Source organism: Cydia fagiglandana, chromosome 6, assembly GCF_963556715.1.
Source record: "Cydia fagiglandana chromosome 6, ilCydFagi1.1, whole genome shotgun sequence".
Classification (NCBI taxonomy): domain Eukaryota; kingdom Metazoa; phylum Arthropoda; class Insecta; order Lepidoptera; family Tortricidae; genus Cydia; species Cydia fagiglandana.
In genome coordinates this window covers 12515279-12659457 of record NC_085937.1, presented here as the reverse complement: position 1 = coordinate 12659457, position 144179 = coordinate 12515279, and the positions used below count along the sequence as shown (strand labels likewise).

Here is a 144179-nt window from a genome sequence, read left to right as displayed (position 1 = left end):
AGTACCTTTGTAGGTAGGTACAAATAAAAATTACATTTTTTTTTATAATTAAACACTAATTAATATAAACCAAACGTGTAAGTACTCCTTTTTTTTTCATTTTCTCACGTAATATAGGGGGGAGGGGGAGTCGGCCTATTCTTATTATTTCTTACGTAGGGGGGAAGGGGGTCAAATACTGGCAAAAATTGTCTAACGGAATTAATGAATGGCGCCTTTAGTGTTACTATTGCTTGGCACTGCTAAAATTATAAATTAATAAAGATAAACAAGCATATTAATACAAACTTCAATGACTAAGGGCCGATACAGACGGATTACAACCCGACTGCAACTTGTATGGGAACTGCACGTCCGCACGTCGACTGCACGCCAATTGCAACGTCGGCGTGCAGTTCAACAAAATGACCCAGAACCCTGGCAGTACTTAGTGGAACTCAGGTTTGGTGCAACAAAGGCACACTATTATGTTTTGGTCATCCGACTCATCTTGATGAGCTTAGGTGAGTAGTGCCCAAGATAGAGCTGATGCTGAACTCTGGCTATACCTAGCGGAACTCAGGTTTGGTGCAACATAGGCACACGCTGTTTTAGTCATCCGACTCGTCTTGATGAGCACTTAGGAGATTAGTACTCAAGATAGAGCTGATGCTGAACCCTGGCTGTACCTAGTGGAACTATATGTGTGTTTATGTGCCGAGCAGTGTGAGTACCGCCAATAGGTGTCCAGGCGGGATAGTTTGTCGCTTAATTGTGTGGTGTGGACGAAAAAATTAATTCAAGGACATTGGACCGCTGACCCAACATTATGTGAGGAAAGCCAGTTGGTTTCCTTACAAAAACCGGACAAGATGCGAGTCGCACTCGCCCACCGATGGTTCCGGATTTTTTAGTATTTGTTATTATAGCGGCAACAGAAATACATCATCTGTGAAAATTTCAACTGTCTAGCTATCACGGTTCGTGAGGTACAGCTTGGTGACAGACGGACGGACGGAAGGACGGATGGACGGACAGCAGAGTCTTAGTAATAGGGTCCCGTTTTACCCTTTGGGTACGGAACCCTAAAAAGCTGAGCGACCGTGTAGGATGTAATTAAGCGTTTACTAAATTACGTGTCTATGATATTGGCAATTTTTGTCGTCTGGACACGTTTTTAATGGACAAAGTAAAAACTGTAACAGACAGGCGTACCAGACAGCGACCGGGGTCCAGTTAGTATATTTCTAACTTGTTCTCACTTATAGTTGCGTCCTTAGCGGACTCATTACGTACCCACTCGATCGAACATGAAACAAGTCTCGGATTGGATCAAAGTCGCGGTCCGGGACGGTACGTTTAGGTAGAAAAACTCCGCGAGCCCTTATAAAGCTCTGCTTTTTGCTAGTTTTTTTAATGCAATCATATAGGTAGTTTAAAACACGCAAAGCAACACCCGTTCCGAATCAAGCTCGTCCAGTCGCCGCGCCCGGCGAATGCCCGGCGAGAACGGCGAGGCGCGAGGCTAGCACAATGTACTATGGCGCGACTCAGGCGCGAGTCACGCTAATTGCCTCTCGCACAAATTAAACGATGGGTAGGTACTGTAAAGGTTTGCAACCTTTACAGCCTTTTTAATCTGTGACTGGTTAGTTTTGATATTTAAATTTAGAATATCAGCCCGCTGTCAAAGGGAACGCGGAGCGCATTCGGGATTCAATGAGAGGCAGCTACCAAGTATAGATGTTGATTTTACGGTAATTTCAGCTAAATAATAAACTGAAGAGAGTGAACTAAGTGTATTTCTTGTCCACGGTGTCCTCCCGTTAGGTCGCACTCTGTCTTATCACGCAAGCGAGATACTGTCGCCAGTGCGTGGGAATACACCCTCCTTTTGGGCAAGGTGGCACCACTTGACGTCTTTTTGCGTGCACGACCACAGATAAGATAAAGACATGAATTTCGACAACCCTTAATAGCCAAAATAAAAATAAAAATCATAAAGATATAGTGACATTCAGTAGAAAGGGATAGCATGATTTGTTCCTGAATTGCTGTCAAACTTAGGTTTTGTAGGTGTCCTTTCTATACGGTAGTAGTACTACCTATATTATTTATTCTGTGCTGTCGCAGCGCTCCTACTGTGCTAAGACAATAGCTCAGAGAGAGAGAGGACACTGGAGGGCCCGGAGGAGGTACTGTTAGAGGACGTTCACTAATTACTAATTACGGTATGGGGCATGCCATGATGGTACGCACTACGTCCTGCGGCTTGATCTCCCCATAGACCCTCTGACGCTCAATAATATTTATCTACGATTTATTTATTTATAATTTGTTATAAGTACAATACAATACAACTATAAATCTCATTTGACTCCTATGAGTCATATTATTACCTTATTTGACGATCGGTCTGGTCTGGCCTAGTAGGTACAGTGACCCTGCCTGTGAAGCCGATGGTCCTGGGATCAAATCCCGGTAAGATAATTTATTTGTGTGATAAGGTGATCGGCAGAGTTGGTGCAACACGGGGTTATATATAGGTTATAGGTTTTCGCGGGCTTGGTTTCCGCAACTCGACGTCATAGTATTGCGCCTATTTTGCATGATGGGTTGGCGGCACTATTCCTGCCAACCCAGCTCTACCAAGAAGCCTAGCAGATCCTTGACGTTGCCGACGACTTCTGGGAGAGACCCCGGTGAGCCGAGGTGTTGTGCCCGGTATTTTGCCACCCCTGGGCATTCAAGAATGACGTGGGCGGCTGTCTCCTCTGCCTCCATGCATGCTCTGCAGAGGGGGCTATCTGTAACACGTATGGTTAGTAGGTGCTTGTTAAATGAGGCAGGCGCGGATCCACCGTTGTGGGCACGGTGGGCATGCCCACAACCCTAATAGGGTGCCCTATTGACTCCCCGAGTAGCATTACGCCGATTTTTGTTTCGCAGACGCTTTGGCAGAGGAACATTTGGCAAATACCTGAATATAACTAGTGGCTCTGTGAGCTGTAGACCTCGCAAGCATACCTTATTAGGACCGTGTACGACGATAGCGCCACACAGCGCCTTAATCAATCAACGTAACGAAAATTTTAATTTATTCAGAACAAAAAAAGAAATACGAAGTTTAAGTTTTTTGCCATTTTCTCTGTAAGCATGTCTATAAAAGAAAATACTCTTATGATATCGATACGACTATTTGTTTATAAGCGAGGTATCACGAGTCCGCCATTTTTTTACATTTCCAAAAACTGGATCGAAAAATAAATTCTATTAACTCATAGAATCTAGTCACAAAATTTCGCGAGAGTTGGTTGAGAAATTGTACCTGTAGAGGGGAACATCCGGACATACGAAAGCAAAATGCCCGAGTCAAAACGTAGACCTTCGCTACGCTTCGGTCAATTATAGAAAATATAATGTAGTGTGATCGCTAATGGAGTGCCACTTGACAAAAACTTTTTAAAAAAGTTATAAAACGTTACTCGACTAAAGGTTGCTTGATGAAAAGATTACGCTAGCAAATGAAATTCTTCTTAATATTTAAATGGTCTGCTAATTTACATAGAAGCAAACTGAATGATATGTGAAATGTGAATCAAGATGCTACCAAAAGTTACATCGACGTATAATTGACTCTGCGAAACGATTTTCGGCAAAACTTTGTAAGCAAATCGACAATCTGCAAAAAAATGGTCGGGGAATCATTAGGGTAGGCACCCCGGCTGAATACAGAGCCCTAGTTATTTGCAAGAATATAGATTATTCAGTAACATGGCCAATTATTTCTAGCTTAATGCCAGCTGTTAATTTACAGCCGAAGAAGTTTTTAGCTAAAAAGTGTCATTCTATGGAACTTGCTAACTATGTAAACAAAAGTCACTAGTAAATTGACATTCAGAGACTATTTTAATATGACAAAGAGAGTGTATAAGGGAGAAGTGGAAGGGGGAGTTGGAAGGGGTAGACCTCGGCGGACTTTATCTGATCAGATCAGGGAAATCCTGAAGAAAGGCCAGGTCAAGAGCACCCTAAACCGGCGAGCGTGTATGAGGAATGTTATGAATGTGAAGGAAGCGAAAGAGGTATGTCAGGATCGTATATAGCAAGTGGAAATCCGTGGTCTCTGCCAACCCCTCCGGGAAATAGGCGTGATTATATGTATGTATGTATGTATGTATTTTAATATGGCGGTTTGTTTACATAGTTAACAAGTTCCATAGAATGACTATCTAAGTGTGCATAGACTGAAATAAATCGCTTGAGATCCCTCTACGAATTTATTGGTCGGGAAATCATCAGGTACCCTCGACTCGCACTTGGTCGATTTTGGAGTGGCTGTGACCACAACCTTTTTTGAGGGCTGGATCCGCGCCTGAAATGAGGCGTGTCCAGTTATTGCCCCAGCTATAAGCCGGAGCTGTGGTCTCTTCAGCTGTCGAAGCCTCCGCGACAGGTTGGGGTTGAGTGTCGGGAGGGCTTCCTTCGCCTGCCTGCAGGTGCCTAGGTTAGACCAGTATTGTTGGTGTTTTACCTTGGTGTTGTGTCGCAGCGCACAGTGTTTCGTCTAGAACAAGCTAGGTGGACAAAATTATTTTTTTGTGTTTTTGGGTAGTATTATGGTTAGTATTGCTTAATTAAATATAATTTACTAAAAATTTTAAAATACCATGAAAAAAAGTAAAAAAATTAAAATAAAATATATATTTAAATTAATTATATATTTTTTTGCAAATAAATTATTAACACAATAATAAACAAAATTTTACAGTTCATTAGATACATTATTTTCATAGTATTTACTTTAAAATATACAAAAAAATAAAAATGTAATATAGAAGATTAATTAAAACTTAACTTATTATTAATAATTAATCTGTTAATTATTAATAACTTATAATCTGTTCTAACTCATGTATTATATCAGAATAATAATTGTTTTCCTTGTTTTGCGTAAGTTTTTTAAAGTTCTTCTGAAGGAAATAACACGCTTGTACCTTTTGCATTGGGCAAATAATCATATGATGAATATTTATGATAATCAGCCTTCATTGACCACATTTTAGTCTGCTTGTAAGTTTGTATTTGTCGATTTTGACTCAATATAATATGCTAATGCCTCATTAACACTTAGCTGCCTAGAATTCATTGAAGTACCTACTGCTGTCGTAAGAACAAGACTACGTTGGCTTATGTGGACTTTCTCTAATATTTTTTAACATTTTTGCCGTGTTTTATTTGCTGCCGATCACGAATCAATCGGGATTTCGGCAGCAGTTAAAAAATAGGTACGTAATTGTACCAGATCTTTAACTCAGCGTTTTTTCCGTTTTAAAAGGGGAACTTTTGAAGTTTAATTTGGGTCTTCCTGCAGGATTAACATTTTCAGACGACGTTGATGCACTTGGTCTAGTTATGTACACTCGTAATTCTATATTTTGGCCATCCATACCACTTTTAAACTTTTTCACAAATTGCTTCTTTAAATCTTGACGCACTATTCCACTTGGTATTCAGTTTTGATGAATAACTGGTTAAAATATTTTTTAACCGTCTCTCAGACTCTTCTTTGAAATCTCGTAACTCATATTTTACCAATATAAACTGATAAAGGTGGAAATTTTCGTCGTTTTTCCCCTTATTTGTCCATTCTTCAAAAACCCCTTCCTTAAAATAGAGAGAACGTGTTCTGCAAAAAAATGAAAAAAAAAATGTTCTGCAAATTTCTGCAAAATGAAATATACACCATCATAAAATAGAATTATGCAAGTAAATAATATCAAAAATCTAGACCGGTGTCAAGCGGTGTCAAGTATTTGCTAGTCTATCAAAGTTCTAAAATGAAGAAAATCTCACCACGTTTTTAAGTGCATATTTATTGCTCTATACGAGCATTATTACAACTGATATGAACATATTTTTATGAAAAATATAAAGTGCTTACCTTCAGTTATAAGATCTATCACCAAACCTTTTCATAAAATAACGTTTTACTTGTAAGAGATGTCGTTGAACGCATCACAAAATTGCAACTGATTAAATTGTGCAATTGCACTTACCTCATTAGCTGACTTCTGCACTCTATGGCTCATAAAATTAGAAAGTTAGACATAATCTATTAATGGGTTTGGGGGTTTCAACATGTTGTTTATCATATCTAATGACTCATTAGAGATAATTTGATAACGACTTTTGTCCACCTAGCTTGTTCTAGACGAAACACTGTGCAGCGTGTTCCGGAGCCAGGCATATGGCAGAGGTAGGATTGGCTCAGGTCCTGCCACCTTCAGTTCCGAGCCACCTCTCGCCAAGATGTCGGCTGCATCGTTACCTCGTGAGTTGCTGTGTCCTTTAATCCACTGCAGAGTTACACCATTGGTGGTACATACCTCTGACAGAGCTTTACGGGGTTAATGACCTTTTATCATGTAACTGTATAGTACTTAAGTCCTTGTGATATTAAATTGCCCACGGGTTCCATTATTAAACAGATTGTTTACGCCGGTGTTACAATAGCCATAAGGACTAATATTGTGCATTCAAGTTGCATCAGGTATGAGTATTTATTGACCTACTTTAAACACAATGGTTTTTATAGTACATTACTACAGAGGCCGGGACGAAAGGGGTTGCCGGCCGAAGACATATAGACGGCCGAGCGAAGCGAGGCCGGATAGGTCTGAGCGCGGGCAACCCCATTTCCCGCCGAGGTATGTATAGTGCTTTTCTCAAACATGCAATGAAATAAATAAAATAAAAAATCCACGAAACCCAAGTTTTATTTATAGAAAAAACTAAAAGTAAACTACACCCAAAATATAACCAACACGTACCTATATCATTATCACGCGTATGTTTTACACGAGTCATGTATTTTTACTACCCGTATATTTTCATGTATCTTTGATTTTTTCGCCTTGTATCCGTCTGACTGTCGTTTTCGTCACATAAGTTTACATAGTCTTTCATGTTGATATCATGTTTCACATACATCGTTGCTTTATGCATGGAGTAAATAAGTATAATTTCCACAGTGTTGACGAATTTGCAGTTACATTCATTTAAAATATGCCACAAAACTGTTTCTAATAAACTGTAAGCCATTTTTCTTAGTTTCTCAAATAATAAAATTGCCATAAGCAACCATATACATACTTCTGCGCTTCTACTTGGCGGCAGAGGCAGCAAGTTATTTAAAATCAATTCTGCTTACGCTGCCAATTCCAACACCTACGATTACAATTAATATTAATTTCATTATTTCGTCGGAACTCATATTAAAGTAAAAAATTCAAAAACGCACCATAAATCCAATAAAACAGAATGAAAATTTTTCAACGTTACCTCCATAACAATTAAAAAAAAATAACAACGCGTGTTTGAGTAGACCTTTTTTCCGCTAACGTTTAGATGAAATATTTTAAATGTTTTTATTTGTGTAGTTAAATTTATAATTTAAAATTATAGAATTTGATTAATAATGTATTATTTATTAAGTTCATGTTGATTTTATACAAATAAAACTGCAAATTATAGCAAACATTGTTTTTTTTTTATAGGCGTAGTGGCAGTGTCACTACGAACCATAAAGCAAATACAGCCTCTATTTTTTTTAATGGATGAATGCCACGATGCTGTGTCACAAATATCTGTGAAATGAAAATTAAAAAAGAGGACTTTGCCGGCCTAGGCCTGCAAGATTCGTATGAAATTCCATTAACGACCTTTTGTCCTAGCCGCACCTGAAACGTCATACTTCGCAGCCTATTATAAGGAACATAACATCAATATTTCATTGCATCTTTGAGAAAAATATATTAGATAGGAAGAGATATGTTTAGAATAAGTAATTAGTTATTAACTCGAGTTATTATGTAGTTAAACTATTATACTACTGATGTTTATACAGAAGTAAATTAAGTTTATTTTATGTAAAAAAAAAATAGAAGAATAATAAAATGGTGGTGGTAATATTAAAGTAAAAAGTTGAGATACATGTTTTATACATTTGGTAGCCAGTAAGACATTTATAATTATTTAAACAAAACTGCTATGAGGGGAAAGATGTTGTAGATTTACGTTAATAATATGTAGGTAGTTCTTAGTCTTAGATATTATCATATGTGGGTAGTTGAAATAAATCAGTGTTTGACCAAGCCTCTTGTCTTTTACTACACGTGGTATTGAATCTCGCTAAATTTTGACATTGGAAATGTCTTTTCGTTCGCTCCAGTATAGGGTCGGTCGGTCCGATTTCACGAAAAAGTGCGATCCCCTTATATCTCGGAAAGTTGTGAAGATATGATATTTAAAAACAGGCTCAAAAGACGCATAATCACGAGAGCTGTAAGGTGCAAAAATAATTATTCGAGAAAGTCAAAAACGAAAAAAGTTATGGTCGAAATAGTGAAAATAAAATTCATTTTTTTCCGAATTTTTGATTTTGGTGCTCGATAATTTTGGAAACGAAGAATGATATCAAAAATTTGAGAAAAACGGCTCTGGACAATTTAGTCAGCTACAATTTGAGCCTAAAACAAAGACGATCGGGTTAAGGGTTTGCCCTATAGCCTAACCTTAAAATAGTCAAAAAGTCAGAACGACACACTTTTCACATGACATTTAAGACTTCATGTTTCGCAGAGTTCGTTATCGGTGTTTGTTGTGAATTATCGGGATTATGGCGGCAGAATAACTTTTGCACTGCGTTCGCTATCAAAATCGCTGCAGATTTTTCTTGGTCTAACTCTATCTATCCTGTTTGAGACGGGCGTAGATAACGTGTTCACTATTCGTCAATCTATGCATTCTTGTGGTGATGGAAATAGACATAGAGGTAGAGGTAGGTGCTGGCGGCTACTAGCAGATAGATGATGCTGAACCCTGGCAGTACCTAGTGGAGTTCGGGTTTAATACAACATAAGCACGCGCTGTCTTGGTCATCGGACTTGTCTCGATGAGCACTTAGGAGAGTAGTACCCAAGATAGAGCTGATGCTGAGCCCTGGCTGTACCTAAAGGAACTCAGGTTTATTGCAACATAGGCACACGCTGTTTTGATCATCCGACTTGTCTTGATGAGCATTTAGGAGAGTAGTACCCAAGATAGAGCTGATGCTGAACCCTGGTTGTACCCTTGTACCTAGCGAAACTCAGGTTTGGTGCAACATAGGCACGCGCTGTTTTGGACATCCGATTCGTCATGATGATCACATGGTAGAGCATTACCCAAGATAGCTGATGCTGAACCCTGATAGTACCTATTGGAACTCAGGTTTGGTGCAACATAGACAAACGCTATTATGGTCATCTCTCGTCGCGTCAAACTGCTGTCAAGAAAATTTCATATCTTGCAGCAAATGGGCCGCTGCCGATCAAGACTCGAGTGATGATAACGGCGATGTGGCTACCACTTCTCGAGTTGACTACGAATTTGCCGTGTAATAATTTTCTTGTAAGTACTTTGAACATTAATATATCCTGCTTATTAATCGAAAAATGAAATATGTACCTATACTTATGCGCCACGGCGACAATTATTCAAACTTCGATACGCGTGTGGAAATATTGCAATTTATTTGTTCACATGCATTATGTCCAGGATACTTGTGTTAATCTAAGAATAAAATAATTATCATCCAACGTTGTAGTTTTATTTTGTTACTTTTTCCTTATCCAGACTTTCTCGTCGCTCAGCGACAATATTTTTTCGAATTCCATAGATTCATTTCCAATGTGCTCGATAGTCGTGTGAGGCACGAAATCTGTAATTTTTTTCCGATCCCACGCCGAACCTCAGGATAAAGTGCTCTCGATAACAGATACAAGCATTTCATGACTTTCCAGCACCACAGAACCAGAGATATTGGCACGGCCCCTGTAATACGCATCCCTAGTACTGTCGTCTGCATAGCAATGATTATCATTGATATGCAGCAATAACAGCGTTGTGGATAGCACAGAACCTATAGCGGAACGCCAGCGGTAATGTCCACACTATCGGAACAGTTTCCGATTCCTACGGCTCATATGCGTCTACCGGATAAAAAGATCCATCAATCCAATGATCCATTTGTATAGCATAGGTAGTCCCTCGAGCAGACCTCGATGCTAGACCCGAACGAACGCCTTAGCTATATCCAGCATGACTGCCAATGCCTCACCTTGATACTCGGTGGCCAAAACCCGGCGGTACCCACCGATCGCCGATCAGATCAGGCAAATATAACGAGGTGGCATCGTCATTGAGTGCCAGAAACGGCCCATATAAATCTGTATCTAAAATAGTGACGTCACCTTATATGCATTTTAATATGGCTAATGGCTATGGTGTGTTGTACTAAAAAATTAAAGGCCTCTGATTGGAAAGTACTTTAAAAAGCTATAAGCGAGGTGGATAGGGGCGGCAAATCTGCATAGCCTACGGGCGGCAAATGTCTAAATCCGGCACTGTCGGGCGGGGTCAGTTCTTGGATGGGTGACCGTTTTTGGTACACACTTTAAAAAAAATTCGCAAACAAGTTACGCGTCGGATCCTAATGATTTGATATACTGAACTAACGTGAACTAACGAATATCTATCGATTCTAATTGAAAGAAACCATAAAATCAATTATGGGGCGGTAGCGTGAAGTTGACCGCCCCACTTATGTTTTTTTTTTAATACGTAATTTAGTCGGATCCTAACGATTTCACATGCTGAACTAACATGAACTAACGATGAACTAACGACTACATATCGATTCCAATTGATTGAAACCATAAATACAGTTTTGGAGCGGAAGACGGTGTTGCCGCTCCCCTACTTTAAAAAAAAAATTCGTACACAAGTTATGCGTCGGATCCTAACGATTTAATATACTGAACTAACGTGAACTAACGATGAACTAACGATATAGCTATGCCATTTGCGGGCACTCGATATGGGGCGGTCAACTTCACGTGAAGTTGACCTCCCCACTTTCGTTTTTAAAAAAAAACCATCTTTTAGTCGGATCCTAACGATTTAATATACTGAACTAACGTGAACTAACGATGAACTAACGATTCTAATTGAAAGAATCCATAAAATCGGTTTTGGGGCGGTAGCGTGAAGTTGACCGCCCCACTTATGTTATTTTTTTTAAATACGTAATGTAGTCGGATCCTAACGATTTCACATGCTGAACTATCATGAACTAACGATGAACTAACGACTACATATCGATTCCAATTGATTGGAACCATAAATACAGTTTTGGAGCGGAAGACGGTGTTGCCGCTCCCCTACTTTAAAAAAAAATTCGTACACAAGTTATGCGTCGGATCCTAACGATTTGATATACTGAACTAACGTGAACTAACGATGAACTAACGATATAGATATGCCATTTGCGGGCACTCGATATGGGGCGGTCAACTTCACGTGAAGTTGACCTCCCCACTTTCGTTTTTAAAAAAAAAACATCTTTTAGTCGGATCCTAACGATTTAATATACTGAACTAACGTGAACTAACGATGAACTAACGATTCTAATTGAAAGAATCCATAAAATCGGTTTTGGGGCGGTAGCGTGAAGTTGACCGCCCCACTTATGTTATTTTTTTAAAATACGTAATGTAGTCGGATCCTAACGATTTCACATGCTGAACTATCATGAACTAACGATGAACTAACGACTACATATCGATTCCAATTGATTGGAACCATAAATACAGTTTTGGAGCGGAAGACGGTGTTGCCGCTCCCCTACTTTAAAAAAAAATTCGTACACAAGTTATGCGTCGGATCCTAACGATTTGATATACTGAACTAACGTGAACTAACGATGAACTAACGATATAGATATGCCATTTGCGGGCACTCGATATGGGGCGGTCAACTTCACGTGAAGTTGACCTCCCCACTTTCGTTTTAAAAAAAAAAACATCTTTTAGTCGGATCCTAACGATTTAATATACTGAACTAACGTGAACTAACGATGAACTAACGATTCTAATTGAAAGAATCCATAAAATCGATTTTGGGGCGGTAGCGTGAAGTTGACCGCCCCACTTATGTTATTTTTTTAAAATACGTAATGTAGTCGGATCCTAACGATTTCACATGCTGAACTATCATGAACTAACGATGAACTAACGACTACATATCGATTCCAATTGATTGGAACCATAAATACAGTTTTGGAGCGGAAGACGGTGTTGCCGCTCCCCTACTTTAAAAAAAAATTCGTACACAAGTTATGCGTCGGATCCTAACGATTTGATATACTGAACTAACGTGAACTAACGATGAACTAACGATATAGATATGCCATTTGCGGGCACTCGATATGGGGCGGTCAACTTCACGTGAAGTTGACCTCCCCACTTTCGTTTTTAAAAAAAAACATCTTTTAGTCGGATCCTAACGATTTAATATACTGAACTAACGTGAACTAACGATGAACTAACGATTCTAATTGAAAGAATCCATAAAATCGGTTTTGGGGCGGTAGCGTGAAGTTGACCGCCCCACTTATGTTATTTTTTTAAAATACGTAATGTAGTCGGATCCTAACGATTTCACATGCTGAACTATCATGAACTAACGATGAACTAACGACTACATATCGATTCCAATTGATTGGAACCATAAATACAGTTTTGGAGCGGAAGACGGTGTTGCCGCTCCCCTACTTTAAAAAAAAATTCGTTCACAAGTTATGCGTCGGATCCTAACGATTTGATATACTGAACTAACGTGAACTAACGATGAACTAACGATATAGATATGCCATTTGCGGGCACTCGATATGGGGCGGTCAACTTCACGTGAAGTTGACCTCCCCACTTTCGTTTTTTAAAAAAAAACATCTTTTAGTCGGATCCTAACGATTTAATATACTGAACTAACGTGAACTAACGATGAACTAACGATTCTAATTGAAAGAATCCATAAAATCGGTTTTGGGGCGGTAGCGTGAAGTTGACCGCCCCACTTATGTTATTTTTTTAAAATACGTAATGTAGTCGGATCCTAACGATTTCACATGCTGAACTATCATGAACTAACGATGAACTAACGACTACATATCGATTCCAATTGATTGGAACCATAAATACAGTTTTGGAGCGGAAGACGGTGTTGCCGCTCCCCTACTTTAAAAAAAAATTCGTTCACAAGTTATGCGTCGGATCCTAACGATTTGATATACTGAACTAACGTGAACTAACGATGAACTAACGATATAGATATGCCATTTGCGGGCACTCGATATGGGGCGGTCAACTTCACGTGAAGTTGACCTCCCCACTTTCGTTTTTAAAAAAAAACATCTTTTAGTCGGATCCTAACGATTTAATATACTGAACTAACGTGAACTAACGATGAACTAACGATTCTAATTGAAAGAATCCATAAAATCGATTTTGGGGCGGTAGCGTGAAGTTGACCGCCCCACTTATGTTATTTTTTTAAAATACGTAATGTAGTCGGATCCTAACGATTTCACATGCTGAACTGTCATGAACTAACGATGAACTAACGACTACATATCGATTCCAATTGATTGGAACCATAAATACAGTTTTGGAGCGGAAGACGGTGTTGCCGCTCCCCTACTTTAAAAAAAAATTCGTACACAAGTTATGCGTCGGATCCTAACGATTTGATATACTGAACTAACGTGAACTAACGATGAACTAACGATATAGATATGCCATTTGCGGGCACTCGATATGGGGCGGTCAACTTCACGTGAAGTTGACCTCCCCACTTTCGTTTTTAAAAAAAAACATCTTTTAGTCGGATCCTAACGATTTAATATACTGAACTAACGTGAACTAACGATGAACTAACGATTCTAATTGAAAGAATCCATAAAATCGATTTTGGGGCGGTAGCGTGAAGTTGACCGCCCCACTTATGTTATTTTTTTAAAATACGTAATGTAGTCGGATCCTAACGATTTCACATGCTGAACTGTCATGAACTAACGATGAACTAACGACTACATATCGATTCCAATTGATTGGAACCATAAATACAGTTTTGGAGCGGAAGACGGTGTTGCCGCTCCCCTACTTTAAAAAAAAATTCGTACACAAGTTATGCGTCGGATCCTAACGATTTGATATACTGAACTAACGTGAACTAACGATGAACTAACGATATAGATATGCCATTTGCGGGCACTCGATATGGGGCGGTCAACTTCACGTGAAGTTGACCTCCCCACTTTCGTTTTTAAAAAAAAACATCTTTTAGTCGGATCCTAACGATTTAATATACTGAACTAACGTGAACTAACGATGAACTAACGATTCTAATTGAAAGAATCCATAAAATCGATTTTGGGGCGGTAGCGTGAAGTTGACCGCCCCACTTATGTTATTTTTTTAAAATACGTAATGTAGTCGGATCCTAACGATTTCACATGCTGAACTGTCATGAACTAACGATGAACTAACGACTACATATCGATTCCAATTGATTGGAACCATAAATACAGTTTTGGAGCGGAAGACGGTGTTGCCGCTCCCCTACTTAAAAAAAAAATTCGTACACAAGTTATGCGTCGGATCCTAACGATTTGATATACTGAACTAACGTGAACTAACGATGAACTAACGATATAGATATGCCATTTGCGGGCACTCGATATGGGGCGGTCAACTTCACGTGAAGTTGACCTCCCCACTTTCGTTTTTTAAAAAAAAACATCTTTTAGTCGGATCCTAACGATTTAATATACTGAACTAACGTGAACTAACGATGAACTAACGATTCTAATTGAAAGAATCCATAAAATCGGTTTTGGGGCGGTAGCGTGAAGTTGACCGCCCCACTTATGTTATTTTTTTAAAATACGTAATGTAGTCGGATCCTAACGATTTCACATGCTGAACTATCATGAACTAACGATGAACTAACGACTACATATCGATTCCAATTGATTGGAACCATAAATACAGTTTTGGAGCGGAAGACGGTGTTGCCGCTCCCCTACTTTAAAAAAAAATTCGTACACAAGTTATGCGTCGGATCCTAACGATTTGATATACTGAACTAACGTGAACTAACGATGAACTAACGATATAGATATGCCATTTGCGGGCACTCGATATGGGGCGGTCAACTTCACGTGAAGTTGACCTCCCCACTTTCGTTTTTTAAAAAAAAACATCTTTTAGTCGGATCCTAACGATTTAATATACTGAACTAACGTGAACTAACGATGAACTAACGATTCTAATTGAAAGAATCCATAAAATCGGTTTTGGGGCGGTAGCGTGAAGTTGACCGCCCCACTTATGTTATTTTTTTAAAATACGTAATGTAGTCGGATCCTAACGATTTCACATGCTGAACTATCATGAACTAACGATGAACTAACGACTACATATCGATTCCAATTGATTGGAACCATAAATACAGTTTTGGAGCGGAAGACGGTGTTGCCGCTCCCCTACTTTAAAAAAAAATTCGTACACAAGTTATGCGTCGGATCCTAACGATTTGATATACTGAACTAACGTGAACTAACGATGAACTAACGATATAGATATGCCATTTGCGGGCACTCGATATGGGGCGGTCAACTTCACGTGAAGTTGACCTCCCCACTTTCGTTTTTAAAAAAAAAACATCTTTTAGTCGGATCCTAACGATTTAATATACTGAACTAACGTGAACTAACGATGAACTAACGATTCTAATTGAAAGAATCCATAAAATCGGTTTTGGGGCGGTAGCGTGAAGTTGACCGCCCCACTTATGTTATTTTTTTAAAATACGTAATGTAGTCGGATCCTAACGATTTCACATGCTGAACTATCATGAACTAACGATGAACTAACGACTACATATCGATTCCAATTGATTGGAACCATAAATACAGTTTTGGAGCGGAAGACGGTGTTGCCGCTCCCCTACTTTAAAAAAAATTCGTACACAAGTTATGCGTCGGATCCTAACGATTTGATATACTGAACTAACGTGAACTAACGATGAACTAACGATATAGATATGCCATTTGCGGGCACTCGATATGGGGCGGTCAACTTCACGTGAAGTTGACCTCCCCACTTTCGTTTTTAAAAAAAAAACATCTTTTAGTCGGATCCTAACGATTTAATATACTGAACTAACGTGAACTAACGATGAACTAACGATTCTAATTGAAAGAATCCATAAAATCGGTTTTGGGGCGGTAGCGTGAAGTTGACCGCCCCACTTATGTTATTTTTTTAAAATACGTAATGTAGTCGGATCCTAACGATTTCACATGCTGAACTATCATGAACTAACGATGAACTAACGACTACATATCGATTCCAATTGATTGGAACCATAAATACAGTTTTGGAGCGGAAGACGGTGTTGCCGCTCCCCTACTTTAAAAAAAAATTCGTTCACAAGTTATGCGTCGGATCCTAACGATTTGATATACTGAACTAACGTGAACTAACGATGAACTAACGATATAGATATGCCATTTGCGGGCACTCGATATGGGGCGGTCAACTTCACGTGAAGTTGACCTCCCCACTTTCGTTTTTTAAAAAAAAACATCTTTTAGTCGGATCCTAACGATTTAATATACTGAACTAACGTGAACTAACGATGAACTAACGATTCTAATTGAAAGAATCCATAAAATCGGTTTTGGGGCGGTAGCGTGAAATTGACCGCCCCACTTATGTTATTTTTTTAAAATACGTAATGTAGTCGGATCCTAACGATTTCACATGCTGAACTATCATGAACTAACGATGAACTAACGACTACATATCGATTCCAATTGATTGGAACCATAAATACAGTTTTGGAGCGGAAGACGGTGTTGCCGCTCCCCTACTTTAAAAAAAAATTCGTACACAAGTTATGCGTCGGATCCTAACGATTTGATATACTGAACTAACGTGAACTAACGATGAACTAACGATATAGATATGCCATTTGCGGGCACTCGATATGGGGCGGTCAACTTCACGTGAAGTTGACCTCCCCACTTTCGTTTTTAAAAAAAAAACATCTTTTAGTCGGATCCTAACGATTTAATATACTGAACTAACGTGAACTAACGATGAACTAACGATTCTAATTGAAAGAATCCATAAAATCGATTTTGGGGCGGTAGCGTGAAGTTGACCGCCCCACTTATGTTATTTTTTTAAAATACGTAATGTAGTCGGATCCTAACGATTTCACATGCTGAACTATCATGAACTAACGATGAACTAACGACTACATATCGATTCCAATTGATTGGAACCATAAATACAGTTTTGGAGCGGAAGACGGTGTTGCCGCTCCCCCACTTTAAAAAAAAATTCGTACACAAGTTATGCGTCGGATCCTAACGATTTGATATACTGAACTAACGTGAACTAACGATGAACTAACGATATAGATATGCCATTTGCGGGCACTCGATATGGGGCGGTCAACTTCACGTGAAGTTGACCTCCCCACTTTCGTTTTTAAAAAAAAAACATCTTTTAGTCGGATCCTAACGATTTAATATACTGAACTAACGTGAACTAACGATGAACTAACGATTCTAATTGAAAGAATCCATAAAATCGGTTTTGGGGCGGTAGCGTGAAGTTGACCGCCCCACTTATGTTATTTTTTTAAAATACGTAATGTAGTCGGATCCTAACGATTTCACATGCTGAACTATCATGAACTAACGATGAACTAACGACTACATATCGATTCCAATTGATTGGAACCATAAATACAGTTTTGGAGCGGAAGACGGTGTTGCCGCTCCCCTACTTTAAAAAAAAATTCGTACACAAGTTATGCGTCGGATCCTAACGATTTGATATACTGAACTAACGTGAACTAACGATGAACTAACGATATAGATATGCCATTTGCGGGCACTCGATATGGGGCGGTCAACTTCACGTGAAGTTGACCGCCCCACAAAATTGAAAAAAAAAAATACTTAGAATCGGATCCTAACGATTTAAAATACTGAACTAACGTGAACTAACGATTATCTATCGATTCTAATTGATAAAAACCATAAAATCGATTTTGGGGCGGTAGCGTGAAGTTGACCTCCCCACTTTTGTTTTTAAAAAAAATCGATGTTGTAGTCGGATCCTAACGATTTAATATACTGAACTAACGTGAACTAACGATGAACTAACGATATAGATATGCCATTTGCGGGCACTCGATATGGGGCGGTCAACTTCACAATCATCACGAACTACGCCTAGATCCACATCTAGTTTCCTATTTGTATTTTCAAAATAAGCCTGTATTCCATCCAATATATAACTTATCTCCAGCCCGTACCTTCTATTCTGCAGTTGACTAATCTAAAAAAAACTTTCTTAATTAAAAACATACCTACCCTACCAGGGACCAAAACTAATTGCGAGACAATGAAAGTGTACCTACACACATAGATAAACCCATAACAACAAAGAACCAATAACATTAGCGTTAATCCCTCGGCTTGCACCAATTCCCTATCACTGTGTCAGCAATGTCCATCGGAATTAGGTCAGTCGTATTTGCTCTCACAACGGCTGTAGCTGTAACAGTGACGGAGGTCTCTGCGGGGCGATTCCTCAGGCGAGACCGAGGAATAAATGACGTAACGTAACACACGTGACATTTTCTTACTGATTAACCTGTAGGTAACTGGGTTACCTGTGATTTTAGTAATTCTTTCTTTTAATTGATAATAGAGGGAGGTATTTTCTTGTAGTTTATATTCTTCCTGTGTAAAATTTTCCTTTTTAAAGGATAATTTAACTATCTCACCTATTACCTTAAAAGGATAACGGAACCCTTATTTATAAGATCACTTTGTAGTCCGCCCGTGCGTCCGTCCGTCCGTCCGTCTGTCTGTCAAGACCCTTTATCTCGGGAACGCGTGGAGGTATCGCGTTGAAATTAAAACCATATACTTACCTATACTTAGGTCTATAATCCCTGGGTACACTACAAGTTAAAAAAATTGTTTACGATATACATACCTACTAATTTTGGAGGAGGAAACGGTTGATGAGTTGAGAATACATGCACACTCAAAATTAATGTTTTAATGGATTAAACGCCAGCTCACGTTGAACTTGAGTCGTTTTGTAGGAAGATCGCAATGTTCCTTACCCTGTTACGTGCCTGTCAGGCACCCCTTTTCATTTCGCGGTCCATCACCTCCCCAGCCACTCTCTTTTACGAAGCTCACTTGTACCGTGTCTTGTTATTTTTAATTTAGTATCGAACAATTACCTATTTGGAAGAAGTGGTTTTAAGGTAACTGTACTTAGTGTTGGTCTATCGGTTGTTTATTTCGTACCAGGGCAAATTAATTTTAGAACTAACACTTATTTCCTATTATGATAAGTATCAAAACTTACTAACTTACTCCGGTTCAAAGGACCACATGTGGATGTACCTACAATCAATGTTAACACTCTGGTTTCAAAGGGGAAGCAACAACTGAACACAGCGTTTAATAACTTTTTCAATATTATTCTTATGTTTTCCTTCTCCATGATAATTGTAACTTAGAGCTAATAGTGTGTATGCCATCTATAAAACGGCCCTATTCGAATTTTGGGATACTTACGTCAAATATTACGGCTAGATACGATATAGATTAGATATGTCAGTGTCAAAAGTGACGTTTTTGTTTAACTAGATACGATAGTATCTGAGGGGCTACCGCGAAAACCGAAATTCGCAAATTGCGGGGATCTTTCTCTTTTACTCCAATGAAGGCGTAATAAGACTAATAAGAGTGAGAGAGAAAAATGCCCGCAATTTGCAAACTTCGATTTTCGCGGTTATAGCCCTGAACGTAATATTTGACGAATCTTAAAGTTCGAATCGGGCAGAATCTTGATATAATTAGATGACGACTAGCATGGAGCAACTAGTACATAATTTCGGTCCGAAGAGTAACCCTTCGATAGCTCAGTTGGTAGAGCGGTGGACTGTAGAGGTATTCAGCTGACATCCATAGGTCGCTGGTTCAAATCCGGCTCGAAGGAATCTTTTTGTATTTTTTTTTACTATATTTTTTATTTTAAATATTTCATGTCATGTCACAAATAGTTATACAAGAATTATAGAATCGCTTTTTTTTGCATTCTAAAGTAAATTACTTGGGTGCTCATCAGGAATATCAGAATCAGGTATTCTCCTACTATAGTTCGTTTTTATTAGCATTAGAAAGAACTTGCAAGAAGGTAAGCGATCTTGACACGTCTTTTAATTGAAAAACGCTTTTTAAAAATAAAAAACTATTACTTATGAAAGCAAAATAATATAAATGATCGTATTAGATTCATAATTGTTACATATTTGTCGTAATTTATTTTTAAAATGTGTTTTTCAATTAAAAGACACATCAAGATTGTTTACCTAATTTCTAATGCTAAAAAAACGAACTATAGTCAAATCACTTTCTTTCTAGAACTGTCAAAACAATTTGCTAATATGGAATTTATAGGAAATAGTAGTTTGTGTTACAACTGTTACAAGGGTTCAAAATGATATATTTCTGTCAAGGGCGTACATTGAATCCTGAATAAAGCGATGGATTCTAAAGTAGAATCCTGAGCGTAATGAGGGATACAAGTGTTAACGCCTAAGACGAAATAATTTTGATACCGTGTGACACATACTGCTTTTTACATCAACTATAAGGAAAATAAAAAAAATCTTAGTTTTGACACAATCTGATGCTTAAACAGATTATTTAAGCTAACAAAATAATGTGCAAAAAATGTAAAAATAGTGTGCTAGAACAGAAAAGTGCCACTTTGATCCCTCCTAGCAGGGAAGAAAAAGTAGTGTCCGACCGAAGGTTCGGTTTCGGCCAGTTTCGGCCTAAAAATCATGTTTCGGCTGTAGTTTCGGTTTCGGCCAAAAAACGGCCGAACCTTTCGGCCGGGCCGAAACTTACCAAATGGTACTTCGGAATAAGACCAAAAGTTGGGGAATAAGTAGGACAACAATATGAATACCTACATATTATACTGATTCATGTATAGGTACAGAAATTAATTGGTTTATTATAAAACACAATCCCACTGATGAGGGCGCCACTGGACGGTCGACGCATCTTTAAGAAGCTGTCAATATCTATAACGCACACACTGTCTAATTGTTTCGGAGTGAAACAGTGGTTTTACCTCAATTTACTATTGGTTTGTGTGTAGAGTCTGTGCTCAACTACTTATCCTGAAGCCTGAAGCACGGCTTTGACTTCGCATGAAAGTTCGCCTCAATGGGGCACTTCGGACTTTTAGGCCCAGGTAGGGATTGCAAACCGGATTGATTTTCAATCCGGCCGGACCGGATCCGGTTAGGTATAAGGATATTAAAGTTAATTAAATGACATATTTTTCAAGTTTTATGCGTTATAAGAGAAATAAAGGGTATTTTTACAAATTTATTCATAAAACAACAATTTTAAGTTAATAAGAAATAACTTTTTAACAATAAAATAAAACTATGTATTAAAAAGTGTCACATTGTCAATTTTAAAATAAAAATAAATATTTGAAATCTAAGTCATTTATTAATTTTATTATATTCAATCATGCACATTCTGCAATAAAATTATAAATTTGATTAGATTCCAAAGCCTGTTTTAATGGGATAATTATGGGATGGAAAATGGAACTCCTTGAAAGGACAAGTTTTCGTAACTGTTCTTTGATGGAATTATTTGTAACGCTGACATCCATTCTAGTAACAAGCTATTTTACTTTTAACCAAAATTGTATGAAATGCGCTCCAATATTATCTTGCTTTCATTTTTTATCCGTGAAAATAGTTTTATAGCCAAATAACAAATAATTCATGAATTATACACAATCTTATACAGATCGACCTACTCGTAGCCCCAAACCAAGTAAAGCTTGTAATATGGGTACTAGCTAGCTTTAGGTAGTACTACTAGGCGACGATACATATACGTATAGTATATTGATAAATACATGCTTATAAATATACATAGAAAACACACATAACTCAGGAACAAATATCTGTGTTCATCACACAAATAAATGCCGTTACCGGTATTCAAAACCTCCTGACCATCGGCTTCATAGGCAGGGTCACTGAATGGTCAGATGGTCACTACCCGCTAGGAAAGACCGGTCGTTCTAAATGCCTTCTATGACATCTCCATCTTTTAATTTTTAAGTAACCGTCGTATACTTGCCGATCCGTGCCACCAACATAAAAGAAGAGGAAATCCTCTTCTGTTCTCAATCATCGTCATATTAAATATCTTCTTATTTTACTAAATTTAGATTTTTTCATTCGTTCTTTATTCTGTTTAACTTCTTTCTTCTATCCGTCGCCTTTATCTTACTTACCTAAAACGCGCAGTGGGTGCTGCGTGCGGTCTTTTTTTTCTATTTTCCCGGATCCGGTCCGGATCCGGTGATTTTAACCGGATCCGGTAGCTTCTAAAAAGTGCCGGATCCGGCCGGATTACCGGATCCGCCGGACCGGATTGCAATCCCTAGGCCCAGGTGAAGATTGGTACCCGGCCTTGCGATATTGTCAAATAAAAATTTCGCGCTCGCTGGTTTTTTGGTTGGCCCTGTATCTACATGTTAACTTGACTGGTGAATGTATCGAGTTAGACCAAGAAAATTCTGCAATGATTTTGATAGCATACGTAGTAATTTTCTTAAAAAACTGCAAAGTAACATCAATTTCAAGGATATTGGGTGTTGACAGCCCCATAATATGTGTATAAAAGGGGTTTTATGTCATTTTTTTCAACGACTTTAACAAGTCTACAAAAGTTTCGGTTTCGGTTTCGGTTTCGGCCGAAACTAGAGCCAAAGCCGAACATTCGGTTTCGGTTTCGGTTTCGGCAAAAAAACATGTTTCGGTTGGACACTAAGAAAAAGCTCTTTTCCGAATAGGTGGTGTGAAAACGAATATAGTGACGTCACGGTCAACTCATCTACTTTTTATATTTTCTATCCGATTTATTAAATAGAAATTGTGTAATCAAAATCAACTCTATTCCCTACACTATAGGTTAAAATTTCAATGGCAAATTTTGGGTTTTTGATTTGTATGTATGAGGTTAGGAGGTTAACCTCTAAGGGTTTACCCTTAGGAGGTTATAAGCTTCACCCCATACACAAATGGTAAAGTAGAATTAACCTACCGGTTGCGCCAATACATTTTTTTTTTCTAATTCATATTTCACTTTGTGAACTAATTACTTAGTTCGATATGATATATGTTTAATGCCATCGAAATTGTACTTAGACAATTAACTGATTTATAAATAATCGAAATTGTGTTGCAGTTATTTATGTTTTTCTAATAATTATGTGGCGCTTTATTGCGTGCATGGTGTGAAATAATTTATTTTAAATAAATACAGGAAACATCCCTATATCCTACTTAACATAGGCAAATAAACTAAATAAAGTAACAGAGTACCTAACAATATTATTTCGTAAAGAGCTGTTTAGAGTTCGCCATACTTATCAAATGACTGTTCTACCAAAACCCTAAAAAATACTATACGAGCAATGAAAACAGAAAACACTGTCGAATTCGCACTTTCAAGTATGAAGAGCGTGAAACGAAGTACCACATAATGGTACCTACAATAAAACTGCACTTCGCGGCCGCTGCACAAATGCAATGCAGCGCGATCCGCAAGGGGGCGCCCTCCCTTCCCCGAGCGCCATTCATGGGGAACAAAGAGACTCCTTTCCGCACCTGCAAACTATGGAAATAAAACCATGCGTATTCCATGCTAGGAGCTTAGCTCAGTGTAATGGATTAAAAACATTTACGTACCCAGTCGTGCGGTAACACCGTACTTTACTTTATGAGAGTTTTATTCACAAGGATGCGGACTGCGGTACAGGAAAAAATCACGCCTTCCACTATAACACTGCTACTATAATTATTAATTATGTTTGAAGTTTGAGCTACTTATATAATTGTGTATAAGTGTCCCATAATTATTTAGTAGAAACTAAATAAAAAGACCAAGTACGTAAGGTGCATTGGGGTACCTTCGAAAGCGGGATTTTTTTGTAAATTGCAAATATCTTTCTTTTATTTTTCACTGAAGACCTATTACTTATCTACTCAAATAGCAAGCCTCCTTTTAGTCACTACAACTAGAAACACAGCGTATTGTACTGCCATCCGAAATTTAACAGCAAAAAAAGTATTTTCATAAATTATGAAAACTTTTTTATTTCCCTATTGTAACTGGACACGAGTACATATATGTGCAGCAAAGTTAGCATAGCAAGTTAAATAAAAACACAAAACGAACGCCGTCCTATCGCGCGTGTAACGTACAACAAACAAAACTGCCGGGATATGCACGATATTACACAGTGGATACTACGGACCGATTCTCCAGTTACCTATAAAACTTGAGAGCGCAGAATTTTTCTCGTTATTACCTATATGTATAAATCATAAACAATCCTTCGTTAACGATCGAGCGTGAAAGTTGCAGCACCAGCCGGAGGCTCGGAAAACTATTGAGCGGATAAAAACGCAGCCGGGAGCCCTATTCCAGCTCTTTGAGGATCCTTAAAGGGACGTTTGAAAGGATTCCACCGTGAAAAATAAGGTGAACTCTATGTTGCAGCGAAGGCGAGCGACAACGTTGAACTTTGAAAAGAAAAATGTAATAGAGTCAACTACACTATTAGTTACCTACCGTAAGTCTTAATAAAAACTATTACCTACCCATTGTTTAAGATACTCTGTAGACAAATACTCGATTGAGTTGTAAACTGGCAAATCCAACTCGTATTTTAGTATTTGAGATATCAAAACAGAGATTTCTCCTTAAAACAATATTGTGAGAATTAGTATCAGGTAACCATATGTCTGACGAGAAAAGTAAAATCCATAGTATTTTACAAAACTCGACCGTACAGTATCCTCTTAATCGTTATTTATGGAATCAAAGTCAAATATCTGAATGGAATTATATACATCATATCCATTTAGAACCAAATTTTTATATCTTATCTACCTCTATCGTAAAAAAAATTACATACTTGGAAAGTAAAAGTTTCTAGGGTCTAAACGTAAACCGCTTCATTGAAAAATGGTGAGCCACTTTCAAAACAACATGAGAAACTTAAAAAAATATTTTGTAAAAGTTTACAATGGCTAGAATAGTTACTCGAGCGCCTGTGCGCGCGATCAGAGCAACGGATCTGCAGTTTCAGGAAAACCAATTAGTGAGCTACAAGCAAATGAAAGGTGGTTAGCAAGACCTAGTTTTCAGTGTTTTCTCTTGGTAATGGTACTATAATTCCTGCTAAGTGCATGATAAAGAAGTTTTGCTTTCGATTATTGTTGTTGATACTTATTAGGGTTCCGTACCCAAAGGGTAAAACGGACCCTATTACTAAGACTCCGCTGTCCGTCCGTCCGTCCGTCTGTCACCAGGCTGTATCTCACGAACCGTGATAGCTAGACAGTTGAAATTTTCACAGATGATGTATTTCTGTTGCCGCTATAACAACAAATACTAAAAACAGAATAAAATAAAGATTTAAATGGGGCTCCCATACAACAAACGTGATTTTTGACCAAAGTTAAGCAACGTCGGGAGTGGTCAGTACTTGGATGGGTGACCGTTTTTTTTTGCTTATTTTTCGTTTTTTTTTTGCATTATGGTACGGAACCCTTCGTGCGCGAGTCCGACTCGCACTTACCCGGTTTTTAGAATTCAAACTATCAAATTATTTATTGTTGGTCATGAGTTACATAGGATGTTAATCTAATTTACAACGCTTTCATATCCTGCCTCAGTACAGTAAAATTACCAACAGTAATGTAAGGCTATTGGGTGGGTTTTTCTTGGGTGAAATTGAAATGTTAAAACATCACTCCCTCAGTTCGGTCGCAACGTATTTCATCAGCACTGTCATCCGATCAACCAATTAGGTACATATCAGTCCTTCCTTGTCACTCTTGCCAGGATTCCGAATCTTGCATTGCAACAAACTAAACCTCGCAAGTCAAGTAAGCCCGTAAGTACGGTCAGCCAAGAAAGTGCTCTACCACTTTTCGACTCTATCAATCAGATGATAAAGTCGAAAAGTGGTAGACCACTTTCTTGGCTGACTGTACCTACGTAAATCCAGACAGAGATTACGGTTCGAATTGTAGAGGTTTGGTGACTTGGTGCTCGGTGACTTTAATTAAAATCGCCGTCTGGTCTCAAAGACTGCACTGAATGAATTGCAAGTCAGCGAATTATGAATAACTAGTAGGAGATCCCCCATATATGGGACCTTCACCAATTTGTCTGACGGATGAAACTATGAAAATATGAAAGAAAATATGTTCCAGAACATAAATAAATAGGGTTGCCTAAAGAAAAATGGTCAAGGCTATTTTGATAAATTTTTGAAAAAAAATTTTTTCGGCAAATTTCACCGATTTGTCTGACGAACGAAATAAGTTTCAATGGAAAGTATACAACTTGTACAACATAAATCAACTAGGTTGCCTATCTTTTTCCGGTCACTATTATGTGGTTGCCGTGTTTAAAGGGGTGATTTTATATCGATAATTGCACTCATCTGTCTGACGCTTGAATTATACATCAAAATGATGGTAATTTTATTGCAAATACAATGGTATAAGGTTGCCTGCGAAAATCCGGTCACAAATAAGGGTTGCCAGGCTTTTAATTAAAATAGGAAGGGAAGACTTTTAGCGATAACTCATAAACGGCTTAACAGATCAAGTTTGTTTTAATTTTATTTGATTGAGTTTTTTAAGCAATATTTTCATGATTTTTTTCATATTTTTTGGACAGATGGTTCAAAAGTTAGAAGGAAAAACCAAATTTAAAAAAAAAATAGCCTTGACCATATTTCTTTAGGCAACCCTATTTATTTATGTTCTGGAACATAGTTTCTTTCATATTTTCATAGTTTCATCCGTCAGACAGATTGGTGAAGGTCGACCATAGAATCGGGATCGTGGGATCTTAGACCAGAAGGGGGATTTTCTGAGCCTTGATTTTTTGCTGGCAATACGAGTTGTACTTACATTCATTTCCTTTCGTTGTGATTGTACGACGTGGGTAGCCAGGCAGTTCGTTAAGCCCGAGTGGTAGGTCTGCTGTAATTTATAATGTAAATCCGCTTTATCCCCGCGAGTTCATTACTTGAAGAGCTAAACAAACTGGTGCTAACGAATAACCCATTTGCGTAAATTTTTCTTAAAATGTAGTGCGAGCGATCAAAACTGGCAAATACAGTAGGTATATCGTCTTACGTTATAAACGAAGGGCGCCTAAAGGATCAAGGTGTAACTAAATTCTTATTATTTTCAAAAATGTCAAATTTATTCCACCAGTCCAATTTCTTTGTACAATGTCAGTAGGTATATACGTCTCACTCTCTCATTAAAGCAAAATGTGCAAACCGCGATACACACTGGACAAAGAAATTGGATAGGTGGGTGGAATACCCACCACCTAAGATTTACACAAAAAAAAGTGATCCCAGTGTTCCGTAAACAAAGTTTTGTACGGAGCACTAAAAAGAAGTACGTAATAGGAACCATAGTAATTCAGGTCAGATTTTCTCATTATTGTAATAAAAAGGAAGGAACTTCTAATCAGTTCAAAGTATCAAGTAATATTTACGTAAAAAATATATCCCATATCATTTATCGCGGGGCTCCTATTTCTGGGCAGTTTGCCCTTCGGGCATCTGAAGCAACCTAACGAACCTATCCTACCATATATTGGTTTAATGTGACCATCGTCAAAACATTACACAGGAACATTACGATCGGCCGCCGATATAAACACCACCTAATTTTTCATGTGCCCATACGTTATTTATTCATATGTTGAGATATGAAATCGGGCGTTATTATAATGTTATAAATAAATTAAAAAAAAAACACAAAATAACGCCATCTGGACTTAATAAACAGTAACACCGTGCTGGTTACGCGGAACGGGATTTTACCATGCCACCTTCTGGCTTAAGTGTCAAACTTAGTCTTGAGATAATGGCAATAAACGGGAGCTGCCCTCTGCAGCCTACGCATGCTCCTTTGCGTGTGAGTTTAAATCCGATAGATGTCGTTACGATCTTATGTTATCCATAGGTACAATAACATAGAGAAGACACGGGGGAGTGGCCAAACGACCGAACGAGATACACTTATAGAACTTTCAGTAGGAGCAGCAGAGAAAGCGGTACTATTGCTTGTCCTTGTCAGTCTCACTTTTTGTTTGTTCCCCACCTTTTTGTTAGTATGGGCTATGGTGGGCAACAAATAACCCGACCGAATTACGTAGATTGTTTTTGGTATATTGTCAGGAATGTTAAAACGTGTTTTTAATATTGTCGCATTGCGTATGTTTTGTCCCTCACGGAGGCACGCGCACACCACTTCTATAGGATGCTACTTCTATGATGTTATCACAGGATCTAACTTTTTAGTCTTAAATACAGGCCTATTAGGCCAGAGATGGCAGCACAAGCTATAGCTAAAACACAACACTAATATGAAATTCATGACTGTGCCTATGCGGGTGTGGCAAGCACGAACGCAACCCTGGCAGTTGTGTCCGTGGCGAACCAGGTTTCACCTGACTCGTTGTTTTAACAGCTGTGCGATCTCTAGCATCGTCTCGTTTGTGACCATGTCCTTCCAGTGTATTCCGGACGCAGCGCGCGTGGAAGGCGTTAAGACGACGTTCTTGTTTAGCATATGATGTCCAGTTTACATAACGGGAGATCCACAACAGAAAACATCAGCTCGGAAGGTAAATAAAAGTCTCGCGACTATTTTTAACTTTTTTAATAGGGATAACTTATATAATATGCAAGGGATAGTCCCAAGGTTTCTTCTTCTCTAGTGATAAAAGGACAAACCCATTCATAAATGGAGAATCACATTTTATCACCCGCTCAATAAATACAGTCAACAGTAAGCATAATTCTTAAACAATTTAATCCGTAAATGATATTTAGTCATTTTACAACTCTGAATATTAACTGACAAAGTTCAAAACTAAAAAGTACAGTCTATCAAAAGTCCTCGGGCGACACGCACACGCACTCGCGGTAGCCGGGTGTCGGTCTCGGTCCCTCGGGCCGACAACTGTACACGCACTGCCGGGGCCGGTGCCCGGTGTCGGCCTCGCGTCACTGCGCCGCCGGGTGGCGGGGGCGGCGGCGGCGCGGCTAGGAGGAGGAGCCGGCCGCGAACATGTTGGCGGCGCTGAAGGACGCCGGCGCCGCCGCCAGCGTGGCGCCCGCGCCGGCCGCGCCGCCCGCCGCGCCGGCGCCGCGCGGCTTGGGCACCGGCGGCTGCAGGTACTCGTGCCGCGCCAGCCCGAACACGTCGATGCGCTCCTCCTTGCGGTACGCCAGGCACGCGCGGATAAAGCTCTGCCGAACGAGAACACACCATCAACTTATGATTTACTGGAACGCGTTATGATGAAGTCATCAACGTTTTCCTGATTGCATCTTAAAGGAATCTAGGAAGCGCTTTGGCAACATTACGGGCACGAGCGTAAGTTTTTAACACAGCGACTGCCATCTGACCTTCCAACCTAGGAGGAACTAGAGTCTACCACTTGTAATCGCTGTGTTAACTAGACCATATAGGAACTACATAGTTAGGTAGAAATGTTCGTAGTGTAATATGATGTTTCATAAAGTAAGATGAGGAAGCTAACTTCAAGTTTGAATGCCAGTGTTCAATAAAGACCAAAATTTGTTTGTACAAATTATAGCTTTTAAAACCTGCTATTATTTTCTGACCCCGTCAAATTTGTGCCATGTAGATTATTTATCCATCCATGATACATACAATACACAAATTAATAAAGATACGTTTTACTCACCTTAGCCTCATTGCTGACAGTGGGTTTGTTGGCGAACTGCACCTCGGTGGCCTTGAGGATGGTGTTCTCCTCGAGGATGGTGGCCTGGCTCTGGTTGTGCCCGAACGGCTTCTTGCCGTACAGGCACTGGTAGAAGATCACGCCCACGCTCCACACGTCCACTTTGCTGCTGATCTTTGGTGGGTTTTTGCCGACGACGAAGCACTCAGGTGGTAAATACCTAAGAGTAGAAATAAATTCGCATCAGTATAGGCCTTGACCTTCTGACTTCATACTATTCTGAAATGAATATATTATGCGAGTTTGACAAAATTATAACGTTGTGGTGATTTAAAAATGAACAGGAAATATGTGTAGTACACACATTGAAAATATTTTTGATAGTTTATAGAACACGTTCTTAACAAATTGGTTTCCAAAATTGAGGAAATGTTTCCCAAAATGATGTATTTAATATGAAAGAGTTGAAAGTGTTGTAACAGTAAACACGCTGAATACTGACCAGTAAGTGCCCGCGCCCTGGCTGGTGAGGTCCATCCCGTGGTCAGGGTTGTAGTTCTCCTCGTCCATGACCTTGGAGAGGCCGAAGTCCGTGATCTTGATCTCGCCGCACACGTTGCCCTCGGTGAGCAGGATGTTGCCGGGCTTCAGGTCGTAGTGGATCACGGGCGGCTTGATCTCGTTCAGATACTTCAGCGCGGAGACCACCTGCATCACGATCGAGCGCGCCTCTCGCTCCGGGATCGTCTTGTGCTGGACAAGGGATTTTGCAAATTAGAACATTGTATATCGTATAAAGAAATATTGCGGTTTTATTGTGAATAAAGCCGTATCGTAATTAAAGACCGCAATTCTACTAGACACGTAATCAATAGGTGTACATTTACGAATACACACAACTAACTATGCGCCATGTATGGTATTTTTCAGTAGTTCAAGGACGCTTTTTTTCCGATGGTCCTGTTATCAAGTCGTCTCATATCCAGCGTAGAAAGAGTACCACTACAAAGAAGCGACATTTTGCATTATTACCGAAAGGTTGCACCGGAGGTTAACTATTAACTATCCAATAATGGCCAATCATGGCATTTACATAAAGCGTCATTCTATGGAACTTGCTATGTAAACAAAAGTCACTAGTAAATTCATCATTCTTTGGCAATTTCAATATGGCGGTTTGTTTACATAGTCAGCGAGTTCCATAGAATGACACCTTACATTTCGTCTCCTTCTCCCAGAAATCAGTTTGTTTGTTATGAGACCGCACATGACGCGCAAATTAAAATTTTCCAATGCAAACACCACCAAAACCGCTGACAAGGAGCTTCCTATTACCTGTTTCAGATAGAAGTCGAGATCGTGGCCGTTGCAGTACTCGAGCACGGTGCAGAAGGAGTTGCCGTCGATCTCGAACACGTCGTACAGCTTCACGATCCTAGGGTGGTCCAGCGCCTTGTGGATGTTGTACTCCCGCAGCGCGTGTCTGCAACAATACACCGATATTATCATTCAAGTTACTATACATACATGGGAGACGGCTAAGGGTAGTATTCCATCTGTCCAATATCTTGGTCCAATGTCATTGCGTCTCAATATCTCATTAAGGTGGTTCGCCTAGGTTACTCAAAACTTAACTCTCGCTAGATGACACCACTTTTGCAAAATTTCAGATTTTATTTTTTTGTGAAATGGTCTTGGTATTTGTATACTTAAAAGTATGTTTCGCGCACTCTTTAAGTAAATATTGAACTATTAAAATAAACATTGAATACTTCATTGTGCAAAAACCACCTTTTTAATTCGACGGAGTGTTGCTGTCACGCTTTTTCCTACTATTACTCACACATGCAAACAGTGTTTCCGTGATCCTTGTAGTAGACAATTTCACACAACGTAAGTATGTTGCAATAGCGTAACGGTATGTTCGTGGAAATACGTGCTAGAGGATTGGGGTTCAAGACTGGTGCGAGTAGGTAATTTCTTTTTGTTTCTCCTTTGTGTTATCTTACCTTTAAACGAGCAATTATTAGATATATAATTATTTATTTATATATTTGGATGGTATCAGAAACGGCTCTAACGATTTCGATGAAATTTGCTATAAGGGGTTTGATCTCTTAGCTAGGTCTATGAGAAAACGCGCATTTTTGAGTTTTTATGTTTTGTAAGCTTTGGTCGGTCTCCCAGATATTCAATCTCCGCTTGGCAACTAATCCCAGAATTGGCATGCGCACTAGTTTTTACGAAAGCGACTGCCCTGACCTTCCAACCCAGAGAGTAAACTTATTTGGATTAGTCCGGTTTCCTCACATTGTTTTCTTTCACCGAAAAATAGGTATCGGTGTATAAATAGGTAGGTATCAAATGCTATTTCGTACAAAAGTTCGAAAAATCATTGGTACGAGCCGGGGTTAGAACCCGCGACCTCCGAATTGCTTTCCGCTAGGCCAGCAGCGCTTCCCCCACATACTCAGTGTTATCAGGTTTTTTAAAAATCAAAAACGATTACTTATGAAAGCAGAAGAATATAAATGATCGTATTAGATTTATAATTGTTACATATTTGCCGTAACTTATTTTTAAAATGCGTTTTTCAATTAAAAGACACGTCAAGATTGTTTACCTTATTTCTAATGCTAAAAAAAACAAACTACCTATAGTAATAATTGTGTTTTTCATTCATAGACAAAATCCATTATTTTTAACCACAGGAAATTTTATACACTTCTTTTTAGGGTTCCGTACCCAAAGGGTAAAACGGGACCCTATTACTAAGACTTCGCTGTCCGTCCGTCCGTCCGTCTGTCACCAGGCTGTATCTGACGAACCGTAATAGCTAGACAGTTGAAATTTTCACAGATGATGTATTTCTGTTGCCGCTATAACAACAAATACTAAAAACAGAATAAAATAAAGATTTGAATGGGGCTCCCATACAACAAACGTGATTTTTGACCAAAGTTAAGCAACGTCGGGCGGGGTGGTGACCGTTTTCTTTTTGCATTTTTTTCCGTTTTTTTTTTTGCTTTATGGTACGGAACCCTTCGTGCGCGAGTCCGACTCGAACTTGCCCGGTTTTTTTTGTTTTTTTTTTGCATTATGGCACGGAACCCTTTGTGCGCGAGTCTGACTCGCACTTGCCCGGTTTTTATTTCAGTGAGGATGTCCTGATTGTAAAAATCAATTTGATTAGGAAGAGTATAATTTCTAATTATCTTTGTAAAAATAAAAGAATACGTGTAGCCCATACTTAATAATCGATTTATGATAATAAGAAAAATTAAATAAAAATAAAAAAACAATACGAAATTTAGGTGTAACAAAAATACAAAAAGTTATGTTCCAGCATACAATGACTGGGGATCGAACCGGGAATCTTCCGTTTGCAAGCAAAAAAGCGACTGTTTGCATAACACGCCATGATAGTTCTTAGCTAAGCTGACGAACTTCTCGCTTAGATCAATTAACTACCTGTCAAATATCAGTGTCAACAAAATTGCACTAAACATGACGGCACTCCAAATTCGAGCCGTGGTCAGCCCGGCAACGTCGGAAATGGTATGGCAACGTCGCAAATGTATCTGTACACGACATTTGTGACACACACATACGTAAAATTGATGAAAAGTTAACTAAGGAGGTTTGCATGATTTCTGTATGAAACATTGTTTTCCTGTTAATTTCGCGCAAACGAATATTCGAAAGAAGATAAATGCGGAAATATTTGTGTACTAATAGTGTGTAGTTACTTAATGAGCTTTGATTGAATTTTGTATGAAAAGCGAACCACCTTAAAACAAAATGTGAGACAAAATACACAATGGACAAAGAAATTGGACAGGTGGAATACCACCCTAAGGAACACGTCAAAACAGACAATAACAATCAATCTCCACGTCATACGATGCTTATATACTTCAAAAGATACAGACAAATATAATAAAATAATCTCTATTCCAATGTGTTCTTCATTCGGATCGCTTTCAGGTACAGCGAGCTGCAAAAGTGCATACCCATTTTATGAATGAATTCTAATCAAACTGGGTATTACTTTTGCAGCTGTTTTAAGGTAGTTGCGCTATTATTACACAGCTTCAAACTGATTCTTGAACTATGACAAGAACGAAAAGCTATTTTGTTATCGTTAGAAAAGCAAGATAATTTGATATTACAGACAAAACAATACACACAAACGCATAATATACGTACATTAGGCAATATTAATAACCAAAAACTCGTATGTAACTTCAAAAACTTTAAGCATGCAATGCATTCTTCAAACTTAAAGGTATTTAAAAAAATAAACGTCACCATAAACCTGAACTACACATATTGCGAGGTCTGCTCAGTAATGACACCGATAAGACATATGGTGTGTCGTTCATACGGACTCACTTAATATAGTTGGCCTTCTTGTCCTCCTTCCAGTCCTTGTTGAGCTGGTGCACCTTGCAGGCGGTGTAGCGCTGCTCGCGCAGGTCGAACGCCTTGTGCACCTCGCTGAACCCGCCCTTGCCCAGCAGCATTAGCAGCAGGTACCTGCGAACGGGAATATTTCATTCAATATTACATGCTTATTTTAGATAGATGACTGTACGACACATCATCATCATCCGATCATCATATCAGCCCTTTATCGCCCACTGCTGAGCATAGTCCTCCCGTCCCGTCCCGGTCCTGAGCTAATCTCATCCAGAAGTGACCCGCAATTTTCCGGATGTCGTCCACCCAACGAGCCAACGAACGCCAGGCGCTTCTTTCATTTGAAAGCGGCCACCATTCTGTTAACATTTTAGTCCACCTGTCATCACTCTGCCTAGCAACATGTCCTGCCCAATTTCATTTTAGTTTGGTAATGACGAAACCCACGTCATGCACCTTGTTTCGGCGACGGATCTCGACATTCCTTACTCCTGTACGACACAGGACCGAAGTAAGTGGCATACATGAAGATAGGCAGAAGCAGTGGATGACAAAAGGCTGAAATGATGAATTATAATAGCCTGAAAGTATAGCTATCCTCCTGAGACTCTTAGACAACATATTTTGAACTTTTATGGAATAACTAAGAGTTCTAAATTCAGAAACAAAACAATTGCTTTGGGGTCTTGGGAGTTAACTAGGAGGGTATAATAGAATTATTGAAGTATAGCCAAGTCTCCTTTAACTTTAAAGCTAGTGCTGAATCAGGACTAGATTGATAACCCAATCTTTACTTTTACCAGATTCAGATTAATATTTAGTAAGGAGTAAAAGTGAATTGCTCTATCTATTGCGGCGATAATCAAGTTGGTAACTTCAACTGTTCCAGCAATGAAGTCAACGTGATCAAAATTAAAAGTACGATCATATTATTGAAATCTATAACTCTATTATAAATATCAATAAATAAAGCTTTTAGTCGTTTACGTTATTTAGTCTACATTATTGGATACTTTGCAATACCTACCTACTCATTAAATGTAACATTTCTTTTGGGTAAATAAAATGTCTTTAACCAGAAATCAAGAATAATGTCGTTCCTTATGATACATAACAAGCATTAGAACGATGTCGATCAGAAAAGGGGACACAAGAGAAAGGGCAGCCTCGTGTTTGCTAATACGTTAGCCAGACCCCAGCCCAGCTTCCAAACACACCCACCCATGTCCTTGCAACTTTCGCCTTTGTTTATTTATAGACGTGATACTTGTAAATATCGACCACGAGTACGGCGTCGGCTATATGTGACGTTTTCTATGAAAAGGGACCTTATTGTCGGTGGCGCTTACGCTAATATTAACGATGCTCCGATATAAATACAATGCCGCGCGACTCTGTGCGGCGTAAGCGCCATCGACAATAAGGTCCCTTTTCATAAATAATGCCCCATATGTCGGGTATATTATTTGTGATTTTAACTTACATAAATACGACTAATGAAATGATAAACCCTTCCTTTTGGCTTTGACTAAGGCCCACTTGCACCATCCCACTAACCCGGGGTTAAGCGGTTAAACCGTTAACCTACACTGAGAGAAAAGTACAACAAAAATACACTTAGAATTACAAAAATAAACTTAATCCGGGGACAAGGAGAGTCAACTAATAGGAACAAATTGACTTTTGTAATTTCTATTAGTTCTTGCAATTTCTATTATCTGTTTGTTGAAATTATATTTGGGATTACTGAGCTGTTTGTAGAAATAAATAAACTTTACAGAAATAGTGAAACGTCCATAATTATTACTAAAACTTCATTTTTTCCCCCAGTACAGAACTGTTTTTTAATTCCTGGTGATGATTTTTCTCTCAGTGTAGTGTCAAATTGTATGGGTAACCATGGAAACTCCAGGTTTGACCGGTTAACCTCGGGTTATTGGAATGGTGCAAATGGGCCCTAGTCTGTTTATTAATTTTAGTGAAATAAGGGGTTGTGTGAAAGAGGATATGAGAAAGAAAGGAGTGCTGAGGTGACGAAATACAGAGGAGATTCTAAGAGGAAAACATGTTGTGCCGACCCCACATAACGTGGGATAAGGGCAGGGAGAAGAAGAAAAGTGAAATAGGGGGATAACACTATCCCTAATAATATTATAAATACGATAGTAGCTGTCTGTCTGTTACCTCTGTACGCATTAATCACTTTTTCAGTAAGTGAATAAACATTAGTAAAATAGATATTCCTAATGTTCAGTGCAACGCTCTCCTTATCAAAACAACCGCATATCGGTGCTCAAGGATACTGTTATCTACGCGGCGAATATTAGATGCAGTCGCAAAACGTTTAGCGACTTTATTTCCATCCACGTACAGCGCACGGCCGATTGTAAACAAGACAAGAGTAATGAAAAATTATGAAGCATCAAGCAACTTTAAATGCTCAATTATCTACATTGCATTTGTTTCTTTAATTAATACTCTTCAAGGATCATGTCTAGCTCAAGTACTTTTAATAATACGAGATATTTGTTACAAAGTTTATATAGCTAAAATGAAAAGTAGTAACCTAATGTTGGCATGCTTAATGACTTTGTTATTTTATTAGATTTGTTTTGGTATTCAGAAATATTTACTGGGGCAGCCCGCATAGCACGTAAAAGCAGTGAAGTCACGTTTTATCATAATTATGCCAATTTCTTTGGTATGTTGGGCAGTTACATTTTTTAATAATGTTACGATAACCTGTCCATTTCCTGATTCCCGTTTTCGTTACGGCCAGTTGCAATCTTAAGACAGTAATGCTCAATAACAAATGTGGGCACCAAATGTGGGCATGTGCAGCTTAGTTTACTTACTAGATAAGTGGACACCTAGCTATGCATAGAAGATAGACACAAAGCTGTCGTTGCGGTAAAATGTCTCCATGACGACCCAAATGGCACACGGGAAACATGGCAAACACACACAATGCGGGAAACACGGGTGTGGGTAGTGGTTCGTCTTTTCCACCTCTTTCTCACTAGAACCAACCGGGAGGTCAGTCCCACATACCCTCCATAATGGGTCTGCAGAACGATGAGTAACTGTATTCCCACAACGCCAAAAGGTAAAGGTTCGAACTGACCGCTCAGAGAGTACGGGGTGCTGCGAGAAGCGGCTCTGGTCCTCGTTGTGTATCCGCTTGAGCTCGCGGATGTGCAGGTTGCGCTCGCGCTCCAGCTTCTCCATCTCCAGCTGCAGGTCTGCGTCCTCCTTCTTCAGCGCGCTTTGCCGCAGCTGCAAATAATCACATTAGTTAATCAAATTAAAAAGTGGCAACACTGTAGTGTCGTATTAAATATATTAAAAACGGGTCACTCACGTATTTTAAGTCGAAAAACGCTCGACATGTTTCACTCCATACCGAGGAGTGTCATAAGGAGCTTGCGTTTACGGTGACACGGTGACGTTTGCGGTTTGCGTTTTTAATATATTTAATATGTCTGTGTCTCACGGAAGTTTTTTTATTAAAACTGTAGTGTCGTCCCATTTTCTTATATAAATTGGTTTGAAAAGGAGCTGTATGAACGGTGAATTTTGTTTTCGCAATTACTAGGATTATGCTCCGATGTCCCTTAAGAGCGCTCTTACAAGAAAAGTCGAAATAATGCAAAATTGATGATACTAGTCGACGAAATTCAGGACTTTGTGCTCATTATTAGAAACAATGAGTACTTGTTCCAGTAAAAGCGTCTTCTTATCTTTTTAAATATCGTTGTAAATATTAGTAAAAGGACTTATTAAATTAGTAATGAATTTTTTTCTGATGGTCGTTTCCGAAAAACCCCGTGAAGCACTGAACGGCAAGCTCTTATTTGGAAATCTTGAGAAGTTTACTCTGCTAAACCTGGCTATTTTGTATTACTAATACCCTGTACTTTAGGCATATCAAACGATATTTTTCCTACATACCTTTGAGAAAGAGAAAATCAAAGTAAAACGAACTCAATTTTCTCTCCGAAACAAGTGTCAATTCCTACGAAAATCTACTTAATATGGAAGTCATTTTCATACTCAAGCAATCTGCAACGTTTGCTTATACTGTTGGTATACATTAGTGTTTATGAAATTCTACTATAATTTTTTGGCAATTTTTTGAAAACTACTCTATATTACCGATGACGCGCGCTGCGCCAGCTCAGTGCCGCGGCAAAGCTTGTAGAGGTAGGACGTGTGTCGGTCGGCTCCGCACATTTTCAACGGCGACGACGAGATTTTTTATCATTGTGTGCGGCGGGCGCCGTGTAAAACCCTATACTGTGTGCGTGTAAACCGCAACGAGAGACTTTGATCCTAGCACTGTTTGTATAGTATTATAATTTATAATGGTACAGTTTAATAAACTACCGGACAGGATTAAAAATATTTGTAACGACCTGACATTCTATACAGGCTGATTCAGAAGACGTGAGCAGGACCAAGACTGCGCATTTTGTAAATCATAAGCAACTGTTTCGTATCAGTATTAGTGAGATTAACGTTAATTTTCTACTCGTGTTGAAAAAAAAATTAATAAATTTATTTACGACATGCATGGTCACCCTAAAATTAGAATACTAAACTACCGATATTCTGTGTCAAATTGAATGTCATCACTGTCATCACGGTCTGGTTACTTTTGAAAACGCGTATCTCACTCAAGTTTGACAGCTTATTTTCTTCGTAATCAAAATGCTGTCATTACGGTTAAAGAGGTTTTATGTTTATTAATTAAGTCTTGTAGGGTAACCATGATTGTAGAGAGTTAAATTTGCCCTCACCAAAAAGTTAAAAATAGGAAAAAGTGTCGTTGTTTCATCTAACTACGACGGTGATCGATCAATTATCATTTACTGAGTATGCAGGATTAGTCCTGCTCACGTCTCATGAATCACCCTGTATGTATTAATTTTGACTCAAGATAGTACTCAGGGTCTGTTGATGGAGCCGGAAAGTGGTCACCGGTACCAATCAACCATGCAACTAAACCACTTCGTGTTTACGCTCGTTTTATTCGTCTCAACAAGATCTTTGATACAAGATAGTACTCAGGGTCTGATGATGGAGCCGGAAGGTGGTCACTGGTACCAATCAACCATGCAACTAAACCACTTCGTGTTTAGGCTCGTTTTATTCGTCTCAACAAGATCTTTGATACAAGATAGTACTCAGGGTCTGATGATGGAGCCGGAAGGTGGTCACTGGTACCAATCAACCATGCAACTAAACCACTTCGTGTTTAGGCTCGTTTTATTCGTCTCAACAAGATCTTTGATACAAGATAGTACTCAGGGTCTGATGATGGAGCCGGAAGGTGGTCACCGGTACCAATCAACCATGCAACTAAACCACTTCGTGTTTGGGCTCGTTTGATTCGGCTCAACAAGATCTTTGCCAAGATAGTACTCAGGGTCTGATGATGGAGCCGGAAGGTGGTCACCAGTACTAATCAACCATGCAACTAAACCACTTCGTGTTTAGGCTCGTTTTATTCGTCTCAACAAGATCTTTGACACAAGATAGTACTCAAGGTCTGATGATGGAGCCGGAAGGTGGTCACCAGTACCAAACAACCATGCAACTAAACCACTTCGTGTTTAGGCTCGTTTCATTTGTCTCAACAAGATCTTTGACACAAGATAGTACTCAGGGTCTGATGATGGAGCCGGAAGGTGGTCACCGGTACCAATCAACCATGCAACTAAACCACTTCGTGTTTGGGCTCGTTTGATTCGGCTCAACAAGATCTTTGACTTAAGATAGTACTCAGGGTCTGATGATGGAGCCGGAAGGTGGTCACTAGTACCAATCAACCATGCAACTAAACCACTTCATGTTTAGGCTCGTTTTATTCGTCTCAACAAGATCTTTGACTTAAGATAGTATTCAGGGTCTGATGATGCAGCCGGAAGGTGGTCACCGGTACCAATCAACCATGCAACTAAACCACTTCGTGTTTGGGCTCGTTTTATTCGTCTCAACAAGATCTTTGACTTAAGATAGTACTCAGGGTCTGATGATGGAGCCGGAAGGTGGTCACCAGTACCAATCAACCATGCAACTAAACCACTTCGTGTTTGGGCTCGTTTGATTCGGCTCAACAAGATCTTTGACTTAAGATAGTACTCAGGGCCTGATGATGGAGCCGGAAGGTGGTCACCAGTACCATCAATCAACCATGCAACTAAACCACTTCGTGTTTAGGCTCGTTTTATTCGTCTCAACAAGATCTTTGACACAAGATAGTACTCAGGGTCTGATGGTGGAGCCGGAAGGTGGTCACCGGTACCAATCAACCATGCAACTAAACCACTTCGTGTTTGGGCTCGTTTGATTCGTCTCAACAAGATCTTTGACACAAGATAGTACTCAAGATCTGATGATGGAGCCGGAATGTGGTCACCGGTACCAATCGACCATGCAATTAAATCACTTCGTGTTTAGGCACGGTTTATTCATCTCAACAAGATCTTTGACACAAGGTAGTACTCAGGGTCTGATGATGGAGCTCGAAGGTGGCCACGGGTACCAGTCTACCATGTAACTGAACCACTTCGTGTTTGGGCTCGTTTGATTTGTCGCAACAAGATCTTTGACACAAGGTAGTACTCAGGGTCTGATGATGGAGCCGGAAGGTGGTCACCGGTACCAATGATGACTGACCTGATGAATGACCACCTTCCAGCTACATCATCAGACTCTGAGTATCACCTAGTGTCAAAGATCTTTTTGAGACGAATCAAACGAGCCTAAACACGATGTGGTTTAGTTGCATGGTTGATTGGTACCGGTGACCACCTTCCAGCTCCATCATCAGACTCTGAGTATAACCTAGTATCAAAGATCTTGTTGAGACGAATCAAACGAGCCTAAACACGAAGTGGTTTAGTTGCATGGTTGATTGGTACCGGTGACCACCTTCCAGCTCCATCATCAGAGTCTGAGTATCACCTAGAGTCAAAGATCTTGTTGAGACGAATCAAACGAGCCTAAACACGATGTGGTTTAGTTGCATGGTTGATTGGTAATGGTGACCACCTTCCAGCTCCATCATCAGACCCTGAGTACTGTCTTGTGTCAAAGATCTTGTTGAGACGAATCAAACGAGCCCAAACACGAAGTTGTTTAGTTACATGATAGACTGGTACCCGTGGCCACCTTCCAGCTCCATCATCAGACACTGTGTATCTTCAGTGTCAAATATCTTATTGAGACGAATCAAACGAGCCTAATCATGTTACTACATGGTTGATTGGTATCCGTGACCACCTTAATCATCACCATTATCATCAGATCTGAGGATCTGATGATAATGATGATGATTAAGGTGGTGGTCATACCAGTTCGTTTTTAAACCCTCGTTGATACAAACTTTACAACCTATAGGTACCAAATGCAATGACGAAACATGTAAATAAGCGAGTACCTATAATTTCTTTCGAGTAATATACCTTCATAAGTACGAGTATGGGGCTATTCATAAATTACGTCGTTTCAAATGGAAGGAGGGGGGGGGGGGGGTCTGGACATCGGATGATGGTAGCATGACGTAGGAGGAAACAGAGTCATCCGAAGCATGATTTTTGGATGATTTGAGGGGTGGGGCCCCGGTCAAAAATCGTCAAAAATAGATGACGTAATTTATGAACAGCCCCTATGTACATTTGCACTGCATTTAGTATTTTCGTACTTACCAAATAACAGTTTTAGGACTTTAAAAGTTAAGTACAGTTAGTGTTGTTATGGTTGATTTCAATATGCCTCGCGAAGGATCAAGAATGTTTAATCCATCATTGTAGTGCGAGTGTGGTAGAAGGGATCGGCATACTGAGCTCGCACGGCCTGCCGCAGCGCGTAAAATACCTAAACTCGCTCAACCCCGAAATGTAATAGCACTCTTAAATATCCTAGCACAGCGCCTCGTTGGCGTTGCTTGACATAGTCTAACTTAAAGTAAAGGGTCAGTCAGTACTATGATTTTCCTAGTTTTATTCTTTGTATAGTTAGCATTAGTTAACATTTATAATTGTTCATGGATTTCACTGATGCAAGCGAACATAGGTACAGCACAACCAGGCGCAGCAGGTCAATAACATCAATTTGGGTTTGTCAAAGGTATATTTAAAACGGTGTGAACCGACTCCTATGTAGCGTCCTCTCACGAGACACTTTCATCGACCTGTACAAATTCAGGGCCACAGCCGGACAGGATAGAATGAGGGTGAATGTAGCGGTATGGTGTGGTGTGGTGAGCGTAGTGTACCTTGAGTATCTCGTCGGCCTCGTAGTACTCCTGCCAGGTCATGCTGGGCAGCGGGTCGGGCTTGAGGAAGGTGGGTGCGTCGGTGCCGTTGTGCAGCGGCGGCGGCTGCGGCGTGGCGGGCGCCGCGCTGGCCGTGCGCTTGCCGCGGCCGCCGCCGCCCTCGCTGTTGGAGGGCCGCTTCTTCAGCAGCAGCTTCTTCTGCCGGTCGATCTCCTCCTTCTCCGCCGTGATCTCCTCCTGCCGCCTAGTACAAAACGGGTGCACGTGTACTACTCTGCCTGTACGTGACATTTTCCGATTTGCCGATTTAGTTAATTGTGTGACGCGATTACCGTTTATTTCCTGGCTACGCAAGCGGTACATGGACAAATACTTTTTTTTTTTCATAAAAGGTATATTCAAGTCTCTTTGAATCCACAATTGTGTCGCTTAACTTCAAACTCGGGTAAATCCATTGGACCCTCTCAGCAAATATCTACCCTATTACGTTTTCTTAATACCAAAATCGCATAATCTGACAGATGGATTTACCCAAAGCGCTGGTGGCCTAGCGGTGAGAGCGTGCGACTTGCAATCTGGAGGTCGCGGGTTCAAACCCCGGCTCGTACCAATGAGTTTTTCGGAACTTATGTACGAAATATCATTTGATATTTACCAGTCGCTTTTCGGTGAAGGAAAACATCGTAAGGAAACCGGACTAATCCCAATAAGGCCTAGTTTACCCTCTGGGTTGGAAGGTCAGATGGCAGTCGCTTTCGTAAAAACTAGTGCCTACGTCAAATCATGGGATTAGTTGTCAAAGCGGACCCCAGGCTCTTATGAGCCGTGGCGAAATGCCGGGATAACGCGAGGAAGAAGACAGCTTATGAAAGTGAAAAGCTGTGTATATATAGTTTTCCACTTCTTATACAGAATGAAATAGTATGACTTAAATATCAAAACTCAACTCAAATTAGGGTGCAGAAAAAACCTAAAGATTTCTATATGAGCCACAATAGACAATGAACAATCACCTCGTTAATTCCTGGAACGCATATCCATCAGTCCAATTCTCTTGAAACGTGGCGCCGACGCGCTGCGTGACGAACTGGCCGAGCCTTAGCCGGTTCTGCATACACCGCTGCCGGGCTTCCTTCTTCTCTATAGTGCTTTTCTCATTTAATAGTTTCTTCACAACATCTATACACTTATTAATGTGTGACTTATGTTGCTCTATTACCTGTAACAAAATTTAACCATACAAGTCTTTCTAGTCTCAAACAAATATTTAAATGATTTCTTGTTTAACCGAGAACTAACAACCTACAAAATTAATAATATGATTACTTAAAATAGTGAACCTCACTAATCATGGTTAATCTTTCATACAGTTTAGTGTTAAAGAAACTTCACATGAATACTCGCAAAACAAACTGTTTCTGAGGTATAATACCACATGTTTTTACACTGCCTACACTACAACCTAGATAAGTTGTTGATAAGGTAGCAGATGCTTTACATAAAGGTTGATTGGTAGAGAATGCCTTATGGCATTAAGTACGCATTTTACACATTTTTCCTATGCGCAATTATCATGAAATAAATAATTAGCTATAAGAGCAGTACCATGCATATATAAAAAAATATTACACTTACTTTGCTCTGCGCTTGAACCTGATGCTTCAGTTCTTCATTACTCCTTGTTAATTCTTCTATTCTATTATTCCTTAGCTCTAAGTCAGACGACGCTTGAGTTTCTAACTCTTGTATCCTCTGGCATGTCAGTTCAGTTTGAACCTAAGACAAATAAGAATCACATTCAAGGATTTCAAGGATCTATGACAAACTAAGTAGGAAATAGATTACGGATAGTAGACGTAGTGGCGAGGCGTCCAAATAATAACACATAGCCTAATTATATACACAAGCTTCAAATCCTAACATATGGGTTACCGAAGGATACCTTTGACGCCGCACCACTGATAGTTAGGTATGTATAGTAAAGACATTTCAAGAAAAGTATTATGATTGTAATGCATTAGTATTAACCTGTTTAACAGATGTGTGAGGCCGCTGCTGAGAAGTGGAACGTAAAAAGTCCGCTCCCGAAGGCAGCAATGAAGAGGGTGACGGTGGGTACTGTCAGAGAGACACAACTTTTGATATAACAGTCAGGATCACTAGAGCCTGCTATTACAGTTAAGCTTATATTACAGGGTTTAAGGCATCATTTGCCACATATACGCGTATTTCATGAAGCAATTTTATTATACAAGCTATGTTCATTTTTGTCTCACTAAAAATATTTCCAGGCTAATAATCTTAAGCTTAATTTCGGCTTTAAGTATATCAAAGTAAAGAATATATTGGTATGATGAATGTTAGTATTCTTTTACATGTTTTTATAATATTTATTGTTGTTTAAGTACCCATAAAGAGTTTGCTTGTGGGACTAGGTTAACATGTCCCTAATTATTAAACTACAAATGTTAATAATTTAAGATAATATGGCAGACTCACCATAGGATAGTTGCCGCCCTGAGGCGAGGGGGATTTGGCGCCAGTGAGCCGCACGGGACTGGAGGAGGGGTGCTTGGAGAGGTGATCCCGGATGCTCTTGTCCGAGGAGTTGTGCCTCTGCTTGCCTCCCACTCCTCCTCCCCCGCCAACACCTTCATCACCTGAAATTATTTACAGATATCATTTTAATTTCATTCAATAATAATCATACCTTTATATGCTCATATCCATAAGCCATAGGGAGTTTAGGGTCAAATAATTGTGCTAATCTTTGAAAAACATTGAAACAATTTGCTTAAACATAAAGTAGGTAGATAAACTTATCAACAGCATCACTAGATGTAATTATCAAGTGGCCTCCTTTTTATGAGTAATTTATTAGTAGCATAATTATGGCTCAAGAGTAATATATAAATATGACCCTTTTCGTCTGTGTATATCTATCTATACATTCAATGTTTATTTAAGATTGCTGTGCAAAATATTTGATTGAATGTTTTTACTAAAATGTTATACTAAAATGACATTTTTGTTGAACAAAACAAGGATTACACTTTACAACCATGTTATTATTATTAAAACAAACCAATTTATTTGTTTGTTTATGATGGTACTTTCAGGAATAAAACATTTCGCCGTGCCAATTTGGAATGCAAAATCTAAATAATATTTTGAACATTTTCTAATTAGAAGCAAACTGCTATACATGCATGATAAATCTGTGATACAGACCTTTCCGTTTTCTTTTCCTCTCAGGTACAGCTATTGTTGGCGTGGCACCACTTGGCGGGACCAGCGCTATGCCTGGACCTACAGTGGAGCCTCGCATAGCTGCCGTTTTCTCAGGAGTTAGTGCATCAATTTCCTTATCACTATATGATGACCCTGAAAAGTAGAATGTCCACATTCAAGCTATGGTTCACATACATTCAAACAAATATTGTTGAAATGTATGACTTGTTTTAGGCAGGTTTCAATAACAAATTGTCCTTGGTATGGTTTTGACCATTTTAGTGAAACTAAAAATATTGTGATTTCTTTGGAGTTTGGGACATTCAACAGTTATCAAAGTACATACATATAACAAAGTATGTAATTAGATCTAACAGATTTTAAAATCATTTAGGTAAAGACTGAACAAAAACCCCTGGGAACTCTTGTTTCTATTAATTGGACATAAACATTGTGGTATCCCAAGTAGCATGGAAGTGTCGGCAACATCAATATAGCAGCCAATTAAGAACTTAGAGTGATTTAAGGGACGTATAAGAGTGTCAGAAAAGATTTAAGCTGTATAAAAGGTACTTTACAGACATTATACAGCTCAAGCTGTATAAAATCATTATAAAGGATTCTGCGGAAGCATGGGGTGCTTTATCAGAATATAAAAAATCTACTATAAAACTAAAAGTGTTGTGAGAGACTACAAGCTAATTCTATCGTAAAAGCTGTATACAGGCTGTATTGTAGTAACACTTGGCACTTTTAGCTGTACAAAAGTATCTGTCAACTCCGTTTTAAAACATTAAGTGTTGTGAAACACTACAAGCTAATTTTATCGTAAAAGCTGTATACAGGCTGTATTGTAGTATCACTTGGCACTTGTAGCTGTACAAATGTAACTGTCAACCCCGTTTTAAAGCTATTTCTTATGGCGTAATCTTACTCTCCTATAAGAATAGTAGTTGTATAACTTCGGTCTGTAAGGGTATTATAAAACCAAATGAATAAATGGCAGCTATAGTACAGCTTTTTTCTGTATTACTGATAGAGTCGCTTATAATAATCTTTTGGCGTAATTTTACACTCGTATAAGTATAGTAGTGTAATGATTTCTGAAAATAAGTGTATTATAAAACTAAAGGAATATATGACAGTTACAGTACAGGTTTTTTATTTGTTATACGGATCTCTAAAGAGAATTATAACTTATGTACGGAGAACCGAAATACAGCCAAACGAATACAAATATTCTATTATAAAGCTGTTTTAATTACAAAAGCTGTAAAAGGCACTCCATTTATTACACAGCACAGCTACTAAGATTATAATGCTCTCCAACTATCCTGTAGGCTGTTTAAAAATTGTCGCCATTTTACAATAAAAAAAAAACGTATTTGTAAATATAATTAAAGAAATACTTGCAAATATTTAGCAGACTAACGCCGTGTTATGATTACCAGCTAAAATAAATTGTTTAGCCTTAGAATTAATATTTATAAATATTTTTGATACTCTAACCTTAAAAACAAACAGTAACTTTACCGATTTTTGATATTTTCCTTATGGTTTCTCTTTGTTATTTTGTAGGCGCGTAAATATTTTGCCAGAAAAGATACACAGGTTCACAATAAATAATAATCCGCACTTACCAATAATGTAATATTCCATTCAAGTCCTGTATAATATTTACTTTTACTTTTACCATCCACTATAACACTTTATTGTCGCCATTACTATATTACGAATGAACAAGATTAAGACATTTTAGTTTGTTAAATAATTATTATTCTCTTGTAATTCTTTCTTATAACTCATTTAAAACTTATATTCTTATATCGTACTTATAAGAGATTATCTGTAGTGTTAAGGTTTCCTGTTACACCGAAATATAGCTGTAATGCAGCTATTATGCAGCTTATGTATTGCTTATACAGCTACTCTACAGCTCTAATAACGCCAAAGGCTGTATAATTTGGGCCCTTTTTTTACTTATAAGGGCTGTATAAGCGCTTATACAGCCTTTGTACAGCTTAACTTTACAGCTTATAGTATACAAATAAACTTTAATACAGCTTATATACAGCTTGCAATGCTACTTGGGATGCTCTTATTATGGCAATTTTGGACATGCAAACATTACTCGTATAGAATATCTCCATAAACAGTGAACAGAAAGTGGTCAGGTGGCGGAACTCACTTTTTGACAAGGAGCTCAGTAGGCCGACGTGGTTAATGATAGCTCCACTTTTATAGTCATGCATTTTGGCACACGACAGTCTTGGATCTCGGAAGGAAATACAACCACACTTTCTCGCTTTCTGTCCGGCATAATACACAGCAATGTGACGTCACAGTCCTTCGTTCGATCGCACTTTTCCACATTTATTTATTTCATCCCTCATAAGTCCGCGACTAAAGGTTACACACTGATGAACGGGCCGGCATATCGTAAACACTGGGGCACTGTCGCGTCACCACTTTTCACTGCACACGAAGCACTAAATCACAATTTACCTGTGCTCATATTGGAGTCCTGATTGTGTAGTGGCTGCCCCGTGTTGACAGTAGTTTGTGGTGCCATTTGAATTTGTGCCCCAGCTGACATCTGTAAAGAAAGATGGCGTCTTTACATATGAGTCGCCCAGTTAACTTCATTTACACTGACGTACACAAAATTTCAACTAACTGCACACTAACTTTTATACTCACTATTTAAGTGTTAAAATACACCCATTTTAATGTCTTTTTATACATATTTTCACTTTATAAATCGGAATAACCTAACTAGTTTGACAAGTCGTCGTAAACTCCAGTCGCGACAATCCAACGGAACGGACGGATACGCATCCGCGGGGTGAGGCGAGGGGGTGCGGACCGTCACGAAGTTTGCTCCGGTAATAATAATAACGACGGGCGAGGCGCCATTTTACAAGGATACAAGGCCAAAAGAATTGTTACCCCACTAAAAAATAATATTTGCCTGAACATCGATCACGAAAATAAGCACAACCGTAGAGCGCGAAGGATTTCGCAAGCTATTTAACGCGAAAAACGTTTTGCTCGTAGAAAACTAAGCGGCGAGGCGGCAGGTCAACAGCCCGCGAATCCCGCGATTGCGATCGGTGCTTGCTGTTGACCAATGTGAATTTTGCACAAATTAGAGAAGGGTCAGTGGGTAAAGTATATGCAAACCGTTTATGTTTTTTTCTTGTTTGAGATTGTAATTAAAGTTTAAAATGACTCTTTATATACTGGTTTTAGATACGGAAATAAATTGACTGATTATTCCTACAGAGGTGGCTGAGGCGGGTGGCGGGCGGCATGCCACCGACCTGCGGCGAACGAGAACGTGATATCGGCGCTCGTGCCCCACAACAAACTGCTTACTGGACGTGTTACGTAGGTAGGCGTCGGCGGTGCCGCGCTGAACATATAAACATAGGTATGTTGTACTTACAACTGAATATATAGGTAGGTATAAAATCAAGCATCGCGCGCGATAAAGTTGTGTAGGTACCTACCTACAACGAGCAGGCAAGGCAACACTGAATATTTTATATTCAATCTTGGACATGAGTGACATGACTTGCTAGTAGCCGTTTGCGGTACAATGTAGAGATGTTCTTTCAAAGCAAATCATTTTACACATAAATATCAGACGTAACTTGATTTAAATGAAGACTTATAAGTAGATAGGTACTTACTGTACTTAGTTCACTTTTTTATAGAAAGATAAGTACTTCAGGTCATAAGTTCTGTCAAAGGTTTTGATTTTAACTGATAAAATAGGTACCTACCTACTTACAATTGTTTATTTGTATGAACCTACTTTTACAGAAAGTTAGGTACCGTGTCCCAGAAAACGAGATTGGTCTGTGTACCATGTACAATGGACCTATAGTCCGTTTTTTTTAGCATTAGAAAGAACTTCGCAGAAGTAAGCTTGTGGTTCCAAATCCGGCACTTTTAGCGGTAATAATTTGAAGTAAATTATATGTATTGACCATGCTACATTAGATAATTCAATAATTATTAACAATTAAAGAGCCTGATAAAAACTGCACGCTTGCTTCTGTGGACTTCTTTCTAATGCTAAAAAAAACGAACTATAACATACATCCTATTAACATGATCGGGAAACGGATGGTACGGCCGTGCCTCTGTTTTGCTCGACTTGGCGGGGGCACTGCCTTGCCCCCAGATGTTGAGGCATGTTAATTTTTAGTGTATTCTTGTGACAAACAACTTCATATTATTTAGTCATTATACCATTGTGAAGCAATGCAACGAAAGTATTGTTGTAGATTGACAATGAGGCTTTACACCATAATGATTAAGGATGCTTAGTATGGTCCTTATCAAAAACAAGGCCTGTTCACTTCCTAAGAAAGTTATGTCCCCAAATAATTGCGCATGTGTGCGCCTTAAGCTTCTATGTGTGCGTTGGCCTCCGGGAAAAAGTTGCGAGTAATAAAAATAAAAACATTTTTCTACAGCAACATTGCTCCCAACTCTGATTTAAATTATCACGAATTTTATACAATTTTAATCATAAAACGGGACTTAAAACGCTTAAAACTTAATTACATGCGATTAAGTTTTTTAATGAATATTTGCTTCCAACTGTCTTTATTAATGTTCATAAAATATATGGAGGGTAGGTACGTCTACCCACCATAATAAAAAATATATTTGTCAATGACTCTGTCCAACTGCTGTGGTTAAAGTTCATAACGAAAATTTTATTTATTAACTCTTTAAATAATACATACAACGTGTACCGCTACGTACCACTTAAGACTGTAAGTCTGTACCTACATGGATTACAGCAATGCACATAGAAAATGTGCTAAATGCGGAGCAACGGCTGTTGAAGCAGCCAGAGTGAAATTTACAACTTTAGTGGGTTCAGAAGGAACCGAGTCATAACGCATCTGGAAAGCGTATTAATTAACCGTGAAGAAATGTATGAATACAAGTTGGAAATCTGTGTAAAATGTCGTGTGTAAAGTGTAGTGTATCTGTGTGTAAAGTGTAATAGGTAGGCATGCCTAATGTTATTTGTATAAAAGGTACTGAAAACTTTGTGAATGCGCTTTATTAATGTCTATTTATTTATGAAGTTGCCAGTTGCCAGTTTTCAGTGTATATTTTTATATGTAAAACATTTTTTAATAAATAATATATATAATGTTATAAACATAAACATGCCTTTTATTTAAATCAATTGATAATACCACAAACAAGGGGTAATATTTGCATCTTGGATATATTTCGTGATATGAAGATAACAAATATGTTTATCAACAGAATTACTACCTACCAATACCCACCAGGCTAAACCGGTTGTCAACTTTAGTTCCATTGGTACACAAAGACGGCGCCACTAGTATAAACGTATAAACGGTTGGGGACATTTTTTTGTATGGAGTTACCGTTCTTCTCCTAGTGAGTATTATATTCTTTGATCAAAAACCGATAATATAATGTGATACTAGACTAGAATCATCACATTTAAGGAATAAAGAGAATCACGTGATTCATGCACGACCAGTTTTAATACTTAATCAGAACGTAGCTATGACATGCTTACGAGTTTCACCAATTGCTGACAAGGTTATCTGACGTAATGTTTGTTTCATTTCCAAACAACCAGATAACAATCATTAGGCAGATATACTAATCAAACTATCAAATCCAAAACTTAACTCTAATTATTCCCGTATGTACCGATTACTATGAATTAAAGCAGAAAAATGGTAAAGTAAAAAATCTAAAATACCTCTCAAACAATTCACAAATCAACCAATGATTAGCCGGCGCATTGCTTATTGTGTCGCGTCTATTTTTAGCTTACCCACCTAGCATCCGACGAATGGAAAGTTAGCAAGCTGGCAACCTACGGACGCTAACAGGTAGGTAGATATGTATTCAAGTAGGTACCTATATTATATTTTGTTTACAGCGAATCATGGATCGATGCGAGCGTTATGTTAGCAACATTGCGTGATTGTGCTGTGCCCGTTTATGTTAGAAATCTGGTATAATCTGCAACCAAGTTATGAAGGGTTCAAAAAACGATGAAGCGCTACGAGAAAAGGTAGGTAGTGCCCTTGCGCTTCGCTTGGCTCGTCTTACCGGGGGTACTATAATGCCCCCAGATATATAGTACATATACATAAATCAAAATAAGTTATCTCCTTCTAAATTAGGTAGCACTCGCATCCACAGTGCCGTCCTCCCATGCATCGGTTCAAAGCCAACAATGACAATCCTAACAATTGCGCAGTAAGCTATCAAAGAAACGGCACTATTGTGATTATTATTGATCATTTGTCCTCTTTTAATACAGGGAAACTCTTTGTTGGTCACTACACACTGCTTACTGACGGTGTTGGTACAGGAAGGTGTCTTGTCTTCATACTTTGTAATGTAAGCAAATCGCTAACCCAATTAGTAGTTTACGTGTTTAGTGAGTATTTAAGTAAAAACTTGAGAACTTGTGAAATAAAAAAGACAACGGCAGTATAATTATAAATACGCCTGAAAGAACTATTGATCAATGAAACACCTGACGAAGGGAGACCTACCTCTGTCACTCAAGCGTACGCTCATGGACATGTGCGTACTTCCAGTTCTCACCTACGATGCTCAGACCTGGTCTTTGACGAAGCTCAGAACTCTGGATTTGAGAGAAAGCTATGGAGCGCAGCATATTAGGTGTAAAATTATGGGATCGAATCCGAAATACCACGCTGCGCCCTAAGCACAAGACTCAAATAATAGACGTAGCTCGGAAAGCGGCTAAGTTGAAATGGGACTAGGCTGGTCATGTCTGCCGAATGCCGGACGACTTATGAGCCAAGTTAACCACGGAGTGGGAGCCCCAAGAGTCTAACCGGGGAGCCAGCAGACCTCGTAGGCGATGGCGGGATAACTTGGACTCCTTTTTGAGAGACTGGATAGATATAGCACTAAACATAGGAGTGGAAAAAGAGGGGGGAGGCCTTTTCCCAGCAGTGGGACACATTGGGCTCTGAATAATAATAATAGTAAGTATAATTATTAATTACGTTTCTTTCTTCAATGTGGATTTCCTACCAAGTCGAATGAAAGTAGGTAGTAGTCTATTATATAGCGACAATGAGGCGTATCTATTAAGGACTGTTCATTTTATTAAGCGGACACACAAAAAAGTATAAATTACATTTTTCTAATTCTGGAATCGCTTTATTTAGATAAATATAATAAAAACGGAAACCAACGCAAAACATTTTAATGTAAATATAGTATAATATAATAACATCGGTAAGATTTTCGTACTTTTACACGGTTGCGCCGTTCAAGTGCCTGCACATCAATTTTTGACACTTTTTGACAAGTTGTAAACAACATTCGTTTGAATTCTTTCAATGTTTTAGCTTCTCATCTACCCTTTTTTAAGTGCATCTTCACATTGGTCTAGTGCCACTCGATGGAGTGGAGCTCCGGGCAATTAGATGAGTTGACTTGTTTTTGAACGAAATCAATGTTTTTCAAATTCAGTAGCTTTACTTTCTGACCAGCATAGTGGGCACTTGCCAAATCAGGCCGAAATAAAGAGGTGACATTATGCGTCTGATAGACGGAAAGTACTCGTTATTAGATGCATTATTTTCTGTAAATGTCGCAACCAAAGTTCATGTCGCAAAATAGAACAAACTTTTTAAGGCCACAGGAACCAATTGCCTGCCAGACAAGGACTTTCTTCATGAATTGGTCAATTTTGATGTTACTCTCCTCGTCGAATATATGATCTTCTACAACGGCATGGTAGCATCAGCGCCATTGGTAACGTACTACAGCAACATTTTACGCATTTTCCGTTGTCCATTAAAATGCTACGAAATTTATCTTAATGTAAAATGTAGTACAGTTTGACGCTTCTTTTTTTCGATTGCCTTCGCTGCTCTGTAATTCTTTTGTCCATTTTTTTCTTTCTATGGGTCCATTTATTGTACATACTTCTTATATTTTAATCTGTGCCTACTCTAACGCCTGCTGTCTTAGGAATTTCGCGAACCGATAAGTAATTTATTGATTTTAACAGCCGCATGACAATACTTTTGTTTCTGGATTGGCCGGGCCGCTTCTGTGCCGGGATTTTGTAAAATCTTCAAGCATATGATGCCCTGCAAATGTTTTAATAATTTTATTCACGTTTAACTTGGAAAATTTGTACATATTTACGATTTTTCGCAGTGAATACTAGCCTGTGCATCCTTATTGCAGAACTAACTTGCTATGTTCCAAATTTGTTCGGTCCTTCGGGAAAAATATTTGACTATAATGGGAACAAATATGTAGCAATTGATAAATAAGGGATTGTTAATTATATTGTTATGAGCTGTACGTCAATTGATTTTAAATTCGCCGATTAAAAGAGGTGTAAGAGTGTCCGCTTAGTAAACTGAACAGTCCTTATAATAAATTAATAATTCGCGATTATATTAATCCCAAGAGCGTTAAAACCGTTTGGGTAGGAACATTGGTAGATAGAGGTATGTATGCGGTCTTATTGCGTCGCATGAAACTTGGTTTAGGTTCGAAGGACAATCAATACTCAGTCACATCTCCGTCCCGCATTCGTTGGAAGCGCAGTTCCGCGGACGCCCAAAATCCCCTCTTCCGGCGCGGTGTGCAGCCGGTTGCCGCGTGCTGTTTAACCTAATTTTCTAGTACGAGGGGTGCAGGGCGAGAGGTGAGGGGGAGGGCTCAGCGCAACTTCAGCCGCAAGTGTGCAGCGCCGACGAGGCGCCATGAGATTCGAACCCCTAGCTTGCAATATTGATTATTCCTAGTGACGACGCCTTTCCTCATACAACTCATGTTTAGCCTATCGAAAACAATATTGGGGTGTGCATAGTTCTTTATGATAAAACAACACCTGTCCGGGTATAATACAATACAAGCGAGCGGTTTTTATGATAATTATCTAAATTTCTTTCGGTCCCTATATCGGTAAATATCGATGTACAAAATTGTATCGTAGGTAGCTACTTCAAACTTCAAAATACACTTTCCACAAACACGCACCCACGTATTGAGTAATATATAATGACTAATGAGCTGAATAAAGTCTTTAGTCTCCGGAGGTCAATAAACGGGCGAATGCCTAATTTCTTTAACAATATTTTTGATGTACATTACACATTTTATATATTTTTGGTTATTTGGTAGAAGGTACACAGACACCTCTGCCAGACAATCAACAATATCATAAGTATGTAAAGCTTTTGTCAAAAACGTAACCAAAGAAATCAGGGGGCAAAAATTTCTGATATTTACCCCTGGATGCCCTGGATATTATGTCTATGTTCTTAGTCATTTTATTCTGAGGAATATTTTAGAGACTCGAGAGAGACAAGATCTCACAAAACAAAGAAACTCTCTCAAACAGTAAAACTTAGCTCTCAATGAATGTGTGTAGATTGTAGAATAAAATATATGAGTCTGACGTATATACCTGTCTACGCAGCGTAATGAAAAGTTACTTAATAACATCAAGTCAACGAAATAGTAATAAAATAATATTAAGAGCGTGTATCGCGGGCATGCGCAACGATCCATTCACAACGTGACGTGTCGCGGCGGCATGACACCGCTCACATTCCTAGCGTCACTTCAAAAACAACCTATGGTTTATTTGGTGAGATATTGGAAGTTATGGTGGTTTGTCATAGGGTGGTTGCCAGCACCGCGCCGGCACGGCAGCCGCAGTGGGTCAGGCTGGCGCGGCAGGCGGTTCGGGCGGACCTTGCAATGTCGCGGCGGCGTGACGCTCAGCTGACTGGCCGCCCGCCGCCGTCGCGCCACCCGCGTTCATTGCCTCCGCGGCGGCCGATATGAACGGTCGTCTCGCATGTTGCTGCTAACATCTTTTCTACGCTACTAAATACGAACGTTGAAAATGAAACGAATGTGTATTGTGATTCTAGATCGATAGTATAAGTGAGTGCGCAGATAAATATAAATTTAGTTGGAGTGTAGTGACGACCGGTGCGAAAGGTCGGGCTGTGTAAAAATAACTGCGGAACTGGGCGGTGGAATGAGGTTTGACGGCACATTGTAGCCGAGGCGGGGCGAGGCCGTGTGCGCCATGTTATAATTTCCCTTAGCATCGAATGTGCAAACCGACTGACAACACTGCGCTTTGCTACTTCTCTTTCTCTCAATGCGCAATAAGCATGTTAGTGAGAGACAAGTCGTCTTCCTCGTCTCAAGTCGTCATCGGCCTTATTATGCGATCGTCTGGTCGGTCTGAAACTGCACGCTGCTTGGTAACAGTGGATGGATTGTTTAGTGATGTACTATGTACTTATAATGAAACGAAAGTTAACAAATTGATTGGATAGCGGGTTTATGCTCATTTTATCATTCAATTATGTAGTTATACCTATTCAGTTTTGGATTTTGCTGCTTGTTGAACGATGTTTTCATACAAAGTTTAGAAAGGACTTTGATATGTTGGTTCATAAATTGAATTTATTTAACTATGCCTTTAATAACAAAAATACCTTGATCTTATGTTAATTAATCAATGAACCAGGATCACTAATAAAAGGTGCACTAGGCAAATCAAAAAGAAGTAGATAATCAGGTGAACGAGTCAAAATGATCTGACACTCACTTTCACTCTTTTAACATTAGGTTGTGCTCAGTCATATCATTTTCAGCACCTCGCCTCGCCCGCTTAGCGATTTCTGTTGCTAACTAGCTGAAACGTAACCGATATTGTCATCTGTTCGTCAACAACTGATCAAGCGTTATGAAATGTAAAGATTATAGTACTAAAACTCACGTTCAGAACGGACTTTTTCGGAATTAGTCCACAGCACCTTATCTAATGACAGTAGGTATACGGCACGTGATTTCTTGCCAAATTACTTTCTCCAGTCCACGTAGGATTGTGTAGGTAAGAGGCCTATTTAGGTTGTGCGTAGTGTAATAGATAAGTGCGATGCCGATTCCGCGGCGCGACTCGCGCCCGCGCCGTGTCACTGACCCCGCCCCGCTCACGATCCTAACTTGCCGCGCATTCCTGCTGTTTACCGAGCCAAACGCTCAGATCAACTCGTATGTTTGTGACCTCGAGATCCGTAACAGTTACGCGTGATAAGAGAGCGAAGTTATACTGGTTAGTCAGCGTTTGACTCGGTGACATAAGCGATTGGATTAACACCTGTTATTCAGAACTTGCCGTCCGCTACGCACACGTGGGCTAGTATAAATCTGACATAAGATCGCGTATATTTGTCGCGAGTCTCTGGGTCAAGTTATAGTAGAAGCAAGCCAAGCTCTATGCGGAGACAAACAGTTTTGTAATAGGCAGCTTACAATCTGAACAGGCCAAACAACCGGCGTTCCGACTAAACCGTTCGTATCATCATAATGACTCTAAGCTACCGCATTTAATAATAAAGTTGCTGTATTTCACAATCACATAGCATACGATAAAATTTGTCGCCAGTAGGTAGATTCCAAATAGCACCTACGGACTTTGGCAATAGAGCAAAAACTGCGAGGGTAGAGTTCACGATGTTACAATAATTACATACTTATAACTAGAATAGAGTCTATGCAACTACACTTGAGTAAAAGACCAATGAAAAGCTTTACAGTGATTCTATCATGATTTCAGAATTACTCGATATTCTGAAGTAGGCACCTATTCTATATTCCTGAACACACGGATATTGTGACCCGATTTCATTAATTAAATACACTCAAGTAGCGAGCCATTGTAGGTTCCTTTTTACGTACTCGCCTACTAAAATCTTTCAATTAGTGAATTTATAAATCAGATTAAAATAGCATACTTTTTGGACCTCTACCTGGACTGGACTCTATGACGCATAAAATATCTGAATATAAATTTTAATGATGAGTACTTTTTCTTATTATTTCAATTAGTTTCTAGTATTATAAGTATGTATACAATAATTATATAATTAGCTTTCTTTATCTCATACCGTAATACAATTATTTATTTATTTAATACAATTATGTTTACACGGCATTACATTAGGTACAGTATCACAGTACTTACACTTTTTAATAACAAAATCACCTATTTACTCTACTATTCATGCAAGCTCTACATTTTGTCAAGATTGTGTAAAATATTATTACCCTCAATTCTGTTACATTTTTAATAAGACAATAAGTTAATTTAACCTAATTTTAGTTCAAATACCTACGTATTTAATATCAATAAAATCCAACGTTTGAAGCCGAATATTTAAGCTATCATATCAACAACGTGCCACTTACTTCATTATTCATTAAACATTCTTAAGCATACCGACACCGATAGGTGCCGATAGCGATCGATCATGCAACTCGTCATTTATTTACACGTAAGTATGTATTAAGTATTAGGTGTACGTAAGTTAACTACAAATTTGGCAGCAAAGCCCAAAGGAGATGTGTAAAGGCTCCTCTTCACGTTGGGCTAACGCCAACGCCAACGAGGAACGCAGCCATGCGGTAGAATGAGATACCAATATCACTTGCTCCCTCTAACGCATAAATGCGTCCCGCGTTGGCGTTGGCCCAACGTGAAGAGGAGCCTTTAAAGTAGCAAAGTATCAAAGGAGGCACTTATCAGTTGTGTATAAAATTTATATTTGATTTGAGATATTGAGATCGTATTTTATGTTAATTTTGTTTGTATCCTAGGTACCTAATGACTTTGTTCTAATTAAACTTTTATTTCAAATCAATAGCCGTATTATCTAGACACTTGCACTAAGGAGGTTAAAATGCATACATGTTTTTGTAAAGAACTACCCGAGACGTATACCTAATTCAATATCGACCGCGATAGGGAACGTATCGCGGCCACAAATACCTACCTACGTCGATAATGAATGTTATTCTGTACGCGCTATTTATATGCTATTTATACCGGCTGTTGTAACGGAGCTCACGGCGATAAACTCGACTAAATGGAATAAGTTATAACTTGATTTATAAATATTATTGCTAGAAAGTAGCGGTCACGATAACATCGGCAATCATCGCGCCTAATCAGAGCAACGTAAAAAATGAATACGAGGGTGAATCGATACCGATATCGACTCCACGGGTGTTTGCTGACAAAAGCAATCGACATCAAGGTGAGCGGAGTTATAGAGGTGGTCTTTAAATGATAAATGTATGGTATCACGACATTTGCTACGTCCACACGTCGAATTTTGTCACATATTTTCTACGTAACAATAAAGCTACGTCAGCTAATGACAATATAACGGATTATGGCTCATTTGTGTGCAAATTTTCATGAAATTGCTTCGTCCCCAATGTCCTCATATAGAGATGAAAGACATGCTGGATTCGACGAGTAAGCTCCACAGACTATGCAGACTTATTTTATGTCCACAGGGACGTAGCAAAAGTCGATACACAATACCATCCCACATACCAACCTTAATGATATATCTGGTAGATCAAAAGAAGGTAAGTAGACTAAGTAAGGTGCCTGTATCAAATGATATAAATATATAATGAACTGAAACATAACAAAAAAACTCCTTACAGGTTTGCTCTACATCAGGAGTTCCCATCCCAATCAGCATGGGATGTGCACTGTGTGCACTTATATTTAATTTTTACTAGCAAACGTACCTATTCATTTTTTTTGACCTCCATAAAATTGGAAGAAAAAGGGCCAAAAATTATAGACGCAAAAACAAGTCTGAAACCCTGGCTCTACATTTTTCTTGACTACAGCGCACTGTACAAACAGGACAGATATTTGTGTAGGATGCTTCATATTTGTTAATTTCAAAGGCAAGCTCATTGTCAGACATGCTGTTGCTATGTAGCACATAGCAATTCAAACCCTCGTGTATAGCAACACACCTAACAAGTCAAAAGTATTTCTAAATAAATATAAAATTTAGCCCACAGATGGGCTGTAGATACGTAAATAGATAACTCACCGCCTTGTAATCGGGGGCCCGCTGGGTTTCTATCTCCCCTGCTTTGACCTGCAAACACGCGTCACTGCGCTCAGTCCACGCTTGCAAAATGCAGCACATGATTCATACGCCTACCCATAAAGTATCAGTAGTATTTCATTACCTAATTACTTATACATGACTACGTATTACGTGACACTAGCGAAAGAAACAATAGATAGGTTTTGGTCGTACCCAACCCAACCACGGATAGGTTAGGTTAAAGGCAGGTCACATAACGTCGAATCCGCGCTAAACCTCATCATCATTCCCTTGTCCAATTCATGACTATCTAAAGTATCTAATAAAAAACCACCTACCTAATTCTAAGGTGATGAACGTCAAAAACTAGAAAAACAGATTTAAGACTAAGGTGTTGGAGTTACCAGTAAAGTTTTTGTAGGTCGATAAGTCAGAAACGTATATTAGCTGGCAGGCAGACTATTTATGTCTGCCGCCATCTTGTCGTTCGAGTGACGAAATGCTAGCTTACATACCCACTCGCATCGCAACCACCAATGCAAGCGATCAATAACGCGAATCAAATTAGCATTTGTTACTGCTTAATGAGGTATAAAAATCGTAAAAACGATAATTATTTTCAAGGTGACCATGTTTTATTTTAATTACAAGTATCACGATACTGACAAAATCTTTAAAAACAAAAGAAAAACGTGATCAATAACGAAGATCATTTGAATAACAAATACGTGAGCCGGCGAGTGGTAACAATCCGATAGCCTGACTGAGCCTGCCTGGCCCGGCCAAGTGTCGCCACGCAGGACGAAACGGGGAAATGACTGGCGGGTGGAAGGGCGGAGGTGAGACATAATGGAATTACATATCTACCACATCACAAGCTGCCCTGATATTACCACAGCATACTTAGCCCGTCGACTCAGACAGACCAGTGTAAAATGTTATCTCGAGAACGAATACAATTGTATGAAAGTAAAGATGGCACTTGAATTGGTTCGCCCGAGGCGATGCGCACGGCACGTAGAGAAATGGAAATACAAGGCTTGAGAGCATAATACGCGCGCATAGGTATATACGCCGCAGTATGCTTCGAAGCGGCCGTGCTGAAGCCAGGTGGGCCAACACAATCTAAAACTACTGTTGAGAGTTGTGATCACGGTTTTCTATGAGTTGGTTGCTCAATCACTATCACCAGCTAATTCATTGTCGTGCTTGTTTACGAAAGGACCGAGACCGATGGAATGTATTTTACTTGGAATTCATGATCCGATTTATTGTCGACGTTGCTTTAAGTAGTTTGATGGTATAGGTACCTCTTGAAGAATAACAAATATTTGCAATCTGCTCAAGCGTACGGGTATTGTTGTCGCGAATCGCGGCCATTTTCATTTATTACACGTAAGCGTAAACGCGAGGCGGCCATGATCGAGTGACGTTAGCCAGCGTTTTAAGGCCTGATTCCAATTCAATCTGCCAAATTGAAAACCCTATTAATGGTACTGAAGCTAGCTGAATCAAGATTTGTTTTTCCATAATTTATTGAAAATTTGTTTAAAAATTGTTATTTATAAGTAAATTCATCATTTTCCATTTCTTCCCGCTCCTGTCGTTAGTTTTGTTGTATGCCCTCCATCATACATCCGACAGTGTTTTTTGACAGTTTCTTAGTTTGAGTCCTATCAAGAACAATGTTTATTTTGAAATATTATATTGCATATAGTTTTTGTTGTTTTAACGAACTAATTCCTTGGACACTCCACTCCATACCGTTCAATAGGTCAATACTGTGGGACTTTGTTGAATCAAGTTTTTTGGTCCGATTTCGAGGGTACTGGCTTAAGCATGCTGATTGCCTCATAAACATCGTGGATCATCTCCAAATATTATCAAAGTAATATTGGAAATCCGCATTATTAAACTAAAGCTGCGAACCGTTTCTTTTAGTGATGTTGGTGTCGATTTCTCTGTCGAAAAGTAACCAATGCCCGGTAACTGACACCACATCGACGAAATTCCTGATACGCCAGATATTTGAAGATATGTCTAGATCCTCATTGTTTCATGGATATTGCAATGAAATTACCTTTCAGTATTGGTATAATATTAGGTAACAGGTTATGTTGGAAATTAGTTATGTGCAAGTTTCTTCCATACTTATCAAGTTTTTGACAGCAATATGGCGCCTAATTAAAAAGACGGCGGCGTTTATTTGATTTTTTTGATCATCTTAGAATTGATAAAAAAAAAATTTTTTGGTATAATAATTTTGTGATTCTGATAATTATAATGTCGTAGTGTATATATAAAGTAAGCTAGAAAATATCCAAGAAAAATCACTCTGAATTTGTCAAATTTGTTTCGAATCAGGCCTTAATACCGACTGATAAACCAGATGGCATAACTGAACCTATATAACGATCGGAAAATATAAAATAAAACCGGGCAAGTGCGAGTCGGACTCGCGCACGAAGGGTTCCGTACCATAAAGCAAAAAAAAAATGAAAAAAGAAAACGGTCACCCATCCAAGTACTGACCACGCCCGACGTTGCTTAAGTTTGGTCAAAAATCACGTTTGCTGTATGGGAGCCCCACTTAAATCTTTATTTTATTCTATTTTTAGTATTTGTTGTTATAGCGGCAACAGAAATACATCATCTGTGAAAATTTTAACTGTCTAGCTATCACGGTTCGTGAGATACAGCCTGGTGACAGACAGACGGACGGACGGACGGACAGCGAAGTCTTAGTAATAGGGTCCCGTTTTACCCTTTGGGTACGGAACCCTAAAAAGAAGATTTTACACAATTTAATCAGTTGAGTCAGTTAAAGTTAGCGTGCAGTCACAAGGAATGTCATCTCGCTCTTAGAAGCAGACAAACACATCTTACAGACCACAAAACCAGATTCAACGTAATGTAACTTATTCCACAAGCATGCTGCAATTTTGTGTTTCTTCTGATGAGTAGTTACTGAAGCTCTTTGGGATACACAATGTTGACAACGAACTTTGATTTTGTTTCTTATTAGGGAAAAGGACAACAAGGCGAATCCTCAGACAACACTTGTTACGCACATAAACACTGATATTACATATATTACAGCATTAGATGCCTGCGTATCATTAAGGGGCCCAACTAATATTTACTGCCCTACGATTACACTGAGGGTGAGCTAAGATTTTAATAAGATGGTATGGTATAGTGGCGTGGTGTTTAAGTTACTTTCATTTTCATGGTCCTTCTCATAAATATTATTACGATGCCCGAATTGGAAATTATTTATGTTTTCAAATAGCTGTCAATTTACTCTTTTTATTCTTGGATATCACTGTAATTGTAGCCCGGATTTCTCACGATATTTTCATTTACCGAAACTCGAATTTATAGTACATATAAATATCAAACTTTAGATTTGGCAGAAGTTTTGAATAACACCACTTTTTAAAACCACTTGTCAATTTCGATTAACAGACCACAAAACGTCTGCCTAGCATTTTCAGAAGAGGAAACGTTCGTGACAGCTTGGTGGTATGCTCCAAGAGTATAAAGAGGATTGATGATGCTAGTTCTAACCTTGGCGCCTAGGAAGCGCGCTTCCAGCAGCTCCTGCTTGCGAGGATCCAGCGCCGCCTGGAAGTGCTCCATCTTGACGCCAACACCTGCAACAAAATGAGGGCATAAGTATGCATACACTGCAATCGACGGTTACTTCGCAGCGGACATGAGGGGAACGTACAGGAATCAATAGCATTTATTGTAATACACATGTCTTCTAAAGAAAAACCAATGGTATTGGTTGATTCCCGCACGTCTCCTTCCATCTCCGCTTCAGTGGAAGGGCAGCCTACACCTAAGATGAGTTGGGACATTTGCGAACCTACACAGTACGTAATGTCTTCTATAAGGTAAGAGGCTAAGAGCTACTTCTGTAAGGTAGGTAGAGAAAGTTATAATACTTGTATTCCCGTATACCCTAACTTATCCTAGGCTTGTATTTTTAAATCAATACTTATCGTAGGTAGTCCATGAACTCCCTGAAGACACGTATAGAAACTTATATAGAAAGCTGTTGACATACTTATTAGGTATGTATAAGAGAACCGGTAAATGCAATTACTGGTACATAGGTACTTTGCCTCTCTACTATTATCTTAATCACAGGCGTAGAACTGGTGCAAAACCCACAAAGATGGCATGACATGGCATAATATAGTACTAAGTATATTTAAGCCATCTGCATAAAAAATACCTTTGTTTTTAATTATTCATATAAGGCGGGTTGCATGAATTATCCACAATCAGACATCCTCGAAGGCAGCAGTCATCCTATTAAGAACTGTCAAACTCTTCATACAAAATCCTTTTCAAATCGTTTGTGTAGTTAGGTAGTGGCAGTGCGTAAATAAGTTGACATTACACTGATGCGAAATTTGATAAAAAAATTATGAGATCATTTTATGCAGATAAGAGTTAACTAATGAGAGGAAATAACAAACTCTGCATTTATAAGATGGTTGTGATAATGCTACTCGTAATGTAGTGTGAGCTTTTAACGTTAATAATAACAAACTTAAATGAATTAAGATAAAAATTAGATTGGCATTGGCAATTACATTTCAATGACAAAATGAACGTGTAAATCGGACTATTATGATGTTAGCGTATTTCGCGCTGGCAATAAAATTAACACTATAATTTATTAAAGCTGACACGGAGGCCGATAACTCGTTAAACCAACTCGGCAGGCTTAACCGCATCAGAGAGCTACAATGTTTTCACAAAATAATCATTGTTTTCGCACTTTAACGGCAGTTTTGCGTTAAACAATCGAATTGATTGTGTTGAGCGCAAATGGAATTCCGTAAACGATCGCAAATGAACACAGACACTGATCACAGTTATCACTTCAGCTCTAAGTGACCAAAGAGTTATGGAAAATCCGACTAGTAAAAACATACCTATCTAAGTATTACTGTTTGTATAAAACTGACCGATAAGCAGAGGAAGTTTAAGACAAGAAAACGCTCCAAGTTGAGGTGAAATAAGAAATCATTCTCTAAAAATCAATAAATAACAAATACACACTTAACATTAATTGGAATGTACGTCGTTAACGAAGGTTTTTTTCTTTATTTGTTGTCGTATTTTTGTTTTTGTCAGACTTCGATAAATGCGTAATTTCCTCTGAAATTTTCCTCTGTTACGAAATGGTATGGTATTTTCGTAACTTAACGGAAACCTACACTTTTTTGGGACACAATGAGATTTCCTATATATATTCCGCCCCGAAGGAGTAGGTCTTCAATCTGACTAATTAATCATTATTACCAACACCGAAAAAAAAATCGACAACAAATTAAATATCGGCCCTAAAATCCTAATAGAACGATTTAATTTGCTTAGCTTTTATTGCTATTCTATAATTATAAGTACTTACATATTGAATGAATGAAATAAAAAAGGTAAATTAACGTGTCATAATATATAGGCTGTAGGCGTCAATTTGTAACTTCTAGCTTAGGTTAGGACGAAGGCAGTAACGTTGGTACTAAACCTAAGTACGCTCAAAGCGGTCCAATGCAAAAACTGCGATATACCTGGTACGTGATTTGTAATAAATAATACCACCTATTGTCAGAAAAGTCACTTTTCTTTATAGTGATATAAAGGTCTCATTTTCGTGCACTGTGTAAACTGTGTATAATTATTGATTACTTACTAATAAGATGTAACTTATAGTAACTAACTGCACTCACCTTACCTGGTGGTGTTTAATCTACATTATAACCTTATTACTTCATGTTTGTAGTTTTTTAGCGCTGTACGTAAGTTGACTTGACAATAGCGATAACGTGTCAACAACTACTAAAATGCATTCAGTGATTACGTAATGTTTAGCATATTCTGAAAGGTTATTTATAAGGTTGTGTATGCCGTCATAGAGAAATGAGTTCATAAAAACATTATGTTATATTATATGCGAAAACATAAATAAAGGTAACAGCGAGCGAAATTATTTTCCTATAGCGTTAGGATCAATAAAATGGTTTGAAATTAAGTTTATGAGTAAAATACAGAAGATTTAGGGGTTCGGTTGGTATTGAAATTAATGTTTTGAGTTCTTTTCTAATGTCTAATTTACAAGTGAAAAAAGCCTGTAAAATACAAATCAGTAAAAAAATCTTCTGCTCCTTTGTATCGGTTAGCGGCTATATTGAAAATGAACGAATTCTTATATTTTAAGGAGTGTTAGTGAAATAATGTAAAGAAAGAATTGCGAATGCGGGTCGCGGGCGGAGGGGCCGGGGTTTTGGCGCAGTATCTGGAGCAGACAGTCGAGTTGAGAGTTAGGTAGGTACCTACGATTATGTAGGTATACGTATGTATATGTTCAATGTACATATCGATCGCCTCCCCGGGCCACTCGCCACTATGATCTCACCTCCATCCTCCCCGCCCCGCATCCCTCAGAAGCCTATGCCCTAGCCAACAACGAATGACTGTCGTCGACGAGTACTGCTTCTACGCTTTTCACGGGATATGACTCCTTTATTCTCAACAAAAACGTGGATAAAACACAAAGCATTTGAGCAGACGTGGGTGTTTCTGTATAATATAAATTTTAAAATGTATATTAACTATATGTTGTTTATGTTAATTAACTGTGCTTTAAATTGTCGTTTCGAAAAGCACACATAAAATACTCTGTTAGCTGTAGACCTCGCGAGCATTGGCTCCGCCATTTTGAAAAGAAAAATAATAAAAGTGAAATCAACAGTAAAATTATGCACATTTAATCATCAAACCTCACAAAACTTCACGAGAATTGCGAACTGTAAAGGCGATGTCCGGCTGACGTAGAAAAGCATTTTTGCCTCAGCTGAAATGGAGACCTTCGCTAACGCTCGGTCAATAAAAGCAGCATATTTAAATACTTCCTACAATTTCAAATCTACAGGACTAAATTTTTGTACTGTATATTGTTATAATATTAAAGGGCCTACAGATTACCAGTTCACCGGACGATATCAGCCTGTCAGTTGATCGGAACTGTCACCTTTTGCGTTTAACTGGCAGGCCGACTGAACGTCCGGCGAACTGGTAATCTGTGGGCCCCATTAAACCCTGTCCGTGTTGCCGGTGTACCTAATCTAGTGATCACTTAACCTGCCCTACCTACTCATAATCTTAGAGCTTTTCCGCTTACATCCATTGGGAGCCATGGATCTGTGTTATTGGCAACCAAATCACAAACATTAACGTAGGCCCTGGTTTTTACAATAGCAACATCCATTTGACCTTTGAACACGGAGGAAAAACATGATTATTGGGATGAATCCGGTTTCCCTCGCGGTGTTTTCCTTTACCGAAGAGTACCTAACTCATAAATATTTATTTATTTATTTGTGTAAAATTGTCCCATAATATTTATTTATTTATATATTATTGTACTCTTTTGCACAAAATATAAACAACAATGTACAAATGGAGGACTTAATGCCATATGGCATTCTCTACGCCAGTCTACTGGGCCGTCTGGGCCCAAACAGAGATAGGTAGGTAACTATTAGTGTCCGACCGAAGGTTCGGTTTCGGTTTCGGTTTCGGCCAGTTTCGGCCAAAAAATCATGTTTCGGCCGTAGTTTCGGTTTCGGCCAAAATAAGGCCGAACCTTTCGGCCGGGCCGAAACTTACGAAATGGTACTTCGGACAAAGACCAAAAGTTGGGGAATAAGTAGGACAACAATATTAATATTCCCCAAATACATATACTGATTCATGTATAGGTGGTATAGGTACATAATTTAATTGGTTTATTATAAAACACAATTCCACTAGTGAGGGCGCCACTGGACGGTCGACTCAGTCTTAAGAGGCTGTCAATACCTATAACGCGCACACTGTCTAATTGTATCGGAGTGAATGAGATAGCACTGTCGCACGTAGCCGTTGGCCGAGTATCCGCTCGGCCCGAGTCGAACGATGTCTTTTTCGCTCTTATTCAATCACTTATTCAGTCATTTTCCTATCTACCTCTAATGACAAATTTTAAGCGAGGCTAAAGGTTACGCTCAACTAGTGCTGCAAAGTTGATTTTCTCAATAGTTAATATTTTGCGAGGCTGAACAGCTGACTATTGATTAAAACGAAGAAAAAACCCTTAAAAGTGCCCCCAGTACAGTTTTTCATACGAATGCTCAACCTTAGCCTCACTTTTTACCTCAATTTACCATTGGTTTGTGTTCCACATGTCCTCTACTTCAGCTTAGCCTTTGGCCTCGCTGCGCCATGCTCAGCCTGCGGTCTCGCTTTTTAATACAATGGACATTGGTTGGAGTCTGTGCTCAACTACTTATTTTGAAGCCTGAAGCACGGCTTTGACTTCGCATGAAAGTTCGCCTCACTGGGGCACTTCGGACTTTTAGGCCCAGGTGAAGATCGGTACCCGGCCTTGCGATATTATAACAAAAAATTTCGCGCTCGCTGCGCTCGCGTTGACCCTGTATCTACATGTTAGCTTGACTGGTGAATGAATAGAGTTACACCAAGAAAATTCTGCAATGATTTTGATAGCATACGCAGTGCAACTAGTGCAAATGTTATTTATACGTCTTATTTCATAGAAGTTTTGACGTTTAAAATAACACTTGCATAGCGAGTGTTATCAAAATCGTTGCAGAATTATCTTGGTCTAACTCTAGTAATTTTCTTAAAAAACTGCTTAAGTAACATAAATTTCAAGGACATTGGGTGTTGACAGCCCCATAATATGTGTGTAAAAGCGGTTTTATGACATTTTTTCAACGATTCTAACAAGTCTACAAAAGTTTCGGTTTCGGTTTCGGCCGAAACTAGAGCCAAAGCCGAACATTCGGTTTCGGTTTCGGTTTCGGCATAAAAACATGTTTCGGTCAGACACTAGTAACTATATACGATTGGTGCAGCAGAGAAAAAGTTTATTGAATTACCACGTATGGCACATCTACACATACATACATAAATATACATAAACATACATACATAAATAATATAGATGTCAACTCGCACATAAAGTATTATACATCCATAACAGACTTCAAAAGTGACCCAGGATATAGTAATTTGAAATGATTAAAATTGAAGTTTACACTCATATTTTGTATGTATGATAAATGCATTGTATTGTAACATGCTTAAATATTCCTGGATAACATAATACGTATTCAGGCTGTATGCACGGCACGAGGCATGTAGCGCAACTTTGACAAGTAAGAAACCCGAGTGTAGTGAAATCAATACGTTGGTTTATGGCGCAGGTTTTATAGCTAACGTTTCCTTCGAGACGGTGCTGACATTGAGCGGCAAAAGGGAACACAAATACTTTTCTTAGGGGTGTATTCAGGGGTGTCATTTTTGAGAGTTTAGATGCTACAATGATAAACTTTTTTTTTTGTTAGACTTATGGTGTCCCATAGCTGGGCAAAGCCCTTTCCCCTTGTCTTCCACTTTTATACTAACTTTTTATTTCAAAAGTATGTAAGTTTAACTATTTCGTTCGTTCAGCTACACGCTACAGCTACTATCACCAGATCACAACCAAGATCGAATGCTAAAATGGTGGTCCGACTCATTTCAAAACTACAAATTTTCCATACTATCAAATTTTAACAAACTAATTAGTAGCTAATTATAATTAAAGATGGTTTAGGGAACTTTAGCGCAACCGCCGTAAGATCTTTATTAGAGCAATCTAACTTTGCATCGACTTCAACAGAACAAAGTGAGGAAGTGACATTATAAACGGCACTTTTTCTTAGAAATTTGAACAATGACGAATAATGACATCACCACACTTTTTCGTTGCAAATGCGAGTTAGCTTGGTCCCACTCTACCCATATTCAACTTTAATTTTCGACGAATACGAGTGTGGTAACTTACTGAACTCTACTCGTATAGTCTATATGAGGTAAGTAAACAAGCAGTGTCCGCCCAGTCTATAATCAAGTTCATAATATTCAAAATATAAAAGTGAAAAAAATAAACCCATTGTTTAAAGCAGATCTAACACCTGCTAATGTTAAGGCATCTCAAGTAAAGTCTTTACTGGAATGTATTACCGTGGTATTTATGATTTCAAGCTCGGCTATAAATTTCCAAAGTTCAGTATTTATCGAACCAAAAACTATGTATCTTCAAACTACTTAAGTTGTTTTAAATGACTCTTACAACAGCGATAATGATAACAATGCAAGAGTGATCTCATCACGATGCATTAAAGGACGACCGATACGACCAGGTAGAAATTTTCCGATAACTACAAAAAATACGTAGGCAGGTCATTATCTAACGACATGAATGGAGTGCAGTGCACAGCACACTGCACAGACCGAAGCCGAGGCAAACCGAGTCTAAGTACATTATTCTGAATGACTTACCTGTATGATGTATGTTATATTTTAAAATTAGATAATAAATTGTGACGTTCCACGGGTAAAGGTACCTTTTGGCGGTCGGCACGTAAGCTGTTATTAACGACGCTCCAATACTAATAAGGTGCTACGCGACGTAAGCGCCAACTGTCACAAGGTACCTTTACCGTTGCAACGTCACAATTCACTCGTCACTTCTCTACTGTCGACAACGTTGGTATTATTTATTGGCATGTTCGTTCGTCGTTTACAAGTTTTATTACCCTCTGTGGTAACATTTCGTCGGTTGACAAGCAAAAGTCACTAAGTGCTATCAAAAAATTAAAGTAACAATGCACTTTATTACACTTGTAACACGGTTTATTGTCCAATAATTTCAATGGTGTTAGTTAGTGACTTTTTCTTGTCACCCGACGATTTGTTAACCCTAAGTATGTGTAGTATTTTGAGTTCTGAGCCAACGAGATGTGTTGTATGATTTAATTATATTAAAACAATGAGGCTAGATCAAAAATTCATGTAAGTCATAAAGCACTAAAGAAGTAATGCTTGCTATTGTTACTCCTGCTTACTAGCAGGAGTAACAACTACCTACCTACATCATTATTAAGGATGGTAGAGCTGTAAGCACTAATCATGAATGCTTAACGAACTGCACTCTCTAATGCTAAGCTGGTGTAAATAGGGCATAACGGATGGAAACGCACAGTCAGGTGGCAGTTGCCAACTACTGCTTTAGGCCTTTCTCTACAACTGTATTTTTATCTGTTATTAATATCATGTAAACAAACATAAAAGTCCACAACCAGAAACTTTCCTTTACCAGTCGGTTATCCATATGTTTGTCACTAATATTAGATTCTTTTTAGGTATATTAAAGGTAAATTTGAAAAATTCACCGCTTCCGGCAAAACTCGACCTTATGGAACACCGGTTACAGTACCTTTTCAATTAAATAAACTACAAAGCCAAAGATCCGCCAAATACATATTCACTCAAATATTTAATTATTAAAATCTGTTAAATAATGACTACTACGACGTATTAGTATCAAGTAATACCTGTCATGATATCTAATAACATAACAAACGGTGTATAAGTGCCGTGTCAGACGGAACAGCTGATCGCGAGTATATGTTTATTCAGATGGAACCAGCGTATCGCTCGCCGTTCACACATACGTATCAATGCATGACCATCAATAAAAGGTTACGCTTTCTATGCAATTAATATTTAGGGTCTGATTAGAAGGCTAAAGTTGGAAACAAGCAACGCGCGCATGGTGTTTATGTGACGGTGTAGGCGTGTGTGACGCGTGGTGTTGTGTTTGTGTTGTGGTTTGTGGTAACGCGTGCTGGCCAGGCAAGTGGCAGCAGCAGGCAGACGGACCGCGGCCGTCCACCGAAACCCACCCTTGCAGCGGGAGTTGCGGCGGCCGCGCTCGCTCGGACGATCGTTCATCGTGAACGCCTCCTTGAAATGCATCTTCCAACACCTCTCCGCACCGCATCCACATTCACGTGTAGCATCGGCACGCCAAAACACAATCCGCTCACTGTCACCAACACCCGTCCGATAAACAAGTAGCGACTACCCGTCAACCGCCGTGATCCGCTCTGGTTACGTTTCCCGGAACGAGTCGCATTTTCATTTTTCGAACACCGGCGACGAGCGAACAAAACGTTTGATAGGCGCGAACCGACGGTCGACCTCGGGCGCGGACTGGCGCGCGATGCGAACGGCCGTCGCCGCCTCCGCGCGAGACCGGACCTCGCGTCTCGGGGCGAGGATGCGGGAATCGGCTTCGGCGCAATACCCGTCACGAAAATAATAGGAACAGCGAGTGCACCTCAGAGTGGCTCGGAGGCGCGACGCGACGCGGTCGGTGCGAGCGAGACGCGGATAAACACCAGACTGTTTACTTACGGCGCTCGAGCGCGGGGTGCGACGGGCGGGGGGCCGCCTGCAATCCGCGCGCTGCAATTACTGCCTGTAGCCGCTGACGATTACATCCTAACTCCCATCACAATTAAATAATAATACAAACCTAACCAGCGATCCCTCACGCTCAACCCAAAATAACAATCAAGTATTTGCAGTCTCTACGTTCATGAAATTCACGAAACAGGAAGACCTACTTTTTCGTTCCCAAATATTTCAGTCCAATTACTATGCTTTATTTTTAACACAACGTTCTATTTCCAACTGAGACTGTTGCTAGGTTTCGTTATAAGTGCCTATAGTTTTTGCATTAACGAAGTAACGTAGCAATAACTTTCAGCAGACAACTTTCAGGGTCACCGCTTATTTGCAAATTTTTAACAGAGGTTACGTAAATTTGAACGGTATCTTTAAATTGGTAGTTAATTCTTATCATTTTAATTAGACTTGAGGGTTATCACTGTCAATAATAATAGGTCGAGAGTTAGGTAGAGGGGGTATTGTTTTACATGTAGAGCATGGAGTCGGTCGGAGCAGGTTGACGATCAATCGTCGAGCAGAGCTCTGCACCGGGCGGTGGTGACTGCATTCCAACACCCCGCCCGCTCGCGAGCCCTCACCCCCCGTCCTTCCGGAGCCGTCACGTGACGCGGCGATTAGCCGCCGAGTGCGCCACCGCGACCGAAATAGAGCGCACACACTACATCACACATCTCGTTCACCTCCACTAAACCATGCTAAACTCTCTCCGTTTTTTCTGACAGTCGGCCCGGCGTGTGAACGCAACGCAGCCGTATCCAGAGAACCTCGCTAATGACCACATTCTAAGCGATTGTTAACCTAACGATATTATAACGGCACACAACCCGCTTCAATGCTATCCTCAACTTTCATCTGAGACATTTTTGAATGTAAAAGTATGTAGATCTGAGCAGGTAATTCGTCTACATACCTGTATCAAAGAACGCCCTTTAGGTAGAGCCTTATGTAGAGACGAGGCGTACATAACAGTTATATTAACAGACTTGAAGAAACAAATTGAACAAAGCGTGGGAGTATCTGACGAGGCCAATATGGCACGAGCAAAGGACTTTATGCTGAATTACACCTACCAGTCAACGTGTACACCCCATTGTAAAGTTGCCAAGTAAGAGCTGTCAATTGTTGATGAGCTACTTAAAAGATTATAATCTATCAGCACGAGTATAATACAAAATACAACGTTTGCCTTAATAGCTCGTTAAATAACAAAATACAAATCGAGTTAGCTAAAAAGTTTGCAGGGCGGTTTCAGATTTATAAATAATTCGAATATTTTCACAATCAGACAAATTTAGTACGAGTGGTCTGTAAATTGTCGGAAATCACGCAGGGCTACCGCATTTAACAACAAGAAAAAGACGACACGATCAATACAGGCTGCAAAATGTACACGTGATCGCGTCACTATATAACTTCCTCCCACCACCCCGCTCACCCCCTAAACACTCAGCTCCTCCCTCGACCCGATGTCGACACTAAAGGATTTTTCTACCCCTCCTTTCCCAGCTTGTTAGAAACATCACTTCGCCTACATTATTATCATCTCGATTCGTTTACTACGCCTAAGTTTCTCTTAAATACGACGATTAACTAAGATTTGCCGAGCCATTCCCGTACCCGTTTACATTTTTGCAGTAGCGAGATGACAAAAAAACGCGTCGTCAAACCAGTTCCCTCGGGCGAATGTTGAGCCCATTGCCGCGGCGGCGACTAGGGCCGCCTTGGTCGCCTCATTTCTGCTAACGCACGGTCAATACTGCCTGCCTTTCAAATCCACATCTACCTAGCTACCTCGGAACAGGCCGGTACAGAAAATTTTACATGCTTTCATGCTCGTAATCCCGGCACAGCTCAATTGGTCACTAATCGTCGACTACAGACTACAGGTATTATGCTTCAATAGGCGTCAGTCAGTCGGTAGTCTCGAGTAAAGCTTTAACTCGAAGCCGCAAATAATATTAGCACTTAACATATAGTTACTGATCTCTTTGCAATCATGTACACTGCTAGCTATGGCAAGTGCGGGCGTGGTGAGGTAACCGCAAAGTGGAAATAAGGAAACTTGATTACTTAAAGAAAAGTCGATTGTAGAGGCGTGGTTTAGTAGAGATGTCGGGATCATTAGCGTGGCTCTTGAATAAGTGAGGCAAGGGTGGGTGAGGTGAGGCTACCACCACAAAGGGTTGCGAATTGCGATCCGGCGCGTTCGATCGATAGCGTCCGCGAAAAATGCCGCAGCCACCGCACATCTCCTGTTCGAGGGCGAGCCCAGAAACAAAACCGGATTGTGTAACCAACAGCCGTATAATCGACGCTCGCAAACTCCGATAAATTATCGTTCGTTTCAAACAGCGATCGGGTACAATTTCCCTTCATACCGTTAGATTGCGACGTTAGCATCGTATTGAACGCACTCATTATGATGCATGTAAACTTTCTATTGCTAAGTCAACCTCGCTGGTACAGTTTCTCTGTAGTGCGGACGACTTTTTCAATTTGCTGGATGAAAAAGTGGTGCATCGAGTGGTTAGAATTGGTGGTGGCAGCGATGCGCCGCGTATTTGCAACGGATGCAGCGAAATGAACATGAACAGTTCGTTGACCTCGAGCGGGCCGGGTTTCACTCGACTCGTAGAGCAGCGCCCAGTTCTGCATAGCGCCAGCGCAATCCACAATGCGAATCAATTGCCTGAACGCACATACTTAGTACGTAAACGTGGCAACAACGCAGCGCTGTCCATGGCTAGCCGCACTATTGGACACCTCGGCTCGGCCCGGCCAGTTCTAATATAAACACTATCTACACATTCTTAGTAAGCCACTGACATCGACTGGAAATACGCTGGAACCAAATAAGACGAGATTCATACGCCGCTCTAGCTTTTGCTATATTCCTTTGAATCCGATTTAATTATATAGGTACATTTGTGGCATAGAAAATATTCTCTCTATATAACTGAATTATCTTAAAATCTTAATGAGTTATACTAGTATTATAACTGATTCATGCTTCTTACTGTTCCATAAATCTTTTCAAAACGCATGAAAGTCATGGAATACAAGAAAGATTAAAATTACTTCGCTTCGCTTTCCTTCCCCAAAACTCAACAAAAAATCATATATATTTTGAAGTATACTGGATAAAGAGATATAACTTTGCTAAGCGCCAATTATTCACAATAAATTTGCGCCTTGGCCAAACGACAAAATGTATTCAATCCAGCAAATAGAAACTGCAAAACCCCAAAACAATCTCTCTATATCTGTCAAAAATCGCCGTATTTTTCCAGCATCTCAAAACCGTAAAACGTGACGCGTATAATATATTCTGTGTTTATTGGAATGATTATCAAAAGACTAAGAGGTGGGCAAGGGAACGGGACGGGTGCCGACTCCGGCATCGATCCATGTCTTATGTACTTACGCGCTTTACATACATGCCGCCCGCGCTATGTGGAGATTCAACCGCGATGCGTCAACCGATGCACATGCACCGCGCCACCGACTTATACGTACGGCTATTGAGCCAATCTCTTTATAAGTAGCGCTACCCTAACCTTGAAACGATGACCTTTTCGAAACAAGTTTAATATTACGCGTGTCATTTCGCTACAATAAAGGGGATAAGAGATATGAGCGAGCAGTTTTTCATTTTAATTTGAGTCATCGTGACGCTTAAATTGGATTTCTAATTTTTTATATGTATAAACATACTTGTTTCAAGATTCAAGTTAACTTTCTCGCCTTCTTACACTTTACCCTCTGTCGCCTCCGTGTATACCGCAAATTTATTAGTACGAGTGAGAAGGAGCACCCGCGCCGGCCGTGAGAGATTATCCCGGTCGCCGCTGGGGGAATAGATTGGAGGAACAAGTAGGTATGAATTGGGCTCTGCTTAATCGAAATACACACAAGTTCGGCCCCTTTAGTAACACCCCGCGGGCCATGTGAGAACTATAATTAATTTAGTAGACGGATCTTATTCATATAATATTGGGCGATATCAGAACGCACATGAGTTTAAATTTTACCTTGTTAATCCTAAGCAAAAAATCGACGGGCAGATGTCCATATACGGCTGCCAAGGTAAACAATGTTTGCGCGACACAAGATAATACTCAATATGTGCATGATACTGCAACCGTCTGGTTAAACAGCAGCGAGACAATGGATGTTAAATTAGCTTTTAATATTAATCGAATAAATTAAAACGGCGCTGTATTATTAATATAATGCCGATTCGAATAGTTGGGTAGCCATTGTTCGGAAAAACATGTTTGTTGGCAGCTACAGCTTGCGTGGCATAATCAAAGCGGGCGGAGGTGAGAGGTAAAGCGCGGGGGAGCGTCTAAACTCCATCAGGCGAGGCAGATTCGTCGTGTCGGGTTGGACTGACCTCGAATCCCTATTGATCTGGTGACGGCCCGTCTATGACGTCACACCGTACTCTAACATGGCCGCTGCTAATACAGAAAACTACGCCGCCTACGCAGTTCAAACACTGCACACAGTACGAGCCTAATCGATATAAATAGGTCCAACACCGGCTCAAACGAAAAACTCTTCATGCGCTTCATTAACTATTTTTAACTTACTGCTCGTTGGTAATACAACTGCAAACATTGATGATTATAATAGGAAAAAGCCACGATTCTTTGTTTACGGCTTGGTAAAAAATCCTTTCCGTTTCGTAATCTGAAAACAACTCTATTATCAAATACATAAAGTGCGGAGTCCTTAAGTTCAGGATTTTTTTACATAAACAAAAATTGAACTATATAGGTGGCTATATATAATTCCTTGTAACGTATTCGTAGTCCTAAAATATCAAAGTCTTGAAAACAATAAAAAGAAGTGTAGGTGGCAATAAGTACTTGCTGATAAATTAATGCCATAATTCTTAAGCCGGTATAAATATTTTACGACGCCGACTCTTAAACGGAAAGCAAAGTTACTGCTTCATAACAATGAATTTGATGTCTAAAATTCCCCAACATCTAAATCCTATAAAGAAGCCACGTAGTCAACAGTCAAACGAAAATAGATTTTACGATAAGTTATTAAGGTTTATTATTCTTCGACCAATGAATCCGCAAGGGTAACGCAACAACCTTATTTTCTGCAAGAGCTTACCTGGGTATAATACTTTCTCCGTCATGCCTGCGGATCTAACAAGCTCTCCATTGAATCCTGCGAACAAGAAACAAGTTTTTGTTAGGAACTTGTGAACAACCTTTAAAACTGATGCAGAAGTTATATTGAAGTATCTCGGTAGATACCTTGTATTTGGAATACAAGTATATCTCTGGTTAATAATAATGATTATTTAAATTTAGTTAGCGAATGTTACCGAGTGCACCTGCGGTGGCAATTTACGTCTCAGTCCTAAGTAGGGGGAAACGAGCAAAGGACAGGCGCTGCCGCCCCTACGGAGTAACGGAACTGCGCAGGTATAAAAACGCTCGTGAGCACAAATAAGTCGCGTATTCACTTAGTTTCGAAGGTCAACCGTGTGCCCTGTACCTACTCGGCCTGAATAGGCGGCAGACGCAAACTGTTTATTTTAATATGCGGCGTGTCATGTATACTCATACTCAACCACGTATATAGAATAATACAGCGCGCAGATAGGCTTGTAGGTAGATAAGTGTGACTTCATTGTGTTAACACAAACAACTAATGTCATGGCTAGGTGGGAAAATACCAACCACGCTTAGCAGAAACTTTCGTAATTTCGATATAATTACCTACCTACCTATGTAATTACAAATTATTTATAAGTACATATTTAAAAGGTATTCCTATAAAAACTCATTCAAATATAACTAATGAAATGATTATGTATGAACTGATAACATCCTCAATAACACACCTCATTTCTCAAATTTGAATATCCAAAAAGTATCTACATTAGACTGATATACACTTTGGTTTTTCTAACCGGATTGAGCAAGAAATCTAAAATAACTAATTAAATTCATATAAATAGATATTATTTATTTCATTCAATTGAATTTCAATTCAAGAAAGCCTTTAGTTTGAGAACTTGCAAAGAAAAGTCACTTGTAAAGAAAGTGACATTTAACTAATCATGTATAAGGTCACAGGTCAGTCATTATTAGCTGACCTTTACCAAGCAGATCATTTTCAGCTCCTATGAATTTTAATTAAATGATGTACAATAACATCTAATTAGGATTTGCCATTGAGCACCTCAAGAGAGCATATTTGTGGCTTTCCATAGAGAAGGGCCCTTATGCTTTATCAGCAATAAGGAGTATAAGGACCTTTCTGTGATGGAAAGCCATATTTTATACTTTCATTGTCACAATTTAAAAAGACATGTTTAGACTTGAAGTATCTTTTTAAATTAAATGAATAAATTAATATTGTATTCTTGTAAATCGACATACTTTAACAATTTATAATGTAATGCCATTATGAAAATAAATCTAATCTAATCTAAATCTGATTATATGACAGAGAATTGAAATAGCATTTTCTCTCTCCCTTCCCAATTTTAGTATTTATCCTGGTTTAACTACTGACTCCGAGCCTAGGGTTCAGAAATTGTACCTAAATATTTAAGCCTTACAGACTGTAGGGATCCTGTTGATATGTATGTGTAAGATTGTTATAAAAAATATCCAATAGAATAAATGCTAGTTAATTTTCACTGAATTCAGAGATTTACAACATTTTCCACTTTCTTTTACTTGTTCCTCAAACTTTTTGACTTTGACAAAAGAATGGATTGACGCTACAAAAAGTTTAGTTTTAGTGATAAAACAAATTTCAATAACAGAAAGGCAATATTAATATATTAAGTAATATGTATGATAAAGTTCCCATGTCAGTTCTTGGAACATTGTGTACAGTCAATTTCATAAATATGTATTCACCTTAATACAATGGATTTAAGTGAAGAAATGTATACCTATATATTTATGAACTCATATGTACATTCATAAACTATATTCAGGCAATACAATGACTAAAGAAGTTCATTCATTTCACTTATTATACAATAAATGAGTTCTTCAATGACTAAAGAAGTGCATAAACATCACTTCCACCAATAAAACATGATAATTAGGTTTATGGTACCTTGAACCAAGCTTCATTAAAATTTATACCTAGTATAAGGAATATATACCTGGAAGTGGCAAATTTGACATGGTATGCACATCTAACTCAGGTATATCTGTATCTACTTTATTTTTCAAAATCCTAAATATTGGAATAGCATCATACACATTTTAGGGGAAAATGTATGACATTGGACTGTTTCTTGCAAGGCACTGAATGGGAGCACATTACATTAATAGAAAAAAATTATAGGTACTTTGACTAAACAAATGAAGGTGGTATCATCCATGTAGTTCCGAAAACCTCTATGCACGTTGCATATTATAAACAAAGTTTTGTACGGAACACTAAAAACAGGTAGGTATGTATAAAATACCTACCATGTACCTCTTTAACTTGTCAAAACCTGTTAAAGGTAATTAAATTTACATGTTTATATGCAAAATACATTAAATATAGTAGAAGTATCAACATATTTGTGTACCTAAATTATAAAATATAACAGGATTATAGCAAAGTATTCTATATATTTTTATACTAACCTTAAAATCCAGAACTATGAACTCGAATATATTATGTAGTTCCTGCAGTCAACAAGTTGCACAAATATGTATGAGTTCTGTCACCAATTCAACGATATTTCAGTTCATTACGTGCGAAAATGGCGACGAAATGGTCAATTTCCATTAAGGACTTTTCCTCGGCAACACCTCTCGAAAACACTTCAATGTGTAACAAATAAACATTAACTATATTAAGGCATCTAAATCTAGATAGTTTTTACACTAATGTAATTGATAACGGATTAAAAATAAAACTATTAACAATTCTGCACTTGGTTTCAACTCAAAATATAGAATAACAGAACAGATTATCAATAGAGTCAATGGTACTCAGACGTACACCGAAAATACACAATAGACAACATAATAGGTTAATGCGACCTCTTGACAGTTCCTGTGTGAAATTGTCAACATATGACAATCAAATTCAAGCATGAATGATACCGGAACGCGAATAATAACGAAGTAAGCCACAGTTTCTTTAAATATTGATATTGATTAATTTGTTACTTAAAAATTAATTGGTTATTATAAAAGTAATTTATTACTTGAGTTTATATTTATATTAATAATAATTTAATTATTTGATAATAATATTCGGAAGTAGTTCAATGTTGCCTATTGTGAAAATAAATTACAAGAAATTAATAAATAGAAGAAAAAGTAATGAACACTTTTCGCGCATTAATTTAATGCAAATACATGTTTCAAACATAATATCCAAAAGATTACATTTGTTTTTGCGGGAATATATTATACTTTATTTTATCTTATAATTTATCTTACGACAACATACATTTACCTAGTAGCGACATCTTTTGTTTTATCATTTACATTAAAAATAAATTAAGCCCTCGAGTAGTATTTTCTTGGTAGACTATTACTTATTCTGTGTTAGTAGTTTGTGCCCTCGAGTGAGTAGTAAGTATTCGACGCTTTCGTCCACGAATCATACAATAAGTTTGGAGGACATCTTTTGAAGTACTTGATGGCATGCTGGACAGTGTAATAACCGCTTTAACAAGTCAGGACCTTAACCGGCAACACTGATTGCCTGTGCAAAAAGAAAAAAAAACAAAAAGTTGTCTGTGCTGCGCTGTCATTCTTTGATTGTGCGACGAGTACTAAATTCGTTGTTTTTGTAAAAAAAATACGTCTGAAAATGCCCTGATCATCAAATCCCCATAAAATATAATACAACATCATGTCTTGTATAAATGAGCCAGTGCTCAACATAATAGTTGTAGGTTTTCACCATAAAAAAGGCTGCCAGGTAAGTGTAGGCGTCGGGGGTTTATTAATCAATAATGTTTTTGTGAAGAGTACTTATTAATATAATGCTCTAGACATTCAAGGACTATGCTTATTCATTATAAATCAAAATCAGGCTCAGACTAACTGAAAATCGCAGCCTTCGCGATCAATGTCTGTATTTTCCAAGAGTCAAGCTTTATGCCGAAGTGTTTCAATTTAGTTTACTGGATTTTAAGTTCAATCCAAAGTTGACATCAGGATATAAGGATATATTTTATTTTGTAGGTGGAGCACTGTTACCCCGAGTTGGTGCCTGGCCGGCCCAATGAGCTGCCGTCAGCATGGCGGCATCTTCCAGCATTGGCATTGCCTGACGGTTCTCATAATTACCTATCTGATACCATATTTTTCCACCTACCAGGGCTAACTGAGCCAGCCCATACTGTGTATGCAATATCCTGTTTCCGGCAAATCCCAATAGAGGTATTAATTCCTGATATTTTATATGTATAGCACAGTTTGCACACAGTCAAAATTAAGGTCATCAATGAAAAAAAAAACCAATTAGTTTTGAATTTGAATTCTATATGTTATGTAAATGACATGTGTACTTTTTGTACATGTAAAACTGAATATACCTAATAAACTTAATTAATAAAAGAGAAGATGACCCCAGTAGTAGCAGTTTAGCATGTTACTTACAATTTGAAATCTTTGGGAAGATATTTTATATGTTACTTCATACATACCTGTATAATACTATCTAGTAAGAATAATTATTTAAATAATATGATACAATTGTAATGTTTCAGCAAGTGGTACAGAAAACAGAGGACATGACCAGAAGTTCAGTTCAAAAGAGTGTCTGTGTAGTGTGCCAGTCCCCCCTGTTTGGAAGGCTGGCGGTGAAGATGGAGCTGGTAGTGAGAGCATGGTTCCTGCAGGGAGACTTCTCGCAGACCAAGCTTCTGGAGGATGCATACAAACACCTCAACAGCTGCCCAGTTCAGATTGATCAAACTCTAGAAGGTAATATCACCTTGGTTATTATCCTCCTAAGCCATACAAATGAAAAACCCTGAATTTGCCACTGAAATTTGAACCACCTTTAGTGCAGGGAATAGAGTTAATTTTGGTTTTGTTTGAAAATTGAATGAAACAAATGCAACTCTGTTCCAATTGAATATGATTTAAATTTCATCGAACTGAATAAGTACTATAGGTAGGACCTTGGGCCTTAAGAGGCTAAATTTGATTACAACCAGTGATAACAGTGAAACAGTGTGAAACATAATTGGGGGAGGGCTATGGTCCCTCCTATAATTCCTTGAATGGGGGCATTGGGTACTCTCTGGATAACCATCTTTGCCACTATTCATAAAACAGATTATTAATATATAACAGCACCATCTAATACACTAAAACTTACCTTATTACAAACCCTTTACTGAAAATTGAAATCAGGTAATCCAATTAAAAATGTAACTGATTTTAAATCAAACTGGAACATTAATGTACTCTTCACTTTCTCATTCTAAATGCATATACCATCTCTTTCTTATTTCAGTATATTTTTTAAAGTACCTAAGTCACATTTATTTCGTGTACCTGCCATACAAAATAGATGTAAATGGTAATTTACAATTTTTACAGTCATGACTCATAATTTTAACAAGTAGGTTAGGGAAGTAATGACTAATGTGCTTCAAGCATGGTTGGATATGGAATGTTTTGTGATAACATTGCATGATTACCTATTTTGTATTTATGTATCTATCTAATCTGCTTATACACTCCAAATAAAGAAATATTATTACTTTTTTAATGTATGTACTCTATATTCATAAAACTGGACAAACCACTGATGTTTGAGCAAGTCCTACTGGCAGCTGTATTAATGTAGCAACAAAATTAGTTCTGGTCTAACATTTGGCAATTCAGTTACTAGCCCTATGCACTCCGTCGCCATATAAAGCTGTCAAATCTGCGGCTACAATATTTTGCATTACTTTAGACATCTTAGCAGGGGTTTTAAAATCATTTAACATGATAAGGCTCTACGCGAAAACCCTTCTTAAAAAATCTTGGAGGTCACCACTCTTAGTATTCATTAGTGTATGTTTTTAGGTTAACCAAAAGACCGTTGGGTTAATGACATCAAAAGCATAGCGGGGACAAACTGGATGGAGAAGGCAAAATACCAGGATGATTGGAGACAGTTGGAGGAGGCCTATACCCAAAAAGGGGCCATGTCTTAATTAAAACTGTTTGTTTTTAACTTTATTTTTTTATGTAAGTAAAACAATCTAGTTATGGAAATAAAGGCTATATTATTATTATGTTTTTAGGTTTATCAGTCCTCCGGCTAGTGGAGTCGTGGCGCCACAAAGCGCTACTGCTGTTCAAGTTGCTGCTGCTCCGGCGGCGCGTGCTGGTGTACGGCGCGCCGGCCGGGCCGCTGTCGGCCGCGCTGCTCACGCTGGTGTCGCTGCTGCCGCGCTGCCTGGAGCATGGGCTGGGCAAGGCCGCCAATGTCGTGTGAGTACACCTAGAGTACCCCTAAGGGCTGATTTAGACGGCGCGCGAACTCGCATGCGATTTTAGTTACATTGCGGACTGTTGGTTACGTCCAATTCAACCGACCGATCAAAAACCGCAATGTAATGAAACTCGCACCGTCCAAATGAGCCCTAATGCGGCGAGGCGCAAACTCACTAGGTCATTCAACTAATGCGGTCGCCCAATCATAGCATGAGGTTGACAGGCAATATATGCGCTTTTTCATGCGAAATTATTGGACCCCGTTGCACCAACCACAATCAACAGGCTGATTAACGTAACTCTGCAGAGGGATAATTACTTCATGTTAATTTAATTTTTATGTTCTACTGGCAGTTTTTTACAACTAGCCCTTAATCTTAAAAAATTGTTAGTGACCTCGTACACCATACCACCATATACGTTATTTATTGAAAATCGGCCACAGTAATCGTGCCTTCGATTTTCTAGGATAATCTAAAGTCGAAAAGTTTATGAATATTTTTGAAGTTCTTATTTGCATTCTTGTACAGGTTTACATTGTAATTTATTGCGTTATTTACACATACCATAGCTCAAACAAATGCGTCATTTCCAATGTTTGTTTTTAAATGACTTAACATGAATTATCAGCCATTCTTATCTTTACAGATTGTCCAGGCCGTTATCTCCCATCCCTATGGCCCCAGATAACAAGTCGGAGGACATTGTTGACACCGCAACCGACATCGTTAACGAGCCGTATGTAAACGGTTCAACACAAATAGATGACGAACTTACGCCTAAAGAAACAGGAAATTTATTGGAAGAAAAGGATAGAGTTAGCCGGCAGAGCTTTGATGAAACGCTACTGTTGCAAGCAGATGTTGACAGGCAAGACTTAGCTAGCAGAGAAAAATGCCACAGCGTTGGAGAAAAGTACAAAACGCAGAAACCACTAGTTGAAGCCCAGCAAAGTCCAACTATGGCTAGAGATATGAGCGTTGATGGCTTATATAACTTAACAAGTCAGATTGACCAAGCTGAATGCGGGCTTCCTTTATCACTATTTGAGGATGGTTACCTCTGTTTACCGTACTTATCTTTACAGTACTTAGATCTTTTGTCAGACGCAGCCGTACAGGGTTTTGTAGTGGGTGCGTCGAATGTTTTATTTAAGCAGAAACGTCAGTTGTTCGATGTGCTCGTCGAGCTGAATGAGATGAGGATAGAAACAGGGGATTTGATGCTGCGAAGACAGCTGGCGCTCGGGACGGAAGACCTGAGGTTTGCTGACCACGTGGTGCGCCACGGCGCTTCGCAGGGCGACGCTTGGATACGTGACCAATTTGCCAGCTACTTAATTTATCTTTTAAGGACATCTTTACTGCCAGGTAATTTTAAACAGACCTAGAATTGTACATTTTGTGTATAATTACCACATTACAAGCTAAATTGTCCGTAGTCATGGTAACATTAAGATTTACCTCGGGAAAATAATACAAGACCGGTGCAAACATTGTTTAGTTTACGAATAACGTGCTAGATGTCGCTGCTCCTTAAAGCAAAAATCCTGAATCGCGCTATCAAGATTTTGCGTGACGTAATGACCCCAGATTCAAACAATTTTTATTTAGTTCATGAATCACATGCTAGATGGCGCCGTTCCGTAAAGCAAAAGTCCTGAATCGCGCGCTATCAAGATTTTTCGTGAGATAATGACCCCAGATTTATACAGTTTATATTTAGTTTACGAATTACATACTAGATGGCGCTGCTCCGTATAGCAAAAATCCTGAATCGCGCTATCAAGATTTTATTTTGATTAATGACCCCAGATTAAAACTATGTTTGTTTAGTTCACCGATTTCTTACTAGATGGCGCTGTTTCGTTAAGCGAAAATCCTGAATCGCCCTATCAAGATTTTTCTTGGGATAACGACCCCTAACGGTTACTGGTTTTATTGTACACAAATATGTGACGTCCCACGGGTAAAGGTACCTTATGGCGGTTGGCGCTTACGCTATTATTAACGTCGCTCCAATATTATTGCGGCGCTATGCGACGTAAACGCCAGCCGCCATAAGGTACCTTTTGCCGTGGAATGTCACATATAAGCTTGGATTTCATTTAGTTGCGAGTATTGCATGTTGTAGAAGGCCTGAATGGGATCTATAAAGATTTCTCTTGGAATGAGTACTTCAGAATAGTACTTGGTGGTTTTCAAAAAATTCATTCATGGTAATTTTTTTACAGAGGGTAGTCGGGAAATCGACCCGTACAATGCTCAATTCATGTCAGCGTTCAAAGCCACGCCGGCGTACCAGCAGTGGCTGAAGACGACCAACAACGGTGACATCGAGGCGTTCGCCAACCTCGCGCCGATCCATCCGTTCGCCGGCCAGCTATCCGTGGCTGATATGAAGTTGAAAATCGCGCAGTAAGTGCAATTATTTAATTATTAAATATTTTACGAATATACAGTCAGCAGCAGAAGTTGCTAAGCGGGCCAGGTGGTCAAAATGATCTTGACGCGGCTTTATTGTTAAGAGAATAGATAGCATAGAGAATTTCTGTTGCTGACTGTACCTACTTATAGTCCGACAAAAGACTAGAAAATAAATGAGGGCGCCACTTCCTACGTAACTGTCACATCTTTGACGTAAAAAGCTTAAACATGGCAACAATTTCGTATGGATTTTTTTTATAGTTTATCAAAGGACTGTCTCATTCAAAGAATATAATACTCACTAGGAGAAGAACGGTAACTCCATACAAAAAAATGTCCCCAAACGTTTATACGTTTATACTAGTAGCGCCTTCGTTGTGTACAGTCAGCATCAGATATACCTGAGCGGGTAAGGTGTCCAAGAAAACATATACACTTCAATCGTCACAAAAATAAGGACATCTAAGTTGTCATTTTAGCATAGGCTTTCAGTTCGTCACATATATCTTAACTTCTGAGTTTTTCTTTAACACATACACCCTTATTTAATCACAATGACAATAACGGTTAGAAACTCAGTGGTAACTAAGCACTCAAATTCAAGCTGCTGTCATTAATACCTACACGCACTGCCAATCACGTACGTCAGCAGCCAGGGTGCCACCAGTTGCTAAGCAGTTGTTATTTCAATGGTACTTAACTAAGCATCAACATTTTATCTGTTTAACTTTTAAAAAAATACTGTAGCAGCTACGAATTGACACCTCCTTTCTTAAAGAAATATTTTATCGTCAAGTGTCAAACTTAGACAATAAATAAGTAGGTTTTACGAGAATGATAGGTTTTTTATTTTAACTGTCATAGGCGGCCGTTCTTCCAAATCGTAGAGCATATTATATGTTAATATATTCATTTACCTCGCTTATTGTACTAAAATATACTATATAGTACTAAAATACGATGCTCCGAATCGATCAAAGAACGAAGGAGAAAATAATAGAATTGAAACTTAACACGTTCTCTGTCCCAATCTGACATGTAAACCTTATGGCTTTGTAATAGAGGCTAGCCGTGAAACCCATCACTGCCATGCATATACACCTACGTAATATGCTAAATGTTGACCATAGGAATGACGAATTTTGTTTTTACAACTTAGCAGAGAGAATAGAGTATACGGAGTTATATACATTATGTATCAGAACGAAAGGCCAAGAAAGAGACCAATTAATGTTTAGGTCATACTGAGCAACTTTTACTATGGGACCAACCCCGAAACCCCGGAAAAAAATTACTCTCCCATAGAAAATTTCAACATCAGACCAGCAAAATGTATGAAACTTCCAAGTATTTTTCCGCGTTTTCGGGATTGGTCCCATAGTAAAAGTTGTTCAGTATGACCTAAACATTAATGGGTCTCTTTCTTGGCCTTTCGTTCAAACTAACAATAAGTTCAAAGATATACAGTATGTATCAACATACTGTATATCTTTGAACTTATTGTCAGTATAACCAGTATAATCTAGCAGTAAACATCAAATGGCATTCCGCACAGGAGTAATCTAAGGAACGCTTACTGCGAGTTCAAACCTACAACGTCCTGTTAGAAAGTCGTACATACTCTACATGTGACATATCTTCAAAAAACATATAAACTTATGCGAAATTAATATAAAACTAGAAATTAATAATAGAAATGAAACCCAAAAAAAAGCTGTAATCTCTAGAGGTGCGTCCGACTGAGATTTGAACCCGCGGTCTCTGCTTTGAAAAGCAAACGCCTTAGTCACAAGACCACAACGTGCCTTGACAATTGGCTCTAAATTCGGCTTCAGTTAGCTTTCGCTATGTGTCACTCATTCGTTTTGATGATTCTATTCAATAAAATAAATAGTTTTCAGTAAGCTGACTGACAGGCCTCTGTCAATGGTTGAAGGGCAAAACGTGAGATAGATGTATGTGATGACAAGACTGTAACTGTACTGCTTTCGATGATTGTCAAAACGTTTTACCTGAAATTAGCATAGCTATTATTCATTCAATATACGACCATACATGTATGCTTTAAACGTCTATTTTTCCATATTGTTCAGATATATTTGACACGTTGATCGCTTAGATACCAATGGTTTTTTGACAGCTAAGGTATTAATGATTTGTTGTAAGTGTAGAAATTAATGAATAGCGACTGTTAAGATATTTGTGACATGTTGAGCGCTCACAAGTAAATGCTACCATGACAGTCAACAACTTTTTGACAGTTTAAACGTTTACCTCTCTTTGAGCACCTGGAGTGTATAGCGACTTCTGCTGCTGACTGTACCAAACACTAAAGTTGACAACCGGTTTAGCCTGGCGGGTATTGGTATTATAGGTAAGTATATAGTAATTATGTTGATAAACATATTTTTTATCTTCATATCATGAAATATATGAAAGATGATTGTAAATAAACCCTTGTTTGTGGTATTATCAAAATTGATTTAAATAAAAGGCATGTTTATGTTTATAACATTATAGTAGTTATTCAAAAATGTTTTACATATAGAAATATACACTGAAAGCTGGCAACTGGCAACTTAATAAAAAAATAGACATTAATAAAGCGAATTGACATAATTTTCAGTATTATACAAATAACATTAGGCATGCCTACCTATTACACTTTACACACAGATACACTACACTTTACACACGGCATTTTACACAGATTTCCAACTTGTATTCATACATTTCTTCACGGTTAATTAATACGCTTTCCAGATGCGTTATGAGTGTTATGACTCGGTTCCTTCTGAACCCACTAAAGCTGTAAATTTCACTCTGGCTGCTTCAACAGCCGTTGCTCCGCATTTAGCACATTTTCTATGTGCGTTGCTGTAATCCATGTAGGTACAGACTTACAGTCTTAAGTGGTAGTACCGCTACGTTGTATTTATTATTTAAAGATTTAATAAATAAAATTTTCGTTATGAACTTTAACCACAGCTGTTGGACAGAGTCATTGACAAATATATTTTTTTATTATGGTGGGTAGACGTACCTACCCTCCATATATTTTATGAAAATTGATAAAGACAGTTGGAAGCAAATATTCATTATAAAACTTAATCGCGTGTAATTAAATTTTAAGTTCCGTTTTATGATTAATAGTATATAAAATTCGTGATAATCTAAATCAGAGTTGGGAGCAATGTTGCTGTAGAAAAATGTTTTTATTTTTATTACTCGCAACTTTTTCTCGGAGGCCAGCGCACACATAGAAGCTTCAGGCGCAGACATGCGCAATTATTTGGGGACATAACTTTCTTAGGGAGTGAACAGGCCTTGGTCTCATTTCAATCATAAACAGAGAGAATCATACTATCTTCGTCTTACACTAGTACTAGCACCCAAAAAACAAGGATGAGTATAGTTTTCCTGGTTTTTACTGACTGACAAATTGGTTTGACCAACTATAGTTCCATTTTATTAAATTTTTACTAATTTATGTGGCAATATACAGTATGTTTTTTAACTTCAAGCTCTTTGCGGGTTGAATATTTAGGTCAATGATTTCTACTATACTTCGTTTTTTTAGCATTAGAAACAATCTTGATGTGTCTTAATTGAAAAACACATTTTAAAAGTAAGTTATGGCAAATATGTAACAATTATGAATCTAATACGATCATTTATGTTCTTCTGTTTTCATAAGTAATAGTTACTGATTTTTAAAAAGCGTTTTTCAATTAAAAGACTTGTGTAGATCGCTTATCTTCTTTCAAGTTCTCTCTAATGCTAAAAAAACGAACTATATATATGGGATCAAATGTTGGAAACGCAAAAATACTTGGCTGTCCCGTAAAAACATCGACATCCGATCAGCCGAAATGTATGAAACAGACATTTTCGTTATTTAGAGGTCGATTTTATAGTGGTTCATTAATTTCATTATTCACCTCGTAAAACACCTTTTGCAGTTAATAACAATAATAACTGGTGTAGACCGAATCGTTTTCATCTGATAATTTAGAATATACTTATCCATGTGCAGCACCATGTCTACGAGCGAGGGCGGGCGGAAGGTGACGGCGGCGGTGGCGAGCACGGGGCGCGCCGTGGCCACCACGTCGCGCGCCGTCGGCGGCGCGCTGTCGCAGGCGCGCGGCGCGCTGTCGGGCTGGTGGAGCGCGCTCACCGCGCCGCCCGCCGCCGCCGCCGCCGACCCCGAGCCCGAGCACGCCGAGGAGGCCGCCGACCCCGCCGACAACCGGAAAGACGAGCGCGCCGACACGCCCGACCCTCCCGACAAATCTATAGAGGAAACCTCCACCGCCCTCAATAAAATACAGGTCGTATAATCGGACGCGTTTGCACGCGTCGCGATTATCGCTTCGTAGTATTCTAGATATCGAAATTAGGTCCGTTGTAAATATACTTCCGTGTAGTTCCTTGTAGCGGTGTATCCGGTCGTCGAGTTGTAGCGATGGTGGCCGTTAGATTTTTTTACAGTGATAATGTGTTAATTTATATTAGAGGAGATTAATCGAAGATAGAACCGTGAGCAGACTATTTGATCGAAGAAATAGACGGGCAGCTTTTTTTTAGAATCTAGGTTATCACTTATTGCGCTTTCATTAAATGAAATTGCTTTTAATATCTGTAATTGTTTTTAAATAGTGGATAAATTAACTAAAACTATATGTATATGTTTTTTGTTGTGTGTTAAATTTTTCATATTTTTTCGCTCGAATAGCTGCTTTCCTTGTAAGCGCAATGTGATTTTCAAATACGCACGAAAATTCTTGCACATTGAATTTTATCTCGTGAAAAAGTTCAAAGAAAAACTCAATCAGTAATTATTACATGATAAGCTTAAAATATTTATCGATTTGTATTCAATTAAAGATCTAAAATTTACCTTGAATATTCATGATACGAAGTGCACTGGAGTTTATAATTGCATTGTCTATTAAAATTGATATATTTTGAAATGGTACAGGTATTGTAAAAATGTTGATAATAATTACTGGTAACTTCAACTTTGATACGATTTGTGATCTCTAAAAACACTGATAGTTTTAGTATGTTGTTGATATTATAATAGATTATTATTTTAGACGTCAGTGTGGAATAATGTTACAGTGAAATCGAAATAAATAATGTTAAGATGCTATTACTTAATCACTTTTTTTGCTTGTCGTTATTTATTTATAATAATCAATGAAATCAGCAAGGAGGCTCTCTATGTACTCAACGAAGAAAACCCCTGAAGCAGGGATTCATTCTGTTATTTTGTACTTCCCTGACCTTATATATTTATATTCTTTTATTTTGATGTACGGTTTCAGGTTGTATACTTGCAAAAATATACGCATACCTAACTGTTTTATAGCTGTGACACGTTAATATAAAATTAAATTATTTAAGAGCGTTTTATTGAACCTACCTTAACTTAAGGGTAAACGTCAAAAAATAAAACGACGTAGAGTTTCAATCGACAGAAAGTATATTTTTAATATCCTTACGGGTATAATATCACAATTCTGGGTAGTCATTACATTTTAAATGCGATATAATTCGTGTAATCTCTGTTTGTGACATTAAGTACTCAATTACGATTCGGAACTTGTTCATATTAGCTAGAATTAATCTAAGTCGAGGAAGTCAGAATCTCTAACTACGTTTGACATACGATAACTAATGGAATAAAAGTCGGCGCCACTCAGCGCGGCGCTCGGGCCCTACCACCGGTAAGGCGGAGTCGGGAGCCTCATCTCCGAGGCGGTCGTCGGTCTCTCTCTCGAGTCAGGGGCGCACCGGGGCTCGCCTCCGGAGTCACACGGCCGAGTCGGGCTCGTCCCACGGCCAGGGCGGGCCCGAGTCCAGCGCGTCCTGGCGCCACAGCGCGCGCGCGTCCGAGGCGCCGCGCGCCAGCAGCCGCATGTTGTAGGGCTCCACCATGTTGGAGATCTCGCCGCTGTCCTCGCGGGCCATCCGCGCCGCCGCCGCGCCCGTCTCCGCGTCGCCCTTGCCCTCCGGCAGCAGGTCGAACACGGTGGCGCCCTCGCGCGGCGACTCCAGCTCCGTCACGTCGGACCGCGGCGAGAAGTCCGTGCTGGCCGACACGTCGGGCAGGCTGCGGTCGCCGCACTCGACGCGGATGGGCCCGGCGCGGCCGCCGGGGGCCGGCGAGCCGGCGGCCGTGGCCGGCTCGGACGCGACGAGCGGCGCCGACTCGTCGTCGCTGCCGGCCTCCTCGCGCGCCGGACTCCGGTCGCGCGACCCGCCCCCGCGCGACAGGATCTTGTCCTTCAGCCGCGTCAGCCTCTCCGTCGAGCTGACCTTCTTGAGAATGTCGGCGGTCTTGCGGAGGTTGCCGAGCTTGGGGTCGTGGCCGGGCGGGTCGGCGGGGTCGCGGGCGCCGAGCAGCGAGCCGGGGCGCGCGCTGAAGGTGATGGGGCGGCCGTCGTCGTCGTCGTCCTCGCGCTCCACGTTGAAGGTGACGTTGGGCGGCGGGCGGCGCTCGCGGCCGCGCAGCGAGGAGGCGGCGCGGCGCGCGGCGAGGGGGGTGGCGCCGGGCGAGGCGGGCGCGGAGCCGCTCCACGAGGCGCCGCTGGGCCGCAGCCGCCCGCCCGCGCCCAGCTGCAGCGACACCTCCTCGTCTGTAACAGGACAGCGCGGGTGTAGTGCGCCGGCGGGGAGGGCGGGGGTGGGGGAGGGAGACGAGATTCACCTGGGGCCGTCGCTCCGAACTCGAACACCTGCGCGGCTCGAAACGACCTAGGATCACCTAAATTCTACGGGACTGAAATCAAACAAAACTTCAAACTTTTGTATATTTATTATCTCACTGTGTAAAACATCTCAGGAATGGTATTACTTCGTGTTCTTCGTGCGATTAGTGAACGAGACACTGACATTAGGAAAATCGAAATTATTCTATATCTATCACATTTAAACCTGTGGCAAATCTAAACCTACTATAACAACATTCTATCATATAAGTACATACACCTATAAGTCTTGGGTCGCAGGTCGAAGATATGTATAGAAACTTACGTTAAATATAAAATGTTATACAAATTAAACAATTGTTTCTGAATATTTTTAGCAATTTCCTCGTGAGATTTGTTTATTTTCTAAAATATCGAATTGTCCATCAATTCTGTATTTTTTATGAAGTAAGGACAGTTTCAAGTATTACAGGGTGGCCAAATAAGAGGTATACACTTTATTTTTGAAATTTTATTCTATAAAACATAAAAAATATTAAGTATTCCTTGTTAAATATAATATGTAGGGTCAGCAATTACACATGGAAAATAATGCCAGACAAATGTTCACCTCTAGCAGCATGGCAGATGCGAACCCTTTTCATCGCGTTTTTCATCACTTTTTCACACATTTCTGGCGTTATTTCAGCGACAGTGTTTCGTATATTTTGTTTTAATTGCTGAAGGTTCGTTGGCCTATTAGCACAGACATGTCCCTTTAGATAGCCCCACAGAAAAAAGTCAGGAGCTGTTAAATCAGGCGATCTTGGGGGCCAGTCAATGTCACCGTTTCACGAAATTAATCGACCGGGAAACGTTATTTTTAATGTTTCTATTGTGGCTCGTGGCGCGTGACACATGTCCCCGTCTTGTAAACGCTCCATAACAAATTTGCCGTATCTACACAAAGTAATTTTCATGCAACAACTGTCATATTTGCCGCCAAAACATAATGGCGGCAAAAAAAAGTTGTATACCTCCAAGTTGGCCACCCTGTATAAGCTAACAATAACTCATAACAAATAACATTACCCTAAACTAATATGGCGACCACATAAATTATAGCTTACTTAAATTGCTTTACAATATATTGTATTGTACCACGCAACAAGGAAATGATGGGCACATTTTGTCTTTATTCAATATGCGTCACATATTCGAGCCTACGACACGTTCAGAAATATAAATTATGGGGATTGTAGCATTTTAACATCTGAAGAATAAGTACATTATAGCCCTCAAATTGGCCTTTTATTTTTAAGGCGTTTAAAGATATTTAGTCTACTTTTTAAAAGTGATAAAATTAACACCTACGTAAATTTTAACAGTATATTCGAATAAAATTTTAGGAATGATCAATACTTTTATTAACTACGTCTTTTATGTCGGCAAATAATAGGAAAATTGCACACTTAAGGTTACATAAATACATTTATCACAAATAATATCTTAATACTGCAATATCTGAATTAAATCAGTGTAATTGATCTAACTAAACTAAAATTGTTATAAGTTATTCACATTGTCTACATTAACACTATTGTCTTTTCATAATATCTGTCTACTACAGACAGTAAAATAATAGTCCGGCTTCTTTTCATTTCTTGTCGCAATAGATCGAGATAATTTTCTAATGCACAAACCAAATATCAAAGCATTGATGCGGTTACTTATGTACAACTCGAGACAGGCGAAATTAAAATGTATGTTGATGGCTCTGACATATGAATTTCCGAGTTTTGCAAATTTCATACAGTTCCGACTCCAATGCTTCAACATATTATATTATTGTGCTAAATGCAAGTTAGGTTACAACACGATTAAAATACTTGAACCGAAAACCATGCATTATCTTGATATATTTGGTAGTCAGAATGTAAGAGATGAGATGTGTCATCGTAACATTCTACCTATACACATACCTATCAACTACGAAATGAAATGAACAACAATTAAGTATTAGGACCGACCGTTCTGTTGTATGCGCGCGTTTAGATTGTTAACACGCATATGCAAACAAGAGCGCCCATTAGTGCATTTTATTTTCACTTACTGCAAAAATAGCCACAAATCACACCTTTTATATTCTGACCATCAGGGCTGATTTAGACGGCGCGCGAACTCGCATGCGATTTTAGTTACATTGCGGACTGTTGGTTACGTGCAATTCAACCGACCGATCAAAAACCGCAACGTAATGAAACTCGCATCGCCTAAATGAGCCTTCAGTGTATCCAGATGTAACGCAACGCCAGATTCACATGAAGACATCATCATGGACCGTGATGACAACGTCTTGCGGCTCGTCGTCGTCGGAGATGGCGGGGGGCTCTGCAACGAGGGACTGTTCACGGATGGTGGTGAGAGGCTCACCTGGGTGGGAGGGGGGCTCAGACTGTAGGACGTCCTCCAGGGCTTCCTCGTTTAGCGTTTGGAGCGCGCCGCAGATCATCTGCTCTTCCAGCGTCACCTGCCGACAGAAACACCGTGTTAAGTGCCTACCTAAAATAATGGATTGATTGGAGATTGTGTAGATTTTTAGCGTCTGAGTAGCAATTTCCGCTGTTGATTTACTATCGCAAAGTACTAAAATGTAAGAAATATAACGCTACTGGGACGGACGGAGTGGTAGCACCTGTCAGGGTGTAAGGACTATTGCGATTTGATGGAATCTAAAATGAACTAGGCTTAGGTTTCACCTATGGTGAAGGCGGTGGACTTAATACTGGGCTATGGGATAAAAAACCTGACGCCTGCCTGATACAATGGTATGCAATTTTATTTCCGGCAGACAGTGACTCGCCCCCACAAAAAGCGACATCTAGGATGGCTCAAGGGCAACACCGGTGTGAGGGCTGAAGGTAGAGAGGTGTCACCGGACTTTAAACATATAGCCAACTCGCCAGAACGCAGCCTTCGGCGTGACTCCATTCTGGACGGCCGGCGAAGGCAAGCCAGAGGCAGAGAAAATCCTGTCCCACCTACCCACATGTGATAAATTGTCATTTTATAACACAGGGTAAAGTTTTTAATTTTATGTTCCATAAAATTATCAAATATAAATAAGCGCTTTGCTTCTACTTTCCTTATGCGCACTGCCAAGGAATGGAATTCCTTGCCGGCGTCTATATTTCCGTGCTCTTATAACCCGGCAACCTTCAAATCAAGAGTGAACAGGCACCTTCTGGGCGAGCTCGCTCCATCGTAGGCCACGTCTACGCCTCGGCTAGTCTGTGGCCATGAGTAAACCCATGCATAATAAAAAAAATAAAAAATAAAAAAAAAATAACATCAACAGAATAGGATTGCTAATCTTAAAGGTATTTCTAAGTACACTTACGAATTTATGGTAACGTTAACGTAACGCTCAAATTGTATGAGCAACATGACTGCATGTACATGATCAAAACTTATTTGGCGCACTGTCTGTTAGTGCATTTTATCAAATTAAATTTGACTGAAAAGTATATAATGACATGTGTGTTTCTAAGAAGATAAGAATTGGCTATGTGCATAACAGTGAACAATTAAGTAGATATTAAATTATTGCCAATGGATATACCTTGAAGTTCACACATAACCAAATATTATATAACAAAAGTGGAGGTGCTGGTTGTATGTATTGTGTGCTCGTGTTACATTGTACCTATGGGTGCTAAGATAACATAAAGTCACTACTAATAATCACCTGATATTCCGCGTATGGCTGTAAAATTATCAAAAAACTGCCCTTTATTACAATATTTAACAAATACATTTCGCTTGCAGTTGTCTACACCACAAATCGTTTGACAAGAAGGGAAATGGACTATATAAGTAAGTAAAAATAGCGAAGTCCCTTCCCTAGTGTGTTTTGAGTGATGTGCACACGTTACACGTTACGTTTTTTTAACACACTTATCTCCTACTCCTCAAAACAAGTGAGGTTGTGTTAGTTTTATTACAATAGATCTACTGTTTGATTCTTATTTTTTACCTTTACTCCATAATTATTATAAAAATTGTACTGTTATCGAACTACGCAGGGATTCTACATTCCAGTAACCAGTTCATATGGGCAAGATATCACATAAAAAACTCCTTAGCTTATAAAAATGTCCAAAAGGCAGTATTTCATGTGTTCTTCACAGTTTGGGACTTTAGAGTAAGTGTATGTATGGAATAAAAATAAAACATACCTGTTTTTCCACATTCGACGGACGGCTACGCTGGTGTTCGATGGGCCTGGGTTTCACCGTGTCTGGTTCACTCTCCGTATTCTTTTCTGCTATAACTGTTGAACAAATACAATAATATATAATCTCGAGTTTCGGATACCTGCCCATGCTACAATACAATATAATACATTATCTCTATTACCAAATCTAAAATATCATCTAGGTCTTCTTTTAGCACTGAGGCCTTTCGCATTGACTGCGCGCGTGCTAACCAAAAATATGCGAGTAATTCTTTAAAAAGGCTACAGAACTCTATTACAATTTAAATAAGGTCCAATTTGTTTTGGCTTACCTGTGACAGCAGGCGCACTGCAGGGCATGTTGGCTTCCAACTCTCGTAGGTTGGTGATAAGCATTTTGAATAATTCCCAGTCTCCAAACGGCAGGTCCATGAGCTGTATAAATTTTTAATTGTTTATTAAATACATGTCCAACTTCCGCAAGTATAATAAGTAGGTATTTTATAAATTTTAGAATCGAAACTGGCTGTTCTATAAATGCAAATAGATTGAAAGCTTATCAGTGCAAAAATGTATGTTCTAATTACCTAAACATAAAATCGTATGAGTTAAAGTTAACAATATAGATTTTATGTAATTCAACAACTAGGATTTTAGATGTAGGGAACGTGTGCATTGACTGCGTTGGATTGCGATCTTGTAAGTGAGATCGAAAAGTCAATCAACTTTGCCATTCATTACACGCCCATAAGCAAGCGTTGGCTTCTACAGTTCACACAGGCTCTATTGCGCATTGCTGCGATTGCCATCCTGTAGCCTGAATTGAAGATTTAAACCTGAATACACTTCGCATTAATAATAATTATACAATACAATAACCACTCGGAATAACCACAAGGCTGTCTACTATCTGTTATCAGAGGATCCTTATGTATTTCGGACACGTCGCTCGTACAGACCTAGATAGCTTAGAAAAGCTGATGGTAGTTGGTAAGGTCGAAGGGGAACGAGGACGCGGTCGATCGCCTACCCGGTGGTCAGACTTGATAAAAACCATCACCGGCTTGCCAATACCTGCAGCTATTAAGATCGCAAAGGACAGGAACACTTGGAACAGCATGGTACATCGCGCAGGAAACTCTTCAAACTAGACACGACCTTCAGCAATGAAGACGCCGACTAAGCAAGAGAAGATACAAGGGGTCTTGCGCTGCCCCCTTTAGTTGTGTGTGTATGTCTGTATGAGCAAGTATGATCTAATAATGAACAGAGGCGGTGTACCGGTTTGAGGTCGTCGAGCTGGCAGTGGCGCAGCGCGAGGCCGCAGACGCGGTGCCGCTGCAGCGCCGCGCAGCACGCCGCCGCGCCCGCGCCGAGCGCCGCGCTCACCACGCTGCACACGCGCTCCACAGACAACGTAGACAGACGGATGTTCGATATGTCCACCTGCAATAACTTTACATAAGTCGATGCCACAATTACATTGGACGGTGTTTAGCAAAAATGAGTCATCCCACGACCATTTTGCAATAAAATGTCGTAAATGTTGACGTCTTATTGAAAAATTAATTTGGGACATTATTGCTTAGCATTATCTACGAGATGTGAATTTATGTCAATTCCAATATTCTCATACTATTTTTACATTGTAATACACCTTTATTGTCAAAAAAATAGTTACACAAAAACAAATACATTTTACCACATCTAAATCTAACCTTATAAAATAACTTACAATTAAATAAAAACTAAATTAAAACTAACACAAATAGTCCCCCAGATCCGATCCCTGCGGAAGGGTGCCCATAATGCTGGCCACATTCCCCCGCTGGATGGCAACTCCAATTCTTTGGCCAAGGAATGAGCCAGCCCTAGGATCCCTGGTGGTATCAAGGAGCATCTTCTTCAAATCTTTATATAAACTGAGCGCATCTTGACACCAAGGTCCCAAAGTCTCAACCGCAAATGCCGAAAACAAGTGATTTCCCGAAAGTCCAGCATATTTGCGACGTTTCAGAGCTTCAGCTGCTGCCGCCGCTCCGCAAGTCCGCAGGGCCTTAACGAAGTAGCGGCTAAATGGGACGGCGCCAGAGTATCCACGCAAGTTGCATCCCAGATAAGCGGCCGTCCCATCCGCCAGGGGATAAGGATCATTCCGTCGGGCCTCTTTCATACTATTTGATATCTGACAAATGTCAAAAAAGTGTTAGAGTATGGATTATCTCAGGTGATTTTTTTCGGGCTCGGACCCTGATCTGTTAAACAATAGGTATTGTTTCCTTTATGCTGAGGTTACACTGCTTACTGCTAATGGCCCCGACATAAGTAACGGGAACGAACCCGTTTAAAAAGCAAATATACCATTATAATTATGTGGTTCAAATTCGTGAAACAAACCATTCGGAGATAACACGTTTTGTCATCTCCAAAAACAAGCGAAAAGTCATTTTAGATAATTTACTACACGTCACCGGCTGGCAGGCGCCAGTGTCGCGGATAGATCCTGTGTCCTGCATTCCACCCTGTGGCAGCATACAATTGAACATCGACATCTCGTGCTAACTGTCCAGGCTCTTTGAATACCCAGACCATTTCAAGGCTGAAAAATAAACTTCTCAAACATGCAATGAAATATTGATGTTATGTTCCTTATAATAGGCTGCGAAGTATGACGTTTCAGGTTCGGCTAGGACAAGAGGTATTTAATGGAATTTCATACAAATCTTGCAGGCCTAGGCCGGCAAAGTCCTCTTTTTTAATTTCCATTTCACAGATATTTGTGACACAGCATCGTGGCATTCAGCCATTAAAAAAAAACTAGAGGCAGTATTTGCTTTATGGTTCGTAATGACACTCTGCCACTACGCCTATAAAAAAAAAAAAAACAATGTTTGCTACAATTTGCAGTTTTATTTGTATAAAATCAACATGAACTTAATAAATAATACATGATTAATCAAATTCTGTAATTTTAAATTATAAATTTAACTACACAAATAAATACATTTAAAATATTTCATCTAAACGTTAGCGGTAAAAAGGTCTACTCAAACACGCGTAGTTATTTTTTTAAATTGTTATGGAGGCAAAGTTGAAAAATTTTCATTCTGTATTTATGTTTTATTGGATTTATGGTGCGTTGTTGATTTTTTTTACTTTAATATGAGTCCCGACAAAATAATGAAATTTATTTTAATTGTAATCGTAGGAGTTGGAATTGGCAGCGTAACCAGAATTGATTTTAAATAACTTGCTGCGTCTGCCGCCAAGTCAAAGACGAAGTATCTATATGGTTGCTTATGGCAATTTTATTATTTTAGAATCTAAGAAAAATGGCTTACAGTTTATTAGAAACAGTTTTGTGGCATATTTTAAAGAAATGAAAGTAACTACAAAATCGTGAACACTGTGGAAATTATACTTATTTTCTCCATGCATAAAGCAACGATGTATGTGAAACATGATATCAACATGAAAGACTATGTAAACTTATGTGACGAAAACGACAGTCAGACGGATACAAGGCGAAAAAATCAAAGATACATGAAAATATACGGGTAGTAAAAATACACGACTCGTGTAAAACATACGCGTGATAAAGATATAGGTACGTGTTTAGTTATATTTTGGGTGTAGTTTACTTTTAGTTTTTTCTATAAACGAAACTTGGGTTTCGTGGATTTTTATTTTATTTATTTCATTGCATGTTTGAGAAAAGCACTATACATACCTCGGCGGGAAATGGGGTTGCCCGCGCTCAGACCTATCCGGCCTCGCTTCGCTCGGCCGTCTATATGTCTTCGGCCGGCAACCCCTTTTGTCCCGGCCTCTGTAGTAATGTACTAATAATACAAGTGGTGTTACCAGCGCGGGGAAGGCGTTCCGCAGCACAGTGTAGGGGTTAGGCGCGGCCGCGCCGACGGCGGGCGGCGGGTAGTGCGGCATGGCCTGCGGCATGAACCCGCTGCCCGTGTTCACCCAGCCCACGCACATGGGCGTGTGCGGCGCCGCGGCCTGGCTTGGCGGGGATATGCGCTGCAATTATAGTTTCTAACATTTTTACCTGAGGCATGGAAGGAGCTCTATTTGGCATATGGCTACGATTGAAAATAATAGTGTCAAAATATTTTAATCAACTAAAATAGTTATTTACGATACAAGCGCGGAAAAGAGGAAATTCGAAACGAGTGGCGATAAATTAAAACACGACCGAAGGTATGAGTGTTTTAAATCGACACGAGTTGCGAATTACCTATTCTCACGTGTATCGTACAACGTTTTACAGTACATATGGCCCTTTAAATTTTTGACATACGCACGAAAAGTGCTATTTTACGCACTAGTGCTGTAAGTACTGTAAAGTATATTTAAGATTATAAAACAAGTGGCTCTGCGAGCTGAAGACCAAGTGAGTTTGTCGAAGTTATAATTGTGCTAATACTTAATCTGACAATTATTATTGGTACGCATTTTCTTAATCTGACTAACATATATTATGTATATATATAATTTGAAATAGAGGCGGTTTGTCAAAACAAATTATGTAGCCATAGTAAATTTACTGCCATCCTTTGGCGGAAGATTAAAACTGTTACAACGCCATTTGACTTTGATCCTTATTCTTTCACTGATATGTATGTGTTAACTTGATAAATATTAGCAAAGAGAATAGATACCTAGTATAGAGGGGTCCTGTCATAGTAAATTTTGTAGTCACTGTAAATGTACTGCCATTTATCGACACACGACTAAAACTCAAAATGAACACGTATAAAATTATCAAAAATATGTATATATATGGATAAATGATTTTATTATTTTTATATTGTTTTGACCCATGCTCATTCACTGATATCTATGTGTTAAAATTGTGAATTATGAAACGGTGTCGTCACGCCATCTAGCCGAGCATAGGCCAAAGGTGTGTGCGCCATCTATGCGAGAATGATTATTTCTTGGTTTCCGAGGCACGTTTTTTCCTTAGACTTTATTCATCTTATACGAAGTTACATATGTCTTTGATATTAGGTACTATTAACGCCTCTAATCTAAGCACTCACATGTTTTCTGTGGAAGAGCTTGTTGTGCGGTTGTCGTGTGTGCGGCGTCCAAACAGCACCGTTCAATTCATCCTCCATGCCTGACTGTAGCTGCTCCTCTGTAGACACACCAAAGTACACCTTATCACAATAGCTATACAGTGTAATTTACTCTACACCTAAAATCACTAAATGGGCGTTTTCTAAAATAAATATTGAAAACCTGATTCTTTCAAATCTGGTCGTTCTTGGGCTCATTCTACTCAGAATCGACAGCATTCTCCATCCCACCATTAAAAAAGATGTCCCAAAATGTCCATTCCATTACGTCACGTTTTAGTATGAAAAATTTTTTCACTTGTATGTGCGTGACGTAGTGGAACGTACAATTTTCATACAAATTTTTGAGACATTTTATTTTATCATCAGAATTGAATATGCTAGTGATTCTGAGTTGAAAAAACCCAAAAACATCAGGATCTGTGAGAATCAGGTTTTCGATATTTATTTTTGAAAACGCCCAAATACCAATTTCAATGCAATTGGAATGTTAACCGCAGAGACGAAAGAAAGATGCGGGCTGTGTACCTTTGATGACCTTTTTGATGTAGGGGTCCAGGTTGATGGTGAACGGCAGGAAGATCTTGAGGTCGGCAGCGGTGAGGGTGGACCGGTGGAAGCTGAGGAACACCTCCAGCTTGCGCTCGTCGCGGTCTAGCTCCATTAGGGAGCTGGATTCGCGTAGACCGTTCAGGTGTGGTTTCACTCTGGAACAAGCATTTTTATTAAACATTTAAGTTTTGATATAATTTTAACGCGAGGTGCGGAACAATATTCCTTGTGAACTCCAGCGGTATTATCATGGTCGCATTTTTATCACCTGTCATGCCATGCGTCACTTTCGCACTTACATATTAGTTAGAACGTGACAGGCATGGTGACAAATGATAAAGAACCGACCATTTTAGCCCTACTGGTGTTTGTTGCATACATATCACAACTCATAATCTTAATAGACGCAAGTCATAAATGTCATCATAATACATACAAGCGTAAGTTTTTTGAAAGGGCTTGAGTTTACATCTGTCAACTGTCAAAAATGTGTGCGTCCCACGAGCGATAGATGGGCGGAGGGAATAAAGGTTTTAATGTTAAGAGACATTGGACGACGGTAAGAAAAGCTTGCACCAACTTCAAGGAAATCACATAAGGGTAATCAAACGTTATAGCAATGTGAACTTACTTCTCGTAAATGTGCTTGAGGGACTTGCCGTCGTCGATGTGTTCCTCGTACGTCTCGTGGTGGTAGATGATCCACGACGTACGGAACGGCCACTGCTCCGTGAGGTTTATCCAGGAAGCTAGCTGGTACCAGTTGAACTCGATTTGGAATGCTTTCATTAGACGACCTGGAATAAATACATTGTTGGTTAGGCTGGTATTCCACCTGTCTAATATCATTGCGTCTCACTCTCTCATTAAGCAAAATGCAATACATATTGGATAAAGATATTGGACGGATGTAATACCACCTTTAGCTAAATTTGAACACATTTTGTGGAGTAAACAACAGAGACCTCCACAATCCACACAGTCCCACTTTAGAACGTCGAGATTTTTCATAAATGTAACAAAGCACGTGTGACTTTGATTGGTATTCCATCTGTCCAATTTCTTTGTCCAATGTACATTGCATCTCACTCTCTCATTAAGCAAAATGTGAAATGCAAATACACGTTGGGTTGGACAAAATGTTGGACAGATGGAATACTTTCCTTTAAAGCGAGTGGAATTCTCGCTGTATTTTGATTTGGTGGATGATGCTACCATGTCGACCCCCACTTTGGCCACTTTTTATATGATCTAAGTATCAAGAAGAAGGGTTGTCTCAAAAGTCAGAGCTTCACCAGTGAAAGCTCGAAGATATAAAAACCGAATGCAACTCTTAAATGAACGGTAATGGCAACCGACAACGATGCGCCTGTGATATGGATTCTGTAGTTATTTAAGTCTAACTAGATTATTATTTCTTACAGACAAAAATATCGCCTCACTGGTCGTTGTGCAGGAGCGCTTACTTCTTATCTTATCACAACAGTGAGATGATTTTTAAACTTACTATTGTCATACAGCACGTTCATAAGCCGTGGCATGCTTCTAGGATTCATCGCTGAAGTAGTCATCAGTCAACAAGACTCTTGCCAAGTCCGCAGCGGTGGCGGTAGAGGCCACTCGGTGCAGCCCTGAAGCCACCGAGGATGCTACGGACTCGGGAAAAGGGAGTTAGCTCGTATCATAGCGGTGGGATATATAGACTTACCAGTGACATACAGCACGTTCATAAGCCGACGCATACTCCTCGGATTCACATCGCTGAAGTAGTCATCAGTCAACAACACCCTTCCCAAGTCCGCAGCGGTGGCGGTGGGGGCCGCTCGGTGCAGCCCTGAGGCCACCGAGGAGGCCACGGACTCGGAGGGGCGGAGACGCCGGGCGCGGGCCGCGGCGGCCGCGCTCAGCTCTTTGGCCGGTTGGTTCTTGATGCGCTCTTGGCTGGACATTAGTTCTGATGTTGAGGACAGACGGCGGGCTGATACCTGGGAGAGAATACAGTAATAAATTGAGTGTTGGTGTCAATAAATAGTTAAATAGCAATTTCATTGCACCATAATTTCATCATGATTGCTACTTTAGATACATTTCGACCAAACAGGATATATTATGAAATTTACGTTGCTTAAAGTAGGTACCAACTCACAGATGATGGATCTGAGTCTGAGCAAAGTCTAAATAGTTTAAAATTCTATTAACAAAACTTCCGTGAGACACGACTGTCATGTGTAATATATTAAACCGGGTCATTCACGTATATAAAGTCGATGATTGCTCGACATTTACAAACGTGTTTTAAATTCGACGACGCCAAAAAGCCAAGTCATAAATCATACGGAATCAACCCATGAGACCGTTTCGTATTAGTAAGGTGTTCTACCCGAGATCGCTCTTACAGATAACACTTACAGATCGCTGCATGCTCGCGGAGAAGTCGTCGGTCGCGATGCTTTGTATGCGTTTAGCGGCCGTCTGTTGCGCGGTTTTGACGCGGCGGAGCGCAGAGTTTTGAAGGTAGAATGGTAACTGCACCATGTTGCGGAGGTAGTCCCAGCCGCCGATATTGCTCTCGGAGAATGCGCGCCGGCTGTTCACTTCCACTGCCTGGTTGAAAGAAGATTGATAGCTTTAAGGGAGTCTATTAGATGTTTATATGGTACAATATTAACTTTACATAGATATTTAGTTTACGAGTTTTCCCACTGTAGGTATATATCAGGGTACACTGTAAAAACTATGGATAGAATTGACCTGTATTCTAGTAAACCTATTTTCGGGTGGTTTTTAAAGCGTTCAAGAGATCAAACATTTTTCTTTCTTTAAGAAAAAACAACTTTATCACACGTAACATCAGTATGTCATATGATTTTTAGCTAATTCTAGGCTAATAGGTAAACACGCAGAAAACGCGTGACCATTATAAGTCCTTATATAGCGGTGTTCAAAAATTGAGAATTTTAAAGGTAAATATTTAACATGGAGTTGGTATTTTATTTTGACAATAGGCATAATTATGTACATGTAATGAACAAAAACATTGTCACACGGTATTTATATTGTCCTGGTATAAATATATATCATATTGTATGTGTATTAGTTTTGTTGTCCATAAATAATTTTGGATTAAAAAAACGCCAATGCATGCAACATCAAAGTATCAATCAATGTATTAATTTTCGATCCAAATCGAAATACTAACAACTATAGATAAACACATAAATTGAAATAGAAAAACCAGGTAATACGTAGGGAATCAAAACAGCTTGTTGAGACAAATACAGTCAAGTTCAAGTTCACCAACAAATCATTGTTATGTAATGGAGTCACAACACTTATCCAGGCAAAAATCGTTTTATAACCCATATTAGCTTCAGGTAGATACACAGAAATCAAATAGTTAAAACCTATGGTGCACTAGTTTTAAGACCACATACACGTAGATCTATTTTATTGTAATATTAGTTGACAACAGTGAAATTATAAAATTACAATAGACCTTTTTACAATAGAAATAAGGATGTGTTGTGGTAACACCCAATGTGTTCGATTGTATAAATTCTAATCGGTTTGGCGTTAAGTGTGGTGACTCCGTTACTGAGAAAAAAAGTTGAAATGTACATAGGTTTATAAGTGGAAAATAATCATGCAAAAGTTCAAAGGTTGTAGCACAACACCAAGCTAACGGTTACACCATCGGCTGACTAACCTCCATCCAAGCAACCTGCACATACGAAGCTGTTAAACCTATCTGAGGGCTACAGTGAAAACCGAAATTCGCAAATTGCGGGGATCTTTCTCATTCACTTCAATGAAGGCGTAATTAGAGTGACATAGAAAAATTCCCGCAATTTGCCAACTTCGATTTTCGCGGTTATAACCCTGTACGTGTGCTACATGCCGGGTGAGATCATTAGTGAGATGCGAAAGAGAGCGTAAAGTAACTTTAGCGTTTTGGTTATTATTTAGTGTATAAGCAGTGGGGAGACACTCCCGACTTCGGGCAAACTCGACTCCTTTCGGCTCAGCATTGCTCCGAGCAATTATTAGGGTTGAACACAACTTGACGTCCCTTTGCGTGCCCGACCACAGATAAGATAGGTACTTAATAGCTTTAATTTTGACAACCCTAAATAGCCGAAAGGGATAGTGCCATAAGTTAGAAAGGAACAGCATGATTTGTCTCTGAATCAATCAAATTATTGGCATTAAAGTATTTGATGTATTTTTTAAGGACACTAACTATTTTTTTTAAGTATGCGGATTGTTTATGATTGTGCTTTAAAAACTGTTACTGACTTATTAATTATTATTCATTTAATTTAAGCAAAAGTTACTTATCTGCTTTTGGCTTTTACATTCAACTTTATCTATAAAAATCAGTCGTCTAAGTTACGCTACCATCTCTATGCATAAATCAACTTTACTGTTGAACTAACATAACATAAGCATCAGGATGGAAACTAAAATACTTAAAACTAACTATACTTCAAGTGTCTACAAGTAGATAGTGTTACGTATATATGGATTTGATATATTTATTATCTCTGAGTATAGAAAGAGTACGTAGACTCTAGCGTTTCTATGACCACAATTTTACATGTCACCATAGATACTAGCCCAATGAACGAGCCATCAAATTTGATACCAACATAAAAAAAATGTCTGACTTTTATGTCAGACATAGAAGCGATAGAGAAGAGGATTATAATTGTATATTACTTATAATTAATTTCCAAGCGATTCGATACAAAAAATATCACATATAAGTAGGTAATTAACTAGTATATTGGCTTGCAGTGTATTGGACATAGAAACGCTAGAAAACCCCCGTTCTCCTAAAACCAACTCTATCACACCACCACAAAGCCCACCTCACCTTGCTAATGATATGCGGATCTATAGCCAGCAGCAGTATGAAGGGGCTCTTCGGGTCCGAGCAGAGGGCGTACACCGCGTTGAGGAGAGCCAGGACTTTCTCCTGTTCGCAGCTGTCCAGGGCGTCTACGACGACGACTAGGCGTGTTTGCTGGCCCGTGAAGGCGTCGAGGCATGATACCTGGATAAATATTAAACAAACATTATTTGTAATTAATCATGTAAATTTGTATCGCTATATATGATATTCAGCAGCACGCGGCCCCACGTGTACAGGTTGGCGAGCAGCACGGCGCCGAACATAACCCGTGACTCACCGTGTGCGTGAGAGTCTGCACGTCCGGGCGCAGCGCGAGCGTGGGCGCGTCGCGGCGCAGCGCGCGCGCGAGGCGGGCGCGCGGCGGCAGCAGCAGCGCCAGCAGCACGCGGCCCCACGTGTACAGGTTGGCGAGCAGCACGGCGCCAGACATAACCCGTGACTCACCGTGTGCGTGAGAGTCTGCACCTCCGGGCGCAGCGCGAGCGTGGGCGCGTCGCGGCGCAGCGCGCGCGCGAGGCGGGCGCGCGGCGGCAGCAGCAGCGCCAGCAGCACGCGGCCCCACGTGTACAGGTTGGCGAGCAGCACGGCGCCAGACATAACCCGTGACTCACCGTGTGCGTGAGAGTCTGCACCTCCGGGCGCAGCGCGAGCGTGGGCGCGTCGCGGCGCAGCGCGCGCGCGAGGCGGGCGCGCGGCGGCAGCAGCAGCGCCAGCAGCACGCGGCCCCACGTGTACAGGTTGGCGAGCAGCACGGCGCCAGACATAACCCGTGACTCACCGTGTGCGTGAGAGTCTGCACCTCCGGGCGCAGCGCGAGCGTGGGCGCGTCGCGGCGCAGCGCGCGCGCGAGGCGGGCGCGCGGCGGCAGCAGCAGCGCCAGCAGCACGCGGCCCCACGTGTACAGGTTGGCGAGCAGCACGGCGCCAGACATAACCCGTGACTCACCGTGTGCGTGAGAGTCTGCACCTCCGGGCGCAGCGCGAGCGTGGGCGCGTCGCGGCGCAGCGCGCGCGCGAGGCGGGCGCGCGGCGGCAGCAGCAGCGCCAGCAGCACGCGGCCCCACGTGTACAGGTTGGCGAGCAGCACGGCGCCAGACATAACCCGTGACTCACCGTGTGCGTGAGAGTCTGCACCTCCGGGCGCAGCGCGAGCGTGGGCGCGTCGCGGCGCAGCGCGCGCGCGAGGCGGGCGCGCGGCGGCAGCAGCAGCGCCAGCAGCACGCGGCCCCACGTGTACAGGTTGGCGAGCAGCACGGCGCCAGACATAACCCGTGACTCACCGTGTGCGTGAGAGTCTGCACCTCCGGGCGCAGCGCGAGCGTGGGCGCGTCGCGGCGCAGCGCGCGCGCGAGGCGGGCGCGCGGCGGCAGCAGCAGCGCCAGCAGCACGCGGCCCCACGTGTACAGGTTGGCGAGCAGCACGGCGCCAGACATAACCCGTGACTCACCGTGTGCGTGAGAGTCTGCACCTCCGGGCGCAGCGCGAGCGTGGGCGCGTCGCGGCGCAGCGCGCGCGCGAGGCGGGCGCGCGGCGGCAGCAGCAGCGCCAGCAGCACGCGGCCCCACGTGTACAGGTTGGCGAGCAGCACGGCGCCAGACATAACCCGTGACTCACCGTGTGCGTGAGAGTCTGCACCTCCGGGCGCAGCGCGAGCGTGGGCGCGTCGCGGCGCAGCGCGCGCGCGAGGCGGGCGCGCGGCGGCAGCAGCAGCGCCAGCAGCACGCGGCCCCACGTGTACAGGTTGGCGAGCAGCACGGCGCCAGACATAACCCGTGACTCACCGTGTGCGTGAGAGTCTGCACCTCCGGGCGCAGCGCGAGCGTGGGCGCGTCGCGGCGCAGCGCGCGCGCGAGGCGGGCGCGCGGCGGCAGCAGCAGCGCCAGCAGCACGCGGCCCCACGTGTACAGGTTGGCGAGCAGCACGGCGCCAGACATAACCCGTGACTCACCGTGTGCGTGAGAGTCTGCACCTCCGGGCGCAGCGCGAGCGTGGGCGCGTCGCGGCGCAGCGCGCGCGCGAGGCGGGCGCGCGGCGGCAGCAGCAGCGCCAGCAGCACGCGGCCCCACGTGTACAGGTTGGCGAGCAGCACGGCGCCAGACATAACCCGTGACTCACCGTGTGCGTGAGAGTCTGCACCTCCGGGCGCAGCGCGAGCGTGGGCGCGTCGCGGCGCAGCGCGCGCGCGAGGCGGGCGCGCGGCGGCAGCAGCAGCGCCAGCAGCACGCGGCCCCACGTGTACAGGTTGGCGAGCAGCACGGCGCCGAACATAACCCGTGACTCACCGTGTGCGTGAGAGTCTGCACCTCCGGGCGCAGCGCGAGCGTGGGCGCGTCGCGGCGCAGCGCGCGCGCGAGGCGGGCGCGCGGCGGCAGCAGCAGCGCCAGCAGCACGCGGCCCCACGTGTACAGGTTGGCGAGCAGCACGGCGCCGAACATAACCCGTGACTCACCGTGTGCGTGAGAGTCTGCACCTCCGGGCGCAGCGCGAGCGTGGGCGCGTCGCGGCGCAGCGCGCGCGCGAGGCGGGCGCGCGGCGGCAGCAGCAGCGCCAGCAGCACGCGGCCCCACGTGTACAGGTTGGCGAGCAGCACGGCGCCAGCCACGGCGCACGCGCCGAACATCAGCCCCTGTTGGATTTCACGCCGCCTGATCGACGACGACCCAATCTCACTGAGTCGTCAGTTTAACAACACTTTTAACACTAAGCGAAAGGTGAGAGATTCGAAATGATTTAAGAAGTAAAATACCCCTTGTATTCCGTCAGAATGACATTTTTGTCAGGGCCTTGACGCGTATGGGAGCTACTTAATAAGCTGCACAAGTAATATACCGTCGAATTACTAGCTAATTAACCAAAATTAATACCTATGCCATCAAAAGGCACAGGATCGGGATCAGTGGCGAGTCGTGTTGGAGCCCAAGACACACTTTGGGTCGTTGCGCATGAGGAGTAAGTAATACCTAATATCAGCGTCCCAGTTTTATCAGACGCTTTAAAATAATTACTTCACGTATCCGTCTCCTTTGGTGGAATGCCCCTAAAGATTATTTTCATAAAGAATGGGGTAAATCATCATCCTTGAATCAGTCGTGTGAATTGGTCAGCGTCAGCAATCCGAATTTAAATCAGCAGCCAATTTGCTCGTTAACACTTTGTTTATTCTAAAACTTGTGCACCAACATAGCGTAAAAGATTTCAACACATGCATTAAAATATGACAATATTTATAGACAATATAATTGAAAAGATTAATAAATCAATTTAATGTAAGATTAAACATAAAGAGAATGATAAAATCCATCGTTAGCTTACTGTGCATCGTAGTTGGCATCGGTGAAGTACATGACGAGAACGCACAGCCCGACGAGGATGCAAGTGAAGCATATCTCGAACGTCACGATGTGAGGGATGCAGCACACTCGACGCCATCTGCAATGAGAGGTCAGGCTAGTGGAATGTGATTTAGATTTTTGAACCTTATGTGAAAGGTAATAGAGTCTATTTAGGCGTCATCTGCAATGAAGGGTCAGGCTGTTGAAACGTGATTTAGATTTTTGAACCTTATGCGAAAAGTAATAGAGTCTATTTAGGCGCCATCTGCGATGAAGGGTCAGGCTGTTGGAATGTGATTTTGATTTCTGAACCTTAAGTGAAAGGTAATAGAGTCTATTTAATTAATATTAATGTTATTATTGAGGTTTCAGCAGTAATATTGATATAGATTTTACAATCTGACTTTTGAAAACACTCCCTCTAAGCATCTCTAAGAATGACAGTCTGTCTAAATGCGAGCGTAATGAATGAACATTTCATTTGAGAGTCTCTAGTAAGTTTGCGATCATTTGACAATCACACTTCAATATCGCTGATTTAAGGCGTCGAAATTAAATGAAATATTTTTATTATGGATAGTTTTAGGTACAGTTAGATGAATATAATTATATATGTACAAGTATTACATATATCTTCCTTCTCCAAGTTTTAACTCTTACAAAAATAACAAACCTGCTATCTCTATTTTTTAAACATGGTAGTTACTTCCAATCCACTTAGGTCTTGATCTAAAACGTGCGCATGATACAAATGCGCCCGTACTGACACTAGTTTCTGCGAAGCTCGCGATCATTTGCAACACCATCGCCTCGCCCTCTTGGCTGCCGCTCTTCATGCTCTCTCTGAACCAATTTAACTTGGTACTATAGTTCGTTTTTTTTAGCATTAGAAAAAAGGTAAACAATCTTGGTGTGTATTTTAATTGTGAAACACGTTTTAAAAATAAGTCACGGCAAATATGTAACAATTATGAATCGAATACGTTCATTTATATTCTTCTGCTTACATAAGTAATATTTACTGATTTTTAAAAAGCGTTTTTAGGGTTCCGTACCCAAAGGGTAAAACGGGACCCTATTACTAAGACTTCGCTGTCCGTCCGTCCGTCCGTCTGTCACCAGGCTGTATCTCACGAACCGTGATAGCTAGACAGTTGAAATTTTCACAGATGATGTATTTCTGTTGCCGCTATAACAACAAATACTAAAAACAGAATAAAATATAGATTTAAATGGGGCTCCCATACAACAAACGTGATTTTTAACCAAAGTTAAGCAACGTCGGGAGTGGTCAGTACTTGGATGGGTGACCGTTTTTTTTTTGCATTATGGTACGGAACCCTTCGTGCGCGAGTCCGACTCGCACTTGCCCGGTTTTTCAATTAAAAGGCGTGTCAAGATCGCTTACCTCCTTTGTGCTTCTTTCTAATGCTAAAAAAGAACGAACTATAAGTTAAGTATATGCCATACTTACTTCCATCCCGATGTAGAAGATACAGGTTTTGGTCTAAAAGCGCGCGCGAGTCTGATACAAATACGCCCGTACTGGCACTCGAGAGCTTCTGCCAAGCTCGCGATCATTTGCACCACCATCGCCTCGCCCTCTTGGCTGTCACTCTTCATGCTCTCCGAACCAATTTAACTTGGTACTATAGTTCGTTTTTTTTAGCATTAGAAAAAAGGTAAATAATCTTGGTGTGTATTTTAATTGTGAAACACGTTTTAAAAATAAGTCACGGCAAATATGTAACAATTATGAATACGTTCATTTATATTCTTCTGCTTACATAAGTAATATTTACTGATTTTTAAAAAGCGTTTTTCAATTAAAAGGCGTGTCAAGATCGCTTACCTTCTTTGCGCTTCTTTCTAATGCTAAAAAAGAACGAACTATAAGTTAAGTATATGCCATACTTACTTCCATCCCGATGTAGAAGATACAGGTTTTGGCCTAAAAGCGCGCGCGAGTCTGGTACAAATACGCCCGTATTGACACTCGAGAGCTTCTGCCAAACTCGCGATCATTTGCACCACCATCGCCTCGCCCTCTTGGCTGCCGCTCTTCATGCCCTCTGTGAAGTGGAATCTGAAACAAGCACTCAGTATGAATACTGACAAATTAAATGAGGGTCTCATTGTCCGTTATGGTATTGAGCACACTAGAGGCAATATCGGAGTTGATAGCAGTCGCCGTAGTCGAAACTACATAGTCTTGTAGTTATTATTGAAAAATCCTAGTTGTACTAGTTTTAAAATGCCCTTTCATAGGACAATAAAATGAGGCCGCAGCAATTATAGTTGACACAATGCTCCTTTAAATATTTGGCGTTTTGAAACGAGTCTTCGGATATCTAAAACATCATCACAACATTCCTATTATGGTTGCGGTTTCATGTTACGACTTGCTAAGCACCACTTGCACCATTTCACTAACCCGGGGTTAACCCGTTAAACCTAGAGTTGCTATGGTTACCAGTACAATTTGATACTGGGTTAACGGGTTTACCGCTTAGCACAGGGTTAGTGGAATGGTGCAAGTGTATTCCACCTGTCCAATTTCTTTGTCCAATGTCGAGGGCGTCAAGGGCGTCTCACTCTCTCATTAAAGCAAAATGTGAGACGCAATACACATTGGTCAACGAAATTGGATATGTGGAATACCACCCTAAGGTAGGATGGGGTTCCGCTTGAAACTTTTTCTCGAAAATTACCGAAAAGGACTGCCATGTGATTTCCCTAACCAAAAGAAATAAATTCTTATTGAGATTAGTATAATTGTGACGATGTTTATCTTAGTGTTATGATAAGTAGTGGCAGATAACTGAATTAGCTATGAATCATTTGTCTTTATCTGTCATTTTGACTCATGTATTTGTAAGAAAGGGATAAAAACATAATTTAACTCAATCAGGCCCGTAAAGTTTTATGAATAAGGGGGTTGATGTTTACCTTATGGGCGTGGCGGGCAGAGCCCTGGGGTCGTTGGGGCCGGGCGGGTGGCAGAACACCACCTGCAGCACCAGCAGCAGCGCGCTGAACCGCCGCCCCAGAGCAGACAGGACGCCGCCCGCCCACCACCACTCGTATCTACAAACATAACATCGTGTTACAATAAGTTTTTCGCAAAAATTTCATTTTTGGTACAAGCTTTTATCGCTGACTGTACTTTTCTTCCAACAGACACCTAATACTCATCGAGACAATTCTAAAAACCCCTAACACAATTAGGTTGCATTGTTTCATCACAGAGTTCCTATGGCCACCTCCTGTCTCCATCATCAGATCAGCTCGATGGTACCATAATATTGCATTGTCATACGATTTATATGTACATGCATGCAAAATTTCAGCTCAATCGAAAACCGGGAAGTGGATCAAATTTAACTTGCAAGATTTGATTACAGATAGATAGACAGACAACGGTCAGGTGAAACTAAATAAAAGCTTGTAATACGACAGGAGTTCCCGACTAATACTTAATGCATAGCAAGATGGCAAGGAGAAGGAACACTTCACAAATAAAGAAAACTTCAAGCGTTTCTTGACTTTTTATCTTATACCTTTAAACGAGTAATTCTGGTAACTACGAGTATATATATTTATATATATATATATATATATATATTTCGGTGATCTCTGAGACTGCTCTAACGATTTCGTTGAACTTTGCTATATCGGAGTTTTCGGGGGCAAAAAATCGATCTAGTTAGGTCTTATCTCTGGGAAAACGAGCATTTTAGTTTTTATATATTTTCCGAGCAAAGCTCGGTCTCCCATATATTTATACAAAATTGCTACGAGACTGGAATCATTTTTATATTTTACCTTACCAAGACGGAAAAAAAGACAGTTTAAGAAGCCTTGAAATATAGGGTAGCAAAGCATAAACTAAATGATCGTAAAAAGCGTAGCTTGACAAGTTATATAAAACTGTAATGTTTCGTTACCGTCCCACCTTCACATAAGAAAAGAACATAACAAACTAAACGATTAAGGCCCACTTGCACCATCCCACTAACCCGGGGTTAAGCGGTTTAACCGTCAACCAAGTGTCAAATTGTACTTGGTAACCATATTAACTCCAGGTTTAACCGGTTAACCCCAGGTTAGTGGAATGGTGCAAAAGTTTCATTGAGACAAAGGTAAACTAACTTGTTCCCAAGACTCCAGAACATGTACAGGGCCAAGTATATGGCGGCGAAGAGGCCGAAGCACACCGCGACCGCTACGTAGGCGGGCGCCCCGGCCACGGCCGCGCAGGCGCCCGCGCTCAGCGCCACGTGCCACGCGCCCCACGACACCGCCCAGGACCACGCCCAGCCGGACTCGCTCCATACTAACTTGTTCCCAAGACTCCAGAACATGTACAGGGCCAGGTATATGGCGGCGAAGAGGCCGAAGCACACCGCGACCGCTACGTAGGCGGGCGCCCCGGCCACGGCCGCGCAGGCGCCCGCGCTCAGCGCCACGTGCCACGCGCCCCACGACACCGCCCAGGACCACGCCCAGCCGGACTCGCTCCATACTAACTTGTTCCCAAGACTCCAGAACATGTACAGGGCCAGGTATATGGCGGCGAAGAGGCCGAAGCACACCGCGACCGCTACGTAGGCGGGCGCCCCGGCCACGGCCGCGCAGGCGCCCGCGCTCAGCGCCACGTGCCACGCGCCCCACGACACCGCCCAGGACCACGCCCAGCCGGACTCGCTCCATACTAACTTGTTCCCAAGACTCCAGAACATGTACAGGGCCAGGTATATGGCGGCGAAGAGGCCGAAGCACACCGCGACCGCTACGTAGGCGGGCGCCCCGGCCACGGCCGCGCAGGCGCCCGCGCTCAGCGCCAAGTGCCACGCGCCCCACGACACCGCCCAGGACCACGCCCAGCCGGACTCGCTCCATACTAACTTGTTCCCAAGACTCCAGAACATGTACAGGGCCAGGTATATGGCGGCGAAGAGGCCGAAGCACACCGCGACCGCTACGTAGGCGGGCGCCCCGGCCACGGCCGCGCAGGCGCCCGCGCTCAGCGCCACGTGCCACGCGCCCCACGACACCGCCCAGGACCACGCCCAGCCGGACTCGCTCCATACTAACTTGTTCCCAAGACTCCAGAACATGTACAGGGCCAGGTATATGGCGGCGAAGAGGCCGAAGCACACCGCGACCGCTACGTAGGCGGGCGCCCCGGCCACGGCCGCGCAGGCGCCCGCGCTCAGCGCCACGTGCCACGCGCCCCACGACACCGCCCAGGACCACGCCCAGCCGGACTCGCTCCATACTAACTTGTTCCCAAGACTCCAGAACATGTACAGGGCCAGGTATATGGCGGCGAAGAGGCCGAAGCACACCGCGACCGCTACGTAGGCGGGCGCCCCGGCCACGGCCGCGCAGGCGCCCGCGCTCAGCGCCACGTGCCACGCGCCCCACGACACCGCCCAGGACCACGCCCAGCCGGACTCGCTCCATACTAACTTGTTCCCAAGACTCCAGAACATGTACAGGGCCAGGTATATGGCGGCGAAGAGGCCGAAGCACACCGCGACCGCTACGTAGGCGGGCGCCCCGGCCACGGCCGCGCAGGCGCCCGCGCTCAGCGCCACGTGCCACGCGCCCCACGACACCGCCCAGGACCACGCCCAGCCGGACTCGCTCCATACTAACTTGTTCCCAAGACTCCAGAACATGTACAGGGCCAGGTATATGGCGGCGAAGAGGCCGAAGCACACCGCGACCGCTACGTAGGCGGGCGCCCCGGCCACGGCCGCGCAGGCGCCCGCGCTCAGCGCCACGTGCCACGCGCCCCACGACACCGCCCAGGACCACGCCCAGCCGGACTCGCTCCATACTAACTTGTTCCCAAGACTCCAGAACATGTACAGGGCCAGGTATATGGCGGCGAAGAGGCCGAAGCACACCGCGACCGCTACGTAGGCGGGCGCCCCGGCCACGGCCGCGCAGGCGCCCGCGCTCAGCGCCACGTGCCACGCGCCCCACGACACCGCCCAGGACCACGCCCAGCCGGACTCGCTCCATACTAACTTGTTCCCAAGACTCCAGAACATGTACAGGGCCAGGTATATGGCGGCGAAGAGGCCGAAGCACACCGCGACCGCTACGTAGGCGGGCGCCCCGGCCACGGCCGCGCAGGCGCCCGCGCTCAGCGCCACGTGCCACGCGCCCCACGACACCGCCCAGGACCACGCCCAGCCGGACTCGCTCCATACTAACTTGTTCCCAAGACTCCAGAACATGTACAGGGCCAGGTATATGGCGGCGAAGAGGCCGAAGCACACCGCGACCGCTACGTAGGCGGGCGCCCCGGCCACGGCCGCGCAGGCGCCCGCGCTCAGCGCCACGTGCCACGCGCCCCACGACACCGCCCAGGACCACGCCCAGCCGGACTCGCTCCATACTAACTTGTTCCCAAGACTCCAGAACATGTACAGGGCCAGGTATATGGCGGCGAAGAGGCCGAAGCACACCGCGACCGCTACGTAGGCGGGCGCCCCGGCCACGGCCGCGCAGGCGCCCGCGCTCAGCGCCACGTGCCACGCGCCCCACGACACCGCCCAGGACCACGCCCAGCCGGACTCGCTCCATACTAACTTGTTCCCAAGACTCCAGAACATGTACAGGGCCAGGTATATGGCGGCGAAGAGGCCGAAGCACACCGCGACCGCTACGTAGGCGGGCGCCCCGGCCACGGCCGCGCAGGCGCCCGCGCTCAGCGCCACGTGCCACGCGCCCCACGACACCGCCCAGGACCACGCCCAGCCGGACTCGCTCCATACTAACTTGTTCCCAAGACTCCAGAACATGTACAGGGCCAGGTATATGGCGGCGAAGAGGCCGAAGCACACCGCGACCGCTACGTAGGCGGGCGCCCCGGCCACGGCCGCGCAGGCGCCCGCGCTCAGCGCCACGTGCCACGCGCCCCACGACACCGCCCAGGACCACGCCCAGCCGGACTCGCTCCATACTAACTTGTTCCCAAGACTCCAGAACATGTACAGGGCCAGGTATATGGCGGCGAAGAGGCCGAAGCACACCGCGACCGCTACGTAGGCGGGCGCCCCGGCCACGGCCGCGCAGGCGCCCGCGCTCAGCGCCACGTGCCACGCGCCCCACGACACCGCCCAGGACCACGCCCAGCCGGACTCGCTCCATACTAACTTGTTCCCAAGACTCCAGAACATGTACAGGGCCAGGTATATGGCGGCGAAGAGGCCGAAGCACACCGCGACCGCTACGTAGGCGGGCGCCCCGGCCACGGCCGCGCAGGCGCCCGCGCTCAGCGCCACGTGCCACGCGCCCCACGACACCGCCCAGGACCACGCCCAGCCGGACTCGCTCCATACTAACTTGTTCCCAAGACTCCAGAACATGTACAGGGCCAGGTATATGGCGGCGAAGAGGCCGAAGCACACCGCGACCGCTACGTAGGCGGGCGCCCCGGCCACGGCCGCGCAGGCGCCCGCGCTCAGCGCCACGTGCCACGCGCCCCACGACACCGCCCAGGACCACGCCCAGCCGGACTCGCTCCATACTAACTTGTTCCCAAGACTCCAGAACATGTACAGGGCCAGGTATATGGCGGCGAAGAGGCCGAAGCACACCGCGACCGCTACGTAGGCGGGCGCCCCGGCCACGGCCGCGCAGGCGCCCGCGCTCAGCGCCACGTGCCACGCGCCCCACGACACCGCCCAGGACCACGCCCAGCCGGACTCGCTCCATACTAACTTGTTCCCAAGACTCCAGAACATGTACAGGGCCAGGTATATGGCGGCGAAGAGGCCGAAGCACACCGCGACCGCTACGTAGGCGGGCGCCCCGGCCACGGCCGCGCAGGCGCCCGCGCTCAGCGCCACGTGCCACGCGCCCCACGACACCGCCCAGGACCACGCCCAGCCGGACTCGCTCCATACTAACTTGTTCCCAAGACTCCAGAACATGTACAGGGCCAGGTATATGGCGGCGAAGAGGCCGAAGCACACCGCGACCGCTACGTAGGCGGGCGCCCCGGCCACGGCCGCGCAGGCGCCCGCGCTCAGCGCCACGTGCCACGCGCCCCACGACACCGCCCAGGACCACGCCCAGCCGGACTCGCTCCATACTAACTTGTTCCCAAGACTCCAGAACATGTACAGGGCCAGGTATATGGCGGCGAAGAGGCCGAAGCACACCGCGACCGCTACGTAGGCGGGCGCCCCGGCCACGGCCGCGCAGGCGCCCGCGCTCAGCGCCACGTGCCACGCGCCCCACGACACCGCCCAGGACCACGCCCAGCCGGACTCGCTCCATACTAACTTGTTCCCAAGACTCCAGAACATGTACAGGGCCAGGTATATGGCGGCGAAGAGGCCGAAGCACACCGCGACCGCTACGTAGGCGGGCGCCCCGGCCACGGCCGCGCAGGCGCCCGCGCTCAGCGCCACGTGCCACGCGCCCCACGACACCGCCCAGGACCACGCCCAGCCGGACTCGCTCCACTGCCGGGCGAAGTTTTTCATCTCCTCTGCAAAAATGAAACGTGAGAACGAGCGAGCCAATACTGAACAATAAAGTGTAACTTAGGGTGGTATTCCACCTGTCTCATTTAAGCAAAATGTGAAACGCAATACACATTGGACAAAGAAATTGGATAGGTGGAATACCACCCTTAACAGGGATCCTATCTCATCGCATAATAATTGATTGTCATAATGTAATGTTACGCATAAATCTCTTTTCGCATATTTTTTCCCCAGCTGAAACAGAAACTATTTTTGGAAATATTTTGCATAGGTTGTGTAGAATAGGGTAGGTTAGGTTAGGTTTGCGTTATGATTTTTCAGAAATGTTAATATTTCCAGCACAATAACAATTATGCGAAATGAATTTTTTGCGTAACATTACATTAGGACAATCAATTATTATGCGACCCAATATGGACCCCCCTTAACAATATCAACAATATCTTTCGAAACAGTTTTGAAATTCAGGGTCAACATTTTTAAAATGTACGCCAACTCAATTTCTTGGTATTTGGTTCGATTGCGTAGAACATCTGTCTTGAGGATCCGAAAGAATACAAAGTGGCCAACATAAAGAAGTTCATCATTTATAGTCAGATTGTGTTCAAATTGGACAGGTTGGTGGTACAGTTGCCTTCGAATCAGTTATCGAATTAAAAAAGTGTCCGTAAATCTTGTTAGCCTCCGGTTCAGCTTGGGCTAAAATGCAATCGTATGTCTGTCCCGCTGTCCGACTATTCTCCTTTACATGTCACATTTCTCAATCGGTTTTTGTTCAATTTTGTGAGCAAATTATTGTTAGATAAGTACTATAATTAAGTAGATGGATTTTTTCTCCATTCTGTTTTGAAGGATGAGGACCAATGGAAGTTTGCGATGTCTACAGCTCATATGTCATATATAAAGATATGTAATATAGTGTCTAATATTAGTCAAATCATACTCTCGTAAGTATGATTTGACTAATATAGTAGTCCTGTAAACATCTTAATATTTGAATACTACCATACTCTCGTCCTTTCAGTCTATTGCAGACTGGAAGGACTGGGATCCGGGTATGTCCTTAAACTACGTCCAAGACCACCAGTGGACTGGCAGCAGCGTTCCTCAAATTCGGTATACTCGACTGCGATCGCCAGCCCGCCTGCCAAGCGTGGCGATTATGGCATTCACCCCCCATCCGGCACGTATGGAGGTCCAAGGGGGAGGCCTATGTTCAGCAGTGGACGTCTTATGGCTGAGATGATGATGATGATGAAGGACTGAAAGGCCGAGTATGATAGTATTCAAATATTAAGATGTTTACAGCACTATTACAGTACTCAAATTTTAAAACTTACCTTTTAATTTACTGAGCAAAAACGATTTCCCTGAACCCCACCTCGCATACAGCCCCACCGTAATAGGCACTGACAAACTAGGCTCCGACAGCATATCCGCCAAAGCCGCACTATACAATTCATATCCCAGCATATTCTCATTGTCTTCATTAGTATTGAGTTTTCGCGCGCCGAATATCTGCCCGAGTATTGTCTTGTTGTAAGACATGTCAATGTTGTACGGCGTCTCGTTTAGCTTGTTCGGTTTGTATAATAATTGACTGTTCTTCGGATTCCGGAGGAGTATTTCGACTATTTGCTGAAAAAGAAAAACTTGTGTCAGGCTTCATTTCATAGACTTCATCGTCAGATAGGAGCGAAAAAGTCGCGTGCTAAATGAAGTAATGCTCAAAATTGGCATAATTTAAAATGGCATCTATAATCATAATTCCCGTCGTGCGGTACAAACTAACACACCATTTTCAACTTAGTACTTCGCAAGGGAGACTGCGACTTGACATTCGGATGGAGACTGTTACAGCGATTTGTCAACGTAATAGACGGCCATACGAGTATCTTCCATTTCCCTGTGCTCCAACGCTGTATGAGTAACGTTGTAGTCGCCATCCAAACGTCACTTACAGTGATCTACACTCCCGATTGCGACGATCGATGACGACGTCGGTATCCGTTCCGGTCGGTCGGTTTTTGCAATGTGTTATTGGGCTATCGTAGGGATGACGTGGATGGGTGGGGTGACAGTCACGTGAGAGGCGTTTGTGAGAGCAGACTTGTCGATTCCAGTTGCTGGTGAAATACGAGTTATATATTTGTTCCCCTGTAGGTGTGTGTGAATACTACATTATAGATAGTACACAGTCGGTTATATACCTTAGAGCGCGCCCGCATGGCTATGTGCAGCGCAGTGTCGCCGCGGTTGTCGGCCACGTTGACGCGCACCTTGCGCTCCAATAACAACTGCACCATCTCTGCGTTACGTGATCGCACTGCGCGGAGCAGGGGCGTATCTCCGCTCTATAAAATAGAGAGAAGTTAGCTAATATTTAAAACTTACGCGTTTTGAACACATATAACTCACATTTATAGACGGGTCTATCGCGAATTTATTTTATTACCATACCACCACTTACATTTCCACTTACTTATTATAATACTTACGTGGGGGGACCACGATCAGTGAAACCTGTGTCGAAACGTCGGTAAATAAAGGTAATAAAATATATTCGCGTTAGACCAGTCTATAAATGTGAGTTAAGATTAGCTAAGTCTGGCTAGCTGCGTTTAACACAAACTACGTTTAAGACAGAAAGATTTAGCCTTATAAGTCTTTCTGGGTGTACAAAACGATCCTATACTGCTTTTCTACTTCTAGCGTAGAGGCGCCCAAAGGCCTGTAAAAAGGTCTCCCATTTCATTTAATTTTGAATCTTGAATTTGACAAATCAAAATTGCATTTCTTAACAAGTTTTGATTCGTGAGTTTGAGGCTAAAGATCATTAGAAAAATACAAAATAATGTATTTTTAGAAGTACAATTTAATACAGAACTTTTGTACCAGTATTTCGAAGGCCGTAGAAATATGTGACACGGTCTTATAGCTCTACAAATAAGATCGTGTCATATATTGTGGCCTTCATTGTGTAACATATTCTTGCAGGTGACTGTACAGAACAATGAACAGTGACATCACATAAAGTATAGTTATTTTGTACTTTACGATTCACTCTAGGCATCTATGATATTTTATATGTAGATAAGCCATACACTAACATATCAAGCGAAAAAAATGATGCCAACCAATGCTGCCAACGACATGGCAGCATTAGTTACAATTACAACTTCATATGCAAATGCGTAAAAGAGACGGCACAATTGAAAGAATACCTAAGTAAAAAAGAGACGGCTAGTGTTTGTCACTTGCGCGTGAATTTGGTAAATCAGTGATACCACCATAACACGACGGCAAACAGTGAATATGGCGCGAAGTGTAAAACTTATTAAGAAAAAACCGGGCAAGTGCGAGTTGGACTCGCGCACGAAGGGTTCCGTACCATAATGCAAAAAAAAAAAACAAAAAAAAAAGCAAAAAAAAAAGCGGTCACCCATCCAAGTACTGACCACTCCCGACGTTGCTTAATTTTGGTCAAAGATCACGTTTGTTGTATGGGAGCCCCATTTAAATCTTTATTTTATTCTGTTTTTAGTATTTGTTGTTATAGCGGCAACAGAAATACATCATCTGTGAAAATTTCAACTGTCTAGCTATCACGGTTCGTGAGATACAGCATGGTGACAGACGGACGGACGGACAGCGAAGTCTTAGTAATAGGGTCCCGTTTTACCCTTTGGGTACGGAACCCTAAAAAAATATCAAAGACTAAGATGTTTGACAGAAGGTGCAAATCATTTTAATGCAGTTTTATGTAGTAATGTACTCGCTACCGAAGTAAAAAGTTTTCATATTTAGTTATGTAAATAAAAGATATTATATTATACTTTTTATTCATCATTTTTCTTATACTATAGAAACATTTTGACGAAAAGCAAACTCAATAACAACAAAATCCTTTATTTTACTAACAATTTTATGTTATTAATAATTGTTACTGTGTGAGAAAATGAAATGCCTGACAATAAATACTAATTTTGTAGTAATCTTTGTATAAACAGCAATATACCTATTTACTTAATTGACGCGACCCGGACAATAATATGGCCAATAATAATCTTTAATTTGCCAATTGTTTTACTTAAATACAAGAAAAAATGCGTTCAAGTAAAAAACTTCAATATTAAAGTTGAAATTCAAGTATATTTCTTTTATTTGTACGACAAGCACCAAACAATGAATGCAACTTACCATGACGCGTCTGCTATGATAATCTATGTACGCAGTTGGTGCGTCCTTGTCATTCTCGCTGATGAGAACATAAACTTATCTCGTTCTGTCAGCCGGCGAAAATGGCGGCTGGGCTTATTTAATTCAAGATTAAACCGAAGAAAAACGGGTTATTTCAGCCTTTACTTACCAATGATATGTGACGCCGTCAATTTTTTTGCGCTTCCGCGGATAATTTGAGCATTTCAACATAACGCAGGTCGGCATTTTGTTGCTTAATACACGTTATTTGTGGAAAAGTATTAACCGGTGTACACCTTCGCGCTTGCGTCAGGCAGACTGAGACAAACTCGTACACATGACACGAGGTGAGTGCTTCAATTTTGGAACGTGTATAACACATCTACATATAATATATCATAGCTAGGCATACTCACACTGGTACAATGTTCCAAGTCGGGATTGGACGCCAGCAACAGTTTCAAGATAGCAACGTGCCCTTTTTCCACTGCAGTATACACTGGGGTCTTTTTCTCCTTGCCCGCCAGGTCCACGTCTACATGTTTTTTGAGCAAAGCCTCTACTATATTCTTGTGGCCGCCTTTGACTGCGTGAATGAGAGGTGTGTCTTTTGAGTGGTCCTAAAATATACAAAATTTCCGTAAGCATCAAGGTATAAATATACATTCGATGTAGTTGTAGCACACTTAACACATTCAATACCACTAAGTGCTACGGGTTACGCTCGTAGCGCGTAGCCACGGTTTCGTCGTATGTAGCGCGTAGTCGCTACGAACAGTGTACCCGACAGTCGGGTTCTTGGTGTTGAATGTGTTAAAGGATGACTCATGTAAGACCAGGCCGTGTCCGGGCCGGAGCTTCCGGGGCATCGTTTTTATATAGAAAGCTAAGTCTTTCACGTGATCACCTGTCATGTCATAGAAAAGTAAGCTCCGGAAGCTCCGGCTGGGACACGGCCCGGTCTAACGTGAATCATCCTTAATACAAACATGAAATTTATAATCCTTCAATTTGGGCTAGAGTGGGGACAAACACACTATTGTATCATTATACAATTCATCATTCAATTCATCTCTCATTAGAGGAGATACAAGACCAAAAGTGGGTACTGAGGTGCCAATGGAAAGTTTCCGCAATTTGACATCTTTCCAAAATGAAATCTTCCAAAAAATCCTGAGAAGTTTCTCAACTTCGTGGAAACTTCTTGGACAATTTCCCCAAGTGGGTAAACAGGAGGTTTATTTTTGGTCACTGAATGACCAGCTAGAGCATTAATTACAAGCTTTTATTTAGTTTCACCTGTCCCGTTGTCGGTCTGTAATCAAATCTTGCAAGTTAAATTTGATCCACTTCCCGGTGTCCGATTAAGCTGAAATTTTGCATGCATGTATAAATCGGATGACAATGCAATATTATGGTACCTTCAAGCTGATCTGATGATGGAGAAAGGAGGTGACCATAGGAACTCTGTGATGAAACAACGCAACCTAATTGTGTTAGGGGTTTTTAGAATTGTCTCGATGAGTAATATCTGTCGTAAGAAAAGTCCAGTCAGCGATAAAAGCTTGTACCAAAAATGAAATTTTTGCCAAAAACTTATAGTAAATAGAGCATGACCACTAGTGATGATTAATTTCCATACATACCTGCACATTGATATATGACCCCGAGTTAATGAGTGCCACCGCTATGTCATAATATCCCTCCTTGCAGGCGATCGCGAGCGCCGTATAGCCGTCCTTGTCTAATGCATTCACATTCGGTTTGTGTTCTAACAACATCTGGACGATCTCCAAGTGGTTCCCTGCAATGAACGGGAAATTGAATGGGTTACTTTCAAAACAACCTAACTCACTGTAGAATACATATTAATATTGGTTATTTTAGAACTGAATAGCATAACGGTGTGAATTTAACGATGCGAATGACATTTAACACTTAATGTGAAGTATGTTGGGCTAGTGGCGTTTATTGGTATACATTTTCTTTATAATAGAGTTAAACATGTGCCATTTGGCAACAACAACGCATTCTCAGAACAATAACTATACTAAGGAACCCAAGGATCCAGACAAATCAACGTAACGAGATAAATACAGAAGGCCAAGAATTTATAACAATTTTAAAATAACAAAAGTTTCGCCACAATCAGTGGTGTACTCGTTGGAAGCACCACGGAGTATACGCCCGGGACTTACGGCGACCACCACACCAAAATTGGTTGACTCCACAAGAATTGAATTGGTTGGTCTTCTGAGCGAGCTCCATCGTAGGCCACGTCTGCGCCTCGGCTAGTCTGTGGCCATGAGTAAGCCCATTCATAATAATAATAAAAAAACTCAGACATTCACTGCCAGCGCTACGAGTGTATAGTCTGTAGATTTCTAAGTGGCCCCGAGCCGCTAATCCTATGTCTATCTATTATTAAGTAAATCCGCACGTGCCTACCTGTAAAAAAAGGTGTAATTCTCTACGGTTACTGAGTGCTGGCGAGTCGAACCAGTCTAAAATGTGTCATCCAGATGCGTAACGAGAGCGCACCTACACTGGATTTTTGAGCGTTGGAATAGCCCACGCTCCGGTGCCAATTAGAATAATTAAGACCCTTTTTTGCAGTAGCACGTGCGGTTTTACTTAACAATAGACAAAGGACTAGCAGTTCGGGGCTTGTTACGAATCTACAGACTATAGCTGATATTACGGTTTTTCCAGTCAGAGAACCCGACTAGAGGGTCCCTGGCAGTTAATGTGTGAAACAAATGTACAGTGGTCGGCTGCGGCGTTAGCGTAGGTGGTTGTAAATGTGTTTGGATTATGTAAATGACTTATATTTCCTGATTTGCATGCCTTTTGGCTGAATGCGCTGATACCTACATTCTATATGATAACATCTAATATGTATAGTGTGTAGCTTTCAAATAGAGCTCGACGGCTAATCCTATTGTCTATTGTTAAGTAAAACCGCACTTGCTACTTACCTTAAAAAGGGTCTTCATTATTCTATTTGGCACCTGAGCGCGGGCTAGTCCTACGCTCAAAAAACCAGTGTAGGTGCGCTCTCCGATAACGCGCCTTGGTTACGCATCTCGATGACAAGTTTTAGACTGGTTCTGTAGCGTTCGACTCGCCGGCACTCAGTAACCGAAGTACGTATTTTTTATGCAGGTGGTTGTGGCACGTGGCACGAGCGGTTTTACTTAGCAATAGACAATAGGATTAGCCGCCGAGCTATATTTGAAAGATACACTATTTGAAAGATACACACTATACGTGCATTTTTAGCAAATAAAATGTTGAATTAGAATTAGGTATTATAGTGACCGTGCGTAGCCTGCAGCAGCGGCGTCCAGCAGTACATGCCGGCGGTGTTGGGGTCGGCGCCGGCGCGCAGCAGCGCGGCGCAGGAGACGGCGTCGCCGGCGCGCGCCGCCCACGTGAGCGCCGACGTGGCGTACTTGTCGCCGGAGTTGGCGCGCGCGCCGGCCGCTAGCAGCAGCTGCACCACACCGCTGTGACGCCGCCCCGCCGCCCATACCAGCGAACTAGTCAAAATCGGATAATGAGCTTGTGAAATTTTTTTTGTGAGCCTTAGGGGTAAATGTTTGGTCGTCGAGGTGGTGTTTGGCCATCTTTCAACGTATCATCAGCTCAGTTCCATTGTAGTAACATGGTATATTATTACCAAAAAGAATAGATAGTATAGAGGGGTCCTGTCATTGTCAATTTTGTAGTCACGGTACATTTACTGCCATCTATCGACACACGATTAAAACTTAAAATAAAATTGAAAATGTATAAAATAATCAAAATATGTTTACGGATAAATGATTCATAATTTTATTGTTCCATACTGACCCATGTTCTTTCACTGATATGTGTTAAAATTGTTAAATACCAAACGGTGTCGTTGACGCCATCTAGCTGAGAATAGGCCAAAGGTAATGGCGCCATCTATTCGAGAATGACTTTTTCTTGGCCGTCCGAGGCACGTTTTTTTCTTAGACTTTATTTATCTTATACGGAGTTATATACATATATCTCTGATTATTACATATACAATTTGATCTCGATCAGACATCGGAAAGTACTTCAAATGTAGCTTAAGTACAAGATTTTAATATAGACAGTAAAAATAAAAGCTTTAAGACAGTGTGAAAACTCGTATGTTTAATTCCGATACACTAACTAAAGTATAGTTAATTCAATAGAATAACTATCTATGCGCGATCTCGTACCGTCTAACTTAATAACCATATAAACAACGACATTGAAACGCATTAAACCGAGTAACGCATATACAAAGAAAAGCAGCTTTACGTCAAAGGCTAACCACAATATTGTTATTCCATGAAACTATAATACCGTCTATTAAACTACGAGACCTTCAAAAAGACGTCGAAAAAATAATTGTTTCCGTAACGCGACCACTCGACTGACTCGACCAGTATCTGCATATTGTCACCACTAATGTCGCTGTTCAATTTTATTGTCAACTGTACATGTCGATGGTTGTACTTTATTTTACAAAAGCGACACTTATTGCTGCGTATTATGTTTATAAGTTTTAGCTGTTAGTTGGTGAGTGACATGCGACACTGTCTAGCAAACTTTAACAAGCTTTACGAGTACAAACTTGTTCAAGTTTGTTGTTTGTTTCTTCGGTAAAGTTTCCGAATCTTTGAAGTCATCTTTTCTTATTAAATTGCAAGCGACAGAAGCAGAATGTTAGTCACAATTACTCCTAACAACTAGGTACTACTAAAAAAAAGTTTACAGACTACATCAAACAGTCGACATCAAAGATGTTTATAGGTACTTTTGCACTTTACCACTTTGTAATACTGATTTACAATAACATTCAGAATAACGTCAGAGACAACGCCACATTACAGGCTAGCATGCACTGGGCCCAAGACAGCGGCTTGGAGAGTGCTGGTGAAAAGTGTCCACATTTGTCACGTCCCTCAGCCATGAGGATACGACAAAGAAGAAGAATACTGATTTTTTTAACGGCGAAATTTTTTATGTACCTAATTAATAAGAACGACTTTTATTTGGTTCTTATTGATTTTGAATGTATTGTGGATTATTGATGTAGGTATTTATGACAGTAACGCCTACGGGTAACAGAGAAACCTTATGCCCGCGAAGGATGCAATTGGTATACTTACTTTATATTATAGTGTCCGTGTGCGTGTACATCAGCGCCCTTCTCCAGTAATATCACAACTATTTCTTCGTACCCCTTGTAGGAGGCCCACATTAGAGGCGTCCATCCACCCTAAAATACAAACGTTACAAATAAATAAATCGACGTCAAACTCATTTAAACAAAAGACTATATCAACACCTGCACTTGCACCATTCCTCTAACCCGGAGCTGATCGGTTAAACCTATTACCAGTACAATTCGACACTTGGTTAACAATTTAACCGCTTAACCCCGGATTAGTGGAATGGTGCAAGTGGCTTTTAATATCATACATAATCATCTCTTCTATTCAAATCCATTCCTAACGAAAAAAAAACCACATGATTTGGTCATGAATGGAATATACTATAATATTAATATAATGCATCACATTTATTAAAAAAAGTTGCGTTGATCGAAACAATATACGGTTATCTATATCCTAAAATCATCGGGAAAAGAAAGACAGCTTTTGTTTTCCTAAGTGTGTATGACCCATTAGTGAGAATAGCATTGTCATTCTTAATATTAGCCTGTATAACCTCGTAAGTCCTGTGTTTTTCCGACAGCAGTAGTCATAACTGCCGGCTGTACTATACCAAGTACAAACCAAGAATAGTGCTTCAGACCGAAACAAAAAGATGTCGATTTTAGAGATTTTTTGAAGTGAGGTCTTATTTTCAGTATTTTTTATGGTATGTTTATTATGTATAGCACCTCTTTAAGGAGGAAATTATTGAAAATAATTTGTACTTGTGTGAGTACATTGGGTTTTTACACAGTATAATAAAAAAAGAAAAAGGATATATTTAATATTAAAATAAAATCATATATTTTCTCTAAACATCACTAAAGTAAAAAAAATACTTTATTACAACATAACTAATCTTCTACTTATAAAAAGGTGAATTAGAAAACCTCTTTTTATTATTTTAATACCATACTACATCCACGGAGGTTGGATTTGGGTGTTCAAAACCTGGACTAGATCTCCAGACCTAACCCTTGCATTTTGCCCACGTCGCGCCCTTGTGCACTTGTGCTTCTACCACCTCATTGACCACGAGCACTTTGAAATCGATGACTAGATACACGTCCGGGTACTGCAACTTCTATTTCTCTATCTTCTTCATATTCCGAAAACGAAGAATAGTCCCTATTTGATTCTTGGTCGGGTTCAAATATAAACATATCTTCATTATCTGAGTCCTTGAAGTCATAGTTATTGAGAAGTTGTGATATTTGCTTTTCATCAAACGCTAGAATAAGAAAAAAATACTTGTAAGTTAGACCGAACGTACTACCGAAAGTACAAATTATTTTGACCAATCACAAACCTCCTTAAATATACAGGTTTCTTTGAAATATTGTTTATTTTACAATATTTATAATTTAAATATACTAATACATTCGTATGACAACAGAAAAAACAAGTGATTACTTGAATATAAACCGATTATCTTACTTCGTGCTGGCCAGCGACCTGACTGTGTGGCCATCTTGCGAAAAAGTGACACTGACACTGACAGTTGACTGTACCTGTCTAACATGGCGAAATTGACCATAGAATATAGAATGAGAATGACCGTGTTAATGTTGCCGTTGTAAAAAAACTACCCGATAAACGGGGAATGAAAAATTAGTACTTGAGTAAGTACATTAGGCAGTTACGCCATCTATGCGGTTAAATGTCAGGTCTGAAGTGCTATCCTTAATTTGTACTTGTACAAGTACGCGGGGACTTACGAGGATAAACCATAAATCAAAGCATTACAATATGAAACTAGTGATTAATTGACATTCGGTAACTATTTATACGTTTGCTTGTTGTTTGCGTGTTCTAACTGTTAACGTTGGCACCGGGTCTCTAATGACCCAGAACATTAAGAAGTAAGTTATTGTTATTAATAACTGCGGTTAAACCAATAAAGATAACATACCTATTACCAAGTATACGTAGTACATATTAATAACATACGTATTACCAATAGGGTATTAATTGGTTGATTAACAAACTAACATTTTATAATAATGGTTTATTTACCGGAAACATTACGAAAAAAGTTAACGGTTTCAGAATTATGACTAATGATAATCTGACAATCATTACATTACTTATGACTTTTAATTATTTTTATGTCAAACAAAGGGATCCGATAATCATATTGTACTACAACGCGAGTCCATAACAGCGGCGGTGGACTGTATTTAACCAGATTTAAGAATGTACAGTGGATGTCAGTGACATCCTTGGCAGAGTTCCACGTCAAGTATAAATATACTAATTTTAAGTGCAGCGTCCAGAATAGGTACATTTTAGCGGTCTATATAAAAAAAATGAATGTGCATTGTGCATTGTGCTGCACTTAATAAAGCGAGTGTCAATAAAGTTGACACTCGCTTTATTAAGGAACTGACTTGGGTAATAATATTGTCATAAGATAAACTGTAGTCTGAACGCTTCATATGACATGTCCTGACTCATTAAAGACTTCTAACATTATCTTGAAGATAAATACTCACGACACATGTCATAGATTAGTCATAATGTTTTTTTCTGAGAAATCTGATATTGTTGGATATACTAATTATCTTTAGTATGCTCTTATATCTGAGATAATTATATCAATACTATTATTAAACCACCAGCAAAAACTAATTGTCAACAGAAAAATATTACGTACAATATAAACGCGCTGTGCTATTTCTGGGACAAACAGCTGTTATATTTTGGAGTTCGGGACGTCTGTCGTGCAAGACATCATATGTCACAGTCAACAATAACACATTATAAATTCATGCGTCACAGGATCTCTAACACATTGGAACTAAAATAAATTATTACGTGGATTCCTTAGTTTGCTGCATTGCTCATGCAGTTTTTGAGAGTGCGTAAACCCTTAATACGATTATACAGTAGCGACCAAAAGTATTTTGACAATGATAATAACTTTGGTATTGTATGAAACATATTAGTTTTTTCAAATGAATTTTTGATAATTTAATCATTGGCTTAAAAGCTTCTTGAAACACGTAAAAAGCTTAGTTTCATCGAATGAAAATATAAACTTGGCAACAAAAAATGACAATTTACGGGTTCAAAAGTATTTTGACACGGTTCTTTTTTACAATTTTTTTGAGAACAGAGCCGCAGAATTGAAATATTTTGGAAGTAATTACATCTGAATACTTCTCTTAATATGCCAAACATAAAGCATATTCGAACGATTTCAAGCAAGCTGGTGCGGCTGCACTTTAGAAAGATAAGTAGCAAGCTGAGGTTTCGCGGACTTTTGGTGTATCACTGCATCTGATTTCTGTCTGGAATAAGCAGTTCAAGGCTCGAAACTGCATCACAAATAAGCATAGAAGCGGTTGTCCTCGAAAAATGACTTCTACAACTGATCGTGTAATAAAAAAGATTTCAGTAGAACACCCATGGAAGCGTACAGTAACAATTAAAAATTAACTAAAAAATAACTATAATGTAAAGGTTGTTGTTTTTACTATTAAACTACTCTTAATAGAGCATGGATTACATGGTCGACGCCCATTAAAAAAAATATACATATTTCAGCAAAGAATAAGGTATCCCAATTAGCATTCCCGATTCGTGACAAGTTGTGGACAAGTTCCAATTGCTCAAAAACTTTATGGAGTGACGAAAGCAAGTTTAATTTAATGTCGTCGGATGGTATCAAGTATGTGCGTCGTCCAAATAACAAAAGACACGTTGTGCGATACCAGGTACCCACCCAGTCTAGCCTGGTGGCATTGGTGGCCCTAACGTAATGGCTTGGCGATATTTTTCTCGCCATGGAGTCGGGCCTCCCGTACGAAATGATGGGATAATGGATCGATATGTATATGAAAATTTACTCTACACACAAATGATACCATATACAAAAGAATAATGCCACTTCGCTGGGTTTTTCAGCATGATAACGACCTCAAACACAAATCCGATCATGTAAAGGCTTCTTTAATGCAAAAAAATCTAGGTTTTTGAATGGCCTAGTCAAGGTACTGATCTTAATGCTATAGAGCTTTTATAGAAAGCGTTGGATCGTCCAGTGTGAGGTGCAGAAATAATTCAAACAATGGGGTTTTTTCCAAGGTCTTCAGTCAGAATGGGCGAACATACTATATGATCATATACGGAAGTTAGGGGACTCTATGCCGTCTCGACTTACGGCTGTGAGGAAAGCCAGAGGATATGCCATTAAATATTAATGAAATGTTTTTTTTTAACCGTCTTGCCAGTTCAGCAAAAGCATTTAATTAAAGTGTCAAAATACTTTTGATCTACCTGTAGCGCAAATTATCAGTTTTAATTCTAAGTCTGTTGTTTAGTTTTAGTAATCTAAGTGGAAACGTAACAAATGAAGGGTGAATAAAATATAATCGTAACGTAATGATTAAATATATACCCTATCAGAGATGTGACTTATTTGAAATACTTGTATTTAAAATGCAAATACAAAATGCAAAATACCTATTTTGTATTTTGTATTTAAATACCTTTTGAAGAAAACTATTTTGTATTTTATTTGAAATAGTTTTTGGGACCTATTTTCTATTTTCAAAATACAAAATACTTTATAGTAGGTTGGTAATGTAGGTAGGAGTTACAATCTCTTCTGATGTTACAATCCTGGCAACTCTCTCATTCTTTTAACATGGAACTGTTAAATCTGTTTAGTAACGTCGCACATGACCGCAAGCGTAGCGAGTGGTTAAAAAAGTGGAATCTTGAGTGTTGGGAGGGTTTCAAGGCACGAGAGGAGAGCAAACTTTTCTGCCCTGGTGAAACACAAACGAGACGTTTTCATCACACTAACGAGAGGCATTATACTAGCTGTGAAACATTACAAATTAATGCTTTAAAAGTTGGTCGATAAAAACCATCATCCATACCTACATCCTACCGGTTAATATGAGCAAACAACTAGAAATTGGCACTTTAGATAGAGGATTGATTTCAAAGAATAAAGAGAGTCTTTTCAACTCGGAAATTCCGAGTAATACTTTTTAATTCAGACTAGGTAACTATTCACTACTCAGAGTATCTTTTATCGAAAAGTATTTGTATTTTAAAAAAGTATTTTGAAAATACCTATTTCGTATTTTGTATTTAAATACAAATTCAAAAACTATTTTGTATTTTGCATTTGAAATAGTATTATCAAGGAAGTATTTGTATTTTGTATTTAAATACTTTTTATAAAGTATTTTTCGCATCTCTGTACCCTATTCATAAACATATTGAAAGAAGTTCGTTTGTCAAAATACTTTTGATCGCTACTGTACATGATGATAAAGGTTAAACAAGTTTACATACAAGATGCAAAGTAAACAGGCTAAGTGAAATTACTAAATAACGGCAATTACCAGCAATTAAATTTTAAACCTGTATGCTGATGGTAGCGATTGAACGTTCCAACCTCATAAAATCTTTAATTTATCGTTCAAGTCCCACCCACGTCCGGGAAAACATTTTATTTCCTAATGCACCGTAAACTAAAAATAGATCTGTAAAGTAAACATTGCGACCTCAGTAATAGGTCAGGCGAATCTGGGTTGTTCTTAGTTTTAGTAAAGAGAGTGGGTCGTGGGCCAGGGACAGTTTGTGTCATTCTAATAGAGATAGTAGACACTCAAATTCCATCTGTTCTGTAAACGTGCACGTTAATGGCCTCACGGAAGTATAAGCATAGGTCTGCCATTCCTTCACATCCATCGAGGAAATGTAGAACGTGCCGTGCAGTGTAGAATATGGCGCCAACAGAGGCCCAATACAGTATGAATTGCAAGCGTAATAACATGATGTTGCAGGGCGTATTCCGTGAAGGGGCACAACGACTCGTGTCGTGAACGCGGGCAATCGCACCGCTATTCACGCACCTATAGGTAAGAAGGACTTGATACTTACAGTCACTTGAGTCAACTTTAGCACCAGCATCCAGCAGCTCTCGAACCACCGTGACGTGCCCGCCGCGAGCGACGTCCAGCCGTCCGCGTCGGCCGCGCTCGCGTCTACACCGCAGTCGTAACGCCATTGACGCGAGCTGTTCGTGTAGGTACTTACACAGTCCCTTGAGTCAACTTTAGCACCAGCATCTAGCAGCTCCCGGACCACCTTGCCTTGCCATGAAAATTATAGACCAATAACACTAATTCCCGTTTTATCTAAAGTGTACGAGAAAGCTTATTACACTAGATTAGACCACTTTTTAGCAAAAAATAACGTTCTAAGACAGGAACAAAACGGCTTTAGAAAGAATAAATCTACAACACTGGCTTGTTTTGATCTTAATAATCAAATAACAGATTGCATAGATAAAGGTATTCCTGTTGGCGTACTATTTCTCGATATGTCAAAGGCATTTGACACGGTTTGCCATAAACGCCTTCTCGATAAAATGGAGAAATATGGAATACGCGGGCCAGCCTACTCCTGGATTGAGAGTTACCTAAAAAATCGAGAGCAATGCACTGAAATAGAACAAGTCATTAATAATCAGCGTTCTGTGGCCCAGTCGTGTTTTAAAGTAAATAAGCATGGCGTTCCGCAAGGGAGTATCTTAGGACCCCTTTTATTTCTTCTTTATATAAACGATCTACCTAACTCAACAAACCATAACTGTATATTATTTGCTGACGACACTACATTAGTAGTCAAGGGAACAGACATAGATAATTTTGAAAATGAAATAAATACAGCTCTGCGAGATGTTATCGATTGGTTAGAATTTAATAATCTTAAAATCAATGTAGACAAAACCAAATTTATGTTATTTAAATCATATAAATCTAAAATCCACCAAGTTGTCGTTAAACATAACTTAGGCTTAGTTGAAGAAGTAAATAGCACTGTTTTCCTCGGTATGACACTCGACACACATTGCAATTGGAAAGAACATGTAGACACGGTCTATATGAAACTGAACAAATTTATTTTTGCGCTTTGGCGCATTAAACGAACTGTATCATTTAAAACTGCCTTACTAACCTATCACGGATACATTATGTCTACTTTACGATACGGCATAATTATGTGGGGTAACTCTGTTAACGCTGATCGCGCCTTTGTCGCTCAAAGAAAATGTATCCGAACCCTTTGTGGAGTGGATAGACTGGAGCCTTGCAAACCATTATTTATTAAACATAAGTTACTATCCTTCCCCTGTCTCTATATTTACGAGATATGTGTTTTTGTAAAACTCAATATTCAACTATTCACGTTCGTAGAAGATAAGGAAACAACACGGTCACATAGACGCTGTAGGTTAGCATTACAAACTAGTAACACATTAGTACTTAGAAGAAAAAGCGCTTTTAACATGTGCATTACTATATTTAATAAATTACCAGCCGACTTAAAGACATTGCCAATAAACCTGTTTAAAACAAAGCTGTATAACATATTGATCGATAAATGTTTTTATAGTATTAACGAATTTTTATTGTATACATTTTGAATATATTTGACTTTAAATTTCTTAATTAAAAGACATGACTTATTCTTATTTTAATTGTAATTTCTTTTTTTTCTCTTTTAATCTGATTACTATTACTTATTGACCTGTTACTAAATTAATTATCTACGATTATAAATATTTGCGAAAATTGTCATTAATCCTGTAAGTGTAACTAATCTTCAATGACTGAGTGACTATATATCACTGACAAATGTTTTCACATGTCTATATTGACTGAATGTATAATGGGAAGCAATGTATTTAAATTAAGATCTTATTTTTACCATATGTTCATTGTGAATAAACGATTTCATTCATTCATTCATTCATTCACCGTGACGTGCCCGCCGCGAGCGACGTCCAGCCGTCCGCGTCGGCCGCGCTCGCGTCTACACCGCAGTCGTAACGCCATTGACGCGAGCTGTTCGTGTAGGTACTTACACAGTCCCTTGAATCAACTTTAGCACCAGCATCTAGCAGCTCCCGGACCACCGTGACGTGCCCGCCGCGAGCGACGTCCAGCCGTCCGCGTCGGCCGCGCTCGCGTCTACACCGCAGTCGTAACGCCATTGACGCGTCTGTTTGTGTAGGTACTTACACAGTCCCTTGAGTCAACTTTAGCACCAGCATCTAGCAGCTCCCGGACCACCGCGACGTGACCGCCGCGAGCCGCGAACGCCAGCGACGTCCAGCCGTCCGCGTCGGCCGCGCACGGGTCCGCTCCGCAGTCGAGCAGGAGGCGCACCGCAGCCGCGCGACCATGCTCGGACGCGCACATGAGAACCGTCGTGCCATTCTGGTGGAAATAAAAACATGGTTAAATTGCAGAATCAAACTGCCGACATTATGAGAAGACAATTTTTGTACCTAGACACTTATTTTTCCGTAGACACAGACAAAGAGATGTTGAAGTATAAATTCTAAAGTTTCTTGACGATGACTTCTATTGTGAATTTAAATTTAAATATCGTTAGATTAGTCTTCTTTGTGGGAATAACATCCATTATGTACCTAGGTTCTAGATTTATCATATCTATATAATGAATCATTACAATAGACCAAACTATCTAAATAATTCATTGAAATAGCCATGAAATAGCAATCCTTTAACTCTATAATAAATTCACAAATCATATTTCTCATTTTCTGAAGTCGTATCACACACAGTACCGGTCACCGGACGAGCAAATTGAATCGGGTGCAGCAGAAATAGCGTCTATAGACCGTCTGAATAGTGTGCTCATCAGAATCGCTTTCATATTCACATACAGTCTGCGAATTCACATTCCTCTCACGAGCTTCGTTTATTAAAGCTTTGTCATTTATACTATTGTTTGTATGTAGGACTACACTGAAATTTCATATCATAAACTATGCCTATAGGTCTACTAGTTTTTACATGGCAACACATAACTTTGAAATTTTCAAACAATTTTTTTTCTTTTTATATAAAATAACATTATGGGAAAACCAAATTAAATGCCGCCAAGGTCTCCAATTGTGAGTAATCATCCATATTTTATACCAGTTATGTAAATTTCGCATCTCCATCATACAATAACGTGTTAGAGTGTAAAGAGACACTTTAATACCCTACTCAGGCTAATCTTGTTATCTAGAATATCTAAATAGCCAATAAATGTAATCGCCTATCGCCACAATTTTAATACTAGCACTGAAAATGTAAATCTAATTCGACATTTATATCATTAAAATTTTATGGCAGTCTATATTAATCTACATACATAATTGAAAAAAGTTAACATATACGAGTAAATACATATTAGTACATATTTATTAAGCTTAATATGCTGGTAAAATTTCAGCATCATGAAGCAACAATCTGTTTTTTATGCTCTAATGCTTAAAATAAAAAATTCCTTTTCAGAATAAGGAAATCGAGACTGTCAGCCACCGCCAAAACACCGCCCCTTTCGGCAATAAGCCAGATTAAGTCATGAAACTAAATTTGATAACATAGCCTTTATAAAATTATTCTCTTTTATTCAAAATCAAAGTGAAAAGCTAAATTTAACTTATTTTATCCTTGATTTACATTTACAAGATTTCAATGTCACGAATAATATAATCTTTTAAAGACCTTGTTGTACACTGTTGCTATAGTTAAGTGTGCCTACTGTTACCTGAACTAATTAGTCGTAATTAAGGAAAATACGAGTTTAAGACTTGAATGAAAGACAATAAATTTTATCGCATGAAATTTAAACTTATTGGCTGGTTTTGTAACGTTGTCAAAGAATATCAAAATTTATTTAGACAAGTACAACTGTATAATTAGGTACCTACATCAAAATTATAACACTGCGCATTATATAAAACGTATTTATTATCAATTAACGACCAAGTCCGAGTTTAAGTACTAAATCCTATGAATCACCGCGGAATGACCGACTGTCTGGGAGTCCGCATTGTGGAAACCGTCCAAATTTGACAAATGGCGGGAGATGACCCACTTCGTCTACGCCAACACCCTGCCATGAAAATATACCATAAGCCAAAGTTCCTATTACTTCACTATTAAGTTTATTATGGCTTGGTCCAGCCATCTTTTTTTTTGGTCGTCATACTACAACTATGTTATTATGGCAACGGCTGAGAAAACGTTCTGAAGGGCGCATTATAATTAATTATTATGCTTTCGGTTAAAATAACTTTTTATATTAACATGCATTAGAGTATAATTAATAAAACCTTGAACGTTGACGGCGACTGACGATGACGGCACAAGGTCCCGTTATATAATAAACTAAACGTTACAAATATTATGCGTGCATTAACGCATAATATTTGTAAGTAACCACGGGCCACTGGAGATCTTAATACCTAAAATATTTCCAACTAATATAGAAGGCTGGTCTTAAAGCTAAAGGTTAGATTTGGAGTCGGTTTCGGCGTACCTACCTCACAATAAACACTCACCTCATTATCGTCGACGGTGTTGTTGGCGAGGTACTACTGGAGCTCGCCGGGCGACTCACTGTTGACCAGCTGCTGGAGAGTCTTGAAGCACGCCACAGACAACATCGACTCACTGCGGTGAAGGCTCTGTGGGATGAACGATGAACAGGTACTCACCTCATCTCTATCGTCGACGTTGACATTGGTGTTGTTGGCGAGGTACTGCTGGAGCTCGCCGGGCGACTCACTGTTGACCAGCTGCTGGAGAGTCTTAAAGCACGCCACAGACAACATCGACTCACTGCGGTGAAGGCTCTGTGGGATGATCGATGAATAGGTACTCACCTCATCTCTATCGTCGACGTTGACATTGGTGTTGTTGGCGAGGTACTGCTGGAGCTCGCCGGGCGACTCACTGTTGACCAGCTGCTGGAGAGTCTTGAAGCACGCCACAGACAACATCGACTCACTGCGGTGAAGGCTCTGTGGGATGAACGATGAACAGGTACTCACCTCATCTCTATCGTCGACGTTGACATTGGTGTTGTTGGCGAGGTACTGCTGGAGCTCGCCGGGCGACTCACTGTTGACCAGCTGCTGCAGAGTCTTGAAGCACGCCACAGACAACATCGACTCACTGCGGTGAAGGCTCTGTGGGATGAACAGTAAAGGTTAGGTTACTCATCTCTAAAATGCGGGTTAAATTGTTAAAGAAAAAAAATGAAAAAAGCCACGGTTACGCGCACGCCACGTACTCATAATATTTATGCCATTGCAGCCGAAGTGTGAACTTTTACGTAACAAAAGTAATTTACAAAACAAAAGTGAATAAATAATATAGAAATTAAAGTAAATTATTGAATTGTTTGACAAGTTATGATGATTTTAATAACATGAAAAATAAGCGACTTTTTCTGTTATTTTCATGAATCATAAACACGTTGGTCGGTAATAAGTTTAAATGAACACCTATTAATTAGGTATATTTCGTGATTCATAAGTTTCATAACGCACATGCAATACCAACATAAGTCACAACATAAAAATAATCCTAATTCTTTATGTTAATTTAATGAAAGTATTGCTATTTGTTATACGCATTTCATTAGCTATCTAATAAATTAATTTAGAACTTTATATTCTTTTCAAAGGTTTTTTATTTTATTTTGTATAAACAACGGCAGTTAAAACGGGTAGTTGCTTCTTCTGAGGCAAGTCCCCAGCATGACAACTGCGGGACTGATGATGACGATGATGGCAACAATCCTATACAAAATTTAAGTAAACTAATATACGACAAAGAAATAATGAGAGTATAATTAAGATATTCAAATAATTTCAGTACACTTATTTTATATGCGAGACGTACATAAGTAAACAAGTTTCTATTGTTAGATTAATTCGATTTTGCGTGCAGAATGCAAGAAGAAGGTTTAAATCGATTTCAAAAGTGTGTTATTTGTAAGTAATTAGTAAACGAAAACACAAGAATCACAAGATGCGATTTTACGAGTAAATTAGTAAATTATACACTTAAAACGGTTACGGTAGCATTAAAATATGAATAAACAACCTCACTGCTTAGGGGAGAAGTCCACCGAATCATTATAATATATCCTACACTTTTAATCACCTTTTCTTTAAAAATACACGTAGCTCTCACAGAAGCCGGGAAGCGATTGCAATGTATAACAAATTGCCTTCATAAACACTATAGATATAATGATAAAGAATGATATCACAAGGTTCAATAATATACATATTCTAGGTATAGTGAGACGTTCTAATAAAGGTTACTATACCGGTAAAGTCGTGTAGCATACATTATATCTTATACGATATTTCTTTATTATCAATATTTGATGGCGGAAAATAACATATTTTGACAAGCTAACGTAACAACGAACGAAAAGTTTACTGTAAAAATATTGTAAACCTAATTGAATGTAACTTCCCATTGAATAATTTTACGGTTTAGACTCACTTGTTTTAAATTCGATTAATGCAACTAACTTCTTTTGTTTAATCACCTGTTTTTCAGTAAAAATAACGTAAACCTAATTGAACGTAACTTCTCTTGTTTAATCACCTGTTTTTCAGAAAGTGTCCTAATATTTTGACAGATTGGTGTACTTACTAAAATTATGATATATTGATATGAAATAGGTTGTTTATTTCTTTAAGTTAACTCACGACACGACTAATTAGCACCAATGAAGTATATAGGCGCAGAAAACGTAGATGCCTTTGCAGATAATATCATGCATTCATGTTAAGAAACACTTAATAATCAGTAATCACAACGACCATGCACTTGGTTAGGTGTAGGTACCAGACTTCCTAACACTGGCATGTGGAAAACAACACAGTTGAGTTACTTTGCAGCATTCACACTTGCAGGCATACGCAGACCGTGTTAGAATGTCGACGAAGGGCGAAACCGTGGAATGCTGAGAAGCCGTGGCTGATGCGGCGGTTCTCGCCCGGCGGCGCCGTCACCGACAGCCGCGGCACGCTGAGGTGCGCGCCCGCCGACAGCGGCCCCGGGTGGTGCTCGTGCCCGCCGATGTGCAGGTGCAGGAACGACGCCCGCCGACGCTTCGGCTCCGGCGGCATCAGCGTCGATGCCCCCGCTATGCTGTTGCTCTTTGCACGCTGCGGCGTCACCTCTTCCAACACAATATCTCCAAACAAGTCCGACTTCTCAGACCCGGACCGACTCCGATCCGATTCCGATGTCGCCGGCGATTCCACGACCACATCCAGTTTTGATCCTTGGTCCTCCGATATAACTGGACCCACAGGCGGCCTGCACACATTCTTCGGCGCGTGTATATTCGCGACGAGACTTCGTATGTGGACGTACTCGTTGTCGCCGGGCTTGCCGAGCGTAGGACGCGGCGGGTGGGACATGATGTCTCGGCCAGCATAATAAGTCGAGTGTCCGAGGTCTCCTGTGACAAATACGTGAGTGTGGTGACTGCGCGTAACGAGGAGAACGCGTGAGGGGGGCGGTTACTATTTGCGTCGCGTGCTGGTGCAGGGCGGGCGGCGCGCGGTAGGCGGCCGCGATGAATGAACGCGGGCGCATACGTACTAGAGAGTAGGTGCTGTAAGTGCGTAGGGAGAGTCGTTTGATGATCGCGGAGGCGGTGCGATGCGCCGTGCGCTCGGGGGGCAGCATGTCGCGCGGTGTCCGGTCGGACTGTGAGGAAGGCCTGAGATCGACGCCGGGCTGCGCTCCCCGCCGCCATAACTTTAACATTCTTGTTGTACCGTATCTTGCGTTAGGTCATTATTGTTTATGACGTATTTGAAAAACGTAATTTTCGGTAACATCCTTGGCCATGAGTGAAACAATGTTTGAGTTCATATTCTAACCACGCATTAACAAAAATAATAGAGCAAGAATGAAAACTTAGGCATATGTAAAAGAAGTATTATATTTGCAAGAAAAACCAACAACATTTGTTTTAGTTATTCTTTATGGTTTATATTAATTCTAAAGTAAATTTCCAAATTACAAACTTAACGGTTAAGCTTAAGCATTTTGGATTACGTGATATCAATGTCAAGGGAGGCGTGTCACATTCAGACCGAAGCGAATGACTTCAGAATAGAATCCTGAGCGTAGCGAGATACATACGTCGACCATTTAAACAACACTGCCTACTGAAAATACTTTTTTAGGTAAAAATGCGTTTAGTAAATAATATAGTTACATATATGTACCTATACCTACTTACATCAACTATATAATAAAGTTTGTTTGAAGTAGATCTATGCTGTTTTAAAGTCAGTGACTTCGACGCTAATACAATGTGTCACTTATAATATAGGTATATACAAACATGCACAGGATTCCTAAAACCGTCTTACTTTTTGTCGTTGCCGTAGTCACTAGTTAGATCAACTTTTTTCGTAGGTGTAACAAAAAAGAGACCTATGTAAATCAAGTTTTGGATTCGGTAAATATATAAACAAAGAAATAAAACTCATAGGATAAATCACACCAATACCTTTGCCACACCTATAACATATTTTTTATCAAATATACTCTTGGATAAAATACCTAGATCATCATGCTAACACGGAAAATACACCATTCGATATTCGGAATAAATTATAATTCCTGACAGCGATGCTTGTGTTTTGCACACAGGCAGTTATTAAAAACGTAACCGCTTAAACTAAAAAGGTGAACCTCCGCAACATAACGAGAGCAAAAAGAATAACGGGGTTACAGGATTCTTCCCAGCCGTGCCCGCTGCTCGACCGTGCAGAAAGTGAACGCACATACGGTTACTTATAGACATCTAACCAGTAACACACTTAAGGAAGATTCTAAGGAAAGATTCGTTAGCAGACGACTTATCCCTATATCCGAATATCGCCGACTTTCCGTGGTCATATTGCAAATTTTTGAGACGAATACGGAAACAGAAATGGAAAACTAAAAATTTACAATGGTGTGCCAAAAATCAAGGAATTTTCCAGTTTTTCGTTACGTAGTTACATAAATAGGGTTCACCAAAACTTCTGCGCTTTCTAAAGATTTATTTCACTCTTCCCGATTTCCTATTTATGGGTGACTATAAAAAAGCAAGAGCACTAAAGCGGTGACACGGTATATGTATACATATACAAAAGCGTACCTGCCCTGTATACGTCCTTATAAAAGACGCTGCACGAAGCATCTTGACCGCACACCATCAGATTCGATCAAAAAAGTGTGCAAAATCGAACCTCCTATCCCAGACTTTCGCTGTAATGATTACCGCCTACTGGGGTTACGCTCTTATATCGGACCAAAATGTGTATTAAAGATTAACTCTCTGTTAATATTAGGATAATACCGTTGTTCTATAAACAAAAAGATTTGCTAGATAACACAAGAATTACGATTTTGTGCCAATGTTATACGCCGTGCACTATAAACTGTGAAAATGATATCAAAGTTTACATTTAGCCGTTGGAAATAACTACGGACTAAATGAATCAAGGTGGTATAAGTAATATGTATCTCAA

At 40.6% G+C, this 144179-nt stretch overlaps 3 protein-coding genes and 1 non-coding gene across 12 annotated transcripts; 2 read left to right on the top strand and 2 right to left on the bottom strand.

Moving 5' to 3' along the window:
• The first annotated feature begins 19879 nt into the window (after positions 1–19879).
• On the top strand, positions 19880–19967 carry Trnay-gua (transfer RNA tyrosine (anticodon GUA)). The gene is given in 2 exon segments: positions 19880–19916; positions 19932–19967. It is a non-coding gene; the product is annotated as a tRNA-Tyr (tRNA).
• An 8803-nt stretch (positions 19968–28770) lies between these two features.
• On the bottom strand, positions 28771–80079 carry LOC134665257 (serine/threonine-protein kinase tousled-like 2). Of its 8 annotated transcripts, XM_063522149.1 has the most exons (17): positions 79771–80079; positions 77273–77329; positions 63320–63405; positions 59750–59797; positions 48279–48369; positions 45774–45926; positions 45042–45202; positions 44571–44660; positions 44178–44318; positions 43556–43761; positions 42543–42786; positions 37386–37537; positions 34235–34378; positions 31175–31322; positions 30342–30592; positions 29840–30059; positions 28771–29378 (listed from the first exon to the last, which is right to left on the bottom strand). In XM_063522149.1, the coding sequence occupies exons 2-17, from the start codon at positions 77295–77297 to the stop codon at positions 29172–29174; spliced, it is 2367 nt and encodes a 788-aa protein (XP_063378219.1). In that variant the 5' UTR covers positions 77298–77329; positions 79771–80079; the 3' UTR covers positions 28771–29171. The 8 variants fall into 8 exon arrangements, with proteins under 8 accessions (XP_063378219.1, XP_063378221.1, XP_063378217.1 ...); XM_063522151.1 differs by lacking the exon at positions 59750–59797 and having other exon boundaries at positions 79771–80076; XM_063522147.1 differs by lacking the exons at positions 77273–77329; positions 79771–80079 and adding an exon at positions 71569–72051 and having other exon boundaries at positions 44178–44294.
• On the top strand, positions 77285–91423 carry LOC134665259 (late secretory pathway protein AVL9 homolog). Of its 2 annotated transcripts, none has more exons than XM_063522156.1 (7): positions 77285–77402; positions 81331–81528; positions 81858–82074; positions 83394–83583; positions 84235–84956; positions 85820–86003; positions 90049–91423. In XM_063522156.1, the coding sequence occupies exons 3-7, from the start codon at positions 81882–81884 to the stop codon at positions 90353–90355; spliced, it is 1596 nt and encodes a 531-aa protein (XP_063378226.1). In that variant the 5' UTR covers positions 77285–77402; positions 81331–81528; positions 81858–81881; the 3' UTR covers positions 90356–91423. The 2 variants fall into 2 exon arrangements, with proteins under 2 accessions (XP_063378226.1, XP_063378225.1); XM_063522155.1 differs by lacking the exon at positions 77285–77402 and adding an exon at positions 80876–81064.
• Positions 91424–91485: 62 nt separating this feature from the next.
• On the bottom strand, positions 91486–143879 carry LOC134665261 (kinase D-interacting substrate of 220 kDa B). The gene is made up of 28 exons (XM_063522158.1): positions 143807–143879; positions 141564–142105; positions 139665–139802; positions 136831–137028; positions 128732–128841; positions 126882–127102; positions 125207–125364; positions 123977–124180; positions 121571–121714; positions 120701–120998; positions 119155–119362; positions 113794–113931; positions 112763–112930; positions 110825–110941; positions 109962–110157; positions 107475–107654; positions 105008–105202; positions 104307–104583; positions 103230–103395; positions 102575–102753; positions 102008–102105; positions 100812–100982; positions 98229–98393; positions 97280–97382; positions 96949–97043; positions 96459–96476; positions 95144–95240; positions 91486–92659 (listed from the first exon to the last, which is right to left on the bottom strand). The coding sequence occupies exons 1-28, from the start codon at positions 143862–143864 to the stop codon at positions 91833–91835; spliced, it is 5469 nt and encodes a 1822-aa protein (XP_063378228.1). The 5' UTR covers positions 143865–143879; the 3' UTR covers positions 91486–91832.
• Between the last annotated feature and the right edge of the window lie 300 nt (positions 143880–144179).

Excerpts from the sequence above, each read along its gene's own strand:
- LOC134665257 (XM_063522146.1), bottom strand. The coding sequence starts at position 71,641 with ATGCATTTCAAGGAGGCGTTCACGATGAACGATCGTCCGAGCGAGCGC. Across the intron at positions 44,661-45,041 it reads AGGGCGGCAACTATCCTATG|TACCCACCGTCACCCTCTTC; the intron begins GTGAGTCTGCCA and ends TCTCTCTGACAG. Across the intron at positions 30,593-31,174 it reads TCGACTTCTATCTGAAACAG|CACAAGACGATCCCGGAGCG; the intron begins GTAATAGGAAGC and ends TCCCTTGTCCAG.
- LOC134665259 (XM_063522155.1), top strand. The coding sequence starts at position 80,996 with ATGTCTTGTATAAATGAGCCAGTGCTCAACATAATAGTTGTAGGTTTT. Across the intron at positions 81,065-81,330 it reads ACCATAAAAAAGGCTGCCAG|GTGGAGCACTGTTACCCCGA; the intron begins GTAAGTGTAGGC and ends TTTATTTTGTAG. Across the intron at positions 82,075-83,393 it reads GATTGATCAAACTCTAGAAG|GTTTATCAGTCCTCCGGCTA; the intron begins GTAATATCACCT and ends TTATGTTTTTAG.
- LOC134665261 (XM_063522158.1), bottom strand. The coding sequence starts at position 143,864 with ATGGTGTGCGGTCAAGATGCTTCGTGCAGCGTCTTTTATAAGGACGTA. Across the intron at positions 104,584-105,007 it reads CCGCGAGCATGCAGCGATCT|GTATCAGCCCGCCGTCTGTC; the intron begins GTAAGTGTTATC and ends ATTCTCTCCCAG. Across the intron at positions 102,106-102,574 it reads CATCAAAAAGGTCATCAAAG|AGGAGCAGCTACAGTCAGGC; the intron begins GTACACAGCCCG and ends GTGTGTCTACAG.